The sequence below is a fragment of the Miniopterus schreibersii genome (assembly GCF_964146895.1).
Source record: "Miniopterus schreibersii genome assembly, chromosome: 2".
Classification (NCBI taxonomy): domain Eukaryota; kingdom Metazoa; phylum Chordata; class Mammalia; order Chiroptera; family Miniopteridae; genus Miniopterus; species Miniopterus schreibersii.
This window is the reverse complement of record NC_138102.1, coordinates 181,162,808-181,301,549: the sequence shown is the minus strand read 5'-3', so window position 1 is coordinate 181,301,549 and position 138,742 is coordinate 181,162,808. Positions and strand designations below refer to the sequence as shown.

Sequence of the window (138,742 nt, the reverse complement as noted above, 5' to 3'; positions counted from 1 at the left end):
TCTAATAAAGCAAGAGGGACAGGATGGAATTGGAGATGGGCCGTAAGTTAATGAGCGAAGACAAAGTGATTCACTGGATTTTGTGAAATAAGAAACATGAGCAGAAAGTACAATGAGATTGTCCTTGGTAGTTTGCCAATTTATATGTAGAACCAAACAAAACCTACTAATATCTGAATGGTACAAGTGCCCAGAATTGATGAGATAAGAAGAGCCATCTGTCCGCTGAGAAATCAGAAAATGCCGGTGCAGTGGGATGGTGGAATCGGTGCCAGGCTTCCAGCCTCGGTTGAGGGAGCGACCAAATGGGATGGCGCTGAGGGCTCCTGAGGCACCGGAGAGTGGGAGGGAATGAGAGCACAGCCAGGAAAAGCACAGAACGCTCAGTGCTTGGCCAAACAAGGTCAAGTTAGCATTAGAATAGCAAACTGAAAGGGAAGATCAAACGTTTATCTTGCTGCTGGACTCGCTTGAGCCACGCTAGTAGTCAGGCACTCCAGGTCAGTTTTGTGGACGCCTACTGTGTGTCAGTGCTGTGAGAAGGCCTGATGAAGGATCAGGGGTGCCCACACCAGAGACGGCCCAGACTCAGACCCCAGCTCTGCTGCTCACTGGTGGGGGACCTCAGGTCAGCAACGTAACAGCTCCGTGCCAACCACATGCCTGGCCTGTGATCATTGCTTACGTACATTGTCTCATTTGGTTCTCATAACAGCCCCATGAGATAGATATGACTGCCCTCATTTTACTGAGGAGTCTGAGGCCCAAAGCCATACTGAGGTGAGCAGTGGAAGCAGCGCTAACACCTAGGCCTCCAGCCCCTGGACCAGCCAGACAGGACAGGGTGGCCTGCGGGGGGTGGGCAGGAAGAGCTAGAGAGCCTGGCATGCCAAGAGGACAGAGCACCGCTATTCCCGTGCCTTCTGCAGGTCACAGAACTGCGGAAGGAGGCACTCGCTTTCCCATAAGCCCAGGATTATGGATCATGACCTGATACTATTTAATCACGTCTGCTGAGAAATAGGACCGTGCACATAGTGGGCACGCAGTGAGGCTCTGTTTGTTCGTTGCCAGCTCATGGCTCTGTCCTCAGCCTGGCCCGCAGTCGGTGTTTGTCTTGATGACAGTGTGGTTGCAGCATCACTCCAGTGTGTTCTTAGCCAGGTCCCAGCATCTCCTGTTGACTCATCCTCTCGTCTGCAGACTCGCTGGCCATTTGGAAAAGATGCGGAGGAGTTAAGACTGGGAGGTGTCAAATTGTTACTGAGACAGTTCTAATTTGTGATGTATGGTTTTAGAGACAGCTCTTTTCTCCTGGCTTTTCCTGTTTCTACAGCACCCCTTGGGTGAAGGCGTTTTCTGCTCCCATCAAGCTGGCAGGGCCTGCTTCCTGAGTCTCCTGGGTGTGTTTTAATTGCCAGTCCCAGCACCTTCTGAGAGCCCACTCTCCCTTCCAGTGGTCACAGTGGAAGGATCATGGGAGAAGCAGAAGGGAAGAAAGATGAGGCTGATTATAAACGGCTGCAGACCTTCCCTCTGGTCAGGGTAAGCCCCACGGGAGGGAAGCAGGGCGGCCAGCAGGGCCCACGCAGCCCTGGAGAGAGGCGTTAAGAAGGGCTTTGCTGGCTCAGATGTAGAGTTCTAGAAGTCAACAGTAATTCATTCTTTCATTCATTCATTCATTCAACAACTATTTATTTAGGCCACCTGCTATATACCGGGCACTGTTCTGGGCACTGTGGATATAGTAGTGAACAAGGCAGACAGGCCTGGCCACAGGAAGGAAAGGCTTAAACAACATAGTTTCAGTTCCTGAGAGGGAGGAGGAGGTTTATGGGGAAAAGCAGGAGTTGTCTTTTCAGCATCTGAGTAAAGATGTAGGAGTCCAGAGCCCAAAAGAGAGATTAAAACTGGGGATGAAATGGTAGGACACCTCCCCATATATAACAGAAATAAATCCACAGAACAGGCTGGATCGCCTAGAGAGCAACTAGCCCAAGAAGGGGAAAGGGTGGAGATGAGCCCAGGGCCCTCCAGCGCTGGGGCCGCAAGGGGTTCCAGCCAAGCGGAGAAGAGCAACCAGAGCGGCGGGAGAAAACAGGAGCCATGGAGAGCTGTCTCTTCAGGCTTCGGGGTGAGATCAGCTGTGCTCTGAGGCAGCTTGTGAACCGTTTCCTGAGCCGCATTCTCTCCTGCCTGGCCTGCCTTCTTCCCCGGGTCTCCTGGCTGGCATGTGATACTGATGACACTTTGTGCCCTTGCTCAGGGGCTTGGGCCTCAGAACCCACATGGCTCAGCTTGAGTCCGTGCTCCTAGTCCCCAGCTGTGCACCCTGAGTAAGGAGATGCCAGGGCATTTACCCAGTGTCCGTGCCTTAAGCTTGGGACAGAGAGGCCAGCCCCGAGATCAGGCCATGGGCTAAGCCTCTTTCTGTTTGTCACCCCTGCCCTGTCTCTAGCACTCGGACATGCCAGAGGAGATGCGAGTGGAGACCATGGAGCTATGTGTCACGGCCTGTGAGAAATTCTCCAACAACAACGAGGTATTGCCATTGGTACAGGCAGCCCCTTGTGCCTTTGGTGACCCCCATGGTTGAATCAAGAACCCCAGTCCCCACAGCCAGCTCCAGAGCATCCTGCTGGGACCAGGCTAGAGCCTTCCTTAGAAGCATTTGTAGCCTGGGGAAGGCCAGTGAGGGAAGAGGCTGTTGCTGTCCATGGGCTAATGTGGTGGTCAAGCCCAGCCCTAGAGGGAGAAAAGCCAGAGGCGTCTTCGTGAAGCCCCTGCCCTGTTCCCTGTCAGGTGGGCTGCTGAATAGGGCACCTTTCCCTTGGCTCCATGCCAGTAGAGAACAGGCCCGCCCAGGCATTCATTCATGTATCCATTCATCCATTCAGAAAAGGTGTTAGACACCATCTCTGTACCAGGCGCTGTTCTCCGTGCTGGGGATGTGGCCAATAGGCATCAACACGGGAATGTCATTCATCAATCCGGTAGTGAGTGAGGAAGAAATTGGTGTCATGGCAGCCAGTGGGGAGGCAGACCCTGGCCAATGAAAGCTCGGGGGCCCGAGTTCAAATCCCATCTCCAGCCCTTCCTTGCTCTTTAACCTTGGATAGGTCATTTCTCGTCCCTGAGCCCATTTCCTAGTCTGTAACTGGGGTAGGGGTGCTGCCCCCTCCCTGGGCAGTGAGGGTGTGTGCAATGAGGTGATGCGGACCAAGTGCTCACATGGCACCAGGCACAGTGGTGAGGCTGCTGGAGCACAGCAGATGCCTGAGCCTGGGACTTGTCCTGCAAAGACAGGGGCCTCTGCCCTTCCCTAGACCTCTTGAAAGAAGCTTCTGGAAAGAGCAAGCACGGGAAGGAGTGGGGGCTGTTGCCATGACTGCGGGAAGCAGTCCTGCTTATCTCCTGGGAGCCTGCCGAACCCATCAGGGAACAACCTTTTTGTTCCCTGAACATCACCCGACACCTCGCAGTGACCATCACAATCCTATACAGCCTGCAGGCTGCTCTTGGCCATGTGACTCATTTAGTCCTGAGAACAGCCTGGTGCTGACCCAGACGCAGGCACTGAGTGGCAGGCCTGAACGCAGACCCAGGGCTCTGTCTCCAGCCCCAATGCCTGCTCTGCCACCTCAGCAGGGTCTCCCTGACCAGTGAGGGCATGTCTGCTTCTCTGGCCTGTGCAGTATCCCTGGCAGGAGGCGGCCTGCGTGGAAACCCTTTCCCATGGTTCCAGGAGCAGGGGAACAGCAATACCAGGTCAGCAGGCCTTTCTCCTGCCCACAGAGGGAGCTGACTCACGCACTCCTCTGCCCCCCCCCCCCCCCGCACCCCTTAACGAGCGCCCTCTTCATTCCAGAGTGCCGCCAAGATGATCAAGGAGGCGATGGACAAGAAGTTCGGCTCCTCCTGGCATGTGGTGATCGGCGAGGGCTTTGGGTTTGAGATCACACATGAGGTGAAGAACCTCCTCTACCTGTACTTCGGGGGGACCCTGGCTGTGTGTGTCTGGAAGTGCTCCTGACACTGTCCCCTACCCCTGCCCCCGACCCTGCGGGGCCTTCTCCTGCCATCCATCTGGCGTGGGGAGCAGCCCCAGGAGGGTCCTAGTTTTCTGAAGGAGAGCATGGGGCCTTTCTTTTGTCCTGTGTACCAGTGTCCTAAGCCATGCCCAGTGTGTGAACTTACCAACATCTGTATCCCCAGGCTCCCAGCCATCTCACTCTGGGTCCCAGGGTGTGAAGGGGGCAGTAGGCAGTGGTCTCCATGCAGGGGAGGGCGGCAGATGTGACAGGGTAGGAGGAGGGTGGGGAGGTGGAACTTTTCTCACAAAGACGTGCCAGCCCCACCTCTCTTGGGGCTACACCTGCTTGCATCCGGGAGCCCCCTGCCTTCCACCCCAGCGTGCTGTCAGGTGCCCCCTGCACATGTCTTTACTGACCATATGCAAATGGCCCCAAGGAGGAGCCTCTCCTCCCCAGGGGCACCGGCAGCTCCTCTCTGTCCTCTGAAGAAGTGGTAACTCCCCAGAAGCCCTTCCCCAAGTTGACCCCAGGCTGAACCACCACTGCATCTCATTGGGCCAACAGCTCCACCACCCGGCTTCAGCCTGAGGACCAAGCAGCCTTCCCATCCCCTCCTCCTCCCCAGCAGCCAGGCTCTGTGAACCTTTCCCACTGCCTCCAGCGCAGTTGGGACCAGTGGCTGAGGGCGTGGGAACTGCCGTCCAGCACTTCCTCCAGGTGTCACTGAGCCTCCAGGTGTCACTGAGCCTCCGGTGAGCCGCCTGGGCCAGGAGTGCACTCACCGCGAGGCCTGTTTCAGCAGGGAAACCTGGCCTGCCAGTTACTTCTCATCAGGGACCGCATGCTAATTTGTACTTCTTATCTCTGCTGGGTTTTCTATATTCTTTTTGAGTGTGGGAGAAGCGTTTTAGTAGAAGGATGAATCCTATTTTCCATAGCGGTCTTATTTATATAAATGTCTTGGTTTTTACAATTAAAATGGAAAAAACTCACTCGATCTACAGCCTCTTGAGGTTGGGCAAGACGTGATCAGGATCCTCAGACTGGTGTATCCCAGGAACCCAGAGAAACTTCTGGCTGGACAGCAAGGCTGCTGGGAAGCATGTGCCCAGGCACAACTCCTGACCCTGTCCCCTCCCCGTTACCTCGTGGGTTCAGGCTGAGTGCAGTTGGATGGGGCCATATGTACACTGACTGGGATTCCCTTGATGGCCAGACTGAGCTACTGTAAAGACGTTTCAGTCTCGTATAACTTAGTTCCATTCAAAGGTGTTTATTCAGCAGCTGTTGAGTGCTAGGCCCCAGAAGTGCGGATGCAAAGATGGAAAAGCCACAGACCCCACCCTCGGTGATCAGGATCAGGAGCTCACAGTAGGTCAGGGAGGAACACCAAACCCAGTCATCCAACAGTGTGGAACTGACGTGAAAAAGCCTGCCAGCATTCTGGGAGGAGGAAAGGGGGCTCTGCACCCAGCCCGGGAGTAAGGGAAGGCCTGAAAGCCAACTCTCCAAAGGAGAGTGGGACTTAGGGGCGGGGGAGGGGAGGGGAGAGGCTGCAGGCTGAGGCACCTGGGAGTGAATGCAGAAGCCAAGTAACTGGAGGGTGGGGGGCCACATTGCACATGGGCAGAGCTGGGGCACCTGTCCTCAGCCCACCTTCCTCACACCCATGGGGCCCTCTCCTTAGATGCTCCCCCAGGACACGTGGGCCTGGGAGTCCTGGCACCTGACCCAGTCAAGGCCCGGTGAGGCCGAGAGTCCACTGTAATAAGATCTGCTGGGCGGCATCCTGCGGCTGCTAAAGCTTGCTCAGACAGAGACCAGGGTGGCCGAGCAGAAGGGGCAGTTCCACGGGTTCACTCGGGAGCTTATGCTCCTTGGAGGTGCTGCTGTTGCGGGTCCTGAGCTGAGTGCAGCGGGCAGACAAGAACGAGAAGTCGAGGTCACTGCCCCCATCCATCCGCTCGGGTAGCTTTTGGGATCTCAGCCCTCTGGGACTTGAGGCAGGGCAATGGGGCAGTAGGTGGGCAGCTGCTGACCTCATGCCTGCACTGGCTGAGCCCTGCACCCCCCCATGTGCCTCCAGAGAAACTGGCAAGTTGCAGATGGGAATGAAAGGAGGGGGCCCAAGGCCTGGAATAGCTATGGATCATTAACCGCCTGCTTTGCATCTGTTCTCTCCAATCTGCCACATGTGGAGCTGAAAAGCGAGGCTGGCCCATCCCTACCAAAGCAGGGTGGCGGGGAGTGTGGGCTCTGAGGTCCACAAATCTAGCTCGGGCCCAGCCCTGCTCCCCTAACCTCTCTGTGCCATGGTTGCCTTATCTGTAGAATGGGGGTAAAAAGCACCAGCCTCCTGAGGTTGCCGGGAGACGGAGGCCTGTGCGAGCAGGAAGGGCACGCTACTGTTCTACCTGTGGCCGGGGTGCTGACACCAGCTCCCTCAGGGCCAGGTGGAAATTCAAGATCTGCCTGGTAAAGGGCTGGCCCTAGCAAACGTGACATTGTAGCCCTTCCCCACTTCGCCCTCTACCCTCCTACCCCCACCCCTTGCTCCCTGTTGGGCCCGGGACTTTTTTTCTTGATCTCAGTGACTTTTCTTCCCTCCTCTCCCTGCCCACAGTCACCCTGACCTTCCTCACAGGGACCTCCCTGCTCATGGCCCATGGTTGTGGTTCAACAAGCTTTGCTGACGGGGCTGAAAAGGCAGGGGACAGGGCAATGAATGCACCATCCTTGGGGCAAATGGCTCGTGGTCTAATGAGGGAGACAGACCCAGGAGCAGTAAAGCAGGACACACTGAAAGCATCTGTTTGCAGAAGAGAGAGGGTGGGGTTCAGGGGGATGAGGGGTTCAGAGAAGAGAGCAACCCTCCCTGCCTAGGGCACAGGGGAGGGGTGGGTTGAGCTGGATGCAGGGGAAGCACCATCAGTCAAGGGAGGGACAGCGTGTGCAGAAAAGAGGTGGCGTGAGGAAGCTGAGATGTTCAGGGAGTGGGGGAGTTGGGAGTGGGGTTTGCGAGAGGGTGGAAGGTGAAGGGTTTGCTGGGGTTGAGGAAGAAATGTCCCTCTGTTGAGGGTCCCCCACTTAGCAGGCACAGGGCTCCCTCCCTGATGACCACGTGTCCTGTATCTTCAACAGGCCTCCAAGGTGGTGATCACTGTTCCATTTACAAATAAAGACACTGAGGCCTGGAGGGTGAGCTGTCTTGCCCAGGGTCCATCTGGGAAGTGAGTGGCCAGGCCCTGAGCCCAGACCTGGCAGCCTCCACCATCCCAGCTTTCTGCACCCACAGGCCTTCTGGGTACTCCCTCCCTGCCGAGAGCTGGGGTCCCCATGCCTGTCTCCAGTGCCTCAGTCCATCTGCTCCTGGCCTCTCCCTCGGGCTGCACCTCTGCCTCCGCTCGCACCTCAGCAGCCCGAGCACTTACTGAGCAGGGTCAGGGACCCCAGCCCGCGCTGCCCTGCCCGCCTCTCCACTACCTTCTGTGGGGGGGGGGATGGCGGCTCCCCACAAACACCTCAACCCTTTCTGCCGGGCCCAGCCAGAGTCCATGGGGGGGGCAGGTCACTGGCCCGACCCTCGGGGCCCTGTCCCGGTGCTGGGAGAGCAGTGAGCCCCGGCCAGGTCAGAGTGGAGCATTGGTCCCCCACTGGGCTGCACAGACTCGGAACCGTAGGCCTCACGGGAGCCGGGTCGACAGGCGGCAGTGTGAGAAGGTGAAGGGCGAGGACTGGGTAACGGGCCCCATGGCAACCACAGCAGGGGGATGCTGCCAGGGGGGCGCTGCCTTTGAAGCTCCCCGTGGGGCCTGTGAATATTGCATGTGGCCTGGGAAGCAATGTGGAGAAGCTCCGGATTCCCACTCAGCCCACTTCCCCTTCTGGAGAACAGCCTGCAGGTGGCAGGGGTGTGTCTTCTGGGGTTTTGGGGTCCTAGCCCAACCCAGTGACACCCCCCTGCAGGAGTGACCGAGCTGTGAAGAAGGCTCCTTACAACAGGAAGCAGCAGCATCCCGCTGTATCCCTCAGGCCCTCCCCAAGTTTGGGGTGGTGCTTAAAAGTTCAGCCAGGAGCCATGCCCTGTTCTATTTTCCTTTTGTTCTCAGCTCATATTTAAAGCAACCACCTCCCACTGCCAGCTGCTATCTTTCATCCTTAGAAAGGTGGGGTGCGGGGAGTAGAGCAAGAGGCAGAAGATCTGAATTAGCATTAATAATATTTCCAACTATTGGGCGCCCCAAGTGTGCCAGGCACTTTGCTGAGCGTTTTCCAAGCTCTACCTCATTTGATGCTTATATCTACCCTGCGAGGGGATCAGCGTTCCCCTTTTTTTCAGATGAGGGAGTGAAGCCCAGAGAGGAGAAGCTCCAGGCCAAACGGCAATTAAGTGGCAGAGCCAGTATTCAGCATAGGCCAGGTCTGTGACGCCAGAGCCCCAGCTCTAAAACCTCTCCAGGGATCAGCCTGGCAGCTGGGACCAAGCCACTTCGCTTCTCTATCTTCTGTTTCCTCACCTGCAAAATAAGGTTCGAAGCTCCTGCCCTGCCTCCTTCCCAAGGCACTGGGAGGTGGTGCCACAAATGTGGAAGTGCTTTAACATTGGAAGGATTGGGGTGAGGGTCAGTCTGGGGAGCCATCCCCTGCCCAGCGTGGGGATGGTCGGATGGATGGATGGATGGATGGATGGATGGATGGATGGATGATGGATGCATGATGGATGGATGGATGGAAGATGGATGAGTGGAAAAGTCTTCTCCAGGAAGCTTTGAGCTTCAGGACTTCAACAGTGGCAAGGACTCCATGGAGGGGCCACACACTCCAGGTGGGCAGGACACACTGGCTGGCTCTCTGCCCACCCTGTATAACACCCAAGCTCATGCTGGGGGAGGACAAGCTCCTCTGTGCCACCCCAAAGAGAAGTTCACAGACCCACAACATGAGTGCCGAACAGTAGAGGTCTGGTGGGCAGGCCCCGGGTGCTGCTGTGGGCCTGTCTGGAGACCAAGCCTCTCCCCACTCACCCACCAGGAAAGACAGAAGGGAGGCTCTTCGAGGGCTGCGTAGCTCCAACATTCAGTGACTCCAGGGTAGGGGCTGGTTTCTCCATCCCCTCTGGGTCCCTCTGTCCCAGACACTCTATTTCCTCCCTCCCTCCATCCCTCGCTGAATGCTGCATATGCTGCTGAGCCCTGGATTGCTGGAGATGGCCAGACCCTGCCATTCCACAGTGTTCCGGACCCACCGCGACGTTGGCCACAAACCCAGCTAATGTGAGTGCTGAGCTGCCACATGCTGGGAGTGCTAGGGGGAGGCCTCCATGCCCGGACTACCCGGAAGGTAGTCTCAGAGGAAGTGACATTTGAACTGGGCCTGAAAGGAGTTTCTGCCGCGGACCAGCCGCTAAGTGGAGTAAGCTGACGACGCTGGAAGTGAAAGAAACAAAGAGAGAGAGACAGCAGGGACTGGGGGGGCCTCCAAGTCCAGTGATTCTGGAGCAAGGCAGGCAACTTTATTTCTGCCATCAAGCACTTATATACTATTCTACACAATAGCTAGGTTACATAAGTTAGCGATAAAGGTCAATGATCAAGATGGACCTTTATCTTCCAAATTGACACACAGGTATGCATGGGAACCTCCTAGGGGGCACACGTTAGGACAGTAAAACAATTACTGATTACAGGTTACAAGTTATTTCCCGCTTCTCCCCTACAGCTGCCTCCCGCTCAAGCCACCACCCCAGGGCAGGCACACAATCGCTTGGCATAGGGATGTGGGATTGCAGGCGCCACCATTCTTCGGGGCTATTTGACCGTTTAGCTGGTCTTTCTCACAGCACTCCTAGGCAGATCTCTTTCAAGAACACCCATTGTGTGCCGTTGCCCCTACTCACAGCAGCCCTGGTCTCCCACGAGTTTCCATTGGCCCAGGGAGGTGAGGAGGGGTCAGGGCATAGCAGCCAAAGGAGCTGTAGGTGAGGAGTGGGCAGAGCCCAGGCTGGGGCTGGGTGGAGCATACCCATGTTGCCAACCAGCTGCAGGGAGCCCTGGAGGCTCCTGGCAGAATTCGATGCCATAGAACCAGGAGCACAGGTCTCTTCTCCCAGCTCAGAGGGCTGACAGGACACAGTTGGAGAGACAGTCACCTCTCTGCTGGTCAGGCATGAGCTGGGCTGTGAGCTACGGTGTAGGCACCAGGGAGCAGGGCCTCCTAACCCACCTCCCCACCGCAATCTTGCTCACCCAGCAGTAACCAGAAGGACCACACTGCTCTCCAGCTTAACCGCCACCAGATAATTTGCCCACTGCCCCAGGATAAAGCCCAATTTCTCACCCGGCCTGCAAGGCCCGCCTGGCTTCCCTGCCTCTCAGCAAGGCCCCATTGCCTGGGCATCCAGGGCCAGCCCTGACCCTTGAGTCTGGGGTCCCAGGGTCAGTGAGGGCCAAGCAAGTTGGCAGAGCTGCCAAGCCAGAGCCCTGTGGCACCTACCACCCCTGAGAACACTTCCACATCAGTGGGCATGAGCTGTATAGCAATGTGAGCCCTGGGCCCACCTCGATGGAGGAGGACAGTGGCCTTGGTTATGGCCAAGTCCACCACTGTCATCCCACCCACGATTTCCACCCCCAAGTCCTGCCCTCCCAAACTCCACATCTGCCTCGCCGTCCAGAGTGTGGGGGAACCCAGGCGAAGCTAACTATAACGGGCCAGCAATGACGGGACCCCCTCCAAACCCACGGAACGGCTGTGTGCCCCGGGATTAGCCACCCCCTCTCTGGGCCCACCTTCTCCTCTGTGACCCAAGGGCCCCCCTTGTGGTGCCCCATCCGGCAGACCCTCAAGACTGCACAAACCTCCAGCCCTGCTTGGGCCCCGACGTGCTACAGATCCTCCCTCACCGCTAGGGGGCCTCCAGGAGGCTGGGCTCCCTGTGCCTGGTGGTGTGGGGCGGCCTCTTGTGGCCGCACTGGGTGTAACACGGCTCGCCAGCAGCTGCTTGGGCCAGGGCCCCGAGAGGGCGCGGAGGGCACTGGGTGGGCCCTGAGAGGAAAATTGGGAGGGCGCTGGGTGGGCTCTGCCTACACTCTTACCTCTGAGGCCCAGCAGGCCACAGGCCACCTCTTCAGGTTCATCGGACCCAAGTGGGGAAAGGTGTGGTGGCTTTGAGCCTGTCAGACCTGACTTCTGCTCTTCATTAGCAAACATTTATTGAGTACCTACTGTGTGCTCTGCCTGTGTGGGTACTGGGGCAGCAAACTAACAGAGCAGGCAGGTCCCCACCTTCACTGAAGTCATGGTCCAGCCTGCCCCAGCACCTCTACTTCACACCCTGAGCCCCATGTCCCCTCCTGTAACTTTGCCTGCCTAGCAGTCCCCACCTCGCAGGGCTGCTGTGACGATGGAGGTCCGGGTGCCCAGGACCTGGGAGTCCCCTCAGCAGATCACCGCCCAGCTTCTCCTCCACCCACTCCAGGAAAAGATCCAGAGTCCAGTTCTGGAACCAGGGCTCCCTGGGGAGGACAGCATGAGGGGCTCCAAGGGGGCAGAAGACTGTCTGGCAGAGAGGAGGAGGTGGACCTCGCTGAGGGGTCCCAGAGGGAATTGTTTGATCTTAGAAAGGGGGGGGCACAGGGTCCGGGGAGTGGGAAGGAGGCTGGCGCTCAGGGGTGGGCGGGGCGTGGGCTGGAGGCAGGGGCCTGGCCTGAAGGATGTAGGGTGGGGGGTGTGGGCTGGGGAGAGGCCGGAAGAGGAAGACGGAGAAATCGCCTCAGTTATGAGTAACCGCAGCCACCTTGGCCCCAGGAGCAAAGCTGCTGAGAATCACACACAGGAGGGGAGGGTAACGAGAGAAGCAGAGGGCAGGACAGGGATATGGGGGAGAAAACAGGAGAGTTGGGAACACTCCAGACAGAAAGGAAAAAGCGATGGTGACCCGAGGACCCTCAGAGCTGCGTGGCACGAGCACGGGCAGCCAGCCAGCAGGAGACAGAGGAGGGACAGCTAGAGCAGGCATCGGGCACATACACCCCTTCAGAGCTGTCCCCACGCGGCAGGCACGGGGCTGGATGTGGAGTCAGGGCGTGTCCTGGGGGCTGGACAGGTTCTGGGAGGGCCACTGCCAGTGGGGAGGGCTGAGCCTGGATGGGCTTTGGCAGGAACCCTAAAGGCAGTTCGTGCGACCCCTGCTGTGGCCAGATGAGCACACTGAGGCTTGCCCAAGGCCATGTCACCCCCAAGTGGCAGCCCAAATCTACTCTGTGTTGCACACACACAGGCTTGCACATACATGCACACACACGCACAGGTGCCCACACGCCCCAGCTGCAAGAGGGGAGTCCTTCCTTGGGCCAGTGGGATGAAGGGGGCAGCCACAGGCCATCCCTTGCTGAGCCCGCCCCACCCTCCCACTCTTCAGCACCCAGAAATCAACCTTCTGGAGCCCACCAGGCCATGCGGGAGTCTCTGAGCTCCGGGAGGCCCTGGGCCTTGCTGGATATGCTGCTCAGGTGCCTGGACCAGGGGCCCTCATAGGTGCCGGTGGAGGAGCTCCCTGGCCAGTGGGACTGAGCCAAGCAGATGAGCACACTTAGCCTCTGAAGCCCTGCCGGCCTCAGGTGTGTGCCATAAAGCTGGTCCCCTAAATCCCTCCACACCTAAAGGACTTTGGCTGGCAGGAAGTACAGAACCCCAGGAAAGAGAGGTGGGGCGTTGGGCACAGAAAGAGAACTGAATGGACTGGGTCCCCAGACTGAAATGTCCTCAGCTGTCACCAAGGCCCCCCTCCTGCACCCTCTCTGGGGATCATGCTGAGTGACTCATGGTGGAACATTCTTCACCGTGCGAACTGCAGCTCTGATAGTCGGGCGCTGAGTGAGGAGGGCCCCTGAGGTGTATCCCTCCATGGGCAAGGCATGTGGCCACACCAGCACTAACACTGCTGTGGGGACTGGCTGCCTCTGGGTCCTGGTGCGGCGCCTTCTGCCCAGGCCCTGAAGAGCTTCCATCTCACCACCGCATGTGTCTCCACAGACACCTGGTGGGCAGCGAGGGGGGGGGGGGGGGATGGCAATTACTGTCCCATTGTGCAGGTGGGAAAGCTGAGGCTGGGGAAGGGACAGAGTGTGTTGTAGTCCTGGAGGAGGGAGCTGGGTGAGTGATGGAGGGTCTGTGGTTTAGAGACAAGCTGTGGTTGTGCCTGGGACATGGGTGAAGGGTGCAGTGACAGGGCTGGGATGGGACAGAGGCTGTTCCTATGCAGTGGGCCTGGTAGATCTGGCATTGTCCCCATGAGCCGAGTGCTCTCCCTGCAGCCCCTCTGCCCAGTCCCTTCTTGTCCCCTTTGTCCCTTGGCTTCTCTCACCCTTCAGGTCACTGTCTCTGGCAGCTTCCCTGACTTTCCAAATCAGGGTTAGGAGTCATGGCCTGGCAATTATTGGGGAGGGGGTGGGTGGAGATGGAAGAGGGCATAGAGGGGATAAGTAATGATGGAATAAATAAAATAAAAATTTAAAAATATTTTCATCATTTTTTTAATCAGAAGAGGGGGAAATGAGTATAATCTAGTCTAGATTGTGTTTGTCTTTATGCCAACACAGCCAAAAAATAGAATTTTTAATAATTTTAAGGAGGAAGAGGCCCACAAAAGTCATAGTGAGGCCCTGGTCATGGGGGACCCTTAGAGGCCGGTGTCCCTCTGGGGCTTCATTGTGTGGTCACGACCTGCTCCCTTGACCGTGGCCTCCAGCAGGAGCGTGTCCTAGCAGAGCAGCCTGGAGCAGGCCCTGGGCGAATAAATGCAAGCTTGTAAATCAGAAAGCAGTTAACACTGAGCACGCACTCTGTGCCAGGCACTGTGCAGAGCTTCTCTGAAGTAGACATGTGAATGTCATCCCATTTTACAGATGGCAACATTGAGGCTGAGCAAGGCTAAATACTCACCCAGTTGTTCACCAGGAGAGACAGTCAAGTCTGCACTCTGGACCACTGGCCCAGCAATGTCCCCACAGGAGGCGAACAGCTGGTGGGGGTGTCGAGAGGCCAAGTCAGTTTCCAGGAGGGACAACCTCACACAGATATCAAGCGAGTCCCTCAATGTCAGCCCATGAGTCCTGATCCATGGGCCAGTACCCTCAGAGGCCCCAGGGCCACCCCAGGCCATTCCTCCCCGAAGTCAGGCACTGTGCCAGGGGACAATAAGGGATAATGTCACCTTCACTAACTGAGCCAGGCATTAGCCCATCTAACCCTTGTGATCCCTGGGACGGCGTGAGATGTGTGAGGATAGAGGGGCGCTCAGAACCTGGGAACAGGATGCGATGCAGGAGCCATTCCCTCTGCCTTGGATACTTAGGGGCAGGGAAACCTGAGCCCATTCTTGAGCGGTTAGAATTTCATCAGGCCCAGAGAAGGGGAAAGAACATTCCAGGCCTGGGAGGGGCTGAGCGGAGGTGTGGAAGTGGGCGGGGCCTGGATGGGGCTGAGGAACAGGACCAGCCCTGGGGAGCACCAGTGGGGCCACAGGGGTCTGCGACTGCCCAGTGCGGGGCCAGGAGCCCCGAGCCTGGAGACGGGGAGCCCAGTGGGCAGTTCCTCGCCGTGCGCCCCGAGCACCGCAGCGGGCCGGGGGCAGAGCTGACCGGGGCGCAGTCACCGCAGGAGCCCGCTTGGGAGGGCGCGCGGCCTGTCTCTGACCCCGGGGCCCACTTAGTGACCTGGATCCAGCGCCTTTCCCTCCTGGGACTGGGCTCCTCCCTCCATAAAACAGGCTTAACTGCGCTCGCCACCGTGATGGAGCCTCCAGATGAAAGAGCCGGCCAGGCTGGGGGGTGGAGCGGGGAGTCACATCAGATCCCACGGAGACAGAGGAACAGCCCCGGGCAGGCACCGGGTCCTGCCTCCCCAGAGCTGCCAAACACGCTCCTGCAGCTGGGAAGCTTGACATTAAAGTCCCCTCACCCCGTCCCCAGCAAGGACATTCTGTCTGTGATAGTTTAATGACAGACGCCAAAACCCTGACTGCCAACTGATGTTGTCAGCGGGAGGAAGGAGTGGAGGTGGCCTTGGCTGCAGGGAGGCGGCTGGTATCCTCGCTCATGTGGCCATTTGACACAGGCACAATGAGTACCTCCTTCGGACCAGCCCCTGGCACACGTGTCCCAGGTCCATGGGGGAGGCAGACAGGCACACAGAGCGTTCCACCACCACCTGGGGGTGTCATGGGGAAGCCCTGGTCTCTGGAAGCACAGAGAAGACACCTGACTTGACTATGAGCCCAGGACAGACCAGGGGCCCCACACCCTCCCTCTGCCTCCCAAAGACCACTGGTGGCAAGCCCTTTGTATGTGAGCAGTTCCTCTCACTTACTCTCACACGTGAGGAAACAGGCCAGAGAGCCCCATTGACTGGTCCAAGGTCACACAACCTTTCATGTAACAGAACAGTTGTTATTTACATTGTATGACTGAGGAAAATGGCTCAGAGAGGTGAAGTGGCTGGCCTGGGGTCACGGGACACCCGGCCTGGAACCAGGACTACAGACGCCACGTCCTCCTTGCTGGTTGCCACAGCCCACACTGACAGGGGGCTTCCCACAGCTGCTGCTGCTCCAGCTGAGAGCAGAGTGTTCTGGGGCCCAGGAGCGCTCGGGTTGGCTCCCCTCGCCGAGCTGCAGTGCAGGGCCACCCTCTTGACGAAGCGGAGCAGGCACGGACCCAGGGCCCAGGATGCTTCAGTGGCCCACAGAAATGTCTCCCTTTGCATTTCTTTTAAAATCAAAAGGAAACTTAAATATCATAATAATATTTACTAATGAGTCAAGCCTAAATTACAGCCATCTTTCTACCAATGTGGTTATACAATATAATTTTTTTTTAATGAAGGAAGGGGCCACTAGGGCAAAGAGTCTAGCAATGAAGAAAATCATAATGTGGCCCAGCTGGGGCAAAGCCGCCACCTCCCACCTGCCACTGTTTATAAAATGATGACAGAAGCAAGAACGGAGCAGTGAGCCCAGCAGGTGTGGTTCAATGGTTGAGAGTCGTCCCCTTCACCAAGAAGTCACCGGTTCGATTCCCAGTGTTAACCTAAGAAATATTCAAACCTATGAAGAATTTTTGTGAGTTTATTTGAGCCAAACTGTGGACATATGCCAGGAAGCAGAACCGCAGCAGATTGAGATAATGCTCCAGAGAATGGCAGCTTCGCATTTTGTTTTATACATTACAATCAAAAAAGAAGAGCAAGTGGGTTACAGAAAGTCCATTGGCGATAGATTAGGGAGGTGGGAGAAAGCAAGGCGGGGAAACCTCTGGGATTGATAAAAAGTAAAATGATAGACACACTTCTACATAGGCGGGTGCAGGAAATAGCCAACAGTTAACAAGAAAACAGTAACAATGAGAGGGTTTGTGGTCTCTACCCTGGTGCATTGAGGGCCCAGAAAAGGGAAATTACTTTGTTTTGTAAAGAAAGGCATGTGTTAATCAGGTATGTTATCTCAGATGCAAAAGACAACAGACAGGGCTTAGGTAAGGTGAAAATTAACCTCTGTGAAGGAAAAATACTGCCTTAGGAAGAGACTACCCACCACGGACTGCTTTTAAAAGTGTTCATTTCAGACCATCTTTTGTGGTTACTTTAGGTCTCCGAGTTTGCAAGGCCTCCATGCAGGCCTTCCCCGAGCCTGTCGTGTTTAGCGTGGGGCCCCTGTTCATCCACACTGGTCAGGGCACACGCCTGGCTGTAGGTTCGATCCCCGGTACGGGGCGTGCAGGAGGCGGCCTATCGATGGCTCTCTCTCATCGACGTTTCTCTCTCTCTCTCCCTCTCCCTTCCTCTTCCTCTAAAGTCAATAGAAACATACTTTTTTAAAAATAAAAAAGACCGAAGCAGTGAAAAAGAAGAGCAGGGCTGGGAGAAGGCTAGCCAAATGAATGGCGGCCAGACAGAGAAGGGAGTTTGCCTGGAAGGGCAGAGTTGCTGAGTGGTGGCAGACGGGGGTAGGGGAGCCGGAGAGATGGGGAGACGGGTGTGTGTGAGCTCACAAGTCTGACGCATGGTGTCACTGAGGACGGCCAGGACCGAGGGAGGAGATTCGATTATCCTGGATAATCATGGGATTACCATAGGAGCCTTAAACAAGAATTTCCCAGGGTCCTTATTACTTTCCTATGGCTGCTGTAGCAAATTACCACAAATTTGGTGACTTACAGCAAAAGAAATTCATTCTCTCACAGTTCAGAAGACCAGAAATCCAAAATCAAAACCACTGGGGAGAAATCAGGCTGTCATTAGGGTCGTGCTCCCTCTGGAGCCTCTAGGGGAGAATCCATTTTTTGTCTCTTCCTGCTCCTGGTGGCTGCCAGCATTCCTTGTCTTGTGGCCACATACTGCAGTCTCTACTGCTGTGGTCACATTGCCCTCTCCTCTTCTCCTCTGCCGCTCTCTCTCTTTTTAAAAAATATTTTTATTGATTTCAGAGAGATAGGGAGAGGGAGGGATAGAAACATCAGTGATGAGAGAGTCATTGGTCATCTGCCTCCTGCATGCCCCCTGCTGGGGATTGAGCCTGAAATCCGGGCATGTGCCCTGACTGGGAATCCAACTGTGATCTCCTGGATCCTAGGTCGATGCTCAACCGCTGAGCCACACCGGCTGGGCTCTCTCTCTTAAAAGGACACTTATGATTACAGTACCCTGATAGTCCAGGAAAATCGAATCTCAGAATTCTTAATTTAATTGAATCTGCAAAGATTTTCCACCTATGGTAATATTCACAGGTTCCAGGATCCTAGGACCTAGGATCTTTGGGGCCCATTACTCGCCTACTACAGGCCCATGGAGACAACAGCGTAAAAAAAGGGCCTGTCTCCAACCAGCCTGTGGCCATGGCCCTTGCCTGAGACCAACGGAAGGCACACCACTACCTGCTTCACAAACCAGCACATCCTGGGAGGGAGGTCCTTCTACCAGGACCCTGGGAGAGGGGGGAAGCATGCTCTGCAGTGGAGATGGTGGGATCTGGAGACTCCACTGGAATTGGCTAGGACGGAATTGGGGAGTTAAGAGAGAGACATGCCCCTACCTGGATGCTGACCCTAAATCTGATTTGAGTTCGCAGCAGGTACTCAGACATGAGCCAGCCCTTGGTCTCAGGGAGCTCTCCATCTAACCCCAGAAGCAACACTGACCACAGGTGAGACCCCTATTTTCCACAGGTGGGGCAGTGGCGACCCAGAGAGGAAGGGTCATTTTTTTGTATGGAGTCAACACAAGGGCCTCTAATTTCCTCAATCCCGTACAACTGGCCATCTTCTACCTTCCACCCACCCCCACGTCATTTCTTGTCTCTTCCTCTTGGCACATTTTTTTAAATCTTTATTGATTTCAGACAGAAGAAAGGAGAGGGAGAGAGATAGAAACACATTTTTTTTTAAATCCTCCATTGTTTACAGGGGGGTGAGGGGGGTGAGAGAGACACACACATCGATTCATTGCCTGCAACCGAGGCATGTGCCCCTGGCCAGAATCTAATCGAACCCGGGACCCTTCAGTCCATAGGCCGACGCTCTAACCACTGAGCCAGACTGGCCAAGGCTTCCTCTTGGCACTTTAAAAGTGAAATAAGGACAGTCTGTTCCGCCTTCCCCTAGAAGAGCTTGCACAGGAAGTGACTGGAGAACCGGGGTACAACACCCCTGGAGCCAGGCTGCATTTTATGCATTCAGTACCTATTAAGGCTCATTCCACACGCATGCATATTCGAGTAAGGCAGAGAAATAGGTAGCCTGCCTTCTCGGGGCCAGTTGTGGCCAGCACCCTCCTTAAAACTGAGAAAAGCTCCTGCAATGAAACTTGGGGGCCCTGGGGACAGATTGGGAAGTGGCATGTCCTAATCCCCAAATCAACCTAAAATGGGAGACGCAGGCTTGGATGTAAAGAGAACCTTTTCATCTCAATTTTGCTCTAGCTGTGCGACTTTAAGCAAATCACTTAAAACCTCCGTGAGCCAGTTTCCGTATCTGTAAAATGGGTGGAGAAAGGCCAGGCTAAGAGGACAACTACGCATGCGCCCCTGACAACCTTTCGGGTTCGCGGGGGAGCCAACTACACGGCGCAGCGCCTCGTGGGCCCGGGCCAGGCGCCCCGGCTCCCCGCTCCCCGCTCCCCGCCGCCTCGGGCCGTCGGGGAGGCTGCGCCCGGAGCCGTCACGTGTTTCCAGCCACTGGACCCGGGGTCAGGTGCGCAGTGACGCCCGGCCGAGCCCCGACCCGCGGGCTGCAGCTGAGTTCTCCGCGCCCAGCCGTCGCCCTCGCGCCCGCGTCTCCCACGCGGAGACTGCGAACCCGGCGCGCCAGGCCCCCGGGGCCCACGCGGCGGGCGGGGCGAGCCGGGGCCTTTGTGTTCAAACCGCCCAATGGGCGGCGGCGGTGGGCGGTGCAGCGGGCGGGGCCTGGCCAATGGGCGGCGGCCTGTCAGGGTTGACTGACAGGTGCACACATACACACTCGGCCACGCGCGCGCCGCCCGGCCCCACTCGCGCAGACAGTTCTGCGCGGGCTGCTTTGTCCGCCTCCCGCTCCGTCCCGCGCCGCCGCTCCCCGGGCGCCGCCGCACCGAGAGCCGTTCGCGGGATTCCGACGCGGGAAGGGGGCGCGCCGGGTGGCGAGGCGGGCCTCGGACGCCGCCGGCCCCGCGGGGAGCAGCCGCGGCAGCAGGTAACCGCGGGCGTGGGCCTCCGGGGAGCCGACGAGCGGGGCGAGGGTGGGGGGCCTGCCCTGCCTGCCTCCCCGAGGCGCCGGGCCCGGCCCGGCCCCGGGGTCATCACTGGGCCGAGCTCCGCAGGCCTCGATCCTCCCCGGGCCAGGCTGGGCCGGGCTCCCGCCCCGCCCGGCGCACGCCCCTGGGCCGGTCGGGGAGCCGGCGCCGCGCCGGGCCCGCCGCCCTGACTCATCGCCGCCGGCCCCCGCCCCCAGGGCCGCCCGCCGCGCCCCGCGACCGGCGGATGTCTCCCGGCGGGACTTCCCCGGGCAGCACCTCCCCGGGGGGGAGCGCGGACCCGGCCGCCTCAAACCAGCCCAGGGCAGTGCCCGGGTTTCTGGCGGCCGGGCGGCCCTCCGCCTCTGCCTGCCGGAGCCCCGGGAACGGGAGGAAGGCCCCTGTCGTTGAGTTCTAAAGAGAAATCAAAACGTAGGGGGCGGGAGTGTGGCTGGGAGCGGAGCGGCGGGGAAGGCGCGTGGCTGGTAACAATCGCTGCGGGTTCAGCCGGGGGGGAACGAAGGGAGTTGGCACCTGGAGCGTTTTACTGGCCCCGGGGGGAGACGGAGTGTGAGATGCGCGGGAGGGCAAATGGCCCGTGGAAGATGCCCAAGGTCCATGTTAAGTCTAACGCTGGAGAGAGACTGCCGTAGAAGTTTGTGATGGGTGGGGGTGGAGGAAGGTGGAGTTGAGAAAGGATGTGGCTCAGCTCAGAAGTGGGGAGGGGTGTGTGTGTGTGGTGTCTGTCCTCATATGCAAAAGACTGGAGCTGCTAGAGGCTTATCTCCTGTTCTGTTTTGGGAGATGAAGCCTTGACCTTTTTTCAGCCTGTGAAACCCCAACTGGATTGCAAACTGTCTTGCGACCCCAGCCTGCCACAGGAAAGACTAAGAGGCACCTCTGGGACGCTGGGCTGTCGCACTGACAGTTCCCACCCACCCCCGTATGAATATTTATATTCTTGCCAGCCCGAGCCTCCAGTATTGTGTAAACACAGTGCTTTGTTTCCACCGCCCAGCGAAGGCCTCCACTTCTGCGGGGCCAGAGCTAAGAGGAGGAGCCTGTGTGGGCAGCTGGCCTCTCAGGTGGGGAGGGCAGCAGGGGGAGGGAATTGCCTTATAAGGCGTGAAACACAGAGGAGCCCAGGCCAGCTTCCTGCTTTGGCTGCCACCAGTCAGTCCCTCACCAACGCCCGCTAGAACCAGGGAAGGATGTCAGGTGAACATCCCACCTGAGAAGATGCCAATAAGACCAAGACATGAGGCCGCTTGCTTTTCAGAAGAGGACTTTCTAGAATTCTCCGACTGGACTAACCAGACCTTCTGGTTTCCACAGTCTGAGTTGGGGTGTGTGAGAGTCTATGCCCACCACACAACCCAGAGAACTAGTAATTTAAGGATCAACCAGGAATATTGGAAGTGACAGCAGATCACAAATACAAGGACCCCTTGAGTGGGCCTAAGTGACAATGACTGTAACATGGGCTGGCGGAGGCAGCACGTTGACACGCCTCACATTGGTAATCCAAGATTTTGAATTTGGGTTTCTAGAGCTTGTTAGGTCTCAGGTGGCAGAACGGTGCCTTTTGCCAGGTGTCTCACCCGGGCCTCCTTTGAGTCCCCGATTTCCTGCCCCTGTGATTTCACACTGCTGCTCCACAACCTGTTTTGTTAGTTTGTTAACAAATATTTATTGTGTAACAACTCTATCTACAGCCTGTTCTGAACATATTTGAGGCTATAAAAGACTCTATTTGGGGACATACAACACATTCCTGAAACAACTTGAAAACTTCATGGTGGGGCGGAAAGATCCAGGCCCTGTCACATGTGAGATCTGAGCTCAAACCCTGGCTCTGTCACTTAAGGGCTGGGTAGCTGTGGGCAAGTCATGGATCATCTGTGTTACAGGCTCCTCCCTTGTATGATGGGACTAATGATGTCTCCCTTGTTTGTAGGATCAGAAATGGGGATGTAAGGAGCCAGGTACCTAGGAGGCATTTATAGTGTTTTAATCATCACTGTCATGTTGAGGTATCCTGATGCTGCAGGAGAGTAACCAGCCAAGGGGATAGTGCATACAGCCACTGTTAGAGTGCAGGGGGCTTGGACCAGGGAAAGGTGTTCTGGAGTCGCAGTTTGACTGGGGCCCTGATCAGTGAGTAGGGCTACAAGAAAGAAAAGCTTGTCCCACCAGGGAAACAGCTACAGGGAAACAGCTGGGCTACAGGGTCTGTGCAGAGCAGCAGCGATCAAAGGCATTCATTTAGCATTTCCTGTGTGCCCACATGTCAAAGGTTGCGAAGGTACAGTTCTGGCTCTCAGGGAGCTCAGTGTCACATAAACTGAAAATTAGGAAACCTTGTGGAAAGAGGCCAGCTGGGCACTGAGTGAGCCCAGGGAACGGTGCGCATCTCAGGCTGTTTTGATTGAGAAAATGCCTCGTCTCTCCTCCCCCAGGGAGGATCTACCCAGCCTCACCTGTCCTCCTTTCTCTCCCAAGACTCTCTTTAGGGGAAGGGTCCCCATCCCACCTCATCATGTCTCGTCGAAGCCAGCGCCTCACGCGCTACTCGCAGGGGGACGACGATGGCGGCAGCAGCAGTGGCGGGAGCTCGGTGGCGGGGAGCCAGAGCACACTGTTTAAAGACAGTCCTTTCAGGTAGGGGATCGCAGCCCCCTGTGGACGGTGCCGATGCGCGGAGCAGAGGGCTCGCCATCTCACTGCACGGCCTCTCCCTGTGACCTTCATGGGCAGAGATAAGATGCCCATGTCCAGTCAAGGGGACATCCAGCCCTACGAGGAGGCGAGGACGAGCATCCCGTCTTCTCCCTCCTGGAAGCCAGGCGCTGCCCTCGCGGTCAGAGAACAGGAAGTGGGGAAAGGCAGCTCAGGAAAAAGCCAGGCTGGAAACCTGACATGCCAGCTGGGCTCACAGAAACCCCTTCTGCTATGGATGGGTGTGCCCATCTGCACACTGTCCCCAGCCCCACACCCGTGTGTCTCACCAAGTGTAGGGCCAGCCAAGCAGCCAAGGAGAGCAGTGGGCCCCAGGGTCATCAGGAAATGTGTAAGGTGGGCACCTGCCTCATCCTGCCCCTCCTGAGGACATGAGCCGTGGTAGCAGCCCCTGAGGCTCCTGGAGACCAGGTTGGGTTTGCCTGGGTTTTCAGTGGCCTGTAGAAATTACTAATCCATTAAGAAGCATGAGAAAAACACTTGGCTTTGAAGTTAGAGGCCTGGATTTGAATCTTGACTATCACCTTGAGGATCTGGCCTACCTGCTAATGAGATCTGGAGATAACTAGAGAGAAGCTACCTGTGCTCTGCTCTGCATTCCGCCTGTAGTCGGAGCTGTTAGTTGCCTAGCAACAAGGCCAACCCGCTCATTGCTGGGGGGCAGGGTGGAGTCCCCAGCTTCCTGTGGGGGCTGGGCTCACCTCCCTCTTCCCCTGCTTCCCTCCTGGCTGACCCCGCAGGACCCAGAAGAGGAAATCCAGCAACATGAAGCGCCTGTCCCCAGCGCCACAGCTGGGCCCCTCGGACACGCACACCTACTACAGCGAGTCCGTGGTCCGGGAGTCCTACTTTGGCAGCCCCCGGGCCGCCTCCCTTGCCAGGAGCTCCATCCTCGAAGACCAGCTGCATAGTGACCCCTATTGGAGTGAGTATCTGGAACATTTCTCCTGGGGCTTTGCTTCCTCCAGAAACTTAAGGTCCCAAGTGCGGGCTCCTTCCCCCAGGTTTCCATCCCTGCTGGGCCAGAGGAAGGGCTCCTGGGTTCAGCAGCCCCTGGGGGAGCAGCCAGGGGTCTGAACTTCCAGGCCCCGTTAGATGATCAAGTAGCTACGTAGCTGCTCCAAGCCCAGCAGACAGAGGGACTGGGCCCAGCTCACCGCCACAGGGACCCAGAGAGCTGGGAGAGGCCAAGGGCAGACTCCATCCGGGTCCCCCGAGGCCTCTGGAATAACCTCCTCAGCATCTCTGTGCCCCAGGAAAATCCCTGCTCTTCCCCCCTCAGGTGAGGACCTGCGGGTGAGGAGGAGGAGAGACACAGGCGGCACCGAGAACAGCAAAATCAACGGGCTGGTAGAGGCCAAGCTCTCCGAGGACTTCCTTGGGTCCTCCTCCGGCTACTCCTCTGAGGATGACTACGGAGGTAGGCCGCACCGTCCACCTCGGCTCGGGGAGAAGCTCCAGCAGGTTCCAGGACTGCTGGGGAGGTGATGGGCAGGCTGGGGAGGGCGTCCCTCCTGTGCCACCCTGGCGCCCTGAACCCCAGCCCGGGGTGTCCCTCAGCACGCTGGACTGTCCCTGCCCCACTAGGCCTGGGGTCAACTCCACTGTTTGCTCATTTCCAGCAAGCATTTTAACACAGGCTTCACCCAGACCGGTTGCCCAATCCCTTGGTCTAGTTCTGAACAGTGGTTGAGGGATTGCATGTGAGAGGAGGGAGGCAAGCCAAGGAGCTCACAGGAAACAAAGTGTCACAAACCTATCGAAAGCTCTGTCAACAGCACTGACCGACTGGGTGCCAAGCCTGCGTGGCACTCTGGGAATGTGGGGGAGAATGACCCGTGGTCTCAGCTCACAGTTTAAGGGGGAAGACAAGTGATAGGCAGTCTCCACGTTCCAGGGCTCTTCCAGGTGAGGACAGACTGAGCTGGTTTCCCCTCCGTCCCTGCAGGATACTTGGAAACGGACCCGCGGAGCTCAGGTTCACGGCTGAGGCACGCTGTCTCTCGGGCAGGCTCTTTTTTATGGACGGTGGTCACATTTCCAGGTGGGTGTTGGCTATTCTGTGCACAGTGGTTTCCATTTCCTGCAGCAGGCCCTTCTCACCCACTCTGCTGCTGGGTATCCAGCCTGTACAGAGACTGTAGGACCATCGGGGTAAGCTCATTCTAGAATAATCCCTGGGGCCAAGAGCCATGGGAATACCTCACTTGGAAGGGCAGGAACAGCTGTGGAGCAGGACTGAGGGCGTTGGCAGAGTGGGCGGGTGGGGTTAGAGGAACTGGGTAGCTGGAGGACAGGGCAGAGGTACCCTGGCAGGTTGGTGTAGTGGGCAGGGAGGACCACAGGTGGAGAGAAAGTGGTGCCCTGAAGCCACGACCTGCAGGCGGCCGCTGGCTGGGAGCGATACTTAGGCCTGATGGTCCCTCTTCCAGGCCGGCTCTTCGGACTCCTCTACTGGTGGGTAGGCACCACCTGGTACCGCTTGACGACAGCTGCCTCCCTCCTTGATGTCTTCGTTTTAACCAGGTGAGCAGGCTCCTGCCTGGACAATGAATCAGAAAGTTCCAGACGAAGTTTCAGACAAGCCTGGCCTCTTCCTGCTGGTTGGACCTTAGACTCTAGCCCACCAGTGGTGTTTCCAGAACATCTGGCTTCCTTCTTGGCCCTGTGATGACCTAGACCTCAGGGTTTTCCACCTCATGATCAGGAGCTGCCTGAGGATGCCGTGGGGCTTGGGCCAGGATTTGGGAACGGGCCCTTGGCAGAGGAAAGAGGAGTGAGGCAGGAAGTCAGGGGCCCTCTGGCCGTAATCCTGGTTGGAGTAGGTGGTGAGCTATGCTGAAAAGAGGGGCAAGGATGGATTTGTGTTGCCAAAAATAGTTTCCTCATGTTTCTAAAAGAAAATGTTGTTTAAGGAGTTCCATATTTTTTTCTGCATTTTAAGTTTTTTCAAAGACTCCACTACTAATTTTTAATAGCATCGGTAAAATCCACAGGGTCATAATTGTCCCCATGACTCCAAGACCCCTAAAGAGTCCAGTATGGCCCTGGCAAGATGAGACACTCAAGGGTGTCCCCTTCAGCTCTAGTTTAGCACTCAGAAAAAAATCTCAAGGGACTCCCTAGGGGGAACCTAGAGGTCCTGGAGCCCTCTTGACACCTCTGCCTTCCCTGCCCACCCCTCTCCTGGTCCAGGCGCTTCTCATCCCTGAAGACATTTCTGTGGTTCCTCTTACTGCTGCTGCTCCTGACTGGCCTGACCTACGGTGAGCGGAGCCACTGTACAAGAGATGGGTAGGACAGAAATGGGGCCGGTGAACCAGCGGGGCGGGCGGCGTGTGGGCGGAGGCAGTGCTGGGTAGAACTGAAAACTGGAGGGATGGTGATCACCTACCAGAAAAGGAAGGAGGCAGGATTAGTGGGGTCGGGCTGAGCCTGGGCACCTCCTGGGCACCTCCTGCACCCTGAGCCCTAGGCCACTCCTTTCTGGCTCTCCTGGGTCCCCTGCCTGAGTGCTGCTGTTGTGTTCTCAGGGTGTCCAGTGGGTGAAAGGGGAAATGCCCTTACCCACTGATCTTGTCCTCAGTTTGGGTAGCTACACGGGACTGCCTGGCATGTCTAGAGGAGCCTTGGAGCCACCTAGGCCAGAACATGCCCTAGTACAGGAGTATTGGGGTAAATATCAGGGACTTTGAAACCATAGTTATTAGAGGTCATTTTCCCTCTGTTCCAAATCCGAACATAGTCTGGGTGAGTGAATTATTGTTACAAGATCAAGTTCGATCTTTAGCTATCTTTAAGATTAAAACGGTGAAGTACTAAAGAGAAGTAAGTACCCCTTTTACAGTAAGATGCCCGTCATTAGGAGCTGCCTTACATTGTCCCAGTCTCTAGCATGGGAGTTCCACATTTGTTACATAAGTTGTAATCATTGTTTATGTATGTATGTACATTTGTGTCAGCTTTTCATTTGACAATTTCACATGAATTTCACAATTCCATCTGAGTTGCCTTCATGGCTCCCAGGCTCAATTTTAATGATTGTATAAATTTATAATTAAAGATCAAGCTTTATTATTTTTTAGAGAGTGGTGTTATAGGGTTAGTATCTATTCAACTTGTACTTCTTTTACCAATACCAAGGTAGAACATTTTACCAAATGTTGATTTCCTCTTTGTTTCCTGTTATAAGAACAGCTTGTTCATATCCACTGGAAACTGGGCATCTCCCTTAAAATAATAATACCCTTTCTAATTGTACAGCATTTTGTTCAGGAGGCACTTTCCCATGAGTTAACTCAGTTTAATGTGAGCTTCACCCTCACCCTGTGGAGTTGGTGACGTCCTCCTGATGGCATCAGGAGATGTGTATCAAGAGTCCGACAGGCAGAGGAGTGGGCGGGAGACCCGCTGGGGGAGTGCAGTAAGTGAGGGCTGCCCAGAGCGGCTGACTGAAGCCTGGTGGTCACCTGCTTCCTATTGCGCCTGCCCCTGGCCAATGAGTGACAAGTGTGGCATCTTACTGGATGGAGACTCCTCGACCAGTATGGTTTTCCCAGGTGCCCTCACCCCTCACACACGTACACACGCACGTGCACAGCTCAGGAGTAAACACATCACAAGGAGGTGGCCCCTCGAGCAAGATGCAGCATCTCTGGGTGACCGTAGCCTTGTGCTGTCCTAGAGCCCAAGCAGCCTCTCGAGCAGGTGGATTGTTTCAATGGTTCTCAACCCCGGCAGCCCATTGGGGTCACCTGGGGAGCTTTTAAACTCACCTACGGAGGGTTTCCCCACAGCAAGGAACCCACTGGGGGGGGGGCCACACTGGATTTTTTGCTTTTTTTTTTACTGGAGCATTTATTACACTGATTTTGACAACTTCATTCTTGTCATGTCACATCTTCGGTCACCGGGTTTCCTTTTCTCCTGTTGAAACAACTCTTTGGGATGTTACATATGTAATCCTTTGGATTGGGGCTGAGACTTTCTTTGTTTCCACCACCCCTTCACGGCCCTTAAAGCTTTCATTGAGTCTCAACAAGTCTTCCTGCTGTGTAATCAGGACCTTCCCTCCCCTCCTCCAGTCTCCTTGAAAGTTGTCAAGTGCAAATGAAAAAACTCTTAGGCCTTCTCTACAGAAATTCGTGATTTGGATTATGTGCATGGTCTTTTTGTGATAGATGTTCGCTCTGCGTTATATGTGGTGGTCCCTGGGTGATTCTGATGTAAAGTCCGGGCTGAGAACCACCATCAGGACCTCTGGCTTCTACCCCTTGATCACCCCTGGCCTATTTAGCTATTTTCTCCAAGTTCTGGAAGATGAGGATCCCTGAGGGGAGGAGGGAATGCAAACACTCTGGGACTGTCAGGTGGAAGTCGCTGCCTCCGAGGATGGGAAGCGCCACCCCTATACCTCCTGTGGGCAGAAGCCAACTTGAGTGAGACCTGCTACTGATAACCGACATCAATGAGACGAAAGTCCTCACCCTGTGCACCTTCTTGCTCGCGGCCTGGCCTGGGTAACCGCCCTCTCCCCTGTGCACAGGTGCCTGGTATTTCTACCCCTATGGGCTGCAGACAGTCCACCCTGCCGTGGTTTCCTGGTGGGCAGCGAGGGGCGGTGGCTGGCAGCATGGAGTGTGGGAGTCCAGAGACTCAGCCCCACATTTCCAGGTGAGTATCTTAGTGCGCAGGCGCCCGCCTCTGCCTGTTTGTGTTTGTACCTGGCACACAGAGCTGAGAAGAGGTGCCGTCCTAGCTGGGACACTGCCGCGTCCCCCCAGGCACCCCCTTCCCTACCATTCGGCGGGTGCGCGTTGGGAGCAGCCTGCTCAGATATGACTCAGAGCTGTACCAAGGCCCGTTGCCGTCCTAAGCAGAGAAGACAGAGGACTGAGCCAGGTTGTCTTGTTTGCTTTATCTCTTTCCAACAATTTCATAAATACAGGGTAGGGCAAAAGTAGGTTTCAGTCGTTCATATGGAGAATAATATAATAAGTGATACAAGAATAAACTGTTTTGTGTACTTACCACTGTAAACCTACTTTTGCCACATCCTGTATTTACTGAGCACCTCCTATGAATCAGGTAGTCTCCTGGTCAGTTACGTATTAGCACCGATAAACCACCCCTAAGTCAGCGCTGCAGAGCGTAAGCATTTCATTAGCTCATGAGTCTGTGGGTCCCCTGGCTGGCTTTTCTGGTCTGAGCAGGGACAAGCTGGCCTTGGCTGGGCTCCCTCATGTGTCTGCAGCTGGCCGATGTGGGTCAGCTGGGCGGGCTGTGCTTTTGTTGCCCAGCAGGCTAGCCTGGTGGTGGTCTCACAGTGGCTGTGCAGGGTTCCAGGAGAGCAGAACCAGGCCCAGCCCTTTGAGGCCTCTGTTCGGAACTAGCACCCTGTCACTTCCCCCATATCCTATTGGCCGCAGCAAACCCCAGAGCCAGGCTAGATTCAAGCAGGGGAAGCAGACTCCACCTCCATGGAGCACCTGTGAGGCCACATTGCTCGGTGTGCACACGCAGTGCAGAGGGAAGGACAGTGGCCACGTCTGCTGTCTGCCAGGGGCAGATGAAACAGCTCCAGGCTGTGCCCTCAAAGAACCTGCAGTCCAGTGTGCGAGAGTATGTGACAAGTGCACAAATAACCAGAATGTATGTGCGCGGGTCCTGAGGTCCACAACGAAAATTTAAAACTTCGCTTGTATCTTGCTGAATTTAATTTGGAATCCCATTTCTAACCATTTGTTTTGGCAGATATTACTTTCCTGACCACGATCTGATTATTTCATAAAATAATGACATATTCTGGCATTTATAAATTTTTCTTTTTTAACCATTATTAAAGACGTTAAATACAATTCCATTTCAGGACCACCATTTTTGTAAAAACAAAGAGGAGGAGTTACATTTGCATAAAGACACTAATAAAATAGTTGCCTGGTTTGGGGGGGGAGGTGATGAGGGTACTGGGTGGAGGGGGCAGAGGTCAGGAGCATGGCTTTTTCGGTTTGTTTGCTTTCTGAGTCATGCAAAAAAAATGGAATTTTGGAAAATCAGAAGCAACCTCTGTACCCAAAGCCTTGCCCTTTGGTGTTGACAGACTGTGTTTTATGCTTTCTCTTGGCAAAGATTTTCACTGTGAAGCCAACAAGGTTCTCAGAATTCACGGCACACTAGCAAATGCCAACCTCCAGGCCAAATGACCTGTGTTCTGTCTTCTCTGCGGGGCAGCCAGTTAAAGGGGGAAAAGGAAGCCTTTCAGATAACCTGGTCTCTTAGCGGCAGCTACGGGAGGGAGAAAGTGGACGCGGCTGACGGTGGCTGAAGCTCTTAGTCCCGCACCCTCTGCACATGTGCACCGAGGGGGGGCTCAGCCCAGCAGGTCACCCAGCCCCTGTGGCCATCCTGCTGTTTCTTTCTGTCCTCTTCTTGGACTGTCCCTCCTGCACTCCTTCTTGGGGGCCAGACCCCTGCCACCCACCGAACCTGTTTACCTGCTGAAGGACTGGCCCACCTGTAAGGCAGAGAGTGTGCTGAGAGCCTCAGGTCCCGCAGGTGTTCACATGGGGCATGTCTGGGATTCTCTCCCCTTTCCCTTCAGGCAGCACTGTTGTCACGGGTCCCTCACCTCTGGGGCTTTCCCTCCCGCCCCGCCAGGCCGAGCAGCGCATTCTGTCCCGGGTGCACTCTCTGGAGCGGCGTCTGGAAGCTCTTGCTGCTGAACATTCCGCCAGCCGGCAGAAGGAGGCCATGCGCCTGGACCGCTTGGAGCTGCGGCAGGGGGCTACTGGTGAGGGAGGTGGTGGCAGCCTGAGCCAGGAGGACACCCTGGCACTCCTGGAGGGGCTGGTGAGCCGCCGAGAGGCTGCACTGAGGGAGGACTTCCGCAGGGACACCGCAGCCCAGATCCAGGTAGGGGAGAGAGTTGACTGTCGCATGTGGGTGACACTGTGGGCGTGTGGGGTGGAGGGGGCAGGACCCTGCACACCCTGGCACAAGGGAAACAGCTCTGCCACTTGGTAATTACTTGCTCTGAGTCTTAGTCTCTTCCTCTTTAAAATGGATGCGCTCCTCTCTGCACCCACGCCCCTGCCCAGCTGTGAGCACATAGATTACAGGGTGCCTGGCCCAGTGCCTGGCACCCCGTAGGCGTGCAGTAAAGATCAAGGGGAGGCCTGCACCCTTTCAAGAAGCACGGTAGCAGAAAGACCAGGAGCTGACGTCTGCCATCACATAGGCCTGGTGTGAACTCTAATCACACCACTTGGTGGTGGTAAGTGGCCCTCTGAGTGCAGCCAGTGAACTCTCAGCCTCTCTCATTCTGCCCACAGGAAGAACTAGTCACCCTGAGAGCAGAGCACCAACAGGACTCAGAAGATCTCTTCAAGAAGATTGTCCGGGCCTCCCAGGTAGGTGGGCTTGGGCACGTGGGGCCTACAGTGGCGCCCTGATCCGGTTCAACATCTGTGCTAGGGCTGAGAGATACCTTAACCTCCCGAGGGGCCTGCTTAGACCTGGGGGATAGGGGGTGCAGGGGTGGTCTCCTGACTTCTGTCTGAACTGAACCCACCTGGGCTGGAGTGCTCCCCAGGGCCGCACTGGAGTGTGCTAGGGACAGGAAGGGTCACCTTTAAGCAGCCCATGGCGTTGGGTCTAACGCTGAATGAATGAGTGGATGGATGAGACTCCCATAGGACCTTGACCAGGAGGCCAGTTTGGCATTTGCTGGAGCGGTTGGGAGACCCTGGGGCAGGGATGTGGTTAAGCAGAGACCCCGCAAAGGGAGCAGATTCTGAAAGGGCAGTTGCTCTGAGCCTGACATCACTTGTATTTCTCCCTTCTCCCTGCAACAGGAGTCTGAGGCTCGACTCGAGCAGCTAAAGTCTGAGTGGCACAGGTAATGGGCCCTGCAGTCTGGCCTAGGCCTGCCCCTCCCCACGCCAGGCAGGACTGGAGAGCAGAGCCCCGGAGCAGAGTTCTGTTTTAAGCAGAGAGTGGCATGGCTGAAGCCTAGTGCAGGACCATGCGCTTAGGGCCTGTGCTTAAGGTGGTGAAGGCTGGGGTGGGGCGTGGCAAGGGAACTGGGATTGGTGGGTTCGCGTAGACACCAACTTTTCTGTACGACCTCACTCGCTGCCTTCCCAAGCCCTAGATGTTATGCCCTAGACGCCACGCTCGTGGAGCGTGCGAACAGCTGAGGACGAGTGAAGGATGGACCTGAGCTTAGAGAGGGAGCAGGATGAGAATGAGGCAAGCCCCGGAGCTGTGTTCACAGCCGGGACCTGCAGGAGTTGGCCTTCCGTTCGCCTGTATGCGGCAGGCTCACGTTACACCCGGAGCCGGCGAGGGGATCCTCTCGTTTTCCCCTCTCACCAGAGATCCAAGGCTTTCTCTTCTCTTTGGGAGTAGGATGACCCAGGAGTCCTTCCGGGAGAACTCCATGAAGGAGCTGGGGCGGCTGGAGGGCCAGCTGGCAGGCCTGCGTCAGGAGCTGGCAGCCCTGACCCTGAAGCAGAACTCGGTGGCGGACCAAGTGGGCCTGCTGCCCCAGCAGCTCCAGGCCGTGAGGAACGACGTGAGTTGGGACCATCCAAGTCCCCTGCTGAACACCTCACCCTCTGAAACCATCTGTCCTCAGAGTCTGCATGGGGCAGAGAGCTTCCTGCCCCTGCAGCCTGTTAGTCCCAGGAGCCTTGGTCCTGGACTTGACACAGATGTTAGCTTCCTTTGATGGGAGTTCTTGTTTTTCTATCGAGAATGTGGAGGGTTGTTCTTAGATCTTTCCTCCATGTGGCCCAAGCAGGCACATGTTGGCCCTCCCCTCACAGGCCTGCATTCCTTCCCTGCTCCTTGGTCCATGCCCGGCACTGCCCTCCAGCATCCCAAAGTGAGACTTTTTTTTGGTCCCTAGGTGGAGTCTCAGTTCCCTGCCTGGGTCAGTCAGTTCCTTCTTCAAGGGGGGGGAACCCGCACTGGTCTCCTTCAGCGAGAGGAGATGCAGGCTCAGCTGCAGGAGCTGGAGAGCAAGATCCTCACCCACATGGCCGAGATGCAGGGCAAGTCGGCGAGGGAGGCTGTGGCCAGCCTGGGGCTGAGGCTGCAGAAGGAAGGTGTGATCGGGGTGACAGAGGAGGTGAGAAAATATGCCCCAGGACCCCCCACTTACACACACACACTGCTTTCCTCCCTGGGAGCCACAGACCTGCACACTCCCCACCTCCCAGCTCCCTGCAAGTGCCATGCAGGAGGCTCCAGTATTTGTGTTGGGGCTGGTACAGGGTGGAGGTACACCTCTGGGTGGCGTGGGTGCCTGGACCGGCATGCATGGCGCAAGCACAGAGGGGTCAGTCTGTAAGCCCCTGGGCCCCGGCAGTGGGGTACGAGGGTGGATGAGTCTGCCTCCTGTCATAGCTGCCCTGGGTGCCTGTTTTAGGAGGTGCACCGCATTGTAAACCAGGCCCTGAAGCGCTACAGTGAGGACCGCATTGGGATGGTGGACTACGCGCTGGAATCGGGAGGTGTGTGCATCAAACCCTGGTCCCCTTATTGGCATCTGGCATCTGCCCCAGCAGCTCTGGTGCTAGGCAAGCAGGGCTTATCAGAAGCCACCAACCTAGGACTCACCACAAAGGCAAGTGACAGCTTGGAGAAGTCAGGACTTGCCACTGGAAGTACCATTTCCCACCCAGGCACCATCCTTGGCTGGGACGAGACTGTTTACAGCTGCTCTGTTGTCTGGGTTGGGTGCACAGACTGGGCCTGGGGCATCTGCCCTCTGTCCTCAGAGAGGGACATGGGTAATAGTGTTTCCCCCTTGGGCTGCCTCAGCCCTTTAAGCCTGGGGTCCTTTTGGCTGCTAAGCTGAGCTGGTTGTATGGTCTCTGCTGATGCCCAGGCCCCAGGCACCCACCCTGCCTTTCCTTCCTGTGTCAGGGGCCAGTGTGATCAGCACCCGATGTTCTGAGACCTATGAGACCAAGACGGCCCTCCTCAGCCTCTTTGGCATCCCCCTGTGGTACCACTCCCAGTCTCCTCGAGTCATCCTCCAGGTAGGCACCCAGCGAGGGAGACGGCAGGTTGCTGTGCGGTCACCTATGTAGCTGGGTGACTGTCCCGTCCCAGGTCTGCCAGAGCTACACTCAGGGTGGGCTCTTTGCCACTAGCCCTGCACTGACCCAGCTTTCTTCCCTTCCAGCCAGATGTGCACCCAGGCAATTGCTGGGCCTTCCAAGGGCCCCAGGGCTTTGCTGTGGTTCGCCTTTCTGCCCGCATCCACCCTACTGCTGTCACCTTAGAGCATGTGCCCAAGTCCTTGTCACCCAACAGTACCATCTCCAGTGCCCCCAAGGACTTTGCTGTCTTTGTGAGTATCCCACCTGTACAGGGCCCAGGGCTGTAGGACGCTGGGAGTCTCTGCTGAGGATAAAGTTGGAGTAATTCTTTCGACTGGGGGAGGGGAGCAGATTTGGAAGAGATGGTGCCAGGGTGGGAAGTGGTACTTTGGTCCCAGGTGTCTCAGGCTACGGAGGAAGAAACAGAGGCCCAAGGAGCTAAGTGACTTGTCTGTCAGACCCCATAGCAGCCCTGTGTCCAGTGCTCAGGTCCCCTGCAGTCCGCCAGGGTGGGAGGGGACCGGTGTGGGAACAGAGGGAAGGCACTCCTCCCGGGTGGCCAGGACATGTCTTAAGAGCAGGATCTTCCCTTCATCTTTGCTCTTTCCAGGGGTTTGATGAAGACCTGCAGCAGGAGGGGACACTTCTTGGCCAGTTCACCTACAACCAGGACGGGGAGCCCATCCAGACATTTTATTTTCAGGTACAGGATTCTGTTATGCGAGCAGAGGTGGCGTACTCCCTTCCCCATCCACTACCCTGTGCCAGGCACTGGGGGTTCAGAGCAGGGAACCACAGCCCCGCCCTCCCACAGCTCAAGGCATGGACAGCTATCCAAGTGACTTGTTAGAAATGCAGAATCCCAGGCTCCGCCCCAGGTTGATTCCTTAGGGCCACTGGGACCCAGGAACCTGCGCTCTGACAGGCAGCCTAGATGAGTGTGATGCAGGTCACCTGCAACCTCCGCCAGCGGTGAGGACTTGGGATAACTAGTGTGAGGCAGGGGGTATGAGGTGACCGGACGGTGGCAGGAAGAGCCTGGAGAGGCAGGCCTGGATACCGGGCAGAAGAATTTCAGCCCTCAGGGTTGGGTGGGGGAGGGTGGGGGCATTGCTGTGTTTTAGGCAGATAAGTGACGATATGGTCAGTGTAAATGGTGAGTCTGAGGGGGACAAGCCTGGAGAGGGAGCCGGTCAGGCAGTGGTCGCAGGAAAGCAAGCCAGGATTGATGAGGGTGTCTGAGGAAGGAGAGGTGGCGGCACGCCATAGGGAAGGAGGTGGAGCAGAGGGCAGCCGAGAAGCTATGCAGAGACGGGGGCAGGGTTGGCCACCGAGCTTGAGGCACCTGTGGGACGGCCCAGTGGAGCTGCCACAGGGCCTGGGCATAGGGACTGAGTGCCAGCTCCTAGGTGATAACCGTGAGAGTAGTTGGGGTTTCCCAGAGATGTGTGTAGGCTGTGCCTTTAGGAAAGGGTGGAGGCCAAGAGGCTGTAGGAGGGCTGGAGGGGGAGAGGAAGAGCAGAGCACTGCTGGGGCGTCGGAGGTGGGATCTGCTCTAAAAGCTGGCTCAAAAACTGTGGCTTTCTGAGCGTAGAGGACAGAGGTCTGATGGCAACTTGAGAAAGAAAAGAAATTCTGCTTAATTCAAAGTAAAGGGATTCTTTCCCAACATCAACATAGAGCAGCAAGCTCTCCACGAAGGTAGTTCTGCCCATTGACAATGGTCAAGAGCTCCTGCGGGTTGTCAGTTTGGGATGAACTGTGTTGGCGCTTAGCTGCGAGACCATTTTTACGTGTCCCTGTAGGACCTCTGAAGCTTCTGGGGCCCCTTGGTCCATCAGCTGGAAACTCCTCCAGGTCTGAAGACGGGAGCTTTAAGTCCAGGTCTCTGCAGAGGCCCTAGGGGTGGCATCTTCCCTCCTGCCTGCTGTCAGTGAGGTCTCAGGGCTCTATGACACTCTTAACATCTTCCTTCCACCCAGGACCCGAAAATGGCCACATACCAGGTGGTGGAGCTGCGGATCCTGACTAACTGGGGCCACCCTGAGTACACCTGCATCTACCGCTTCAGGGTGCATGGGGAGCCTGCCCACTAGGCCTTCCCTGTGCTGTTGCCAGCCAGCTGGGAGGCCAGCCGTGCCCTCTTCTCTGGGAGTGAGAGCAGCACCCTGCCATTCCCCCCACGTGCTTGATCAGTGCACTGACTTCCAGTAGCAAGAATGGTCAGTGGACATGAGAAAGAACATGCAGGGCTTTCCTAGCAGCAGTGGCTGGAGGGGCACAGCTGGCTCCAGTGTCTTTCCATCCTTCATTCTTGTGCCAGGCACCAGGCGTCTCCTTCCCCCTCCTGGGAGGATGTATATATGTAGCATATCATGTGGGACTGAGGCAGGAGAGGTGATGAGTGGCCATCCAGCAGTTGTGGGTAAGACCTGACTGCCCCTTGCCCACACTGGAGAGGCTGGCACCCAGGAAGCTCTGTCAGGAGGTATATGAATAATGCACATGCTAAAGCCACAGGAGGCAAAAGCTAGGGCCTGGGGCAGGGAATTGAGGCCCTATAGGAGGAGGGTGCTCACAGTACCAGTTGGGACTGGGCAGCAGGCAGGAAGCTCCTGGTAGAGGGTAGCTGGGCTCTTATAGAAACCAGTGACATCAACCCAGGGGAGCTTGGCCCACAAGGTCCTCAGAGGGCTTCTATACACTGTATTTGTCCTGGGTTGAGGTGGGCCGTGGGGCTTATTGTACCCAAGGTCTGGCTCCTGTAAGCCTCTGAGGGTCCTAGGCCAGCCCTGTAGAATCCCCTCTGCTGGGGAGACTAGTTGCTTTTTTTCTTCTGATGCTGGAACTGGGGTGTGCCTGCCTGAGTGTTTGCCACATTCCCCCTGAATGCAGGGAGCCCAGACCTGTCCTCTGAAGCTGTAGGCATCTGGGAGAGTGGAGCAGGGAACTCCCTGGGCTCTCCTGGTAACCCAGTGATGACTCAGTGATATTCAGGGTATCATGGCGGGAGGTCTGGCTGCCTTGTGGGCCCTGCCCCCCCCCAATCACAATCAGGCCCCCCGGTGTAAGGGGCCCTCACCCTCAGCCACAGTTTTGGGGCTCTTTCAGCTCTTGCTCAATGGTTTTCCTTCTGGCTTTTTTTCTATGGGGGGTGGGGAAGGGGACTGGGAAGGGCAGGGGCCTGAGGAAGGGTTTTTTGACCCAGCAGGTCCTGCTGTATTATGTAAACATTTTTCAAGATCTATTTTTTAACTAAAAAGCTAAGGGCTTGATTCCTAGCCCCGTTCTGTGGGGCACTGGGTGATTTTAGTTCCTTATAACCCGGCTGCCAAGAGGGGCTGCCATGTGGGCAGGTGCCCTTGGGAGGAAGGCTAAGCCCTGACTGGGCTCCCGTGGGACTAAGCTGGGATGAAGGCGAGGCCCAGGCCACCCTGTGCTCCTCCAGCACCGGCCCCTGCACAGCCTCTGCCCCAGCTCTTTTGTCACAAATGCTGCACTATTGGGTTCTTAATTTTTTATCTCCAGATTCTAATTTATGCCTATGCAAAAAATAAATTATGCCCAGGACTAATGGGATACGTGTTTTTTATCTGGCCATTGCACAGGGAATCCACTCCTGGGAAAGCGAGAATGAATTCTTAGCCAACACAATGCCTCAAAGACTTACTCCAACTTTAGAAACAAAGGCCTCTCAGCTAAAACCCAGCGGGGGGCAATGGACTCAAGGGTTGGCAGGAGAAAACCCAGTGACAATGGAATCAAGGGTTGGCAGGAGAAAAGTGAGGTGGTTTTATTAGGACATTGACATATTAAGAAGCAGGCTCCTGCATCTCCTAGAGCCATTTGAGTAGAAGGTAGAAAGTTACTTGTTTAGCCATTGACCATGTCTGCTTTCAAGGCTGTGATCCTCCAGGGGGATTAGACACCTGCCCGTGTCTATGCTGAGGTGCTGGATGGGACAAGGAAGTGGGTCCCCTGGAGAGGGAGAAGCTGCCAGCTCAGGCCACCAGGTCCTGGCCCTTCCCCTAAATACTTCCCCAGATTCAGTGTTTCTAATGAGCTGCTCAAAGGCCAGGGGTGGTCCCCAACTGGACACTCAAACACATGGCTCTTGTCCTGACCATGACACCTGGCCCAGGGCCAGTCCCCATCACAGCTGAGAAAATAAAGGCAGGCACGGGTCAGCATTGAGGGGCTTAGGGCTAAGTGCCACAGAGGGTGTGGGTGGAGTGCAAATCCAGGCCTGAGGCTCTGGGCCAGTTCTGAACCCCTCAGCTCAGGGTCCTGGGAAAGAGCTAGTCCTACATACAGCTCGTCTCCCACCAACTGCTCGCTTCTCTCCCCGTTTCACTAACACCTGCTCTGCAACTAGCACCGCTTTTCAATGAAGACATCCCTGAGCGGTACCAGTAAACGAGTCCCTGGAATTTGCCACACACCGTCAGGGCTCGGGGCCTTGACTCCTGCCCTCTAAGGCCAGGCACAAACCCTCTGCCTGTCTGCACACGTCCAAATCCTACTGGGCCCTCACAGCACAACTCACACCATCTTCCCTGTGATACATCCCATGACCCCAGTCAAATTTACACACCCCACTCCGCATCATGGCACATTCGTGTTACCCTGTGCTGTGCCAGAGAGGCCAATAAGCCAGAACACGGTGTGACAAAATTAAGATACCAGCAACGCACTAGCGGCACATACAGAAGGGTCAGGATTTGCCACTCAAGATGATCAGATTAACAACTTTATTCTTTATCAACTACAAAAGGGCTGGTGTTTTGTTCCAAATGGGTAGTTGGTAGGGCTGAGACCCACAGGGAACTTCTGTAGTTACTGCTGAGGAGTGAAATGCTGCACTCAGTCAACCCCCTGCCAGTGGGTATGGCCTGGTGACCACACAGATCCAGACCAGCCCCCTGAGCCTCTGAGCACAGAGGCTAGCGTGGTGGCCACGGCTTCCAAACGTAAAGTGGTTATGCTCACAGGGGCCAGAGAGTTCAAACAAAATGAGGTTCACCTGTTCTGAGGTTCTACCATGGCCAAGCCCCATGGAGAAACCGATTCCACAGCACCCGCCATGGGGACAGAACAGGGGCTGCTTAACACTGGGCCCTCCAATTATGAAGGATTCAGTGGGCAGCAGCCCCTGTAAACAGAACCAATCAAAAAACAAGGGGAAAATAGTAGACAAAGGAACAGGCAGGGGCCAAAGTCGCACTGGAGCAGCTGAGCGGGAATGGCTGGGGGAGGGCCAGAGTGGGGACATCCCATCTGCTGGTGGCAATACTCCTCTGAGCTTCAGTTTCCTTAACTAGAACAATGGCACTAACACCCCTCCTTCAGAGTATGCAGCGACTGACACCTGGCACAGCCCCAGCTGTCAATGCCACATCTCTCCTCTGAAGCCTGTCCCCTAGCTTGTGGGTCCTCTGAAGCTTGTCCCCCAGCTTGTGGGCTCTGTTATAGCATGGGTGGTAAGCAGCATGCTGGGCACATTAGGGCCTCACATACATACTCTCACTGAATCCCTACAACCCCCACAGGCATTTACCTCTCACAGTGGAGGAGGAAACTGAAGTTCAGAGAAGGCTGGCAACTTGTCCTGTCAGAGCTGGTGGAAAAGCTCGGGTGGCAAGGCCACGCCTGCCTCCCAGAAGCTGGGCTCCCCCACCCCTGCCCTGCTCTCAGACAAGCCCTGGGGCAAGCAGAGCAACAGTGTTCCCTTGGAACAAACTATTTTGTGTGTGTGCTGGTCTGGTTAGTCCGTGGCCAAGGGTCAGTGGTAAATGGAAACAGCTGGGAGAAGGGGGATGCAGGAACCAGCAGCCCGGGAGGAGGAAGGAAGGGTTGGGGAGAAGAGGGAGGCAAGGCTGAGGACAGGCCCAGCCAGCTGGGTGTCTGCCCCGACAAGAGCAAGAACACACCTCCGCCCACCAGTCTCTGCTAAACTGAGGGCTTCAATCCACAGCTCAGACGAGACTGGTTCAGAGCCCAGGCTGCCACCTCAGGCCTGGCAGCCCCACCCCCACGCCGAGCAGTGATTCCTCCAGAGGGCTTACTGCTCTGTGCTCGGCCTTGACCTGCCTTCCTCGTATCCCAACCGGGGCTTCCAACCTGGGGCTCTGGCCATTCCCTGTTGTGCTCCCGCAGTAGCCACGCTGGCACCATGTGGTAGAGGTGTGGTGGGAAGGGGGGGTTCATCCCAGCCTGGCTCAGAGGAACACCCCGCACTCCACCAAAAGGAGGTCTACACCGGTCTAGGTCATCAGTCAGTGCCCCAAGACCCAATAAGATTCAAAGTTCAAGCAGGAGGCAGCTCCAGGGAGGCGAGAGCCTCCGGCTCAGCAGACTCACAGAGGAGTGGTCCTGACCAGCCAGGCAAACAGGATTGTCTCCAAGGGGGGGAAAAAGCCACCAGCTGTCTTTGGGTCAGTGGCAAGGGTTGGAGTTTGGGGCAGGGAGGGCCCTACAATCCAATACCCTCCACACATCTACAGGTTACAACTTAAGAGCTTTTGGCATTACCTGCTTGGTGGTTTGAGAAAAAGAGGGAGAGAAAAGAGGAACCAGCACTGTCCACCCTGCTAAAGGCCCGAGTCCCAGAAGGAGGCTCGTGAGCCAGCGGCAGCAGCACTTACACCTGCAGCCCCCAGCCCTGGGGCCAGCTCCAGAGGGGCTCTGGGCACAGAGCAGCACTGGGAAGGAGGGCACCCTGCAGCTCCTGACAGCTCCTAAAGGTTCTCACAGAGACACATACAGATGGACAGATGAATGGACAGGCGGCCAGCTCCTGGAGGCAGGGGCCAGCCATGGAGGAGGAGGGGGGAAGAGAACTGCCAGGGCCCTGAGTGGCCACGCTCCTGCACACCCCACCCGACACACACACTCACACGAGAGCAAGAATAAAAACAATAGCCTAAGGGCCAGATGTACAGAAACTGAAGGAGGAAGGAGGCGGGCAGGAGGCTAAGAGATGGTCAGTGCCCCGGAGTCTGGCCTCCTCCTCAGCTTATAAATTACAAAGCCCCTGGAAACCAGGGGTGGGGGAATGATGAGGCTCCGGCTGTGGCCTGGGGAGGGCCCACGGCTGCTCTGGCCCATCTGATGGGCGTGGCCAGAGTATGAGAATCCCTTGGGTAGTAAGGGGAAATTCAGCAGCCACTGGCAGGACTCACACAGCCTCCCTGGTTCTTCACCTTGTGACGCTGACCCCCTCGTCGCCGGCCCCCACTGCTGGGCTTGAGCTGAAAGAGAAAGGAGGAGCTTGAGCAGAAGTGGGCCACTGGGAGCAGGGCAGGACAGCAGAGGAGCCAGGCAGCAGGGAGCAGGGCAGGAGACCAAGGGTGAGCAGTGTGGTCCCAGCCTCGCATGGGGAGCCATCACTGTGGACCCAAGCACGGCTCTGCCCCTGTCAGATGGAGCAAGAGCCCACTCTGCCTACCTGCTGGGAAGGTGGGTCACGTGGCAAGGGTATGCGAGAGCAGAGACGCACAAAGAAAGCAGGAACCAACACCTGCCACCACTGATGGGTGGAAAGAGAAAGGGAATGAAGGAGCCAGAGGAAAGCTCAATGAGGGAGAGAGCAGAAAGGACGGGTCCAGGCAAAAGCTTCCTTCTCCAAAGGGTCAGATGGAGAACGAGACTCTGGAAGGAGGTGAGGGGGTGCTGAGAACCCGGGGTAGAGCTGGCAGAGGATGCCGAGTGACAGCCACAATGACACAGGGCCCAAGGCCACAGACCCCTCAGGAGGTATCATGTAGGGGGAGGGAACACAGGAGAGCCTCTAAGGCAGCAATTTTCAAGCCTTTTGGACCATAACACACATATACGTCACCCACACTCACCAACACACATAAACAATATTTTTACTAAAAGGGAAACTTCAAAATGTGGAAACTAAATGCCAATAGGGACCAATTAAATCGACTTTACGTAGGCCACATCTCAAGGTTGGAAAACAGCGCCTTTGGAGGCAAACAGCTCACTCAGAAAGCATCTATGTGCCTGGAGCTATGAAACACCTTGTCTATGCACAGATGTGGCCTTGGGTGAGGGCTACCTGAAGCTCTCTTACATGTCCCCTCCAATGACTACTGTGACAGCCACACCCCCATTGCCCTGCCTGCACCGCCCAAGGCAGTCAGGGAGGCATGCTCACCGTTGGCTGGAAACTGCTGGACGCAGCTGACTGCGCAGCCCCTAGAGAGACAGCTTCATCTCCAGGTGGAGGAACCCCTACCGCCAGCGCTCCAAGTGGGCCCCCGTCTTCTCGTTTGGTTAGAGGGCCTTTTTTCGTTGACTGCATTTTAATCTGTTGAGGCTTGGAGTTCATCGGGGAGTTGTTGGTGGTCTGGAGAAGCTGCAGGAGCCAAGAGCATGAGAATGAGGCCCGAGCTGCAGGCAGGGGCTCAGCTCAGCTGCCTGCTCCCCCGCCCCCTCTTGGGACTCCTTACTCCCTGGCCTGGCTGGTCCTGGGGGAGGGCCCACGACAGGGGCAAAGGGATGGAGAGATGCTCTCTCCCCACCCAGAGTCCCAGGCTGCCTCAGCCCAGCCACGCAGGGCTCCATCCTGCCCCTGCTCCAGCTTTTCCTCTTGCAGACAATCAGGGATCCTTGCCCCTCCCACTCAGCCCAGCTCCCAGATGGGGCCCCCGCCTGCCAGAGACTGGTAAGCTAACTTAAAGCTTTCTTCCTTACTAAGCTGGCTAGGACTCCCCAGAACACCAACTGCACCTCCAGCCGTAGGACCCTGCTGCCCCTGGAACAAGAGTCTGGGCAGGTTTTAACTTCAGGCCTCCCAGAAACCAAGCGACTATCTCAGCAGCTGGAAACGTTTGGAGTGTGGCTATCAGAAATCTCAAGTACTATCACCCAGCAGGAATGCCCTGTTCCAGCTCTCCCAAGGCAGAGACTGGCGCCTCTGCCCTAGCAGGTCAGGAGATTCGGCAAGGCTTATTGAGAATCATCTGCTCTGCTCACGGGCTAGGGGCTCCTGGTGTTTGCTGGGGCACGTAAGGTCTGCCTGGCCATACCTTGGTGATGGTGCCCACAGCCTTGGTGCGGCCTTCCCGGAACACCAGCCGCTGGTCTATGTGCAGGTACTCAGGGGTCTTGATAAAGCGGAAGTGCACAGTGGCCTTGTCCCCAGTGCGTAGACAGTCCTTGTCCATGCTCAGAATGGTGGCCGTCTGCCTGATGCTCCCACAGTGCACTGCCAAGGGAGCCAGGGCAGGGCAGGCTTGAGCCATCATTAACTTCAGGGCAGGGGAGGCAGTGTGAAGGCACGAAATATGCTTGAGCTGTGTAGGCTAAGCCCTCAGGGAGGCCTAGGGAACCGACTGAGTGGAGGCTGCCTGGAGATCTGACTGTGCTGCGAACCTTTTCCTCCAGCTAGACCCCACCTGTCCCTGGACCCATGGTTCTTACTCCTGAATACAGGGCACTGTGTTTGCATGTGTGCCTTCTCTAAGCTGTTGGCTTCTTGAGGGCAGGGCCCTTGCCTATCTGGTCTTTGTCGTCAGCACCTGGCAACACCCGGCACACACTGGCATTCAGTAGACAATGAGTAGGCATTCAGCAAGCACTCCATTTGTTTGCAGGACTGAATAAATGCTACAATTCATGGGAGGAAAAGAGAGCATCACTAGGCAGGAAGGAGACCTGCCTCTTGAATGGAGTTGAAACTTCGGGGTTTGGGTCGCTGGAGCACTTTGTAAAGAGAGCTGGAGTGGGGGGCCTACTGGGCTGGCAACCCCTTCAGACACCTACCCATGGCCTGGTAGCGTGGGCTGATCGTGGTAGGGTGGTGCAGAACGAGGATCTCCGCCTCAAACTCCCAGGATGCTTGGGGATTCAAGCGCGGGGAAACCATCACCATGCCCTTCCGGATAGATGAGCGCTTAATCTGAAAGAACGAGGGAATGCCAGGCCTCAGGGACAACAGGCCTTTGGGTTTCACCCCCGGGCCTGGGAATGAGGACCAGCCCACTCAGTCTTGCCCTCACTGCACTGGCCCACAGGCCTGCTAAGCAGATTCTAGTGCTCCCATTCCATGGGGAGCTCAACACTGCTCTTTGGGGTCAGGAAAGGCCTCATCAGGAAGTGGCATTTCAGCTGGGCCTTGAAGGATGGGTAAGAACTAAGAGGGTGATGAGAGCCAAGGCAGGCAAGCGTTAGGCGGAATGAACAGGGCAAGTAGGACATGACTGTTGCAGGGAATAGAGGAAGTCCCACTTTGCTGGTTAATCTGGTTGGCGAAGAAGGTAGGTGACCCTAAAGCTAGCACTCACCCAAATCCCTGGGGGACAGAAGGCTGAATGGGAGGAGGATCTGGCATGGACCCCTACAGCCCTATGCAGAAGGACCCTCACCACAGCAGGGAGATGCATATCTGACCTCACCACTGAGCTTAGGGCATCCTGCTCAGGCACTAGAGGGAGGAACAAGCTTAGGAGGCAGGCAGACCTGGGTTCAAGTCCCGGCTCTAGCACTTACTATCTGTGGACTCCTGGGCATGTCACTCATGCTCTCTAAGCCTCAGTTTCCTCATCTGTAAAAGTGAGGTAAACCCTGGCTTGCAGAACAGCCATGAGGACTGGAGATGGCCCAGAGCCTAGTATGACGCAGTCTCCCAGGGGCGTTTTGGTATTATCAACACTCACCTTCTTCAGTGCAAAGGAGGCTGTCTGGCCCCCCCGCACCTCCTTGACAGGCATGCGCTTGCGATGGATCGATTTTACAGCAATGGAGAGGAAGTTACCCAGGGGATCTGGGCCCAGCAGCAGTGTGTCATTCAGCTTAATCAGGCCCCTGAGTGTCGTCCCTGACACCACTGTCCCCACACCCTGTAGAGAAGATCCTGGTCCAGTAAGTCTATCCCCACTTAACCCCTCTCCACCACAGGCTCAACCCAACACACCTTGTAGGAAGTGCCCGCCCAGCCTCCCAACCTGCTCAGTCTACCAGAAGCCACTCACTGGTACAGAGTAAGTGTCATCAATCTGAAACTCAGCAGGCTCTTCTTCCCGGTAGCTGGTGCGGGGGGAGAGGAGGTTGAGGAACATCTTCAGCAGATCTAGGTTCTCGCCTGTAACGTTGGAGATCTGGAATATTGGGCACATCCTAAGTGGGGGGAAGAAAGAGGAAGAAAGCAGCTCAGGCAGCCAGCTCCTGCCTGACATAGGATGGGAGCAGCAGGAAGGCTCCTGGGATGGCCTCACTGCCCCTCGCCCGCCTCCCAGGGCTCCACCCCTCTGCCCCAACTCTAAGGCCGTCTCCTCTTACTCCATTTTGTCTCTGAAATCTGTCCCCCTCCTCTCTGTCCCTCCACCACTGCCCTATTTCAGGCACTTGGCACTCTTAACTGCTTCTTCCTGAAGCACACACATGCTTGCTTAAAATCCTTAATCCTCTCACCAACAGAGAAAACAGCCTGCATCCCTCCTCCCAACATCTCTGCAGGTTTCTCTTAAATTCCTATATTCGAGCCAGACCAGAGAAACTTACTTTCTCTTAAAAGCCTGGTTCTTTTCTGCTGCCATGTATTTGTTCACTCAGGTCCTCCTGCCTGAATTCCTTCCCTCTTATCCACCTACCAAATCCTCTCATCCTTCAGGGCACATTTCCAATACTGCTGCTTCCAGGAATCCCTTCCCAGATGGGCACTTAACTCCTCTCAGCTCCTGAACTTTTTATCCCAGCTCCTGAGATAACTTTCCATCAGTTATCTCAATGGCCTCTGTATCTCCTATCCAGGGTTAATCAAACTCCTTGAGATCAGGAATTATATATTTCCCTTAGCCCTTAGAATAGCACCTGCACAGAACAGGAAATCAGTAAATTAAAATAGGGGCAGCTGGCCCTGGCCAGTGTGGCTCAGTTGGTTGGGCATTGTCCAGTGCACCGAAGGGTGCTGGTTCAATTCCCAGTCAGGGCATATGCCCAAGTTGTGGGCTTGATTCCCAGTAGGGGGCGTGAAAGAGGCAGCCGATGGATGTTTCACTCTTGCATCGATGTTTCTCTCTCTCCCTCTCCCTTCCTCTCTCTCTAAAAGAAGGAAAAAAGAAATCAATAAAATAGAAATTAAAATAAAATGGGGGCAGCTTAAATGTACCCCCTCTGCTGGCCAAATGGTGGTACTGAAGACAGTGTCAGGGCAGAGCCACAGGCCACAATGCCAGGGTCCTATACTACAGACCAAACCAGGAGACAGATGGCTCTAAGCAGCCCCAAGGCTCTGGCAGAAGGAACAGAGTTAATAAAGTTCTAAGAGTACCTCTGACCAAGGAGCTGAGCTGACCACCTTGAAGATAAGGACAGAGCCCGAGTCAACTCTGGAACCTCAATGCCTAAACGAAGAGCCTGGCACCGAACAGGCATCCAAAATATACTTAAGGAATCAAAGGATACGGTAATGAGTTAAGGCCTAAAGTGATTTGTGATTTGAGAGCTTTTGAGAAACAACAGGATAAAAAATGTATAGTAAGTTATAAAAATGGCTGTGCATGCATCACACAGCAGCCAGGTGTAGCGCTAAGTGCTCTCCGTACATCATTTCCAACACTTATGAGAGCCCTACAGAGAAGGTAACATCATTCCCGTTTCAGAGGCAAGGACACTGAAGTCTCAGCTGGGATTCCAACCTCAGCAAGGCTAGCTCCTCAGAATCTGAGTCACCTGAAATAGCCCCTGCGCACACTGCCAGCCTGGGAGACCTTGTGCTGAGACGGCGCAAGTCTACTTCGTGCATCGTCTGTGTCTGCCCAGGAGTGCGTGCCCCTGCCCCTATACCTCTCAGAGCTGAAGTTGGAGGCTGTGACGATCACATCATCCTTGCTCTGCACCAGCACAGGGATCTTGCGGCAGCCTGGCGACTTCAGCAGGCGCTGTAACAGCTTCAGGGTTTCTTAAAGGGAGCAGTGGAACAGAATTAGCTCTGTGGCCAGGCTTCCAGGGCAAGACATGTCCACTCATTACTGTTGCAAGCAAGAAACAGACAATGTTGAATGCCACAAGGCCTGGAGAAGCGAAAAAGAAGATGAAAACCTTGGGTGGATGTGTGCTTGCCAGAGTAGAAACACAGCACAGATGGGGCCCGTCTGCTAAGGTTACGGGTCTGAAACCCGCTGTGATTTCTCTAGTCTCCAAAAGACCTGCATCCTGTGAGGGGGGAAAGGGGATGGGCACGTAAAGTCAATGTTCTTCTCAGAATGCTCTGCTTCCTGGAAAGATAACGCATGTGTTAAAAGGATCTCTAGGGCATTCAGACACTTGCAGAGGTCCTTATGAGGCCCTCCAAAAGGATATCTCTCCATTTCTCTTCTACCATCTGTAGCAATGAGGGAGAAATGCATAAAGACCTAGTCCTGCAATGCTGTTTTGAAGCCTATGGTGGCAAAAGATTATCAGATCTTCTGCCCCAATCTTGCTGCATAGATCCAGCCAGATTAGGGACTTCAAGAATCTTGCATTTGGAACCAGAAAGAACAAAGTGCAAGAGATAATTCTAGGCTATGCTCAGACCAAGAGCTGAACAGGAGAGAAAGCAGAAGATTCTCGGCTGATGGGAAATTCAGGCCAGGTCTGAGCACAAGATAAAGAAGCAGAAGGTTCTAGGCTGAAGCTGTTAGCAGACCACCAAGGAGCCCCAATCAGAATAACTGCTGCTAGCTGGAGGCTTCACTTACCTTGCAGGATGTTAGCAGGACACATGTCAATCTTGGTGACCACCACAAAAACAGGAACATTCAGTGCCAATGCCAAGCCCAGGTGCTCCTTGGTCATCCCCACGATGCCAGCATTGCTGCCCACCTGCCCCAACACAGAAAGAACTGTCAGGGCAAGGGATATAGAGCTTGCTGCTGAGTTGGCACAGAGATCCAAAGACTGTGGGAATGAGAGAGCGCTCCCATCTCTGAGGCCGCCATCGGAATAGGACCCAGGAGGCACCAGTCTCAGGCCAGGAACAAAATGGCTGTAAATGAAAGCTGGGCTGGGCACAGACTGCTTTAACTTGAGTCAGCAATGTGGGCCATCAAAATCTGAGACTTGCAAACAATAAAAAAAGACAAACCCAGACAGTCTACAAGAACAGTCTAGAGTCATCAAAGTGAATTCAGTTTAACATCCCTGGCCCTCAGTGCCCCCATCTATAAAATGGGGGGATAATAATATCCACTTTAGAGGGTCACTTGTCCTATGTCAGAGGTCCAGCACACAACTAGCATGAGTTAGGCGTTCAAGCAATGGCTGCTGTTACTACTGTTACTATTCCTTCCCATAATAGTAAACGTTTTTAAATATCACCACAAAGGCTTGTTCAATAAATTAGGGCACAATGCACAAGAGGGCGTACAAAAAAAGAGGTACAGGATAATCTCTAAGATATGGTTTTAAGGGAAAAAAGCAAGGTGTATATAGCACACTACAATTTTAAAAATGATGAATGGATAACTGTTTGAAAAAAAGCAGATGTATGACATTTGGGAACATCTGAGAAATGTAAGTCCTTCTGGACTAGCTACTGGATGATATTAGGGAACTCTTGTTCACCTTCTTGGCTGCAATAACAGGAGACAGTTCTTTCTTTTAGGAAATGTGTGAAATATTTGGGGGTGAAGAGTCACAATGTCTATAATATACTTTCAAATGCTTTAGGCAAAAAAACCAAAAACCACACACACCCATTACATATACAAATAAGTACGGCAAAATGTCAATTGTTGAATCTGAGTGGCAAGTTTAGGGTATTCATTATACTATTCTTTCAACTTTTCTGAATGTTTGAAATTAGAGGGAGAAAATATACACGCTTCTGCTGGTATGACTACAAATATCTCTGGGGGATACATGAGAAACTGGAAGTACTACTTGCCTCTGGAAGAAAGTGGACAGAGTGAGGAAGGGAGACTTTTCACTATGATCCTTTTGGTACCTTTTAATTTTTGTATCATATATAAATGTCGTAGTTACTAAAACAAAATAAAATTCAAATTGCCATGACATTTGATCATCACAGTTCACAGGTGAGCCACCACCCCAATGGCACAGATGTCCCACACCTGTGCCTCCTTTCACCTACACCAAGACGCCTCCACTACCTTCCTCCTAACTTTCCCCACTCCGTCGACCCTTTCCTATCCAACGCAGACTGACTTCTGTTCTTCCCGGCCCGGAAAGGAGAGAGTGCTATTGCTCTGTTGTCTATACAGTTTAAAGGTTTCCCACCCCCACCCTAGAAACTGACTGCCATGGAACAATAATAAAATATTTCATGCCCTGGTCAGTGTGGCTCAGTTGGTTGAGTGTTATCCCATGCACCGAGAGGTTGCCAGTTCGATTCCTGGTCGGGGCACGTGCCCAGATTGCGGGCTCAACCCCTGGTCGGGGGTGTGCCGGAGGTAGCCAATTGATGGTTCTCTCTAATTGATATTTTTCTCTCTAGCTCCCCCTCTCCCTTCTTCTCTAAAATCAATAAGAACATTTAAAATTTTTTTCATTATTTTCTACAGAAAATTTTTTAATATTTGAATCATGGCCCAAAACTCAGATAATATTTAACACTTCATATCAATGAAGGTATTTCCAATAATTGGCCTTGCTCACCGTAGCTCATTTAAAAAAGTGCTCATTTTAAACGGATTGATGTCTATATCTTTCTTAATAACCCCCCACCCCAAATATGTCCTATGAACTGACTATCCACTGAAATCCCTACTTATAGAGCATCTTTCCTTAGCCCAGTCAAGGCGGTGATGGCCCCTTGCAATGATCAAAGATACAGGAAATGAAATCACACTGAGATCCCAAGAACCCTGAGCAGAGAGCCGACAAGAGTGTTCAGTCATATGCTCCACTTCTCTTTAGTCTCCAGTTTGGGAAGACTTTGCATGAGAACCTGTGTTTGTGGGGCAACTTGATAGAGTTTTCTCCCAACAGATGCTTGTGTTTACTACACTTATTAATGCAAGCAGCTGTAGGAACTGGGATATGGGGAAGGGCTTCGAGAATGACTTGCCAAAGGAGAACGTGCTTGCTTGCTCTCTCTGTGAAAGCTGTGAAGCTGCCACCAAGGTTGTAGGCCTCGCAGGCCCCCACTCTGTCCAGGGAGGAATATCAGAGACCCAAATACAAGCTTGGCAACATGATCCAACACAGGCCTCTGCTCCCTTTCCTTTCCAGTTCATCTATGTAAATGAGCTGCTTAAAAATCTACTCCCACTGGACTGTAAGCTCTCCAGGAGCCCAGGCCAGCCCTGTTCATGGCTGCATCTTTAGGCCCAGCACAGTGCCAGGCACACCGCATCCTCTCAACAGTTACACTCATTCCAGGCTTTGGAAGAGGCCCCCTTAGCCCCCTCTTTATTGATATCTTTGCTCTCCTCCACTTCTTCCCCCAGGCTCCCCTCTCTGAGAGTACTACCTGGTGCCACCTCAAAGTAGTCCAACGCGAGAAGAAAACATTTCTGAAGGTAATAAGTAAACCCCAGGAGAAACCTTCCTCTATGTCTTTCCAAAAAATGAGAGGTCTGCAAATACCTTTGTTTCTCCATAGGGGATCCTGTCTGAGCTAACTAGATCAAGTTACACCCCTTGAGATGATTGTAGAGCTCAGGGGACTGGGCACTCCTGGCAAAACCTGTCATCCTTACCTAGTGTCAATGCCCCAAACCAGTAGGCTTCAGCCTCGGAACAGTTTCAAACACTGGGTGAGCATAACCACACCCTCAACAGCCCCGCAGAAGCCTGCACTCCAGGGAGTGCCATACTTACCATGAGCATGCAGAAGTCAGGCAGGTGGCCCGTCATGCCGAAAACAGTGGTCTTCAGGTATTTCTCATGGCCAGCCAAGTCTATGAAAGTAATCACTTTAGTGGATTTCTCACAAATCTTTGTCCACTCCAGGCTGCCCCCGTGGCTGTCTGGTTTGTTCACCACATTGCCTTCGCTGTCAAAACCCAGAATGTCGTTGCCCACGCTGCTGGTGCGACCAGATTCAATCTCATGCTTGTGGCGGAAGAGTTTTTGGCGGGCAAAGCCTCGGCCATTGTCCAGCTCCCCGTGTGTCAGAACGCCCAGAAGTGTGCTTTTGCCAGCATCCACGTTGCCCACAACTGCTACCCTGCGTGCACATAAACCCAGACATCCACGTGAGAGTCAGTGGGTGAGCAAAGTGAAACCAACTCACTGAATCTGCAAGGACAGGCTTGCTCTGGAGCCACTCCAGTCACTGTTCCTTTTCATGGATAAGCAATCAGAACATTCCTGTAGGTCTTCTCCAGGGAGTAGAAAGTTATCAGGAGGAACTGGGCTCCCATCACAGTGGCTTTCTCCCTTACCTTCCACTAGCTTTCCCAAAGCTGCCAGAGAGGAGCCCCAAAGCCAAGAGAGGCACACAATGCTCTCCTGCGTCACCCTGGTTTCCAGCCTCACAGGCCAGTAAGAAAGATAATGTGGCCCACAAAACGTCTGGCTGGCCTCTCTCCCACTCTCCCCAAGTGGAAATATTAGGGATGGGGAAGTGCAGAGGTAAAGAGAGGCGCTATCGTGTCTCGGCACTCTTTCCTGGCCTCAGAAGGGAAGGGCAAAGCTGCCATGCTAGGTGTCAAAGGCTCAATCACGACTCCTGCTGCAGACCCCTGAACTGTTGGGGGGCCTCCTCACCTGACCTCCAGGAAGTCATCATCTCCTACTCGCTTCCGGACCAGGTAGTCACGCACACGGCCCCCAGCTTCCTGACGCTCCCGCAGGAGGATGACATCAGCCTCTATCTGTTCTGCCATGCTTTTCACTGTGGCGTAGGAGGCCTCCATGTCAGCTTCACTCAGCCCGTACTCAGTCCCATCTGGTGACAAGAGCCCAGACATCAGTGTTCCAACAAGCCAGACAGTCGAGCCCTAACAAAGATCCCACCCCAGGCACTGGAGAAGAACATGGCTCTCTCTACCGGACACTTTTCAAAAACTTGGGCACACACAGAGTTAATAAATAACAGTGCCACGGGCTTCCCCATTAAGCAGGGCCCTCATTAATTCACTCAACAGTAATCACTGAGACTGTCCTGGGTTTTATGCCAAGCTTCATGCTGAGTCCTGGGAATACAGGTGCCCTTAGCGAGCTCACAGCTCAGTGGGAGAGACAGGAAATTAATTAAAGGCAATTCAGCTTGAATATTATACTATACAACTGTACAAAAAGAATGTAAAGTCTGAGCAACTAGCACAGCCTGGGAAGCTGAGGACAGCTTTTCAGGGTGCTGGGTCTCCAAGCGTGAAAGTGGGCCCACAAGAAAGGAGGACATCCTAGGCAGAGCAGCTAAGCATGGAGCATTGCAGACCACAGCACATTCCGGGACCAGTAAGCAGTTCGGTGTGTTGGGGAGCAGGATGTCAAGTGGCAGGAAACCACACAAGAGGTGGAAGCGGTTAAGCAGACAGACAGTAGCAGCAAAACACATCATGTACCAGGCAATGAGAAGCCTTGGGGGTTTAGGCAAGGGAGTAACATGATCAGGTCACTGTGGGTTAGAAAGATTCTTGGGCAGCAATAGAAGTGTGCACTGACAAGTGAGAGACCGGAAAGGGGGAGCCCCGTCAGGAAGTCATTCTAATTATCCAGGCAAGCGATAATGAGGACGGGGACAAAGGAAAATGGGGAGAGTTTAAGAATGATTTTAGGAATAGATTTTGACTGAGGTAGCTCAGGTGAAATGTCCAGCAAGCAGATGGGAAAATGAGTCTGAGCTCAGGATGAGGAAAGGAGGAACCAGTCAACCAATCATTTATTGAGTCTATTTATGACAATTCCCATCAGGTGCTTTCCACTTGGTGTCGTAATTCCCACAACAGCTCCTTCAGCTTCGCCTCTAGCCTCTGTCTCTGGGAGCACCGGTTCCGAGTCTAGGCTATCCGCCCAGCACAGGCCCAATCGTGGCACTTCACTGCCTCCCAGGGACCTTGGAGCACCTTCCCTCACCCTCTCTCCCTCCTCCGCCCACTTCCCTGGACAGGCTCAGGTCATCCTAAGCTAGGAAAAGGAAACCCATCCCCTCTCCCCCACTCATCTCCTGAGCCACTGTCTCCTCTGTTCCTCCTCTTGCCACCAAGCATCTCAAAAGAGTAACTGAGACTTGATGGCTATCACCATCCTACTCTCTGAATTTACCTACAATTCTGGAAGAAACTAGTTTTCAAGTCATCAATGGCCTTCTAACCACTCATCCAATGCCCCTTTCTTGACCCCAACAGCATTCGACACCGCTGGCCTCCCTCCCACCCTGCTTGCCTACTGCATGACCTCTCCTGATTCCCCTCCTGCTCTCTGGTTCCTCGTTCTGTCCACTCCGCTGGCTCATCCTGCTCCTGTCCCCCAAATGCCAGTCTTTCCCAGTAGCCAGCCAGTGGCCCTCTTCTCTATCCTCTGAACATTCCCCTTGGCTATCTCATACTATGGCTTCAACTGTCATTTTTAAACCTAAAAAAAAAAAAAAAACTCCAAATTCATTTCTAGCACCCTCCTCTTCCCAGAACTCTATACTGAATTCCCAATTGCCTGGATGACTCCTAGAAGCCTGATGTCTAAATTCAACAACCCAAGCCCTTCCCTTTAAACAACAGCACAAAAACTAACACCATTAATATATTGTTTTAGTCCTCACTGCAACCCTATGAGGTAAGCGTTGGTCCTCCCTTTTAACAGTGGGGTAAACAGAACCCAGACAGGCCTCAGAACTGGTAGGGAGCAGAGGGGCTGGGTGAGCTTAGGTCTTCTGATTCCAAACCTAGAGCCTTTTCCTCTAGCAAGGGCTCCTCTTAATGCCCGACCAGTTCCCCCTCTTGCCTTCCCTATTTATGAAGACAGCACCATCCTTCCAGTCATCTAAGCTTAACACTCATCACTCCAATCCTGCTGATTCTAGCTTTATACCTGCCCTTCTTTCTCTACCCCTGCTCTATTCCTTTTGCTAACCCAATGCCAAAAGTCTGAATCAGGCCCTTATTCTACCTCGGCACAACAGATCCTAACTGGTCTTAGCAAATTCAGTCCCTGTTCCCTCCAACCCATCCTACATAGGCCCAAGCCCAAGCTCCTAGACAAAGCACAGACCTAATGGTGTCACATTCTAGTCAAAGCCCTGGAATGCCTCCCCAGGCCCAGCAGCATTCAATTCTAATTACTTAAAGCCCTCCCCCATTCATTCCACACCCCCTCCTCAGTTTTGTCCCAGTGCAAGTGGCCCAGCCACCATCCCCTCCCCATGTTCCCTGTATTTCTCCAGCTCTACACCTTTGCTTAAGTATTTCTTATGCTAAAAAACCCATCAGCACATCTCCACCTGTCAAAATCCTACCCATTCTGCTCCCTTATTGCATTTACCACACACTACACCTGTGGAATAGTGTTCTGGATGAGTGTCTTCCTCACTATACAAAGCATCTTCAGGACAGGGATCAAACCCCAACATTCCCTGGATACCCCACGTGGGATACCTTTCCTATATAAAGTCCTCAAGTGTTTGTAAAATGCAAACCAAATGAACAAAGTAGGAGCAGTTGGGCTGACGAGTTTCTAAATGCATGGCCAACTGCGCTCTGGACATCTGTGTGAGAGAATTTGCTGGAAGTGCTCCCCGGAGAAGGACTGCTATTTCTGTCATTCTTGCCAGATCCCCAAATTCTAGCCACTGTTTCCTGATTTTGACACAACAAAAAGCAATGTTTTCAGGTCCTGTTCCATACCTGGAGGCAATGACCAATGTCACCTTGTCCGTCTGGAGCTCCCAGAAAATGCCCCGTCGCATTACTCTTCCCCAGCATGCATTGAGTTCTCACTCAGGAGGAGTGGCAACAAAGGCCAAGGAGAAAAGCCGCAGAGGTCCAATTACTAAAGGCCACATAGTCACCCACGCCCAACCCTCAGTGAGACTTCAGTCCTGCCATCTGACTTACCTTTTCTACATGCACTCTCCTGCTCAACGTGATGCAAAGGTTCTCCAAACTTTTAGGATAAAGGTCTAAACTCTTTGGTAAGGCATTCAAAGACCCTCAAGATCTATCTGGGACCTGCCTACCTGTCTAGCCCACCCTCCTGACACTCCCAACCTCACACACTACACTCCTACTTTACTGAATCACCACTGCCCCACCAAATACTCCAGTAGCCAGTGACTCCGTGCATGTGGCTTCCTCTGCTCACTCACACTGCCTCCACTTACCTAGAAAACTCCTACTCATCCTTTAAAACCGATTCAAGGGGCACCTCCTCCTTGAAGCCTTTCCTGACTCCCCACAAAGACTTAACACTCCTCCTTTGTTCCCTGAACTTTTAATACAGTACCTGGCTCTTAGAAAGTCATAACTTAACATCTGACAAATTAACAAGGTTGTTTTTGAAAAAAATCTCATGATAAATCAACTATAACCTGGAACCCTTAAAAAATTACTACTGCAACTAATACTAACATTTATATAATGCTTACTATATACCAAGTGTTAACCTTCACCACGACACTACCACCCCTTTTTAAGATAAGTTAGAGCCATCAGGCAAACTCAGACCTGCCAGACTCCAGACTCTGAACTAAGTACTAGGCCAGACTGCCTCCTTTTAAAAGATCAATCTTAAATCAGGAATGTATACTTAAAGAGCACATTCCTCTGTACTACTTCGAATTTTCAATGTCTAACTTATTCATACCAAATTTCTCAGAGGTAAGGTGGGGGAAGGATGTCATTATCCTCGTTTTACAGGCAAAGGACATGATAAAACGGGTGAAGCACCAGGCACACAGAGGAAGCAGGTGATAAACCTGACCCCTGGAGCCTTGCATCTGGGTTAGTCCTCTGTTTGATGTTCAACTTGTTTAACCAGTTAAGACCTCTAAAGAATTCCAGCAGGAAGGAGTCACTATGAATGTAATAGCATCCAATGGATAGATGCAAAGATAACGCCTGGGTGTGTAGATGTGTTAATGAATGTTTGACACCTTATGCTTTACCACGAGAGGGTTAATTAGTTGTCAGCTGCCAAGGTATGGTAAAATTCACTGAAGAGTCCACGTTAAAGAAATGGTAGGGGAGCCTGGCCAAGCAGGGCTCAGCGGCTGAGCATCCACCTAGGATCCAGGAGATTGCGGTTCCATTCCCGGTCAGGGCACATGCCCGGGTTGCGGGCTCGATCCCCAGCAGGGGGCGTGCAGGAGGCAGCCGATCAATGACTCTCTCATCACTGATGTTTCTCTCTCTCTCTCCCTCTCCCTTCCTCTCTCTGAAATCAATGAAGATATATTTAAAAAGAGTTGTGGGGGAATGTTAAGAATTTAGGTCTTCAAAGAACAGTCCCAACATTTGTCAAACTGATTAGATGTGGTTTCTTCAATTATATAGGCATGAGGTGGTCTCTGAGTGGTTCATCCTATCATAGCAGGCCCGATGTGTATCCAACACAAAGTTTTCAAAAGGCTACCAATGACCCCCTAGTCACCAAATGGAATGGCTTTTTCTGAACCCAGCTCTCCTTGCTGTCTCTCTAGAACTTGATGGCGCTGACCAACTACCTCCCTTTCTTGACGAGCAATCTCTTGGGCCATGCCTTCTTTTTTTCTTGGACCATGCCTTCTTAAAGGTGTAAGATCAAAGAAAACCAAGCGTGGCAGCAAAGATGGAAAGGAAAGAATAGATAAGAAAAGCATTCCAAAGGAAGGTACAGCAGTAACTGGAGATCAAGCCTTTCTTCCTAGTGTCACTCTTGCAGCATTTCCAAATATTGTCTTCCACTGAGGTTATCTGTGTAAATGCCATCTTTCCTTCTTGGGACAGAGACTAGATTTTAGTATCCAAAAGTGCTTTGCAACAATATCAAGCCCTTAGAAGATACTTGATAGGTATTTGTCAAATAAATAATGATTATGAGATTTTCTCCATCTTAAATTCAGTCTACAAAAGAATTATTATCTGCCTTTACAAAGCCTACATTCAGCAAAGGGAACTGTTCCTTTAATGATGCACCAAGCCCTACTGAGGTTTCCTGCAAAGATGACAGACAAGTTCTGGTACAGGATAAATTCATAATCATTAACAAGCTAACTGTCATTTCAGCAAAGATAATGTCATAATGAAGATGAGGGTAAGTAGGCCTTGTATCAAAAGTATAAACTAGGAATGACCGAGGTGGGTGTGGTGCCCAAGATATAATGTGGGATTCTGTTACAGAGGCTGCCTTCCTCTAAAACAGCCCCACTACAATGGAATAAGCAGGCTAGAGTACAATAACCAGTTTCTTCCAGAATGTTAACAAGTCTACATCTCTGATGGGATCTCCTAGGGAGAAGAGGGGGCTTCCGTTAGCCCAGCTAGCCACACTGAGTGGTCGGTGTGGTCTGGGGCAAGAAAGCCTTGCTGAAGAGAGGAATTCTGGGTGTGCTCTTGTTGCTGACATCAAGAAGGATCAGGGAAGTTCTCTGCAAAGCACACAGTAAGTAGCAATGGGATCTGTAAACTGGGTTGGAGGGGAAGACTAGAGCAGCCCAGGGAAGGCTTAATTCTAGACCTATGACTTGCTCTATACCTGGGACAAGACGTGTCCTTGCTTTGTGCTTCATTCCCCTTCATGCAAATGGACGTAAAAAGGAAGCATCTGTAAAACCGCTTGGAAAGTGAATCTTTCAAGTCAAGCAGATTATGACCAGTAAGGTGGGAATTAACATTATCACACTGTATTTTTTGTATTTTTATGTCCTCCCAAACAGTTCTGCAGACACTGAACAAGAAAGTGGGTAAAAGATGGGAAATGTCTCTAAATAATTTTTAAAAAATAAGTGAAAGGAAAACTATGCTCACCTGATCCCTGCCCAATGACATATATGGTCTCTCCGCATCCCTCGTCCATCCTCTCCCACATCTGCCGAAGTAGGCTGTCATACTGCTCTGATGTAGGGCTCACTAGAACCAGCTAGAAAAGAAACCAACAGCCTTAGGACCACACTTACTAGAAACGTACCACAGCCAAAGCAGATCAATAGCCTGACCAAAGACCCTGACTGAACCCCACAGCACCCTAATCTAAAATAGCTACAAAGGCCCCTCATGCCCTCTCTGCCACTTCTTAAGTAGCTTTTGAGCCTATGGCCTTATATGAGTTGAGTTTTATAATGTACTAAAATGACTACGTCTGAAACACAACCCCCCCGAAAAGAGGGTGTGAGCAGCCTGCCTGCTGCTGCTCAACAGGAGGGGAAGGACTAACGATGACTGAGAATCTGACAATCTGACATCGTGGGTAGAAATTGATGAGCAATGCTTCACACCTACATGCCAAAGTCTTCTACCTGCAGCTTGCAACTCACAGGACAGAGATCTCCTATACTACCATGCCCTCCACCCAAGACCAAAGGTTGCCATAATAACAAAAGAATTCTGTTCCATCTTGCCTTGGCTATCTTGATTTTTTAGGAATCGGCAGTAAAAACTGCTGCAAGGCTCATCTTCATCAACAAAACACCATGACCACTAAGATGGGCTAAATAGCACCATCATTTTACAAATTTGTGACAATAACATTAAAGTATCAACCACTTATCTGGGCAGGCCATTTAACAACAGGTCCCATTCTTTAACCAGTCTTGTGTGACCTTGGACAAAGAACTTAATCTCTCTGAGTCTCATTTTTTCAATTTACAAAATGTAGATAATACCACCTACCCCCCAAAGGCCACTGTAAAGACCAAATAAGATAACATGTAAGCATCTAGTCCACAGCTCAATAAGTGGTAAGTACAGTTTTCTTCACAATCATTCCAAAAAAACCTTGGATGAAACGAGCCACCACAGTTTACTAATTGCTTCTCCTTTTGGAAACTTTCAGAGCCTTAGATCTCCACATATAATCATAGCAAGTATATAAACTTATAGCTTCTGATCTTTTCCTCAGGAATCTATCAACCCATCCCTTGTTTCCCTCCACATGGTCCGTTTTTCTTTTCAATATCACCAATATTTATAGACATATAGCTTCTCAACTTTAAAACAGTGAGGCAGACTTCCCCAGCTAGGTGATGAAGTTAACACTTCTCTATTCTGGAACATTAAATAAGTTGGTCAGGAAATGAAGGTATTACTCTCTTTGCAACTCTGCCCTGCAATTTCCCACTGTTTTCAGGTTTCTTCAGCACCCTGACCATGAACTGACATCCACCTCATCTGCACATCTCTTACAATTCCTGAGCTGGCTCATCAGAACTTGTACTTGTAACCTGAGTGCTGCCTGGGTCTTCTGCATCGTTTCACATTGCCTCACACGTTTCCCCTGACCTTCCCTCTCCCCCAGCTTGGCCATCCTCATTATGGCCTCAGAGGGACCAGACAGGACCACTGGCTTCTAAGTGCTTAAATGACACTAAAGGGAGAAAAAGCAGTTGCAACTTGGTTGCTTAGATTGCAGGGACAAGTTTTCTCCAGTTTGGGCCAAGTTTCATTCAATTTTGCCAACAAAGACAGTGAAAAGTCATAAACATCTCTATTGCAATTTCCCAACAACAGGTAGGAGGGGGTGTTGGTGTTCTATCTTCCATTGGTTGCTACTGATCTGCATAGGGAATGATCAGTTATTCACTTCACTTCAAACATTTACTGAGTAGGATGTATTAGGCAACATACTAGGTGTCTTATATACATCTCTCATTTTTACAACCACCTGTACTTAAAAGATGATGTAGTTGGAGAACTGAGAAGTTAAGAAACTTTCCCAAGGTCACAGAGTCTTTTTAAGTGGCAGGGCAGGAAAGGAATCTGTTAAAAAACAAAATTCAAAAACAAAATTCACGTAAATTTGAAGATCTAATTGGCTTTATTAACAACTTGTGAATTGCACAGCATTCTACCTAGTAAAGGAGACCTGCTCTGAGTAGAAGAAAATGGAAGACTCTTATAAGAAACTGGGCTGAGTAAAAAAAGTTATTAGCACTCCCTGGCAATGGGCATAGAGACACCTGATTGGTGATGTTGCTCTTTTATCAGTCAGAGGCAAAGTTAGCTTATCTTAGCTTGATGTCTGTGCTGGTGGCCAGAGCTATATTCATGCCTGGGGCACATAAAATTATTATTTTTTAAAGTTATTAGAAAAGATTGTTTCAGGACAGATCACCAGTTTTGCTGGGGAAGGGTGGCAGGGGGCTCTTATGCAGATTACCTCTCTAGTGTCAATGAGGAAATTATAGTTTAATATTCCACGCCTAGGAGGGGCTGAAACTGCAGTTAAGTCTTGTTTTGCTGTCAAGGGGGCAAGTGACCTCACCTTGGGCCTGTTTCTTTTTTTACCAGAGCCCAGCCCTGTCTGACTCCCAAGTTAGCATTCTTTCCCTTTAGCAACGTTAAGCACCTTCAAAACACCAGGTACATCTTATACTTACTGTTTAATCCCCCACAGTGCCAAGCAGAAGGTGAGGCCTTAACTCCTGCCCACCTTCTCAAGAGCTCAGAAGTCACGATTTGAAACGTCCTTCATTATTCCATTCATACAAGTTGTAGTTCCACTCCCAGGATGGCGAGATGACGGGTCATGCCCATCTTTCAACGTTGTTTTGGGTGGATTTGTAAAGTAAACACCGCTCAGACATCCTTCTCCCCGACTGAGCGACTACTTTCTGTTTCCTTTGGCGACACCAGGAAGGGACGCCTCCCCGCTCCCCACTCTGATCCCCGGTCCTCCCGCGCCTCCGCTCCCCCGGCCCCAGCCACCTCCGACCCTCCGCTGCCGTGGACAGTCCAGGGGCGCCTCTCGGTCTCGGAGGCGGCGGCACCGCGCGGGGCGCTGCGGCCGTCGGGCACCCGAGTTCCACGTGGCGGAGTCGAGGGGCTGTGATCTCCCCCCGAGCCGGAGGGCGGGAGGCCGGGTCCGGGTCCGAGCCGCCGAGGGAACGACGGGGGTGGGAGCCGCGGAGGCCGCCCATCGCCGGGAGCCCCCAGCGCCGCCAGCACTGGCAGGTGGGCGGGCTCGGCCCCTCCCGCCCCCGCCGTCGCCCGGGAGACGACTCGGCCCGCCGCGCGGTTCCCTCGGCGCCAGATCCCTTCTAGCGCCGACGCCGGCGCCCGGGCCTACCTTGCTGGTGAGGTCCAGCTCCGGCTCGCCGTTGAGCGCCTCGCCGTCCTCGCTGCAGTCCGAGTCGAAGCCGTCGTGGAGCCGGGCGGCAGCCGCCGCAGCCCTGGCCGCCCCCGGGGAGCTGGGCTCCGGGGCGAACATTGAGGCCGGGACCGGCGAGTCCATCGGGGAGCGACTCCGCTCCGCCGCCATCTTTAATAACTTAGGCTAATTCGTACCCGGCCTCCCGTCCCTCCCCTGCTCATTTGCCTAATCTATGCGTAGCTCGGCCCCACACCTCATCGGCATAATTTATGCGAAACTTTTCCAGCAACGTAGAGGGTGACACGTATCTCTAGCTAAGAAACAATCGACGAGGCTTCTCATCCACCAATCGCTGCAGCCCTTTCAAGAACCTAATGAATAATTAATGAGGCCCAAACCCCAACAACAAATATCTGAGACGTCACGCGCCTGGATCGCAGCTCGGGAGGGGGCAGCACCTCCTCCGCGCCACCAGCCCAGAGCCTTCCCGCCAACGGGAGCAGCAGAGAGTATGACTGACACGGTTGCCATCCAATGAGAAGGAGAATACACACAACGTTTAGCCTCACCTTTCTTCACTCCCCGCGTTTCCAGAGGCGGTGCTCAGCTTCCAAATCTTACTGCAAAACAGTCGGCGCTCAGAGCCTTCAGATGATGGACAGGGGCAAGGCCCAATCCAGTCATCGGGTAGGTCCCGCTCCTTGGGCCACAGCCCACCCAGATAGTAAACTGCACAAGGCTCGTCCCACTCAACTCTGCGACACCGGGCCGTCCCTAGAAGACCGAGGTCCGATCTGCTGGCAATCTCTAGGGAATTCTGATAGGTCCAGATCGATGCCTGGAATACTATAGCAGCCAGAGCGAGGCAATTAATTAAAAGCTGACCTTAGGGAGAATTCTCCATTCACTGCCTCTGCGGAGAGAGCCAATACAGGACCAGAAAGAGGCAACAAGCTGAAATAGAAGCCAGAAGCACCTGTTAAATAGACCCAAAACAGAGTCACTGTGGTAAGCCCCACCAACACTCAATACCTAACTTAATTGCAGTTTCATTCTCTCCCAGGACTGGAATTTTAAATCAATCAATCTGCAATTTCCTGATTGTGAGGTAAGCTGCCTGAAAAGACCCCTCTGCCTTCCCCCAAAGGAAGGTGACTTTACCTGAAATAATCCACTCTCTTAACCGCCTTGGCCCACCCTCTTTCTGCCTATAAAAACCTTCCATTTTGTATAACTCCTTGGAGCTCCTTCTATTTACTAGATGGGTTGCTACTGCCCGATGCACGAATAATTTAATAAAGGCAATTAGATCTTCAAATTTATTCAGTTGAATTTTTGTTCTTTTACACACCTTACCACATTTATGAACTGGAGCTGAGATCTAGCTAGGGTCTTAAGGTAACTTCCTGTGGATAATTCTTTCCACGTCATCACTTGTGGAAAGCTCCAATCCAAAACCATCACAACAGTTTTATTATCTTAAATTCATTTCAAAAACCTGAAAAGCTTGCCCTAGCCGGTTTGGCTCAGTGGTTAGCACGTCTGCCCTTGGACTGAAGGGCCTCAGGTTTAATTCTGTCCAGTTAAGGGTAGTACCTCGACTGCAGGCTCTCTCCCTGGCCTGGTCCAGGCCGTGCAGGAGGCAACCAATCCATGTGTGTGTCTCTCACATCAATGTTTCTCTCTCTCTCCCTTCTTCTCTCTCTGAAAAGCAAGGGATTACAAAAAAATTAAAAATCTGAAGAACTTGATGAAATTAGGAATTAGGCTACTCATCCCAGGTAGCAAGCAAGAAAGCAGCCATTTGAGAAGGTAACGTCAAGATTTAGGGTTTGGAATCACAGGATTTAAATCGTGAACAAAAGGCAGGGTTCAAAATGGCTTTCAGTTTCAGGGATCTACCTGAAAGGAAAGAGGCAACCTCATCGTGTTCCTGTTTTCAAGTCTTATGTGTACAAACACCACAGCTGGGAACCCTGGACAAGTCATCCAACTCCAAATGTCTTGATAATAGTTACAATGTGTTTTTTTCTTCTTTACTGGCTAAATTGCTCACCACTATCCTATATATTTCTCTATGAGGCAGTGACAAAAACTAAAATCTTGATTTGTCAGAAGAGCCAAATATCAAGGCATTGTACTCTAGAACAATAATTGATATCTAATATTTTACTAGTAAACTGGCTTTTCTAAAAATTCAAATTCAGAATGTATTGACACATGATGGGATACTAAAAAGCATGCTCTTCTCATCATAGGGCTTTGTCCAGAATAAATATTCTCAGAGTAGGTGCTTCTTGAATAGAGAAGTCTAAAATCACATTCTATAAAGGAAATTCCCTACCCATCTTTACATCCTCTTTCTGAAGACAGGTTAGAGCCTGGGTTCAAATCCTGGGTCCACTACTTACTATGTGACCTAGAGCAAGTTAATTAACCTGAGCATCACTTCTCTCCTCTAAAAAAAATAAAAATAAAAATAAAAAATGGCCCTGGTGGGTTTGGCTCAGTGGTTAGAGAGTTGGACTGAGGACTGAAGGATCCCAGTTCGATTGCCGGCAAGGGCAAGTACCTCGGCTCAGGGCGTGTGCTAGAGGCAACCAATCCATGTTTCTCTTCTCTCTCTCTCCCTTCCACTCTGAAAAGCAATGGAAAAAGTATCCTCCAGTGAGGATTAAAAGAAAAAGTGCCTACCTCCCACAATAGTTAGCAGTAAATAAGTATATTTGTGAAGTACTTAGAACAATGCTTGCAAGCCTCAATAACTAATCTGTAAATGTATCTGTAACCCTTAGCAGGCTTACAAGTTACAAAAATTTAAGGTAATTCAAAAGTCGAATGGATCAGCCCAGAGGACTCCAATCCACATAGTAGGTACTCAAGTATGAGTTAAGTGATAACTGTGTTGGGTGTCATGATGTTAAGAGTCCGGTTGAAGCAGGGTTAAAGAAGGGACGGAATTGTAAGCGTGATCTTACTGTTTTTCCAGCTTTCTGAACAAAAATCCAAAAGGAGGGCAGCTAAGGTGGATAGTGAATATTTGCTGATGCCTTCCACATGCCTTCGGGGTGGATGGGGGGGGATCCACGCGGGGCTGAGAGTTTGCCCTTCTGACGCACAAGGCTCTGAGACAGACTTCAAGGAAACCCCGAGAGGAAAGCTCCGCGGCAGCCACCGAGAGGGTGCGAGGACAGGCTGCGAGGACAGGCGTCTGTGTGCAGCGAACCGAAAAACGACACCGAGGAACTGAAATCAGACTCTTAGCTCTACTTGAAATGTGACTCAGCCTCTGCGCTCCTGGAGAGCGTGGCGGGGTCGGACCCACTAACCACGAGAATCCGCGCCGGACCGGGTCGGAAAGGGCGGTGCTTTGGCATCACCTGGACAACAGCACGCTAGACAAACCCCAAACCGCCGGCGCAGGGGTAGCGCCCGGCCAGAGTAAACCAGCCCCGAGCGGCAGCGGCAGGCGGGGTCACCGCCGGGCAGGGCGCCGACACGCGGGGGCGGGGCGGGGCTCCCGCAGACCGTCCACCGCAGCGCAGCCCGGGGTGGGCCAGAACGGAGAAACCCCGCACCAGCTTCATCCGCTGCCGCAGCCCGGCGCGCGGAGGCCCTCTGGCCCCGGCACCAACCAGGACCCCCGACGCTACCGGAACCCAGCGACCAGGCGCGGCTCCCGGGCCCCACCGCCGGCGCCGTTGACGTCAAGGCTGACCCCAGACGCGACGCCGCGGCGGGGCGGGACTGGGGCGGCGCGGGAGGGCGTTTCCGGAGCACGCGCTGGGCGTGGGCCGCTGACGTTGGGCTCAGGTGCGCGCGCTGGCCCGAGCGCGGCCCAGGTGGTGGCCCGCGGTTCTAGCTGGCGGTCCGCAGCGGTGAGGGGTGATCCGCGGCGCGGACGCGAGTGGGCGCGGGGGCTGGGATTAGGGGAGCGACCCTTGGCCCCCCTCGGCTTGCACTCACGTGACCGGAGGGGAGATTTGGGTGGGAGCCGCGAGACGAGTGGGCCCCCGAGGGCGAGGAGAATTGTTGGGCCCCACCCCTCGCGGGTCGGCCAGTCCCAGCGCAGGACCTTCCCTCGGGCAGGGGCTGGACCCGCCGCGCCACTTCCCCGGCCTGCCGGGTCCTTCGCGGCGGAGCTGACCCGGGTTGTCTCCCCCACAGGGCCGAGGCGAGAAGGTGAGAGTCCGCGCTTTCCGAGGGAGCCGCGCCCGCCTCGGCTCGCGCCCCGCGGGGCCCCACCGCACCGGAGGCGATGGCGAGCCGCCTCGGAGGCCCCGGCGCTGCCCGCGATCCCACGCTGGCCGGCTCTCGCTAGCTGCTCGAATTCTGCGTTTTATCCACCACCTAGGCCTTGTCTCCCGAGTCAGTGGCGTTGTGGTTCGAAAGAAATGGAAGAAAAGGAGCGATGTGACCGATTCCGTTCGGTCTTCCTGCATTGAGGCCTGGTTGGCTTTTGCAGAGAGGAAAATACAGCAAGAAAATCGTGGGGGGTTTTTCGAGGGGGGCGGGTGGGGAGGGCGGGAGAAGGGAACAAGGTCTTAGGTTTTATATGATTTTTTAAAATTCTGCACTTTTGACAGTGGTGGCGAAATACACTAATCCAAAAGTTATTTTTCTATTGAGAAGAGGTGGATTGTTTTTCCTTTTGATTCCAATCTTTTCTCCCCGTGACAAAGCATAAATCATGGACACCAGAAAATAAGGTGGACCTCAGGAATCCTGAAGACTCAGAAGCTTACATTCCTCCTCAGGAGGGAAGGGTGGGTGTTTTTATTCCTCTCTGGAACCCAAAACGAAAAACATGAGTTGCGTGCCATGGAAAGGAGACAAGGCCAAATCTGAATCATTGGAGCTGCCCCAGGCAGCACCCCCACAAATCTACCATGAGAAACAGCGCAGGGAGCTTTGTGCCCTGCACGCCCTCAATAACGTCTTCCAGGACAGCAGTGCGTTCACCCGGGAAACGCTGCAGGAGATTTTCCAGAGGTAGGGGACTCCTTCTTCTTGGCTTGTTGATACTTTTTGCTATTTCTGAATTTCTGTGGGTGGGATAATGTCTCAGCACCATACACCTTCAAACCAAGAGGTATTATCAGCTAGATGCTGTTAGCAGGTATAAGGGACACAATTGGAAAGGTAATCACTACCTTTTATTGAGCACTTATGGGCTAGGCACAGTGGTAAGAGCATCAGTGGTGTCATCTCAGCAATGCCATGGAGTACGTGTTGTTGTTATTTCCACTTCATAGAGACAGAGTTCAGTAATTTGCCCAGGTAACATAACAAGAGATGGAGCCAAGTTTGAATTCATGTTGTGTCTGTGCTGTTGACCACTATGCCATAATGCCTCTCAAGTCCTGCCCCCAAGGAGTTTACAGTCTAGAAGGGGACAAGATAAGTACATACTCAGTCATCTGTCATCGTAGGTGGAATGTTGTGGGTACACAGAAAGGTATATACACGGTACTCAGCCTTTCTACGAGGCCACGTGCTGGCTTTTGTGCTTTTCATACAGTATTTTGTGTAGCCCTGCCAACAGTGTTTTACTGTGTCTATTTTGCTGATGGAGAGACAGGCAGAAAGGTCAGGTAATTTGTCCAGATAGCTTCTAAGTAGGAAAGCTGTGATGGGAAGCTCACTCTTGATCCCTTCCCTTTTCTACTTCATTCTAGATACCCTTTCTTATCCACTCACCAAATGCTACCTGACCGGTTGATAGAAGTTCAGCTTTTCTCTCTCTGCTTTGATGTTTGAAAATTCTTTTATCAAAGGGTTTGAGAATTAGTTCTGCAGGAACTAATTCTCTTCAGGAAATGGGGCCCTGGCAGGTGAGATCATTTGTCTCAGATCACCGGGTCATGTCAGCACGTCTGCAGTCCATAGTGACTTTGGCAGGAAGCCTGTCTGATTGCTCCAGCTAGAAAGTGTTAGGCCTGCTCAGTTCTCAGTGCAGAAAAAGCTGATGAATTCTTCAAGTAGAGCATATTGGCAGTTTCAGAAGACTCTTTCTGACTCCCTTCACTCAGAGATGAAAGTATTTCCCCAGAAGGACCTGAATTACAGCTGGAAACAACCTATTTGGGGTGATTTGTGAAGCTGTAGGTGTGGACTATTTACACTGAAAGAACCATAGTCCTCTCTTAAAAGAATGTTAATCCCAGTGTGCTGACAAAATTATAATGAGGGTAATTATTTTGCACTGCCAATAATAACCATAGTTATGACTTAGCAGGGCAGATCTGTCATTTGCATTATGGCCATTATATGGCAAGTAGGATAAACTCTCTTCAGAAATTGCACCCTGGGAGGTGAGATAATTTGTCTCAGATCACCAGGTCATGTAATTGAAAGGAGTAGAAAGGAGGCCAATCCATTAGTCTGCTTCCTTTTGACCAGCCATTAATATTTCTTCTAAATTGGATATTTGCAATTTATTTCCAACCTAAGGCTAGGAAGAAGGAAAGGACTCATTGTGAGTAGTTGAATGTGCTTGGTACTTGGTAACATCTAGCAATCTTGCAACAACCTTATCAGTAGTGATCCAAGGAAGCTGGGATTCAGTTTAAGCAATTTGCCCAATTTCACTCACTAGTAATTTAAACAGTCAATTCTGTGTGTTCATTCAGAATTGTTTCACTTCTGTAAATTTGGCCCCTGAGCTGACATGATGACGTTCACCAACACACATGAACAGTCACTCTGTGCAAAGCACTGTTTCCTTGTGTTAACTCATTCCTCACACTGATTTTAAAAGGTAGAATCTGTTATTTGCCATTTTTCCGGATGAGGAAATCATGGCACAGAGCTATTAATGGCAGGATTTGGACCAAGCTTTGTGACTCCAGGGCCTGCCCTCCTAACTGCTCTGTCGCTTCCTGAGTATTGGAAAGGCATGTTCATCCTGCTAGTGAGTTGGGTCTGGGTCTGAAGATGTGGACTGAGTGTAAGCTCTTTGTGAATAATAGTGGGGCTTTTTCAGCTTTGCTTTCCCTGAATGAAACAATGCTATGGTCCACCTTAAAGTAATAGCAAATCAGTACACAAAGAGAATATACTCTGTCCCCACTCCAAGGTCGAAATTCTGTATAGAATATTTTGTATGGGAAGATTCTGTGTGGATGAATAGAAACAAAAGAAGCATGAAAGGGATCAGAGGAAAAAGCAAAGGAGAAGAGGTGAGAGAGAGAAAATGGAATTTTTTAAACATTTACTGGCTGCCTGCAGTGTGCCAGGCACTGCTAGGCACTGTAGAGAAAACAAGTTGAAATGGACTCAACCGCCGCAAGTACATCTCAGAGATACACTGACCAGGCCTTGACAGATTCAAGTAAAGTTGGACCCACGGGATTCAGAATAATCGAAAAGGAAAATACGATTTGGGTCCTAACAGAAAGAACAGTAGTGTTGGCAGGTTTAACTAGATAATTTCAAATTCCCAGATCCTGAAGTTTTATGCTTTTTTGAAGATAAGGCTAATGAGTAGAAATGGGGAAAAATTTTATTAATGCCATTTGTTGAGAGGAAGTTGATCCTAGCAGTTTAATTTTAGCCCGATGAAAGAGAAATACAAAAGCAGGGTGGAGTTTCAATACAGTTGTGCATATGAGGTGACTCATGTTTGGAATAGAAATGAATAGGAACTGAGAAAGAACTAAGCTAATGACTTGGCAGCAACATGGGAACCGGGAAGACAGGAGTCAGGTGTGTGACAGGCTCCGTCCAGGATTTGAAGATAGTGGTAAAGTCCACAGTGATAGCAAAAAGAGGCTTGAAAAGGGTCTGTTTCCAACATGTGAAATTAGAGAAAAGATAGAAATAGGGCAAGTGTCATCAGTGTGCATGTGGATAGATGTGGATATTTGATCTCATACATTTTATTATGTGTCTGCGCTTTGAAAAGAAAGGACTCAGAAGTTAAATGACGTGGAAGCGGCTTTGCAAGGTAGTTTTGAAAACCCTCAGGTCTCAAACATTTGATCATTGAACATTTTTCAGTGATCAGATGTTCTTGCAGCTAGGTATGTATTTCTCTCCCAAATATAATAGCTGATGAGAACTAACTTGGTACTAGGGAAAAAATCTAATGCAAGCTGGAAGGGACAAAGATTGTAGATATTGGTGAACAACCAGCATTCTCTACCATAGAGGGGAAGTCCTCCTGCCTCCCTATTAAATGGTCCTTGAGCTGGTGGAAGGAGCCACATTTAAAGGTATGGTGGTTGTGCCCTGACCTCTGTGGCTCAGTTGGAGCTTCGTCCCATATACCAGAGGTGGTGGGTCCAGTTCCAAGTCAGGGCACATACCCAGGTTGCGGGTTGCATCCCTGGTTGAGGCACATATGGCAGACAACCAATTGATGTTTCTCTCTTGTTCTCTCTTCCCTCTCCTTCCCTCCCCTACTCCCTCAGGTCAATTTAAAAAAAAATTTAAAGGTATGGTGGTTGTAAATTGAGAAAAGATGTTGTTGAATGTTAACCTCTAGAGATTTGAATTATCTCATCCAAGGGCCAGACAAATATCACCATCACCATCGTAGCCAACATCTACTACAGAGCACTCCTGCATGTCTGGCCCTATGATCTGTGCTTTATACTTAATTTTAAGACATCAGGAAGTTCTGAGCCATATTTTCTAATGTTACATCTCTTCAGACCTGATAAAAATGAAAATAATTACAGGAGAAAAGGAATATGGATGAATATCTCCACATCTCCTTTTCATTAAAATCTGAATGCATCGGGCCCTAGCCGGTTTTGCTCAGTGGTTAGTGCATCGGCCCACGGACTGAAGGGTCCCGGGTTCGATTCCGGTCAAGGGCACACACCTTGGTTGCAGATTCAATGCCGGTCCAGGCCAGTGCAGGAAGCAACCAATAGACGTGTCTCTCTCACATTGATGTTTCTCTCCTCTCTCTCTCTCCCTCTCCCCCCCCCTCCCTCCCACTGTCTCTGAAAAGCAATGGGAAAAATATCCTCGGGTGAGGATTAAAAAAACAAAATCCATACCCATCAGCATAGTCAGACACAGGGGCACCCACGAGAGGGCCTGGAACTTCACTGAGGTGTGAGACCTGGACTAGAGCCTATCTTCTCACTTGGAGATCACTTCAGATCCCATGGTTCTAACCTCTGGCTGTGACAATGAGAAACCTGCTTTGTGGTTCAGAATTTCTAATAAAATCATTAAGAGAATCAGTCCTGAACAGGAGTTTGCCAGGAAGTCTCAAGAAAACAATCCATTGGAACATAACAGGATCCCATGGAATTCAGTGGGACCACTGTATCGAAATATCCAGACTATTCAGTGCACCTTAGCTCTGTTCAGAGTTAGGAGGTTGAATCCTAACTCTGAAACCATTGGTGGTTTCAATCCTAGCTCTTATATAACAGAGTGAAATGATGCCTTGGTGAATGTGGCAGGAACATACAGGTGAATTGGAGAAAGGAGAGTTTGAAAGCAAGGACATCAGTTTAGGAACCTGTTTAAAAGTCCAGGCGTGGGGTGAGGGGCCTCCAGTTAGGGGAGAGGGAGAGCAGACAGGAAAGGATTTGTATCTGAGAAGATGTAGGCCAGAAGAGGCCCTGGGTACACTAGTCTTATAGGGTGCACCTGCAAAAAAAATGTTGGTGTGGTCAAACATGTTTGGGGACCGAAAGATAAACCCTGTCTCCTCAAGACTCAAGGTGAATATCAGCGTATTAGGGGTTCCAGGAATTCTTGCAGGAAACCTGTTTTCTTGATTTCTTCAGCCATTGTGTTGAATGTTTTCTGTGATTCTCTGGGAACACACTTGGGAAGGCGTGGCTCTAAGGTTTGAGTCCAAGAGGGACTTAGGTGGTGAAAGAGAGGGAAGACTCAGCAGTTTCTTTGTTGGAGCCTTCTTGCATCTACTGGCTGGAGACTTCACTGAAAGTAATGAGAAGCTATTGAAAAACTGATGAAGGGAAAGGAACTGGATGTATCTTGAGCTAGGCTTTCTTTTGCGGCTTTTGCATTTAATACAAGTGCCCAAGAATCCACTGAGAGGCTTTGTCCTGTTAACCTACATTTCAAGCCCATGCCCCAGGGACTGCTGGCCTTTTTCCTCTTATCAACCTGCCGCCAGCACCACTCTGAACTTGGGTCCTTGCTATAAGACAGGCACAACTTTGGATTCTAACATATCTGAGTTTGACTCCTAGTTCTGTCACTTGAAAGATAAGAGATCAGGGACAAGTCAATTCAAACTTCAGTTTTTTAAACATAAACATAATTCATAGCCTCATAGACTTATTGTGGGGATTAAATTAGATACATATGAAAACATGTCATGGGCTTGACACAGAAGTTCCAATAAATGGTAGTTATTGTTACAGAGAAAACAAATTTTGGTTGCAGAGTGGAGTTTAGTGTCTTCAGATACTCTTTATTAGCTCTAGAGACAAGCACATCAGCTCTTCTCATTTTAAAGTCCACTTCTATTTTCAGGAAAAGAGGGTAACAAAATAAATAGAGAACATTTCAGCAACTCTCCAGCACCTATCATGTGCCAGGCGCTCTTTGGGCCCTGGTGATGTAGCGTTCACAGGATAGAGAAGGCTCCTGCAGCCCCTGCTGTCACTCTAGTGTGGGAAAACAGACAAATGAGAAAACGTGTCCCATAGTAACAAGGGCTGTAATTCAATTAAAGCAGGTGGATATAAGAGGAAGTGACTGGGAGAAACCTAAGGTTGGATGGTCAGAAAAGGCCTCTAAGGCAATAATACTTGAGACTCAAATAATGAGGAGCAGACCAAGTGACGATCTAGGGGAAGAGTATCCCGGACAGTGGCGACTGTGGGTGAGTACACAGGCCCTCAGTGTTCAAGTAGCAGAGGTCTGTGTGGTAAGAGGCGCGATGAGGTCAGCAGGATCCTGAGGGCTTTGCAGGCCAGAGGAAGTAGTGTAGATTGTATTTAGTATTTTGGGAGCCACAAGAGGATTTAAGCAGTGGCAGGAGTATGTTTTATTTTGAAAAATTAAATTATCTGTATGTTTGCTGGGTATAGAGAAGTTTTTTACTTCTTATATAAGATTTCTTAAGTTTTTAGAATTGACCTAAAGTCTAGCTTCTCTTCGGGAGATGGCATTTAGCAGCCTGCTGGATATTTCCACTTTCATTCCACCTCCCCTTCCTCCACACATACCCTTGCCTTCAAGATGACCTTTCCACAGGTCCTGAAAGCAAAGTAATAGGATTGGAAATGCCTTCAGAACTGACCTTGCCTTGAGATGGAGGAGTGGCTAAGAGCCTGGCCAGAAATGGCTTTAAGCTGGGTGAGCAAACCAGACTGCACACTGAGTTGTTTGGCACAAACATTTTTTCCAATTGATTCTTTGTGTTTTAATTTTTTTTTTTAATTCTTATTTAAGAATTTTACACATACACATGTATATTTGGAATGCTTTACATGGGTCATGCATTCCAGTTTAATATAAGGCCTTACTTTTTATTGCTTTAAATCTCGCCCCAGTTCATACATTTATGTGACCTGCCTGGGCCCCTATAGGCCTTTGAGTATTAAATGATTAATGTTTATCATGTGTGCAAGCCTTAAATGGGAAGCATTTATACTGTAAAAGAAAACACCAAAAAACCCCCACAAGAGTAACAAATACTACCCATGCAAATGAAAATATCAAATGCTATTTTCCATTGTTAAAAAAAAAAAGGCTTTATCAGGGCAGAAAAGTCAGCAAGGAAAAAGATGGCAGAAATGAGCTGGGGATTTCATAAATAGATTCCTTCATGGAACTTTCTGTCCATTGACTTCACTGTAGGCACACTTTCTAAATGACAGGTGAGTAATTCATCACTACTGAATTATTATTTTGCATAAAAAGAGAGGTAATCCCTGGACAGTAGGAGCCCAGACTACAAAATACTTTGTTGAGAGTTGGTTAGTTTACTTGAATGGGGTAAACAAGCTTCGGGGGGACAAGGGCCTAAAGTGCTATTCTGTCTCTGGTAGCACAGGCTGAGGAGGTGTTAGGCAGATAACAAGTCTCAGCCCTCCTTTCACATCTGTAGGTTGTCGCCGAACACCATGGTGACCCCCCACAAGAAGAGCATGCTTGGAAATGGGAACTACGATGTGAACGTCATTATGGCAGCACTTCAGACCAAAGGCTATGAAGCTGTTTGGTGGGACAAGCGCAGGTAATCTGGACCAGGCTCCACCTGATGAGAACTGGCACTCAGGGATGAGTGGGGAGGGAGGTGGCCAGTTGTGGTGTGACAGCCAGGGAAACTGACACTTTCTCTTTTGCAGGGATGTCAGTGCCATTGCTCTCACTAATGTCATGGGCTTCATCATGAATCTGCCCTCCAGCCTGTGCTGGGGTCCACTGAAGTTGCCTCTCAAAAGGCAGCACTGGATCTGTGTTCGAGAGGTGGGCGGTGCCTACTACAACCTAGACTCCAAACTGAAGATGCCCGAATGGATTGGAGGCGAGAGCGAGCTCAGGTGCCTGTGGTCGCTAATGTACTGTGTGGGCTTCTTCATGCTCATCTTTATTTGACAAAGGAAATGAAATTCCTAGCTCCTTGGACCTCTCCTTGCCTTATTTAGAATCACAAGGTCTCAGACTTATAAGACCTGAATCTTTAATGGCCCATAAAGTTCCCAAACCTGGGATACTGGCCTTCTGGTCTGGTGGGACTGGCATTGTAATATTTATCTACACTTAGACAACTGTGACAGTTCAGCTGCCAGTTTAGAGAAAGGAAGACATTCAGGGCAGAGAAGACTAAACTTCTCTTGAACCAATTGTTTTTTTAAAAACAACTAGAAGCCCTTTACTTTAGAGTACTTTGGACTAGCTCTGTTTGTCACAGAACTAGCTCCATTTGGCAATAATATGATCAGCAGCAGAAATTCAGATTGGAAATCCTAACTGGACAGATTGAGAGGTATACCAAAGGTGCGACCCTCCAAGAACAGGTCACTACAAGAGTGTTTTTTAGGATTGCCACGGGTATAAATAATGAGGTTCCTGGTGATCATGTGGCCCCAAGACTGGAAATGGCTATTTTAACAGCACTTTGTTCTCTTTCATCTTTTTTCCTCATAGGAAATTTCTAAAACATCACCTGCGAGGAAAGAACTGTGAACTCCTGCTGGTGGTACCAGAAGAGGTGGAGGCCCATCAGAGTTGGAGGGCTGATGTGTAACAGTTGCCCAGCCTTCCCTCACCTTGACCCCCTAAATCCTCTGTGATGTGCTGTGGCCTACACAGTGGGTCTGCCCTTGCCCCTTCCCCAAACATCTCATCGGGTTTTCCCCTCAGACTTGACAGTGTGCAATAGGCCAGATGTGTGAAATGTTACAAGAACCAGCCAGCGTTACTTGTTCCTGGAAGAGGAAGGTAGGAGCTCTGTGCTTAGGGCAGGCAATGGAAGACACTTGTTTTATTTGAAGAGAGGAGGAAAAAAGTGGGTCCTCACTTATTTTTCCCTTTCCTCTGAGGACTTGACAGAGGCTCTGCTGGAGTCCACTGCTGCTCTGACTTACCTGGAGATGCTGCCTCCATTTCCCCTTTCCTGGCAACTAGTAGGTCTGAAGACACAGTACATGCAAAGCCTTTGTGACAAGTTTGAAGGACCCAGAGCAAAAGGGCCTCAGGAAACCATCTCAAAAACCCCAGCAGCACTACAGCATGCCGTCTCCAGCCCTAAATGCCACCCCTTACCCTATTTTTAGAGGTGGTTTATGGCCATCCTTGGAGTTTCATAATGAAAGTTCTTTAATATTAATTTCATACTGAGTGATTGAATCCTGCAACATTCTAACATGACAGGGTGAGCTAGATACCTAAGAGGACATGGCCAAAGCCAGGAGGGCATGGGCAACCTGTCCGCCTCACTCCAGCACTGTCCCTGCCACTTCATTACACTAATTTAGGAGGCTCTGAGGCACAAGATAAGAAAAAAGGCAGTTTTCCCACTCCGGCAAAATCAGGAAAAAATAAGCCTGCCTCCAACAATCAAGCTCCACTAGTTTAAGACAGAGTTGGGTGAGGAAAGTATTATGGCGAGAACAGCTGGAATCAGAATTCCTAGGCTGGAAGTCACTATAGTGACAAGCAGAGTCCTCAAGTTGCGTGGTCATCTTTCTGTAGTTCCCTTTACAAATCAACTGAGAATTGACTTGCCCCCTACCTCTTTAGTTGTAGGCCACTTTTCTCCTGTAACTTTGGAAAACAAGAGGGAAAGTACGTGTCATGGCATACCATCTCCAAAGTGGTTGTGATTGCCTCAAGGCAGGTGGGCAGGCAGGGATGGCCTGTCTAGCCCTTACAGATCAATGGTCTTGGCAGGCCTGAGAGCTGCTCCACTAGCCAGACTTCTCTCCAGCAGCAAAGCCAGCCTGGGGCTTGCATGTCAAACCTGAGCAAGTGAAAGGGGGTGAAGCTGAGGCTTTCTCCTCCCCACTGTGACTGGAGTGCATGTTTACACCAGCACTTTTTCTGCACATTTAACTTCAATCCAACGAGGCCATTTTTTATGCTGAGTAACAGGCCACCAAGCGGCTACTGCGTTACACCGTCTAAGCAACTGACTGCAGTTTCTTTTGCACCATTTTCTACATCAGACCTGCTTGGCACCACAGACAGCTCTTTGTCCCTGCACAACGACATTCCAGCCACCACCAGCCAGAAGTTACAGCCAGCCTTGCCGACTGGTCCATTGGCACCGTCAGTGATAGATAGGAAGCCATTTCCCGGGAAGAGGAGAAAACTCCTCTCCAACCTGCTTGGGCCTGTACTAATGGCACTTCAGAGGAGTTCCCATGTTCTTGGAGTCCGTGAGTCAATGGGATATGCAAAGACGCTTAAACATTTCAGGGCTGGTTTCTCTGTTCATATCCAATTCTGGTGCTTAGGAACAGGGACCCATGCTGATGCCCAAGGGCAAAAAGCCCCATTCCCTTTAGGGAAGGGGGCAAGCCTGACCCTGATGCCCAGTAAGGGGCAACCCTAGGCTTTTTGTTTTTCTTGCTATACCCCCCCCCCGTTTTTGTTGGCCTTGTGCTGGGTTTGTTTACAAAAGATGTATTTTGTTTAACCAAATATTAAAAACGGAAAACTCCGTACATAAATCTCATGTCTGCCTGAATCCTGTAATTATGTGCATAAAGAAAAAAGGTCAACTTGAGTATGATGCTACTTTAGAAGGAATTCACTAACATCACAAGTCATCTTCTGGCGATATACTGTGTTTTGTGGCTGTCCACGAATTTGTCCTTCTGAAATGATCTAAGAAGTTTCAAGGTGCGTATCAGAAGCACATGCATGACACTTTTGGCTGGAATAATTTTTAATGTTTAATTACAAAAGTGGGCACTGACTTTTTCCTCTTTTAGACACACACACAGGTCTAATAGCTAAAATGTGCAGAGGAAGTGAGCTCCTGCTCTGCCCTCCACAGTCCCCATCCTGTGGCTGAAGCTGCTGCCGACCTCTCTCTTTTCCAACATACATAGAAATTCACAGTGGCTACTTTTACACTACAGCTGTAATGCATTCTGTATTTCGTATAGTGTGCACATCAAAACAAAACTGTTGTTAATGGTCAGGGGTACATCCTTCCCAATGGCACCAGTTCCTACTCCACAGTGAGACACTGAGATCTTCCAGTCAGGAGTAATTTAGTGAAAGAAGTGGGATGGCCAGAGTTGGAGTAACCATCTGTACTGCTGCACTCCGGTATCAGAGTGAGGACAGAAGTAGTAAGTCAGGATAGCGTGGAGGGCACAGTTGCAAGTTGGGAATCTCTCCATGAGACAATGTGGTGAAGATTCTCCCAACCAGGTTTAAGTAGCTCAATGTGCCAAAGTTAAAAAAAAAATCAGCAGTTCAAACACTATTGAATTTTCAAACTTCTCCCACCAAGACAGGTCAAATATAGCAGTAATAAACTAGATCTTTCCAGGAAGTGAAGGTAGTGCCCCTGGCATTCCTCCTGACAGCCCTGTGTTAGGCCCTAGAAGAATCTGGAATAGAAAAGGAAAGATGTAAGGCATTATACAGATCCAGGGATATCATTTTAAATCCTACCTGATAGGGGGCACACAAGGTCTACAAAAACAATGCTGACAGCACAATCAAGTAGGTAAAAGAACATGGGCCAGATCCCAATCCCTACCCACACATTAACTGTTGGTCTACCCAGGTGCTGGAGAAACAACCAAGTTGAGTCTCCACCACTGGCAAGAAGCCCAGAGTCAGCTCACCTGCCGCTGCTGCAGTTGCTGCTGTTGCTCCATTTGCAACTTCTCAGTCTCAAAGACGACAGGGAGAACCAGGATCATGAAGGAAGTTGTCCCAATCCACAAGGCTGCCCTGGAAAACCTGCAGAGCGCGGTGGCGAGCACGGTGAGGCAAAACCAGAGGGCTGCACCAACAGGAACCAAATTCCTCACGCTGCCTATGCCAATGTTTATGACAGATGTACTCTACCTAACTCTTGCACCACGCTCCCACCAGAAACAAGGAGCAGTTCTGGTAGCTCTATCTAGTGACAGCAGTTTTAACCTTCTCCTTTGTTCTTACAATTAACACGTTATCTCACATCATCGGAAACGAGCCTAACAACGACCCTGCCCAACAAGAATCCCCCCTTACAGAAAAGGAAATTGAGACTAATAAAGGCTAAGGTACCAGAATTTCAAGGTCACTCAACGATCTAGGTAGCAGGCTGGCTTCCAACGAAGGTATGCTACTTCCAAAGCCCGTGTTCATTCATGGCATCTCAGGCACACCCCAATGTCTTTGCCCCTGTCTCTTACCTGTACATTTTTTGAGCCACAAAGAGGGAGAGGTCAAAAGTGGCTCCGGCCGCGGACCGGATCCTCTCCGGAAACATCTCCGTCAGCCCCCAGAGTCTCTCCGACAGGGTCTCATCTGGCTGTGGTGGAAGAGGCCCAGGTCTTGGCCGAAGCAGCGGTAACCTCTCCCCGACGCCGGGGCATGCGGAACACCCTGGAGCTAGGGCACCCTAGACCCAGTGGGGCCACTAACTCCGCCTCCCCGAAGAGACGCCTCCGCTCCGGCCTCTCCAGGCTCCATGACGCGCCTTTGCCCCGATCCCGCAGCATGCGGAGCCCACACCCCCGGGCGGCACGCTCCTGTTCGGACCCCGCTCCCCGCCTCGCCCTGCGGGGCCCCAGTACCTCGTCGTCGTCTTCCTCTTCCAGCTCCTCCTCAGTCTTCTCCGCATCGCCTTTAGGAAGCAATTCGTCAGGGGGCAGGGGAGCACCAGGACCTGCAGCAGCGACGGCGGCGGCCATGACTGTATTGGGGGGGGGACGACACCGGAATCGGAAAAGAGGCGACGAGTGTAACGCAGAGAAAAGATAGAGCTGCCCTTCCGGGAGCCGGAGTCCGCAGGGCTCGGGGAGAGCGACGCCCTCTGGCCGGCGGTCGTCATCAGCCTTCAGCCAAGCCGGGAAGCGGCTGAGATTTCAGTGGAAATTAACACCGTGGAAACTTGCTGAAGCGCAGAGTCGGGGTGCTTCCGCAGTAATTCTGTGCCTTGGGTTTCGCGTGGGCCCAGAAACCTGCATTTTAACAAGCCTCCCAGGGATCGCCCTTAGAGAAACACTAATCCAGTTTCATTTACCTGCGTGGAGTGTTTGGTAGAAATAAAAGATTTGAAGGTTTGTTGGTCTTTTAGTAAAGCATCAAGTAAACAGACCCAATATACTAAAACAAAGGCAAAGGTTAGTATTTAAGTAGCTGGCATTGTTTGTGTATTGAGGTACTATTATCCCTATCTTAGAGATGAAGAAATTGAGGCACAGTAAGGGTTGCTGTATTTCTGGAGGATAGATTTCTGGAAGTTGATTTGCTGCCCAAAAGTATGAACACTGAAAATTTTGCTAGGTATTAGCTCATTGCCCTTGAAATTACATACTTTCACAATAGTGAATGAAAAGTGAATGTCCTTTTCCCCATACCCTCCCCAGAATTAGGTGTTATCCATATTTTAATTTTTGCCTATGAAAGATGAAAATGCTTTTTATAATGTGCCCACAAGTTATTTAATACAAAGGTAACTTGATATACATATTTAGCCGACTGACCATGGTATCGGGTCTCAGGATTGCACCTTCCAAATCCTTACCTGATGCACCATGATGAAGCCAGGCAGTTTTGTCCTATGCTTACACGTTCTGGAGTAGGAGGGCTTGCACTTCCCCCAGCTATGCCCGTTTCATTCACCTATGGACAGGGCAGCTCTGACTACAAAAAGTTTTCATGTCACAAAGGGTGCCTACTGTATGATTGTTATATAAAGCTCAAAAACAGGCAAAACCTATCAATGGTGAGAAGGATCGTGATTACCTTTGAAGGGGAGAAGGGGGTAATATTTGGGAAGGGGTGGGAGTGACTTTTGGGGTGCTGCTGGTAAAGTTCATTTCTTGACCTGGGTGGTGTGTTACATGAGTGTGTTCATTTTGGACAACTCATCAGGCTGTACACTTATGAATTATGTTTCTTTTGCATATTAAATTTTTTTATTTTTTTAAGTAGGCTAGATCTACATCAATGCAAGGGCAGCTTAAGAGGCCAGTGCCAATGGCTTTTGATTCTTTTATGGGCTCTTTTAAAAAATGTTAGAAGACCAACATAGCAAAGGCAATCTTATGCGGAAAATAGAGAGATATCAGTGACTTCAAGTAGAAGTCACAATGCTAATGTGAAGTTTTAGAAAAACTTTAACCAATTAATTTTGTTTATAGTATTCAAAAGAGCAACACATGATTTAAAAATCCTATGTTTAAGACTAAAGAGCTCTTTTAACAATTAAAAAAAATGCCAGGAGAAAAAAAGGGAATCAGGCAGTGCAGAGTATTCAAAGCCTTAGGAGTGGATGAGATGATCTAGAAAAGGCAGAATAAGACAGAGGATGGAACCCTGTGGAATAAGACATTGAAAGGTCAGCAGAGCCCTGGCTGGTATGGCTCAGAGGGTTTGATTCCTGGTTGATGTACAAGCCCAAGTTTTGGGCTTGAACCCCAGTAGGGAGCCTGCAGGAGATATTTCTCTCTCTTTCTAAAAAACCCCAAAAAACATATTTAAAAAAAATTAAAATAAAGGTGAGAATACTTAAAATCATGGAAAGTAGAAAAGTGGTTGCTAGGGGCTGAGGGAGAGGGAAGTGAGGAGTGAGTTTAATGAGTAGAGTTTCAGTTTTACATGATGAAAAGTTTTTTCTGGAGATGGATGGTGGTGGTGGTTGCACATTATGAATGTACTGAACTGATACATGAAAATGGTTAAGATGGTAAATTTTATGTTGTATATTTTGCTGTAAGTTTTTAAATTAAAAGCAAATAGTCATACCTATCAAAAATTTTTTAAGGTTTGGGGGGAGGGGAGCCTCTTCCCCCACACCAAGAGGTTCAAGGAGCTGCTGGAGAGGAAGGAAAAACCAGGGGTGGTGGCTTCACTGAAGGTATAACAGGGAAATGCTCAGGGGCAGCAAAGAAGACATATGGTAAGACCGATGCCAGGCCAGGGGTCAAAGGACAAGGGGGACAAGTAGGGATGCCACCAAATGAGATGATGTCCCATGCCTGGTGCAAAGGTGGCTCTGCCATTTGGATGGAGATGGGCTGTTCTAGAACCCCACCCCCAGCTCTGTCCTCACTCTCTATCCCTCAAATCCATGACTTCCACCCACCCTGTTTCTGTCCTGTTAAATTTGAAACTGGTAAAATAGTTCTTAATTTGGGTTGGTGGAGGGAAGAAATCCCTTTGAGACTTTCAGAAAAGCTATAAGCCCTCCACCCCTCACCCAATAAAAAATACACATTAGCCCAGCCGGGCATGGCTCAGCGGTTGAGCCTTGAGCTAGGATCCAGGCAATAGGGGTTCAATTACCGGTCAGGGCACATGCCCCGGTTGTGGGCTGATCAATGACTCTCTCATCATTGATGTTTCTATTTCTCTCTCTCCCTCTCCTTTCCTCTCTCTGAAATCAATAAAGATATATTTAAAAAAAACAAACACATTAGCTCTTATTTGCCCAGTTGTACATATGGATCCCCTTGCTAGGCCTCAAACTGCAAAACCTCCTGATTATTGCCTCTAATCCTGCGCTAACTGCCCCTCACACTCACAGAACTTTCTATCTCTGCTCTTCAGAGAAACAGTCCTTTCCTAACCACACGGCACAAAAATTCACAAAATTGTAGTGATTATGAGAGATAATCTCAACAAGATAGCACTCTTTACTTGGGTGCCCCATATTTAGTAGATTTGGTTAATAAAGCCTTTGAGGAGGAAGAATTTTAGCCAGAACCTGAAGAATGTATCTGACTAAAAAGGTAAGAACTTGGAAGTATATAGGATCTCAATGGGGGAAAGAAAGGTTAGGGTGGTGAGATATGGATTTTTTCCCCTTTTCATTTAGAGACTTTCATCAATAGAATTATCCTTGACTCGGCTCACACCCCACACCCATTAGCAAACACTGATGGGCTCCACCTTCAATATCTAGTCTGCCCACTTCATTCCCTTTACTGCCACCTCTCTGGTCCCAGCCTTGCCCCTCCCCCCCCAGTCTGTTTTCACCAGAGAAGCCAGAGGGAGCCTTTGAAAAAAGTTGATCAGCCCAGCCAGCATGGCTCAGTGGTTGAGCTACAACCCATGAACCAAGAGGTCACAGGTTCAATTCCCAGGCAGGGCACATGCCTGGGTTGCAAGCTCAGTCCCCAATAGGGAGCATGCAGGAGGCAGCCGATTGATGTTTCTCATCAATGTTTCTCTCTATCCCTCCCTCCTTCTTAGAAATCAATAAAAACATATTTAAAAAATAAATATAAAACAAACTGATCAGAGCATTCCTCTGCTCAAACTCACCAATGGTTCACTACCCTATCGCTCAAAATAAAAGTCCTTCACTGCAGAACTGTCCCACATGCTGGTGTTGAGCCCCAGGACCCATATCATTGTGACAACCAAACCTGCCCCTCATGATTCCCAAGGTTTTGGTCCTGGCTCTATTCCTTCCAGCTGTCACCTTGCTGGGCTGGTTTCTTCGTCTAAAAGCAGGGACTGATCCTAACAAGGCTGAAGGATTCTCCTGAGAACTAGAAATGGGTGCCTGGCATCACAGGCGCTCCATAAATGTTTGCTAACGTAGTGGTCTGGATTGCTCCCGCTGCCTGCACCTGGGGACTGACGCCCTGTGTGCATTTGTACCCTCCAATTTCTCCATGTTCTTCCCTCCATGTCAGCAAGTGAGGTTAGGGGCTGGAGCTTCCACCCAGCCCCATGGAGCAGGCTGTGAGGAGGAACTATGAACAGCAGGCTGTCGCGGCAGTCCCCACCTCACTCCTCTCGCTGTGGCTCAGTCCACAGGCTCTACGACCCTAGCCCAGTTTCTGAAGTCCTGGAGTCTGGTTCCTTGTCTGCAAATAGGCATGCTTAGTCCCTGCTCCACAGGGCTGGGCCGAGGAACAAAACGCAGGCAAGGACCTGAGCCCGTCCCAGGCATGTAACTGCTGACCATGGCAGTCATCCCTGGGCTCTACGTCCCCACCCTCAGTGCCCCCGACTTTCGGAGCTGGATTTCCTCTCACTGATTGGCTGGCTCCCTCCTCCAGCCAGAGCAGCTCAGCTCACAGACTCAGGTATGAATTCCCACTCTAGGAATCTAGCCCCCACCCCAACCACTTGGTTGCCACCAGATCCTGGCTAGTCCCAACTTCCAGGAGGAGGAGGAGGGAGGGGAGGGGGAGGGAAGGAGGGGGAGCGGGGAGGGGAGTTAGGGCAGAGAGACTTTTGTTCCAGGTCAGCCTCTGCCAGTGCCCCAGAAGCTGGACAGCTTCCCCTACAACAGAGACATTTCCCCACAACTTCCAAATTCTGTCTTTGGATGGAGCAACACCTTAGTCTCCAGACTCCACTTACTTCTTTGAGAACCGATGCGTGTGTTTTTTCACTCTGGCCATAGAGATTATATAACATCATTTAATTTAAAAAAGTAGTGTAAACAAGAAAGTAGCACAAAAATATAGTGTTGCATGGAAGACTGATGCTTGCTGCTGAGAAGCTGAAGCCAGAGGTTGTAGATCTGGGGAAGGAGCACTCTTTAGTGTGACCTGAAGGGCAGAGGACAGGGGAGCTGGTCCTCTGAGACCCCCTAATACAGGGCTCTTTAGAACTGGGGCCAGGCCACAAACACCAGTGTGAGGGGACTCTATGAATTCCAGCTGCTTCTCCCAAGAGTGTCTATCCAATGAGAGAGCACCCAAAGTCTTATCATCGCTCCAGACCTGCCGAGGCCTGTTCCCAGACCAGCCTCCCTATGCTGTGCAGCCAGAGTACCCTGCTCTTTACTGCCCCAGCCTGGTGCATCCTGGTTTCCTCCATTATGTTGTCCCCTTTCTATTGGCAACTCAAGGGTGCCGGTGCCTTTTGGCCCCATTACAGGTACTCTCTCCCAGGATCTAATCCACTAGTTTGGCTAAAAAAACAAAAACCCCTCTGCTATATTCTACTCCTCTGATCAGTAGAGTTCTTCCTATTCTAACGAACGTCTTTGAAGGTCTTCATTTCCTTCTCCGGTTGACACTCTTCAGCTCTTCCAGTTCCTTCTTCATTATTTGGAATTCGGCAGTGGTCTCAGAGAACTGAAAGTAAAGAAGCAGACCGTCAGAAAGAGGACATTCTCGGCTGGGTTTCAGGTTTGCAAGGCCAGCCCTATACACTGGGTGAAGGCCCTGGCATTCCGTAACACCGCCTGCCTGCCTCCGTGATGAAACACTTGGTATCTAGACTGAACGTAAGCACCTCAAGTACTTGAAGAACTTTCACAATCCACTCTATTCACGATCTTGATCACCTAGAACTGCAGGGCACTCACAGCATTAAGTACAGCAGGCCTCGGGGGAAGAAAAAGGCTGGGAGCACCTCCTTGCCTTTCCCACCCCCCTCTCCTCCCCTGCAGGCACATTACCTTTGCCTTTCTCTCTCCTAAGCTCTCAGTGCCCTTCTTTTGCTTCTGTAACTGGTTTCCTGAACACAGGCAGCCCAGGTGGCTCACTTCTACTACCTCTGTAACTTTTTAAAAAATATGTATCTTTATTGGTTCCAGAGAGAGGAAGGGAGAGGGAGAGAGAGATAGAAACATCAATGATGAGAGTCATTGATCGGCTGCCTCCTTGCACACCCCTCACTGGGGATGGAGCCTGCAACCCGGGCATCAGACTGGGAATCGAACCAGGAGCTCTTAGATCATAGGTCGATGCTCAACTGCTGAGCCACACTGGCCGGACTACCTCTGTAACTTTCTAAATAAACTTGCTCTTATAATTTGGAAAAAAAAAAAAAAGGCAGTTATTGGTGATTCTAAGCTAAAGGATTAGTTGCTTCTGAGCTGTAGCTCCCATAATGATGCGTAGGGGGAAAGTGCTTAAAGAAGAGTGCCACTTTCCTCATCAGGACCTTTCAATGGACTAGATATTCACCACAGGGACAGAGATGTAAACTCTCTAAAGTAGAGGTCAACTTACTATGAAATGAGACCTACACTTCTTGAGCCATCCACTATTCCGAGTGCTTCACTTATATTATTAACGCATTACAAGGTGAGTCCCACTATCATGCCTATCTTACTGCTGAAGAAATGAGTTCTTCACACAGATCAGGTAAGTAACTTGCCAAAGACATGACCAGTGTGGAGCTGGGCAAGGAGCCAGGAGTTTAGCTGCAGCACCCACGCTCTTAACCGCTCCAGTGTATGCTCTCCTGCCTCTCAACCAACCTTCACATGTATCTCTAGGCCCAACAGCCTGCTGGGTTTTTACCAGCCATGGGAAACTGATGTCAATGCAGAGTGCCCCCGGGCAGGTCTTCGCCAGGCACTGATGAATGCCTGCGCGGTACAGGGCATCTCCAATTCATGAGCAGACTGTCCTCCTTCCTGAACGCCTGCACCCCAGCCTCCATTCCTCCCTTTACTGATCTATAGTCAGCTCAAACATCCCTTCCTATGTGGTGTCCTCCCGTCTCGACAGAATTACTTTCTCTATTATGTGCTGACACCAGGCCCTGTACAGACTCTAACTGTTGCCCTCACCACGAGGCACTGTCATTGCATTTATTGTCCATCTCCCTGTTAGACTGCGAGTGCTTGAGGGCAGGGTCTGTGTCTGATTTGATTCTGTATCTTTATATTCAAAGCAGTGTACCTGGGCAAAGTGGTGCTCACGAGGTATGAGCTGATGAACTGACTTAAGGTGGAGCCTCCCTCCCAAGGAAGCCTGGGCGGCCCTTCCCATCACGATCCTCACCATGTCAAGCAGGACGTCCACCTTCACCTGCAAGAGATTGTTCTCTTCCTCCAGCTGCTGGTTCCGCCTCCGGAGGCGCTGGGCCTCCCTTTGGTCCACACCGCTACTAATCCCTGTCTCTGGTAGAAAGAGAACCAGCAGTTACAAGGGGGAGTTCCTTCCACAATCTTGTTAGGCAAAATGGCAAGAAATCAGCCCACCTGCTACCCAATGGCCATTTTCAAACTTCAGGCTTTGTCCTGCCAGGTTCATAGTGGGAGTTCCATAGTCAAGGCCCAGCTCCACCTCGCGGGTTGACCGATCCAACTGTGAGTGAGACATTGCATGCCAGCTTCAGAAGGCCATGGCACTTGGGCTCTAGTCCCAGTGTTTCTCCTAACTACAGGACCCCACTTACTCATTTCTTCCCTCTAACCATTACCCAGTACATTTAATAATATTTTTTAAAGTCAGAAAATCAAGTAAGATGCAACAAAAAATTTTAAACTATAAGAAAAATACTGCTTTATACACTAGATGTTTTCTGAAAAACCTATATAGGCTGAAATTTGTAAAATAAATTACTTTACATCTACTGTGAAAAATCCTTTTTAACTGTAATAAGCCCCTAAGTTACCATCTGCTTACTGTGGAGCTATATATGTCATGGACAAGGCAGAACATGCTAATGACCTATTACCAGTAGCTGTTCTTTAATGTACTTTTTTGATGTTTCTACAACTCGCTGAGAACCCAGCCTGCATCAGGACTAGTACTGGGTATTCAGAGATGACTGAGACCAGCTCTGCCCTCCAGTAGCTTGGAAACTACCTCTGTGACATACCCCTTTGAAGGCCATTAATGGGGGCAAAACATCCTCCTTAAAGAATGATTTGATTCTTAGAAGTGACTAAAATCAATTCCTGGCCATGTCTTGGGAATGAAGTGAAGTCAAACTGGGTAACATTTGGAGCAAAAAATCATAATGAGATTGACTATCTTATTAGGTTCTTCAACAAGCTCTGACAGTAATTCCCAAATAGGAGTTAACACTGATTTTAGCAAGAGCAATATGAATGAAAAGGATGCCCTCCTACTTGGATGCCTCTGGAGAACCCCACTTTCCATCAGAGACCAGGTTCAACACTCATCACGCGCACACCAGGCTGACCCTAGTACTGACACTCACATTATGCAGGTTGGACAGAGAAGCAGACTTCCGAGGGGGAGTCTTCTTCGGACTGAACGTATTCCCAAAGAGAGGCATCTTTGGCATGACGAAGGAAAGGTCAATGCCCCCTGTGCAAGGGTCAGAACAAGTCAGGGGTACAAACAATTGAGTCAGCGATTTTATGTCACTGTCCTAAACCCATGAAAACATACATTTTACATGGCTATTCGCAATCCTGGTAACGGCTCCCACATGCTGAGAGCTCACTGTGTGCCAGGCAGGCAGTATGCTAAAACCTTTGTACACAGTATCTCGAGTGTCACGACCACCCTTTGTTTAGCTCCCCTCATTATCGCCATTGGACAGACAAGGTTTACAAAGACTAAGGTCCTAAGGGGAAGCTAGATTTTGAACACAGGTGTTTGTGGCTCTACAGTTTATATTAACCACAGGCAAGTGCCTAACTTGCCTATCTTAAATTTTGTCACAAGTTGACATCACCAGGTTTATAGTCTAGAGCAAGGAATACAAATCTACTTGTTCCCGTACATTGGTAGGAATCACACTAGGCAACAGCCTCTGCAGATTCCCTTTTTTAAAAAAATCCTCACCCACCATATCAAGGATATGTTTTGATTGATTTTAGAGAGGAAGGGAGAAAGAGAGAAATATTGATTGGCTGACTCCCTTATATGCCCCTGCAGGGATCGAACCTGCCATCTGGGTGTGTGCCCTGACCAGGAATCAAACCCGTGACATTTTGGGGTATGGGATGATGCTCCAACCAAGCCACACTCGCCAGGGCTTTCTTATTGTTTTAATTTTATCCATTCTGGTAGGTATGTGGTGGTATCACATTGTGTTTCATTTGCTTTTTCCCCAATAACTAATTAAATCGAACACCTTTTCATATGCTCATTTGGATACCCTCTTTTGCAACATGCTTGTTCCAGTCTTTGTCTTTTTTCTATTGGGTTGTCTTTTTATTTTATTAATATGTAAGGGTTCTTTACATATGATGAATACAAGTCCTTTGTTGTATATACAGAGAATACTGAAAATATCTTCTCCCAATCTAGAACTTGCCTTTTGTTTTCTTATTGGTTTCTTTTTGATTAAAGAAGTTCTTAATTCTAATGGAATCTAATTTACCCATTTTTTTTAATGATTAGTGTTTCGGTGTCCTATTTAAGAAAATCTGTCTACTCCAAAGTCATGGTACTTTCATATATTAATTTCTGGAAATTTTATTGTTTAACTTTCGCACTTAGGACTATGATTCATTGGGAATTTTTGTATAGTGTGTGAGACAGGAGTCAAGGTTCATTACTTCCCATATATTACCCAGTTTTAACTCATAACACACAAGTAGCTTAAAAAGATTCTTTCTAAGAAACTGTAGATTGATGATAACAATAGTGAAAGCACAAGTGAGCAAAAAGAAAGTGGCAGAGCTCTCGCTTTCCCTAGTCCTAGGTGTAAGATTTTCCTTCACTACATTATGAGATAAAAACAGTAATGAGTTCATCATATCTGACAAGAAGTTGGCCAAAAAAAGAGGAAACTTCAAGACTATTTGAAACAAGGTTTTATATCAACTATCATTAAAAGATAACTCACAGTATAAATCCAACACAATTAGCAAGACATGTTTTTCAATGAAAACATGAAGAAAAACTTCTGTGCTATTTTTAGTGATGTAAAAATTAATATCACTAAAATTAATGATAAAAGTTTAAAACTTCTTTGGAAGTTTTACAATATACAATACAGAGTTATGTATATATGATTTATAAATAAGTAAATATATTTAGCAGTGTGTGCTTAATGGTAGGTGTGTGTCTGTAATGACAAAAAGCAGTAGGCCCACAAGCTATGGAATGGCATTTGGGCCTGGGCACAACACTTTAGGACTTGGACAAACAGAATGCTTCCAGCTTGGTGGTGGACAGAAGAGCAGTGGGGACCAAGATGCTGAGGGAGTTTTAAGCTGTGTTACCACATCACCCAAAACACAGTGGAAGACCCTGGCATTGTTTCTGCTGGAGAAAAAAAAAGGGTGGAAGAGAGAAGGCAATTAATCTTATGTCTGTAGAGGGCAGAACAAGAATGGAACAGGAGCATCCAGAAAGAAAGATTTTAACTCAAAAAAGGGCACAGCAACAAAAATTAGTATCACTTCCTGCGTATCCATTATAGGTTGGGCCCAATGCTAGACACGCTTCCTGTATTTCTTGTATCCCTTGCAACAACCTCATAAGGTAGGTATTTTCATCCGTATTGGATATAAAAAAACTAGGGCTCAGAGGAATTAGGCAATTTTCCCAACGTCCACAGCCACAGTTGGCTAACGGTATACAGCAAATTACCTCTGTATTAATAATTTGTGGGATACATCATAAGAAGAAGCATTTCCAGCCATCATATTTGCAAAATTTCGAAGATGAATAGTAATATCCAGTACTGGTGAGGGTGTGGAGAAAAACATTCTCTTGGTGGAAACCTAAGATGCTGTAATTTTTCAATTAGGCAAAACCTAGCAACATTTTAAATGGGCATACTTTTTGGCTAGTAAATCTACTTCTAAAACGTACCCTCCACAAAGTACTGGGCATGTTCACACAAGTGTTCTCTATTGTTAACAGTGAAAATTAAGAAATAATCCAAAATGGCTATCAATGGCTGGTGTAGCCAAATAGATTGTGGCACATTCTTTTAATGGAGTACTAAATGGCAAGGAAAGGCAACGAGACAGCTGTATATGGGAGGGGGAGTAGAATGGCTGACTCCAATAAAATTATCATTTTATAGGTTAAAAATAGTGGAAATTTCATATGTCACAATATTAAAATATATTAAAGAAATATATGTCCAGCCCTGGCCAGTGACTCGTTGGTTGGAGCATTGTCCAGTGCACCAAAAGGTCTTGAGTTCGATTCCGGGTCAGAGCACATACCTAGGTTGCGGCTGGGGTGTGTACGAGAGGCAACCAATCTATATTTCTCTCTCACATCAATGTTTCTCCCTCCCTTCCTCTCTTTCTAAAGAAAAATTAAAAAGGAAATATACTTCCATATTTAATGAGTTATTACAATAATATATTTATGTATTACTTAGGAAAAAACACAAATGAGCAAAAAAACAGATAAAAAGCAGCATGTCTCTCCAAGTACCTGGAGACATTTGAAAAAGGAAAAAAAAAAACAAGTTGTTGCAAAGCCCCAAATTGTGCTAATAGCGCTCTGCCTGAGCACATCACCTGGACACAACAGAGCAAGTTCCAGGCCTGGCTCTGCCCCTCAGTTGCCTGCTAAGTTGCAGTAACTTACCCTGGTTACTTTTTTCTCAGGGTTTTAACAGGGACACTGCACCAATGACCTCACTAATTTTCATAACCCTTCAGCTGAGAGCCATCATCAATATACAACAGATGAGGAAAAGGAAAGGTCTGCACTAGCTGCCTTTTAAATCAGATTCAATAATCCACAGCCAACTCTGGCTGAAACCCATGGGTCTTGGAACATTAAGGTGGACCCAGAGGTCCCCTTGGCAGCCTTCCGTCCAGTGAAATTCCGGGGAGAGAGAGGGCTCAGCACAAAAGAAGTTAAGGGAGAGCATCTGGATTCCAACCAGCTCACCCCAGAGGGACCACTTGCCTTCCCTGAGCCTCAGGAGTCTTTATTTGTAAGGAGAGGTAATAACAGTATCCGACTCACAGGTTGTTAAAGTGCTTTAGTGTTTATAAAAAGCTGTGGCATTTGATGCTCACAGCAACCCAAGGATGTCCCCATGTGCAGATGGGAGAACTGAGGCTTGGAAAGCTAAGTAACTTGCCCCCGTCACACGGTGGGAAGGTGGTGGAATTGGGCTTCAAAATAAGGCCTACTCCTCTGCGCGGGTGATGATCATCGCTTCATTACCGTGCGGTGCTTTACAGTTTGCAATGGGCCATAGGAAACATTATGGTATTTTAGTCTAACAAGAAGACGAGTCTTCGGCCTTCATCGGATTCTCAAAGGGATCCGCGTCCCCTGGAGTTCAGAGCCAGCCGAGTACTGGCCGCGTAGGTACACGGCCACCCGGGGCTGGTGGATTCAACTGACGGTAGCGAACTAACGGTCACCCGCACGCCCTTGGCAGCCCACCTAAAGGGAGGAATGACTGTCCCAACTTACGTTCGCGGGAACACACTCGGAGAGGGGCGGTGACCGCCTGGCGTGAAGCCGGCATCGGCCCCCGCCCCCCGCCCGGCGCCATCGCTGCTCTCGCTACCGGGGGGACAGGTCGCCTGGGGAACGCCCGGACGTTCTACTCTTCCTCAGGCCCTCGCGAGACGCCGGGTTAGGAGACCTACCTGACGCGCCCCACAAGCACGCTTCCCAGTAAACGCCTAGACCACCCGCAAGCCGCGCGAACGCTCCCTCCTCTCGCGGCGACCGCGGCCGCCGGTCTCTCCGCCACCCGCCTGCAGCGCGCATGTGCAGCCCCGCCCCGGACTCTACCATCAAGAAAACGGGGGGGGGCCGGCGAGGCGGGACCCACTGCACGAGCCTTCGCGGAGCACCAGAAACGCAAGAGGAATGCCTTCCACATGTTCGACTCATTCCACAAGGGACTGTCTCCTGGAGTCACCTACATGTCCCCTTGATATAGGATAGGATGAAGAACTACACTCGCCCCCCCACGGACCCATTGGTCTGGTCTCCCCAACCTACACTGGCCGTCCCTTTGGTAACCGCGTCCCGCGAAGCTCCCGCACGTTCCATTGTTGTGCGACGTGGAGACGGGGAGGTCGCGCCCGGCGTCGCCTGGGGAGCGCCAGGACTCACAGTAGCAAAATGGGCGTCTCCCTGTTTGCCCCGCCTCCTCTTCCTCCCCCGGGACCCCTCCTGGTGGGTGTGGGGACAACGGGGGTCAGCTGTCTCATCCAGACCTTTGCAGGGTCGCCTGAGAGACCCGTGGCGGAACCGGCCCCGAGTTCGTCGGATTCCGCCGAGGTCTTCGGGTAAGACAGACAGAAGGACGGCGACCCACCCGCCCGCCTCCCCACGCCCGACTCTCACCTGTTTCTACAAGGAGGCGAAACAGGCCCAGGGCCGCTTCAAGGTGTCACAGTGAGCAAGGGGCAGAGAGCTGCTCGAGAATCAACTCTGGGTCTCCCGAAGTCCCCACACGGTGTATTATTAGGTGCATCTGATAAGTGAAGAAACTCGGGGTCATTCAGTGGATGTTTACTAGGTGCCTAGTGGGTGCACTGGCAGGACCCGTGGGTCTCCGCCTCCAGTTGTAATTTTCTTCCAACTATAGCTCACTGCATTGAAAAGGGAGACTTCCATGTCCTAGAACCACAGTCTGCACGGTCTAGCCCGGCACTGCCCAATGGAAACAGAATGTGGGCCACATACGTAATTTAGAATTTCTTAGTAGCCATATTTTTAAAAGTAAAAAACAACAACAAATCAGGTGATATTAATTTGAATGATATTTAACTCCAAATGTCTCGAATATGATCATTTTAATGTATAATTAACATATTCGGTTTTGTACTGCTTCATTTTTAAATTAAAAGAAAAAGTTTAGTTTTTCAGTCATTAACCAAATTCCAAGGGCTTACTTGTCACTTGTGGTTAGTGGCTACTGTGATGCACAGGTCTAGCCTTTTCCCACCTTTCTCCCCTTGCTCGCCTCTGCTTAGATGGTGTTTCCCCTCCCCCTTTATCTAATTAACTCCTGCTCTTCCTTCAAGTCTTGGCCCTGCTGACTAGATCAGTGCCGACTATTATGTCACCTTGTAGCACTGTGTATTTCCCTTCGAAGAAGTGGTCAGAGTTGTCATTCACAATTAATATAAGTCGGCTGTTTGACAGAAGGGTCCTGGGTTTGATTCCAGTCAAGGGCATCTGCCTCAGTTGCAGGCTTGATATTGCCCCCCCTCCTGCCCCCCGCCCTCCCAGGGCCTGTGCAGAAGGCAACCAATCAATGTGTCCCTCTCACGTCCATGTTTTTCTCTCTCTCTCCCTCTCTTACTCTCTCTGAAAAAAAAGTAGTAGAAAAATATCCTTGGCTGAGGATTTAAAAAAAATTTTTTTAAAACATGTTAACTTTATTATTATTTTTCAATCCTCACCCTTGGACATGCTTTTATTGATTTGAGAGAGAGAGGAAGGGAGAGAGAGAAACATGAATGTGAGAGTGAAACATGGACTGGTTGCCTCCCGCATGCGCCCTGACTGGGATGGAACCCCCAACCTGGGTGCGTGCCCTAACTGGGATTGAACCTAGGACATTTCGGTGTACGGGATGACACTTCAATCAGCTGAGCCACCCGGGCCAGGGCAAAGCATGTTAACTTTAAACTGGGACATTCCAGTCTTGGTTGCCAGAATATGTGCTCCATGAGGCTAGGAAGTTTTTTTTTCTTCTACTCATCTACCCCCAACACATAGCACAGTGCTGGGTTCAGGGTGGTTATTCAATTGAGTTAGTTCCCTCCCCTGTCCTTTTTTCCTCCTTAAGCACTTGACAGGAAAAACTTACCATGCTTCAGAGAATACTTATCCTAAAATGGTAAGATGAAAAATTAGAAGGGAACAGTGTGTGTATTTTAAACATTGCTCTTAAAAAGCATAATACTCACTTCTCCCATTAGGCATGAGTAGTAATGTTAAGCTAAAGCTAGAGGCTTCGTGACAGGGTCACCCTAAGCCTGGCTTCTCAGAGAATATGTAGTTTGCCAGTCATGCTGGGGAGTGGGTAGGAGGAGAGTGAGAAGCCCTACAATGCACCTGCCTCCTCGCTACCCCCTCTCCCCCCTTGCCTGTTTAGCTAAAGGCTAAGCGCAGGAGGGAGGAAAGAGTATTGACCTGGGCCTGGGCTAGCCCTTCCTGTAATCCAGCTTACTTGGGATAGCCCAAAATGGATAGCCTCTTTGGACTAGAAAGAAGTCTAAAATGGAGACATATTGAGTGAACCTAGTCCCTAAGGAGAAATTTGCCTAATGGAGAAAGCTGTAGAAGCAGGTAATTCCAGGTAGTATTCTAAGTGCTATAAACAGAATTCTAGGTTTCATGGAGAGCAGGTGGTACTAACTGCCTGGAGTAATTCAAGAAGGTTTTCCAAAAGATGCGTGACCTGGGCTGAGCTTTGAGTACAGGGAGCAGCGCATGCAAAGGCACAGAGACACAAAATATAGCATTGCAGGGACCAGAAAGTAGTTCAGTGGGGCAGGCATAATAGGACACACTGCTGAGGAGAAGAGGGCTGAGCAGAAGGCATGAACAGGAGAGGAAAGGAGGCTGTGGTAAAAGGGCACCTTGGTTAATTAAGTTTTCCACCAAATTCTACCTTTTCTCTCTGCTTCCATTATGTCTGAACTTATTGAGGGCAGATCTCCGTGTTTTTACTTCATTATAACCAGCTTCTACCACCAGGCTTTGGGCATGGAAGACCCACAGATGGTAGTGATGAACCAAAAGCAAGGGCCCAGGACTGCAGCCTGCCATAGTGTTCTAAATCCAGGAGGAAGGGAAGTGATGGGGCTAGTTTTCTGAGAAGGAGCAGAAGCCTTGGGGAGATTAGGACCCTCATGCTGAGGAGATGCACACATACCATAGAATCATAGCATCTGAGAGCTGAAAAGCATCTTAGGAACCTCATTCATATCTCAGATTTCCAGGGCAAGCTCAAGGAGGCAAAAAAAGTTTGAGCCCTGGCCAGTGTGGTTCAGTGGTTTGATTCCGGCCAAGGGCATGCACCTCAGTTACAGGCTCAATCCGTGCAGGAGGCAACCAACTGATGTGTCTCTATCACATCGATGCACCTCCCCCCCCCAACCTTCCACTGTCTGAGAAGTAATGGAAAAAGTATCCTCAGGTGAGGGTTAAAAAAAAAGATTTGATTTCATTTCTAATTTGGAAACTTGTTTGCCTTCTCTTTCTACGATTTTTAAATAATATTTTCTTTTCTCTAGCTTACTTTGTTGTAAGAGTACAGTATATAATCCATATAACATACAAAGTATGTGTTAATTGACTGTTGATGTTATTGGTAAAGCTTCCAGTCAACATTAGGCTATCAGTAGTTAATTTCAGTAGTCAAAAGTTGTGTGTGGATTTTCAACTGTCCCCATATTGTTCAAGGGTTAACTGTACAATAGTTTTCATCGGGGCTGGAGGTGGGCATCAGCAGGCAGAAAGAAAAAGTATATATGTCTTGAAATCCTCAGTTGACAATGGGCTTCTCAGACAAAAGCCTTTATTCCATCAGCCCTGCTTGTGTTTTCTAAGATAGCTCTATGCTATTTGTGATTTCCAGGATGCTGATTGAACAGAGAACAAGATCAGAGTGAGAAGTGAGAAGCTTTTAACAGTGGAAACTCACTATCAGTTTACAAGAAGCTGGACAAAGGCTTATTTCAGGAAGATGGATATCATCAATGCCACCACCTTACCAATGGTGCCAGTGGAGGATTCTCGGGCTTTCTCAGGCACAACACAGAATGCGATACAGAATGCCGTGAGGAAGAATCTGGAACACAGTCTGCGCTGTATCCTTCTGTGGTGCTGTTTACAATCAAGACCAAATACACCTGCTGCGGAGGTGTAACCTGTGCCGAGTTTATAACAAGGATGACTCACTAGCTCGTTCCTTCTGCGTTCATTACTTTCTCACTAAGTTCTCCCTAGCCTCTAAAAGAATTTGAGCCTGTGAAGGATTGTTTGACTTGAATTTGTTTTACTAAGATGATCAGAAAGAGCTCAAGAGGAAGAAGTACTGGGGATATTTGTTGAAAGAATGAGGGAGAAGAGAAAAAGCTCATTTTTTTCATTGTCTCCTTTCCCTTTTACTTGCCAAAGGATTACAATTATAGCTGGCAGTTAAAAAGTCAGTGTCAGGCCCTCTACCGTCAGACAAGTGAACTTAAGACCCAATTTAAAAGATTGGTTTTTTTTACTCCAGTTGACCTCACCTCTCCTCACCGGCCAGCCCTTTTGCCTGGCCTCAGAGTTCGCCCTTCTGGCGCCACCCAGGCTCTGCCAGCATCTTACTTCCCTAGGGCTGCCTTCGTTGATCCTCTCACTCCTGACCCTGAACTGCATCCCAGGGACCCACAGAATCCTGGCTCTGGAGCACTTAGAGTTTGTCCAGCAAAGAGCCCTCTCAGGTTATAAATAACCTCAGGTCTTTCCATCTCAGACAGAACTCACTTACCTTCAAGTCATGCTGCTGCCAGTCAAGCTGCCTGTACCCCTCCGTGTCCCCATCTCTCCCTCGCCTCTCAGAAACCCTCCTCCAGATAAGCACCTGTGATCCCATCAGGATCTGTTTCAGGGTCTTGCTTCTCTGGGCCTTTTCTAATGTTCCCTCTTTCCTCTTAATCCCACACTCATACCAGCCTAACTAACCCATTCGATTTGCCACATCCCTCCTTGTCATCTTCATTTGTCAAGTATCCTCCAATTTGTGAGAACACTTGAGGATAATGAAAGAAAGCGTGAGCCTTGCCTTATGTGAAGGTGGTGAGAGGAGTGAGAGGATTATGGGGATTTTACAGAGGATATATCCTAGATCAGTTGAAGCTAAGACAGAAAGAAATTCACACGTAGAGAAGGTAACAAATGGGCTACTGAACTGAGCAGAGATTTCAACAGTGGCAAACAAGGTTGAGATACACTTTGATCCAGCCATCTGTCACCTATAAATCTCTCTTAAAGGAATAATTCAGAATATGGAAACAGAACTCTGTGTGATTATGTGGATTATTTTATAATTGCAAAAAGTTCTGAACAATTTAAATATTCAATAACCAAGAAACAGTTAAGTGTATTAAGGTGCATCCTCTACATGGATTCATATAATGCCATTTAAAATATTAGGAAGATTATTTATGGAAAATGATCATATTAATGAGTGAAAGAGAAGTCATTGTTGTAAAATAGGCATACACTGAGATTATAATTATGTAAAAAATGTGTATGTGAAAAATACTGGAAGGAAATCTCACCAAATCCTAACCAGAGTTATTAGGGTAGTAGCATAATGGACGATTCTTTTTATATTTTTTAAGGTATTTAAAATATAATTTTCATTTATAATTTATAAAGCAACTCATTTAAAACAAGATAAAAGAAGTGTTGAATGTTTGAAAAGAAAAAATTAAGTGGAGAGACAGCACAGAAAGGGAGTGAGTCTCTGTCCTTGCCATCCTGTCTGTGTATAATTACCACCCAGAGAGTTTTCTTAGCGGACTTACCTCCCAGCATGTCTCATTGGCTCCATCCACCAGGTGAACCAAAAGATTGCCGAACTAGATCTAAGCTCCAACCTGTTGGACAACAGCTTGGTGAGTTATGGGTGTTGGGGCTGAGGCCAGGCTTCCAGGAAGGAAGGGCTCTAGAGGCCCTTCCATTTATTTTTAAAGCACATTTGCCCAGTAGAGGTCTCAAAGATATATTTTTAATTAATACATTTTATTTTTAGAGCATATTCGGGTTCACAGCAAAATTGAGCTGAAAGTACAGAGTTGTCGCATACCCAGGTCCCCACACATGCACAACCTCCCATCACCACAGTGGTGCATTTGTTATAACTGAGGAACACAGATTGGTACATCATTGTCACCCAAAGTCCTTCCTTTACATTAGGATTTTCTCTTTGTGCTGTACATTCTGTGAGTTTGGACATATGTGGATCAACTTGCATCTACCTTTGCAGTATTGTACAGAATAGCTTCACTGCCCTAGAAACCCTTTGTGCTCCTGTTCATCCCTTCCTCCCCTGAACTCCTGGCTACCACTGATCTTTTTATGGTCTCCGTGGCTTTGCCTTTTCCAGAATGTCATATAGTTGAAATCATACGGCATGTAGCCTTTTCACACTGGCTTCTTTCACTTAGTAGTATGTGTTTAAGGTTCCTTCCATGTCTTTTCATGGCTCGATAGGTCATTTCTTTTTAGTACTGAATAATAATCCATCGTGTGGATGTACCGCAGTTTACTTATCCAGTCACCTACTGAAGGACGTCATGGTTGCTTCCAGGTTTTGGCAATCATGAGTAAAGTTGCAGTAAACAACCATCTGCAAGGTTTTGTGTGGACATGGTTTTCGGTTCACATGGGTAAATACCAAGGAACATGATTCCTGGACCATATGTTGAGTATATTTAGGTTGTAAGAAACTGTCAAACTGTCTCCCAAAGTGGCACCATTTTTCATTCCTACCAGTAATGAAGGAAAATTCTTGTTGCTCCACATCCTTGTCAGCATTTGGTGGTGTCAGTGCTCTTGATTTTGGCCATTCTAATTGGTATATAATGATATCTCATTGTTTTGATTTGAAATTCTCTAATGATATGGGATAGTAAACATCTTTTCATATGCTTACTAGCCGTCTGTACTTCTTCTTTAGTTAGGTGTCTCTTAAGATCTTTGCCCTATTTTTTAATTGAATTGTTTGTTTTCTTATTGTTGGGTTTTCAGAGTTCTTCGTATATGTTGGATAACAGTCCTTTACCATGTGTGTCTTCTGCAAATATGTTCTCCCAGTTTGTGGCTTGTGTTCTCATTTTCTTGACATTGTCTTTTGCAGAGCAGAAGTTTTTAATTTTAATGAAGTCCAACGATCAATTGTTTCTTTCGTGTCTTTGGTGTTATATCTAAAAAATCATCTCCATACCCAAGGTCATTTAGGTTTTCTCCTATGTCATCTTCTAGGAGTTTTATAGTTTTGCATTTTATATTTAGTCTGTGATCCATTTTGAGCTAATTTTTGTGAAGAGTGTAAGGTCTATGTCTTAGTTCATTTTTTTTGGCACACTATGTCGTTTCAGCACCTTTTGTTGAAAAGACTGTCTTTGCGCCATTGTACTGCCTTTACTCCTTTGTCCAAGTTCAGTGACTATATTTATGTGGATCTATTTCTGGGCTCTCTGTCCATTGATCTATTTGTCTATTCTTGTGGTATTTGTCTATTCTTGTGCCAATACCACAATGTATTGATTACTATAGTTTTATAGTAAGTCTTGAAGTCGAGTATTGTCAGTTCTCCTTCAATATTGTGTTTGCTTTTCTGGGTTTTTTGCCTCTCCATACCAAGGTTAGAGTTAGTTTGTCAACATCCAGAAAGTAACTTGCTGGAATTTTGATTTTACAACAAGCATGTATTTATATGTCACCTCTGTGATTTTTTAATGATAATTTTTAAAACCAGGAAAAAGAATGACACTATCCTCCCAGAAGTAGGTTCTGGTGGCTTTTCAAGACTGCCCAGCATTGGCATACCTCCCTCAAGATGCCTGTCAAAACCAGGATGGGGCTGGCAAGAGCAATCTTGGTCCTCACATGACCTGGAGGAAGGGACCCCTTGCCTATCTTTTCTGCTCCTGTGCCCAGACAGCTGGTCAGATCTGTCAGATGCGGACTGCCTATAGCCACTAGAGCCCATCCCTGGGCTACCCTGCCCAATCTCTTTTGGCCATGGTTTGCCCTGCCCTTTATACACCAGGCCTTGACTGTGTGGCCACTTCTCCTGAGTCAGCACTTATGGCCAGCTTGGTTTCTCTAGCCTCTGTCCTGTCCTACTGGATGGCACCTAGTACAGTGCCAGGAGGGGCATTTCGCAGTTTAGCAAGCAAGCTAGGGCTACAGATACCTCATCATTTCCCCCAACGCTTATGTCCTACCTCTTTGAGGCAGTCCTTTGTGTGACTGTTCGAGCTCACACTTGGTTGAATCTTAAATTGAGCAGTTTAATTGTCCCACAGGTATTGATTTGGCTCTCTGAATAGACTGTAAGTTCCTTGAGAGCAAGAACACAGAATCATACTTCTTTGTTAACTTTGCTATCCGGGCACTGTGGGTACAGGGCTGACAATCAATACAACTTGTTGGGTCACTGACATTCATTTTTCTTTCTTTCCTTTTCAGGGGGTGGGGGGAGGAGAGGAGGAGTCAGAGATCAAGAGAATTTTCTTGAGAGGTCAAGGGTATGATATCAATAATAATAATAGCTTTACTGAACAGTTCTTATGTGATAGCCTCTGTGCTTGTTTTAAGATGCATTAAATACTTTATATCTGGTCCTTGTAAGAAGCCTGAAAGGTAGGTATTACTATCCCCCTTTTACAGAGAAAATAAACAGTAGCTTGTAACCTGTGGAGCCATGATTGGAACTGCTCCAAATCCTGTGCTCCTCAGAGGTGTAGCCCAGAGGTATGGTCAGGAGGAGGAGCATCATGAGAGAGGGCAGGGTTGGGGGACCCGTATTAGTGGTTACACTCAGGGGGTCCAGGTCAGTGGCCACCAAGATCCTACCACCTAGAGGGAAGACAGCAAAGCACTGTCACAAACTTTGCACCGGGCCTTTTGCACACCAACAGGAAAAATGGCCCAGTCCCCCATCCTGCCCTCCACCAAGATTTGCATCAATCCCTAATGTCCCATTTCTTTTTGGTTTTTGAAGGCAATTGAGAGATTTGAGTTGGAGAAGAAGGCCTTAAGAGAGAAAAGTCACGGCAGCTCGGGAGACAGAGGCAAAAATCCTTTCTCATTGCCTTGATGGTGTTTTTGTGGGGTTTGGATTTTTAGTATCTAAAATGCATTCAGTAGGAATCCAGAGTTTCAGATGAGGATATTTTTGTAATCTTCTGAAGGAGCCTTAAATCTGACTTCTTGACATTGGGCAACAAAGGAGGGAAGGACAATACCATTCAGAGACCACTTACTATGTGCCACATTGCACCAGGTGGTTTCAGATTCATTCCCCTGTTAAATCTTCATAATGCCCCAATCTGTGGGCTTGGTGCCATTGACTATGTTTTATAGATGAGGAACAGGCTTGGGGGAAGGGAGAGCTTAATAAGTCAGCAACACGGGTGGGATTTAGTGAGTGTAATAATGTGTCATCAGGCAGTTCAGGTTGAATGAAAAATCACTTATAATTACAGCACAGTGGTGGACACTCCCCACGGTTACTCACATCCCATTTCTCTTCTTCCATTCTTCTGCAGACAAGAGTCAAGGAAAATCACAATATACTTGCAGTGGCTCAGAATCCAAGAATGTCAGATCTTTCACTATTAAAAGGGTAAGGGATCCTGGGCCTGGGCCTGACTGGTTCCTTCATGAAATCGATTTTATTCCTGGGAGTGGGGGAAATAATTGCACCTGGATGGTGATTGTGCACGAAGATCGCAGAATTCCTTTTATAGAGGATCTTAAAGTTTTTAAATAATGCTAGAATTTCTCATAACAGCCTGGAAGGGGTAGGATGGGGAGTCATTTGTCTGTTCATTTGTAGAACGTAGGTGTTTTCCCTTAGAAACAATGAGTTCAGATTCGGCTCACACAAAGCCCCTGTGTCCCACAGCTCCAAGGGGCCGTTCACACAGCAGGGGTAGTCTGTCCCTGTAGAAGCTGAGATTCAGGAGTAATTAGATGACCTGTCCAGATCATGCGTGGCGGATGGCAGAGCCCCACTTCCTGCTCAGATCCTCAGACCCATGGCCAGACTCTCTCTGCCCTCTCTAGCCACTGCCCCAGTTAAGATTCTCCTAAGCCCGCTCTTTAAACTACATAGGTCATATGTATTCAAACCCTTCAATGCTGGGGAATATGAACTACAATATGGTAGTGTTACCCTGTTTTTACTTTTTAGCCTAGGACATTCCCACACAGCATCAAGTCCAACAGCTGAGAGTCAGCATCAAAACTGTCATGTGACCCACGATGGTGGCCAAGTGGATTTAAATGTCCTGCCCAAGGTGGCACAGCTACTAAATGGTGGAGCTGATGTCTGACCCCAGGTTGTCTGACTCAGAGTCGGTGCATTTACTCACTGAGTTCCCCCACTGTCAATGCCATAGCCCAGTTAGAGAGTAACTCAGTCCCTCAAAATGTTTCCAGTAGGTGCCTTTGGGTAACGGTAATTTTTTAACAAATTTTTGTATATTGATTTTTAGAGAGAGAGAGACATCAGTTTGTTGTTTCACTTATTTATGCATTCATTAGTTGCTTCTTGTACACGCCTTAACTGGGGATCGAACCCACCCCTTTGGGCATATTGGGATGATGCTCTAACCAGCTGAGCTACGTGGTCAGGGCTGGGTGATGGTAATTGGTTTCCTTTTTCTACTTTTCTGTACTTTTATATTTTTTTATAGTCATATTTTATTTTTATTCTAAAAATCCACTTAATGATAAATATTAAGAACCAGCCCTGGCCGGTTTTGCAAAGTGGTGAGATCATCGGCCCTCAGACTGAGGGGTCCCGGGGTTCAATTCCAGCCAAGGCATGTACCTCAGTTCAGGCTTGATCCCTGGCCCCGGTCAGGACGAGTTCAGGAGGCAACTAATTGATGTGTCTCTCTGACATCGATGTTTCTCTCTTTCTCTCCCCCCACCCTCTGAAAAGCAATGGAAAAAATATTCTCTGCTGAGGATTAAAAAAAAAAAAAAAAAGTAACCATAAGGATAGTCATATTCATTGATCTAATATTGCCATTTTGAGAAAATCCTACTAAATAAATAACCCAAGGGTAAGGAAAACTATACATTCCAAGTTATAAACTTTTAACAATATAACAGCGGTAATAGTAATTGGAAGTAATTGTAATTAACTGTTAATTAAATTATAGCCCATGTTATTAATAGGATATCTTATTTTAGATGAGAAATTTGAAGACAGTGTAGTAATTTGAAAGATCTAAAGTTAAGTTGACAGAGCAGGACATAAAAGTATGTGTGTGGTGGAAGGAGTGGGGAGGTTAGGGGTGGAAGAGGGCATAGAGGGGATAAATGGTGATGAAAAATAAAATAAAAAGTGTGTATGTGTGTTGTATTGTAAAATGAAGTTTCATATACCATATTTGTATACAAGTGCTCAGAGCCTGAAAGGGAAAGTAGAAATAATGTGAATGGGTGTTTAGTGAGGGGTGCTGGGATCATGAATGTGCCCTCATATTTTTCAACGTTCTACAAGGTTGTTTTATTGTCTTCATGATATAAAGGGGAAGATACTTTATTGTCTTGAACTGTCAAGATGATGCCCCCCATTTTTATATACTGCTTTTTTAAATTTCAGAACACAGCAAATAAAAATCTCCTGGTGGAGCTGTACCAGCACCCACATTTTAACAACTCTATGCCGAATGAGCTTCCGAATGGGGTGGACTTCTGTGACATGGTGGCCAATGTGGTCCAGTCTGAGAAAAACCCCCTTAGTGGCAAGGTAAGAAGGAGCATGCAGCTTACCTCTGTGCCATCCAGCCGTGCACCTGGCTATACCCCAACTTTACAACTACCCCTGTGGCAGACACAGCTGTCCCTGATTTACACCCCAGGAAACAGGGCATTTGAATAAGTCGCTGAGGGCCACACTGTTTGCAAGTGACTTAGCTGAGATAGACCCCAAGGCCACATTCCCTCCAAATCCTAGATTCTGTCTACCAGAGCAATGGGCCCCAGATCTTTTTAAAAATTTTTCTATTTATTTATTTATTTATTTATTTATTTATTTATTTATTTATTTATTTATTTAATTTATCTTTATTGTTGAGAGTATTACAGCTGTCCCATTTTCCCCTCCAATTGACCCCTTCCACTTCGCTCCCACCCCCTCCCCAGGCCTTCACCCTGTTATTGACTGTGTCCATGGGTTATGCATATATGCATATAACTTCTTTGGTTAATCTCTTCTCACTCTCCACCCCTCTTCCCTTTCCTCTGAAATATGATCGTCTGTTGCATGTGTCAATGTCTCTGGATCTATTTAGTTTGTCAGATTCTTTTGTTCATTAGCTTCTTAAAGAAGACCCTTCAACTTTTCCTATAGTGCTGGTCTGGTGGTGATGAATTCCTTTAGCTTTTTCTTATCTGTGAAGCTCTTTATTTGACCTTCAATTCTAAATGATAGCTTTGCTGGGTAGAGCAATCTTGGTTGTAGTTCCATATTTTTTATCACTTTGAATATTTCTTGCCACTCCCTTCTGGCCTGCAAAGTTTCTGTTGAGAAATCAGCTGACAGTCGTATGGGTGCTCCTTTGTAGGTAACTAACTGCCTTTCTCTTGCTGCTTTTAAGATTCTCTTTGTCTTTAACCTTTGGCATTTTAATTATAATGTGTCTTGCTGTGGGCCTCTTTGGGTTCCTCTTGTTTGGGACCCTCTGTGCTTCCTGGACTTGTAAGTCGATTTCTTTCCCCAGGTAGGGGAAGTTTTCTGTAATTATTTTTTCAAATAGGTTTTCAATTTCTTGGTCTCTTTCTTCCCCTTCTGGCACCCCAATAATACGAATGTTGGGCCTCTTGAAATTGTCCCAGAGGCTCCTTATACTATCTTCATATTTCTGGATTCTTTTTTCTTTTTGCTCTTCTGGTTGGGTGTTTTTTGTTTCCTCATGTTCCAAGTTGCTGATTTGATTCTCAGCGTCCTCTACTCTACTGTTGATTACCCGCAAATTATTCTTCATTTCAGTTCCTGTAGCCTTCATTTCAAATTGGTACTTTATTATGTTATCAATTTTCTCAGTTATTTCCCTAAGAGTCTGCTTAAACATCCTTATAAACAAAATTCTGAACTCCGTATCTGTTAGCTTGCTTGGATCTATTTCATTTAGTTCCTCTTCTAGAGATTTCTTCTGTTCTTTCCTTTGTGACATGTTTCTTTGCCTCTATATTTTGGCTGTTTCCAGGTGTTTGTTTCTATGTATTAGGTAGAGCTGCTATGTTTCCTGGAATTTGTAGAGTGGCTTTGTGTAGTAGGTGTCCTGTAGGGTCCAGTGGCTCAGCCTCCCCAGTCACCTGAGCTGGGCCTTCTAGGTGCTCCCCTGTGTGGGCTGTGTGCACTGTCCTGTTGTAGTTGAGCCTTGGTTGCTGTCGGTGTCCCTGGGAGAAATTGACCCCCAGGCCAATCAGCTGTGAGGACCAGCTGCAACTACAGCCAGAGAGCTGCTGTGCTGGAGACACCCCTATGGAGCAGGATTTATTTCAGTGGAGCTTTGGTGTTCACCAAGTGCGCCCCTTGAGTGTCACTCGTGGATGTGGTAGGGTTGTAATCCAGCGTGGTCGAGTCTGACCACCAGGTGCACTGTCTCTGGGGCCTCCCGGGAGGTGCAAAGTCAGCCTCTGCCGGTGCCTTGCCCAGGGCCACCCAGCATGAGCTACACAGCAAACCGTAGTTGGCTGCTACTTGTGCTGGGCTTGGCGTTGTCCAGGAGAGGCCAAGCTATGAGCCAGTGCAGGCTGCCACTAGGGCCAGGCCTGGGGCCGCTTTTCAAGCTATATGGGGCCCGCTGCTGCTTGTTTGAGAGATTTTAGGAAAGTCCTAAGCATGAGACTTGAGAGGCCACTTGCACAGAAAAGCCCCTGGAAATGGCCTCGATGAGCTGCAGGTGGGGAGGGGCGGGGCCTCCGGGAACCACGGGGCGGGGCCAAAGGTGTGAGTCAGGTGCTGGCAATTCAAATGTGGCGCCTGCCCTCCCAGCTGTGTTCGGGGAGGACTCGCCAAAGAAGCAGTGGCCTCTGCCAGCCCTTCTGCCTGGGAGGAAGCCGCCCTCCACCTCTCGCCCCAACTTCAGGCAGGTTAGTTCCTCCCCGAGTGTCCCAGGTCCTTTCAAGCTGTTGCCCGGCGCTGGGCTCAGAGGGAGCGTCCGAGTGAGTCCGCGCCGCGCCCTTTAAGGGGAGCTGCTGGGGCTCCCGCAGCCTCTGAGACCCTCAGCAACAGTCCCCGCTGGTTTCACGGCCCGGAGTTGTGGGGACGTCTCTTCCCAGCCCTGGAGCCCTGGGCTGGGGGCCTGCTGTGGGGCTGGGACCCCTCGCTCCTCCAGGAAACCCTCATGGCTGAGATTCCCTCCCGGATTTAACCCGCGGCACTGGGTGTGTGCCGAGGCGAGTCTCCAGTTCAGCCCCGATCCGCCCGCGTCTCTGCCCCTCCTACTGGTCTCTGGATGCTTCTTCAGTTCCCTGGTTGTAGGGCTTCTGTTTATCCAGATTTCAGGAGGTTCTGAGTGATGGTGGTGGTTCTATATTTTAGTTATAATTTTGATGTGGTTGCGGGAGGCAGTGGGTGCAGCTGTTACCTACACCACCATCTTTTTTCTACCCCCCAGATCATTTTGATCATGTATTCCATTAGCAAAAAATGTTGAGTACACACTCTCATGATATATGCTTTTTAAAATACGATATACATGTTCTGTTGTCCATTACTACACTGTGTATCAGCAACAAAAATAATGTGAATTTTGTTTCTTTTCAAGTATTTCTGTTCAGGTAGAGATTTAGAGAAGTTTCTCTCTTCTCCTTCTCTAAGAGCCATATGGCTGGATAGCTTCTGGTGGATCTTTCATGAAAGGTACCAGGTAAATGCAAATCTGATTGCTTCTCTCCCTTGCTTATGTCATTTTCCTATGGCACAAATCCTGACCTCTTCACATGGGCCATAAGCCCTCTGATTCCATGGGCTGCCTCTGCAGCCTCATTCATCACCCCACCCCTTCCCCACCCATGCCTTGCCCTTATACCCTGTGCTTTGGTCACTACCCTAATGTCTTGCAGCTACCGCGAGCTTTAGTAACTATTTCCTGTCACATGGCTGGTCAAGGGCAGAGCCAAGAGGAAAGTCAGGACCTCCTGGTCCAGAGTTAGGGTGCTTTCTTCAACACTCTGTCCCTCTGTGCATGTGTTATAAATCCTATAAAATTACTGTACATAATTAATGAGCTTAAATATCTTGAGAATGAGATTCCTAAGAATGAGAGAAATTATCATTTAAGAATCTCAGCCCTTGGCTGTTTCAACAAGGGACTCTTATAATTCCTTCTCTATTTTTATTCCCCTTAGCCAAATAAAGAGGTCCAGAATAAGCTATTCGACCGGATATCCCTTCACTACGCCTTTCTTTTGTTTCATGAATCCAGGTCCCAGCATGAAGAGGCTATTTTAAAAGTGAGTATCAACCACTGTTTAGAAAAAAAAAAAAATCACCTGAGATAGCTGTTCCCTTCTAATTCTGATGGAATGCCCTTAACTTTCTTTCCATAGGGGAGTAATTAGTAAGTTGTTATGTATTCATACACTGACTTGTAATGTAGCAGTTACAAAAATGAGGTAGGTCATGTATGCAGGATGGGGCAAAAGCAGGTTTACAGTTGTTTGAGTGGAAAATAGTACAATAATTAATAAATAATAATAGAAGAATAAATGTTTCAGTGCATACTCACAACTGTAAACCTACTTTCCCCCACCCTGTACTGATTGGGAAAGATATAATGATATGTCTTAAGTGAAAAAAACAGCAATTTATACAATTCTGTGTTAAAAATATATATGCATATGTATATATACTTATGTGTACCTATGAACAGAAAAAAATCTGGAAAAATATTTACCAAACTCTTAGCAATGGTTATATTCTGGGAAATAAGGTTATAAGAGACTTTCTTTTCTACTCTGTATATTTCTGTAGTATTTAAATAAGCAATAATTTGAAAATTAAAAGTAGAACATACATATTTACTTTTTATATATGAGTATATGTATATATGTACTAAATGAGTTGCTAGAAGAAAATATAAATGAATATTTACCTGATTTGGGGGTGGGGGAGGACTTTATATTTATTTAAATTTTTTTTTTTCTTCTTTTTTTTAAATATGTCTTTATTGATTTCAGAGAGAGGAAGGGAGAGGGAGAGAGAGAGATAGAAACATCAGTGATGAGTCATTGATCGGCTGCCTCCATGTCCCCAACTGGGGATCGAGCCCGAAACCTGGGCTTGTGCCCTGACCTGGAATCGAACCTCGAACTTGTGGATCATAGGTTGATGCTCAAACACTGTGCCACGCTGGCTGGGTGGGGGAGGACTTTTTAAATATGACCCCAAATAACCGTAAAGGAAAAGACTGATTGATTTAATTACATGCATTTAAAAAAATTACTGCAAAGTTAAAAGGCAAATGAGAAACTATGTAAAAATACCAGTGCCATATATGTCACACAACATAAATTCTTATAAATCATTAAGAAAGAAATGAAACACCTCATAGACCAATGAAAAAAGTACATAAACTAGAAATTCACCGGGGAAGAAATACAAATGGGAAAAAATTCATCCTTCATAATAAAAAATATGAATTAAAACAATAATAACTCAATACGCTTTTTTACCGGTTAGCGTAGATTAAAAGAATATAGGGTCCGGCCGGTGTGGTTCAGCAGTAGAGAGGAGCTGGAGGAGGGGTTGGTGGCCTAGCATAGCATGATGTTTGAGAAGTGCTCCCCAGATAGGGGAAGGAGTCCACCGAGACTTCGGGCACTGCAGACTGAAATTGCTCTGCTTATAACCAGAAAGGCAGCATGGTATCAGGTCGACAATTTTATCACAGGACCTTTCTGATGTCAGGGGCTCTTTTCTGGGTGTAGAAATGTCCAGAATGTTGCCTGAGCTCTGCTTGCCCCCCAGAGGTTGCCATCACTTCTGAGTAAAGCCCTGTACACCAGCTTCTGTTGCTGCTTCCCACAGTCCTGGTTCAACACAAATGAATTCAAGTCTGATATCTGTAACACCATGAGCCTGTGGATTTCAGGTAAGAGGTGGCTGCTTTCTACTGGGGAAAGCAGTTCTGGAAATACCTTTTCCACCTGAGTATGCTATCTGCCATCACACTCCTTCATTGAGGCAGTTGTCCTTTTCTCTCCTTGGCATTAAAGAAAGGAAAGTGTACAGTTAGAGCCAAAAGTACCAATTTTCCTGCTTCCTCAAAACAGTTTTGATACATTCCTTTTTGTGTCCAGCTGCATCTGCAGGTAGCAGGTTTGAGCACAGCCCATTTGCTGTGCAGAAGTTAACCTTGTGCTGTGAGCTGATGGACCCAGAACTCAGGAACCCAAAAGAGTATGCCAGTTAGAGCATCCCACCCTTCTACACTCCCTCCCCATGTAATGGCAGGTGGCCCAACTGTGTAGTCTCCCTCCATCTGCAGCACACAAAATGCCAGTGTGTTGTTTGCTTTTCAACTGTTTTCTGTCTCCTTCCCCCCTTCCCCCATCTCAACTCAGACTTTTAAAAAATTTTTTCAGATATGTTTTTATTGATTTTTTTTAAATCCTCACTCAAGGATATTTTTCCATTGCTTTTCAGAGAGTAGAAGGGGGAGAGGGAGAGAGAGAAACATTGATGTGAGAGAGACCCAGCGATTGGTTGCCTCCTGCACATGCCCTGACTGGGGCTGGGCATCGAGACTGCACCTGAGGTGCGTGCTCTTGGCCAGGATCGAATCTGGGACCCTTCAGTCCATGGGCCGATGCTCTAACCACTGAGTCAAACCGACTAGGGCTGTTTTTATTGATTTGAGAGAGAGAAAAAGGGAGAGGGGGAGAGAGAAACACCCATCGACTGCCTGCTGCACTCCCCCTACTGGGGATCAAACCCACAGCCTAGGCATGTGCCCTGACCTGGAATGGAACTGGCAACACCTCCATGCACGGGATGACACTCAACCAACTGACACCAGCCAGGGCTTAACCCAGACATTTTTAAGGTCACTAAAAGCTACCATTTATTGAGAGGTTCCTGTGTCCTAGGTACTCTGCTAAGTAAGCACTTTTTACATATACTGCTGTATTGGCGGTCTCCAGGATTACTCCCACATTAGGAGATTTTGCTATGAGAGCTCACAGGTGCATTCATAGCTAAGATTTATTAGAACAATGTGGTAAGGATACACAGCCAGATCGTAGGGGAGAAGACTGGCAGAGTTGTGAGGAGTTTCTGTGCAGGCTTCCTTGTGCTCTCTCACTCCCATGAGGAGTTATGCAGAACCCTCTCCTTCTGCAACAAAAATGTAGCAACATGTGTGTGATGTTTCTGCCCAGAATCCCACTAGAGAAACAGCAACAAGGTTTTGGGGAGCTGGTAATATAGACACTTCTGTCTACATGTACCCAAAACCCAGAAGAGCAGGTGTTCAGCATAAAGCACACTGTTTTAAAAGCAGTCTTGGCACAGTGAACCACTCTTATCCACTGGGGAAAATGTTTATTGAGATGTAATTGACATATAACATTGTGTAAGTTTAAGGTACAATGTGATGATTTGATACACGTAGGTATTGCTAAATGTTTACCATAACAAGGTTAACTAACACATCCTTCACCTTACATAAGTCACATTTTCTGTAGTTGTCATGATGAAAACATTGAGGATTTACTCTCATAGAAACTTTGAAGTAGACAATATGGTATTGTTAACTATAGTCACCATGCTGTACATCAAATCCTAAGAACTTGTTCCTCTCATAACTGGAAGTTTGTACCCTTTGACCAACAGCTCCCCATTTCCCCCACCCAGATTCTAAACATAAGTGAAATCATACAGTATTTGTCTTGGTCTGACTTATTTCACTTAGCATAATGTCCTCAAGGTCTGTCCATGTTGTCACAAATGGCATGATTTTCTTCTTTTCATGACTGAATAATATTCCATTGTGTGTATATTCCACATTTTCTTTACCCATTCATTGGTCAGTGAACACTTAGGTTCCATGTGTTGGCTATGGTAAATAGTGCTGCAAGGAGCATGGGAGTGCAGACATCTCTTCAAGATAGTAATTTTATTTCCTTTGGGTGTGTATCCAGAAGTGAGATGCCTGGATTATATGGTAATTCTATTTTTAATTTTTTTAGGAACTTCCATACTGTTTTCCCTAATGGTTGTGCCAATTTACATTCTCACCAACAATTCACAAAAGTTCCCTTTTTTCCACATCCTAGACAGCATTTGTTATTTCTTGTCTTTTTTATGATAGCCACTCTAATGGGTATAAGGTGACATCTAATGGGTGTGGTTTTGATTTATGTTTCCTTGATGATTAGTGATGTTGAGCACTTTGGCATGTACTTATTGGCCATTTTATGTTTTGGAAAAATGTCTATTCATGCCCCCTGTCCATTTCCTAATTGGATTGTTTATTTTGCTGTTGAGTTGTTTGAGTTCTTTTATACTTTAAATATTAACCCCTCATCAGATATATGATTTGCAAATATTTTCTCCTATTCAGTAGGTTGCCTTTTCATTTTGTTGTTTCTTTGCTATGTGGAAGCTTTTTAGTTGGATATAGTCCCACTTGTTTATTTTTGCCTTTGTGCTTTTGGTGTAATGCCAAAAAAAAAAAAAAAAGGAAAATTCATTGCCAGGATTAATGTCAAAGAGCTTTCCTCCTAGGTTTTATTCCAGGAGTTTTATGGTTTTAGGTCTTACACTTTAGTCTTCAATCCATTTTGAATTGACTTTTGTAAGTGGTGTAAGATAGGGATTCAGTTTAATTTTTTTGCATCTGAATATCCAGTTTTCCCAGCACCATTTTTTTAAAGAGACTATTATTTCCCCATTGAGTATTCTTGGCTCCCTTTTCCAATAATAGTTGACTCTGTATGTGTGGGTTTACTTCTAGGCTTTCAATTCTGTTTCATTGATCTATATGTCTGTTTTTGGTTATGCCAGTACCATACTGTTTTGATTTCTATAGCTTTGTAATATAGTTTAAAATCAGAGTTGTGATGCCTCCAGCTTTGTTCTTTTCAAGATTGTTTTAGCTGTTCAGGGTCTTTTGTGGATCCATACAAATTTTAGGATGGTTTCTTCCTATTTCTGTGAAAAATGCCTTTGGAATTTTTATAGAGATTGCATTGAATCTATAGATGGATTTGGGTAGTATGCACATTTTAACAATATTAATTCTCCTGATCCATGAACATGGGATATCTTTCTATTTATTTGTGTCTTCAGTTTCTTTCATCAGTGTCTTACAGTTTTCCATGTATAGATATTTTAATTCCGTGACTAAATTTATTCCTAAGTATTTTATTGTTTTTAATGTTATTGTAAGTGGGGTTGTTTTATTTGTTTCTTTTTTAGATAGTTCTTTGTTAGTGTTTAAAAACACAATTGATCTTTGTGTGTTGATTTTGTATCCTGCAACTTTACTGAATTCATTTATTAGTTCTAACAGTTTTCGAGGGTTTTCTATATATAATACCAAGTCATCAGCAAAAAGAGACAATTTTACTTCTTCCTTTCTGATTTGGATATCTTTTATTTCTTCTTCTTGCCTAATTGCTCTGGCTAGGACTTCTAGTACTATGTTGAATAGGAGTGGTGAGAGTGGGTACCTTAGTTTTGTTCCTGATCTTAGATGAAAATATTTCAACCTTTCACTGTTGAGTATGATGTAGCTGTGGGCTTGTCATATATGGCCTTTATTATGTTGAGATATGTTCCTTCTATACCCACTTTTTTTAGAGTTTTTATCATGAAAGGATGTTGAATTTTGTCAGAGGATTTTTTGCATTTATTGAGATGAACATATTTTATTTCACTTTTCATTCTATTAATATGATGTATCACATTTATTGATTTGTGTATATCATACTATCCTTGCATCACAAGGATAAATCCCACTTCATCATGGTGTATGATCCCTTTAATGTGTTGTTGAATTCTGTTTGCTAGTATTTTGTTGGTAATTTTTTCTTCTATATTCATCAGGGATATTGGCCTGCAATTTTCTTTTCTTATGGTATCCTTATCTGGCTTTGGTATCAGGATATTGCTAGTCTTCTACAATGGGTTGGGGAGTATTCTCTCCTCTTCAATTTTTTTGGAAGAACTTGAGAAGGATTGAAGTTAATTCTTTAAATTTTATTAGAATTTATCTGTGAAGCCATCTGGTCTTGGGCTTTTCTTGTTGGGGGTGAGGGGTTTGATTACTGACTCAATCTCCTTACTCATTTGTCTGTTCAGGTTTCCTATTTCTTCCATGATTTAGTCTTGGTAGGATGTATGTTTCTAGGAATTTATCCATTTCTTCTAGGCAGTTAGGAAAAGTTTCATATCAGTACAAGGAGATGTTTACTAGCCAAGGTCTCAGATGCCATCTAAGGGCCAATCTTGCAAGCAAGCCCTTCTAAGGACAATAGTCTACTATATTATCTCTTTTCTATATACCTGTTTAATCCTCTTAACATATGCAGGATCAAAGAAATTCAACAGCAAACAAATTGGGGAGCAGTCATTAAGATCCAGGCATTCAGGTTCAGTACCATGGGAGAGCCAGGTCTCTGATATGCAGCTCTGCCTCCTGTTCTCTGACTCTTTCTGTCCCTCCTTCCTATTCCCCTTTTTGTCCAAGGCTGTGCCTCCTTTTCTTGACACATCCCCAGTAACAAACCTCCTTTCTACTTGCTTTGTCCAACAGAGACAACAGCTTTGCATAGAGCTTCAAATTTCTCAATCCTTGGTCTTTTCTTTCCTAAACCAAAGAACCGAGGGAGACAGTGGAGTCCCTCTAATGCATGAGGGTTCAGGTTCCAAGAAACCAAGACTCTGAAATACATGGTTTCCTTAAAAGAAAAGCATTAGTCCTGTAAACATCACCATCAAATACTAGGGTGAACCCATTTCTGGTACTTAGCTAAGTGTGATAATATGTTGAACAAAATTTACTAAGTACCTATTTATTATGTTCCAGGTCCAATACTAAGCCCTGGAGATGGAAAGATAAATAAGACCTGCCCTCAGAGAGCTCAAAATCTAATAGAAGCAGAGGAGATAGGAAAACAAAGAATTACAATGCTTTCACATCTGTTTAGCAAGTCACAGGTTCATTCGTCTGTGGTGTGATCTGATCCTCACAGCCATGCTGTCAGGAAGGAAGGGTGGGCATCACCACCTGCATTTTCCAGTTGAAGAAACCAAAGCCTCTTAGAGAGGAAGTCACACCCAAGACCACAAGGCTGGTGTGGGATAGGAATAATGCTTGCTGGAAGCCCAGCCTCCCCAGGACCAGCAGGGGGCATCTCAGAGGGCTCTGCCTTCTGTTTTAAAATACATATGTTTTTATTGATTTTAGAGAGAGGAAGGGAGAAAGAGAGAGAAACAACAATGAGAGAGAAACATCAACATCAATTGGCTGCCTCCTGCACACCCCCTGCTGGGGATCCAGCCCACAACCCAGGCATGTGCCCTGACCTGGAATCAAATTTGCAACTCTTGGTGCATGGGTCAACCCTCAACTACTGAGCTACACCTGCAGGGCTTCATTATCACTTTTGACTTCCTGTTAGGTATATCTCCTTGCCCACAGAGCTATGACAGTTGGGACTACTCAAAACTGGATCCAGAGAGGTTCTGGAGAGAAGAGTTAATGTTGCGGAGAGCAACACTGATAAAGGGTAAGGTACCAATTATGGACTTCTTTCCCCTTTGCCCAGGTCACGCCCAGCCACCATCTCAATGGGGCACAGAAAGGCGTTAGTATTGAAATCCTCAGGCCAGGTTCTCTCTCTTGTATCCCCAAACTAGCCACCAAAATGACTGTTAATTTATGAACCATAGTTGGAGTCAGCACAGCATAACTTCAGGAGGGCGGTATTTTATATTATAATAGATGCCAGTTATCGAGCGTCTGCTGTGTGCCAGGCACCGTGCTCAGCTCTTCTTCCTTCTTATTCAGTCCTCACAACAATGAGCCAAAGTACACACTAAATCCACACATAGGGACACTAGAGTTCAGAGAAGCAACTTCCCCAAGGCCAACTTTCTTGTTGCATTCAACAGACACGTAAAGAGCACCGTGTGCCAGGCACTGTGCTATATAAATACTGGGATCACGTGTAGAGGCAAGCACAGTCCCCGCCGTGCCGTCTAATGGGAAATACAGGCAACACAATTATACTGCAGTGGATTGGGCGCTATGACGGGGAATACAGGTGCTGAGAAGCATGGGAAGGGGTACCCAGTCCAGCCCTGAGAGGGTCAAGAAGGAGCGGGTAGGCTGAGATTCAAAGGATGTGTGTTTTAGGCTGGTAAGGGGGAGGACTGCTGTTCCAGACAGAACAGGAGGCATGAGGGGAACAGAGAGGCATTCATTCCTTAAGGCAGCAGTGGGAGGATTGTGATGGATAACCAGCCTGTGGGTGCCTCAAGCAGGATTCAAACTCAGGACTGCAGTGTGGTCCAGGAGCCGGCAGCATCAGCATCTCTAGATGGACTGAATCAGATGCAGTTCACCAAGATCCGCAGTGATCTATAAACATGTTCGTTTGAGAAGCCCTGGTGCAGGGCACAGGGAAGAGAACACCTGACAGTCTGAGAAAGGAGTGTGGCTGCGGTGACCCTGGCAGGCAGAACAGCCCCCGCTTATTCGGAGCCAGGTGCTTCTGTGCTACTTTTCTACATGTTTGCAGTTATTGATCCACTTAATAGGTTTGCTTTCTCAGCTGTCATCATGGACACACAGGAATTTCAAAGTGAAAAAAATCTAACCTGCAAAAAAATTGCCTTCAAATTTAATGAGTTTCAGTGAATACTAAATTTAGCACCTTATGAGACTGATAGATTGTTACTTTTTAAAGCATTTAATCCAATCCAACATTTATTCATTTCAGTTGCACTGGGTTCTGAGTTTTTTGTTTTTCTTTTGAAGGCCTTTTTTTTTTTTAATGTACATTAAGTGCTCGTCCAGTGTACTCCTTTAATCTGTTCATCAGCCTGTGAGGTAGTTAGTATTCACATCTTTATCGGGATCAGAGAGGTTAGGCAGCTTTCCCAAGGTGACTCCTAAGTGGTTCTCGTTGCCTGAGGCGGTTTCTCTTGCTGTTGTTGTTGCCTCCAGGGAGGGGCTGCCTCAAAGCCCCTGGTCTGCAGTGTCACCCCAGGGCATGAAGGAACTGAAAAGCAACTTTTTCTCTCCCCTAGGAAAAAAGATGTTCTCCCTCATTTCTAAGACAGGCTCTTCCCGAAAGTCTGTCCAGATCAGGAAAGTCCCCAGTCCTCGGGTAAGTGGGGAGGCACAAACCCAGACCCCTTGGAGCCCCATAAGCTTCACTGACTTCTGGTCAGTCCCACATCTCTGCCCTCCCTACCCCATCATCTTGAGGAGAGGCCCTGAATTTTCCCAAGTTCCAGAACATAGGTACAGTGAGGGTCAATAACAGCATCGACCCAAATTCCTCCAGTTTGTGCTCATACCTGCTAATACTAGATCTCAAAGCCCATTCCACTCAGATATTTCTGGGCATCCCCAGGTTGAATCTCACATTGGCTCAAAAACAGGCTCTCCTGGTGCTCTGTCCCTTCACAGCTGAGCTCTCAGTATGTGGAATCTGAGCAGCAGAGTTACCCCTTGGGGTAGAATGGTTCCACCTCTGTGCCATGGTGGGGAGGAGGCCTCAGAAAGTCTTATTTTACCTCCACCCCAACCATAGTTACCTAGCCTTGTGCACTCGGGTGGTTGCTGGTCACAACATAAGAACAGATGGAAAAGTCCACCGTGTGCAAATTTTCTCTGCACATATCCTCTCATCCTTACATTTCTGCTGTCAGTCTGAGCGTTTTCTGCATCATTATGCTGCCTCTCCAGCAGATAGGAGAGTCTAGTAACGCAAGCCAAGCCAGTCTCTGCATTTACTCTCTGCTCTAGTGTAGAGCTCCCTGAGGCCTGTTAAGAATGAACGTGATGCTTCATTGAGCCCAGGGGGTGTTTTCTCTCTAATGAATCCCAGTCACCACTTCAGCATTGCAAACAGTAGCGGTCAGACAACCAGCTGCATGGTGGATGGAAAGTCCATTCAGCTTTCTTCTTCCTAGTTAAATATCATATTTATGTAAAAGCAGCGTAGTGGTTGGGGCTGGTGGACTGCTTGTCTGCCACTTGGTGGGCCATCTGTTTAGCATCACTAAACTCCCACTCATCCTTAAAGACAGAACCAAAGTGTCTTCTCTCCTTGGAAACCCTCCAGCTCTCCCCCAGACAGAATCAAGCATTCCCCACTCTGCCTTCTATGCTACTCAGCTCGTACCGCTTCTGGCCCACTATTAGTTGTGTGCCAGTGCCTGTTGTTCCCTTCCTCTACAGAAAGAGAACCTCTGATTTTTATCTGGGCACGTACACAGCCAGATGCAAGATTACATTTCCTAGCCTCCCCTACACCCATGTGTAGCCATGTGACTAAGATCAGTTAATGAGATATAGGTGGATGTGCCAGTTTCCAGGAGCCTTAAGGAAAGAGCTCATATGAATCCTTTGCCTCTTTGCTGTTCTCTCCAGTCTGCTGCCTGGAATGTGAGTGTGATAACTGGAACTCTAGCTACCATTTTGGACCCTAAAAACAAGATTTCTATCTTAGGAAAGGTGGAACCATGAGCTGGAAGAAGTCAGGAGCCCTAAGGTCTTACCCCAGCAGAAATACCATATAAGCCCTGAATTGTCTACCTTCAGACTGTTATGTGGGAAAGAAATTTCTTTTTTTTTTTTTTGTAATCCTCACTGGAGGGTATGCTTTTATTGATTTGAGAGAGAGAAAGAGGGAGGGAGGGAGGGAAACAGTCAGACTGGGAATTGAGCCTGCAACCTGGGTATGTGCCCTGATTGGGAATCAAGCCTACATTCTTTCAGTGTAGGAGATGACACTCCAACCAACTGAGCCACACTCGCCAGGGAAAGAAATTTCTACCTAGTTTGAGCCACTGTTATTTTGAGTCTCTGTCACTCACATACAAACCTAATCCTAACTTATATTGCCTCTCTAATAAATATGTGATACTTTCCACACTTTACCATAATTGTCTATTTACTATTATCTCCCCTGCTAGACCGGGAGCTCCTCTGGGCAGGGACTAGGTTTCAGGGCCTTCCCAGGGCCAGACACATTAGCAGTGGCTCAGTGAGATGTTTACTGAGGGGGTGTGGTGAGTGCATGGAAACAGTAGCAGCTTTCACGGAGCACTCCCGTGAGCAGCCAGCCACTTCGCACTGTGCAAGCTTTAGCTGCCTTCATCTCGTAAGAACCCCATGGGGAAACCAAGGCAATCGAGAAGTACGATGACTTGCCCAGGATCACCAGTTGTTGTGCAGCACGTCTGTGACTGGAACCCCAGTCGGCCTCAGTCCCCAGCCCATGCATGTTCTCCATCAGCCCCTTCTCTCCACCATGCTCCTAGGATGGAGGGCTGAGTTGTCAAGCTGTGCCTAAAAGCCCTTCCTCTTCAAGGGCAATCAGAAATAGCTAGGAAATAGCATGTATACTTTTGTGTTCCTCTCACTACCAGTTTTACTAAATTTGTTTTTTTTCCTCTCCCCTGGAGTATGCTAGTGGAAATTCAAACAGCCAGAGAGACTTTTTATCCAGGAAGAATCCAAAGGATAGCAGCACACAAACACAGAATACCATGAAAGGTACAGTAACTACCTGAAAGGGAAGTGTCAGCTTTCGACTCAGTTATCTCCAAAACCCTTATTTCTTGGCTTTGTTTCAACATAATTTGTCACCCTAGTTTACACCCAGTTCTAGCTGGGGCCCTGGGCCCTGGCACCCAGTGATATCTTATAAGAGGACGGAATTGTCTTTTCAGTTCAACAAGCACTGATTAAGTTCTGCTTACGTAGTGATGAGTCCAGCATAGCACTAATGTCTGTGGGGAAGAGAGGTGGTTGGCAATGGAAGAAAATAAGTCTAAGACATGATTACTGCTCCTCTCCCTACCAGAAACCAGCATTTATTGAGGTAGGAACTGTTTTGTGCCTGGGTGTTAATTTATAAAGGTGACTACCCAGAGAGGTCAATGCCATTGAAAGAGAAGTTTGTTATTCAGAGCTCTCCTGGGAACAAGAGGCCTGACTTGCTCTGCAGGCCCATGGGATAAAATGCCAGTGAAATTGTGTGAATTTACCTGAGCTACCTCCACTAGTATCTCCCAATGATCTGATACACTCATGCATTTTCACATTAATAGAAGCTGAATTCTACAATATGCTTTTTCTCAGTGTCAGGAGGCTGATTATGAGTAACAAAAGACACTCTGTGCCAGGAACTGGGGACAAAGACCAAATCTATATTTTTATTATAGTACATGATCTGAACAGTGTGGGCACAAAAGACTGGAAAAAATGAACAGAGCCTCAGGAACTTACGGCACAGTAGCAACAATTCTAACATTTATGCTGTCAAACTCTTGAGTAGAAAGCAGAAAGGGTATGGTACAAAAAGGTTGTTTGCCAGAATAATGTCTGAAAACACCCCAAATTTGGCTAAAGACAAATTTACAGACTCAGGAAGCTCTGTAAACTGTAACAAGTTAAATTCAAAGAAATCCATTCCCATACACACCATCATCAACCAGATGAAAGACAAAGACAGAGTAAATATCCTGAGGGCAGCCAGAGAAAAATGCATAACATGGAAGGGGAACAATTTTAATAACTGTGCATTTCTCATCAGACCAGTAAGTCCAGATGGCTGTGGAACAACATTTTAAATTGCTGAGAGAAAAGAATTGTCAACCCCAAATTCTATACCCAGAAAAAACACCCTTCAGTAATCAAAGTGAAATAAAGACATTCTTAGATGAAAGAAAACTAAGAGAATTCATTGCCAGCAGGCCCAACTAAAGGAGGGATGTTACCAGAGGGAAACTTGGAACTTCAGGAAGGACCAAAAAAGCAACATAAAGTGTAAATATCTGATTATATGTAGGAAATATAATGTAATAGGAAATATATAATGCGAATAGGAAATATATAAAATATATAGTAAATGCAGGGCGGGGCAAAAGTAAGGTTACAGTTGTGAGTACACAAACACAGAATTTATCTTATTATTTATTAATTATTGTTAATTTGTCTTCCGTACAAACAACTGTAAACCTACTTTTGCCCCACCCTGTGTAGTGTTTACTACATGATAATTATCATCACTACTTCAGGTAAACCTCATAACACCATGACCTAGGAATTATTGTCTTCATTTTATAGATAGGAAACAGAGAGAGGGAGAGAAACATATACTTTTTAGCAGTGTCTTTATCACAGGTTTTTTGGTATGCTTGTTTTTCTTTTTCTATTCATGTCTTTAGTTCATCTTTGTTCTGAAAGGATAGATTTGCTGGATGCAGAAGGATACCTCAGTGCTCTGGTGATTTTATTCCACTGTCTTCTAGCTTCCAGTGCTACTGTTGAAAACTTTGCAGTAATTCTGATTATTCATTTATAAATGCCCTGTTGTTTTTCTCTGCCCATCTTTAAGATGTTCTCTGTTAACTTTGTCCTACAGAAAAACCATAACTTTGTGCAAGAGTTGGATATTTTTTCTCTTTTAATTACACCTTTCCTGATTCTACTTAGCTTTTAAAAAAAGCTTTTAGTCTCCCCTTGTTCTGTGACCATACTTTAACCTGTATTCTATTTAATTCTATTATGGCACCTGAATTAGTGTTACACTTATTATTTGCATGTCATTTTTCTCGCTAAAATGTGAGTTTCTTAAAGAAAGTCTACTACCCGCACCTAGCGTACTCCCAGCACATAGTAGATGCTCAGTGTTTGTTGGATGGGTGGATAGATTAATAAAGGAACAGATCTGTGGCCATAGGTGTATATCTGAATAAAATGTAAGTGAAAATGTATGAACTTACCTGGTCTACTTCCTCTAGTATCTCCTGATGATCTGAATACACCCAGGCATTTTCACACTAATAGGAAACAGATCTACCCAAGCCGACCAACTCCAGTGATTTTTTTTTTTTCTGATATTGCATTGACAGATCATTATTCTGAGACTCAGTTCTCAAGGAAAGTTACACAACAAGTCAAGAGGAGATCAGAAGCAAGAGTATATGAGAATAAGCTTCCTAAGAAGGTAAGCACAGAATTGGAAATTTAATAGTAGAGATGATTTAAGAGGGGCTAGGAGATATGGCTGCAAAAGCTAGCACTGTTGAGATGTCAGACTAAGAACTGGGGTTTTCTCATTGTAGACTCAGGTATCAGTCAGGAACTCTCCTAAGGGTAATTTCTGGCTGAGGTAAGCACAAGTTGAATAAGTGTTTTGTCTGGATTTCTCCAGAGATTTAAATTACTTGCTTGAAATTTAGGAGCCTGGGTGGAACAGAAAGAGAGCACTGAGCCTCTGTTTTCTACTCTATAAAATAGAGATAGTAATTCCTAAGTCATGGTGTTAAGAGATTTACCTGAGATGGCTGTGATAATTACCATGTAATAAAACTACATGTCAGGCACTATACCAAACCTGTGCATGCAGTACCTTTTGTTTAACTGCCACAGTCCTCTGAGATAATTACTTCTGCTTTTCTTTAGTTTATTAGTGAGGAAAATGATGCTCAGAGCAAGTAACTAATTTGTCCAAGTGATAAAGCCAAGACTTGCGTGCAGATCTGTCTGGCTCTGAGCTTGAGCTTCTAGCCACGGAGCCTTGCCACCAGCACAGTCCCCGGAACCAAGACTCCCCGGATCACGTGTGTTCTCTTGTCTTCTCCTTCCCTGCCCCAAATGTTCCCCACAAACCTCAGTGCCTGGTAGTTTATAACAATGTTACCTTCAGCCCTGTGTAGTAGGAAGAGGCCCTTAGGACCCTGAACAGGGCAAGAGGTTTTGGGGGCTTTCCCAAAACACCAACTAGCAAAGGAGCCATGCCCTAGAGTTTGGGCCAAGTACAGCAAGTACGGTCGGAGATTTCCTGAACCTTCTTCATTTCTCCATGTTTATTACCACTGCCTATTTGCCATCAGCATTTAGCATGAAACTTTTGAGAAGTAGCAGGGCGTGGTGAAAAAAACAGACAGACATAGGTTCAAATCTTGGTGCTGCATCTCATCAGCTGTGCTACTTGAGCAAGTTATTTAACTTTTCCAACCTTCTTTTATAAAATTGAGAAAATGAAGCCCAGCAGTGTTGTTATGGTTTCATTTTTATTTTTTTATTTTTAAATTTTTATTATTTTTTAAAAACCTCATCGAGGACATGTTTATTGATATTAGAGAGAGAGGAAAGGAGAAGGAGAGAGAGAAACACTGATGTGAGAGAGAAACATTGATTGGTTGCTTCTCGTAAGGGCCCAGACTGGGAACGAACCTGAACTTAGGTATGTGCCCTGACTGGGAATGAAACCCACAACTTTTTGGTGCAGGGGATCACGCTCCAAGCAACTGAGCCACATCGGCCAGGGCTCCATTTTTATTTTTTATTTAAAGCTCCCTCAAGCCCGAATGCAGTAGAGAGCAGGTAAACTCCCCAAACACAGAGAACTCGGGGCTGTTAGGAAAGGAGAATGGATACTGGCAGCCAAAAGAACACCTCTGATAAGCTTAGAGGATCCTAGATCCACTTTAGATTTTTCTAGACTTTGGAAAACTTTGTTTTTCTGAATAAGCTCATTAAAACCAAATGGCTGCGATTAAAACATAAAAAAATAAAAGTAAAAGTTGTTAATAAAATAAAATACCAAAAAAAAGGCTGCTATCTGCCATCTCCATCATTTCATAAAAGAAGGGTCATTAATATGAAAAAGTAGAGAAGACAGTCTCAGGATAAAAGAGAGTCCTTAAAGTGAGTAAATTTACTTCATGTCAGATGTATTATGATGTATTTTTCCTTGTTTCCCTCATTTCACTGGAGACCAATGAACATGTACTGTCCCCATTTGGAAATGGGTTTTAGGACTCTTTAGACTAAATGGTCTGTAGGTTCCCTACTAACCCCAGGTTTCTGTGATTCCAGTGGGATCGTGCTATAGAATGGTGCTTCCCAGCTGGGAGTGATTTTGCCCCCTCAGAGACATTTGGCCATGTCCAAAGATATTTCTGGTTGTCACACTGGGGGTGGGGGTGGAGTAGTACTGCCATCTAGCAGGTGGAGACCAGGGATGTCGCTCAGCATCCTACAATGCACAGGATAGTCTCCCACGTCAAAGAGTTATCTGGCCCAGAATGTCCAAGTGCCGAGGCTGAGAGACCCTGCTATAGATAGAAGTAATCTCATTAGTGATTAAAACAGACGTGGTTAGAGAATAGTGTGGCTAGGTGCTGTTGCAGCCTTGTTCATGAGACAGAATTCCTGTTTGGTTAAATTATAACCACTTTTTCGATGGAAAATATTGCTTTTTTAAATACAAAAGTAGTACATAATCATTGACATTTTTGGAAAAAGGCAGAGGAATATAAGGGTGGAAAGCAAATCACCCTCCGCCCCAGCCTGTTCTCTTCCCTGATCCATTTCCTCTTGGTTGTCTGTTAGCGTCTCAAATAGAACACGTCTAAAGCAAATCTCTTGATTTTCCCACTCTGCTAACCTGTTCCTCCCCATGTCTTCCCCCCTCAGCAGCGGGCACCTAAACCTTTGGAGTCATCCTTGCCTCTTCTCTTTCTCACACTCACTTTGAGTCCATCAGCAATTCCTGCCAGTTCTGCTTTCATAATATATTGCAAATTTAATCACTTCTCACCCTCTTCCAACTACCCAGTCCCAGCTTCATCAGCTCCCCCAACCACTTCAGAGGCTTCCCAACTGTCCTTCTCACATCCACTCTTACCCACTGCAGTCATTTCTCCACACATCAGTCAAAGGGATCTTTAGAAAAAATTAATCAGATTATGTTGTACCCTGATCAGATCCTTCCAGTGGCTTCCATCACATGGAGAGAAGATCTTAACTCCTTCCTGGGACCCAGAGCCACTGCTTGCTTTTCAGCTTCATCATATATTCTCCATTTGAGCCACACAAGCCTTGTTTTTGTCCCCCTGCTACACAAAGCCCTCATCTGCTTTAGAGTCTCTCATACTTGCTGTCCCCTTTGCCTGGAACATCGCACAGATCTTCCATCATTCAGGATTGCTCCTCCTCAGGGCAGCCCTCTCTGACCACCATGGAAGATTCTTTTCCTCCCCAGTCTCCCATTGCACTACCCTTCACCCCTTGCTCTGTCTGATTCTTTTAAAATATATTTTTATTGATTTCAGAGAGAGGAAGGGAAAAGGAGAGACAGAGATAGAAACATCAATGAGAGAGATTCATTGATCGGCTGCCTCCTGCACACCCCACTGGGAATTGAGCTCCCAACCCGGGCATGTACCCTGACTGGGAATCGAACTGCAGTCTCCTGGATCCTAGTTCGATGCTCAGCCACTGAGCCATGCCGGCCAGGCTCCCTGTTTGATTCTTATCTGAAGCACATATTCCACAATATCATGGTATTTATTCTTTTATTTCTTGATTTGTTTATTGTTTTTCTCTCAACTGTAGTGCAGGCTCCACAAGGGCTGGAATTTGTGTTATTTTCAGCTGAATCTCCAGGGCCTAGAACAGTGAATACTTAGTGTCACCCAACAAATACTTGTTGAATGAATTGTTAACATTTTCGTAACTATGCTTCTAGTCTTTCATCTATTTTTTTACCAAAATGTTTCATATAATTATGGTTACTTCATATAAAATTAATATTGTCTACTCAATTTTGCATCTTGATTATTTTAACCTATTTTATTGGAAACTATATTTTAGTACCAACTCTTCATAAACATTTTAATAGTGGCATACTATCCCTTTGGGTAGTGATATTAATATCTTCCTGAACATTATTCTAATCTTTTGTTATAGTAAAATTCTCTGCAGTCAACATCTTTGTGCCTAATTTATTTTCCTTTATTTTGGGTGACTTCCATAGGATAGTGTCCTAAAACTGGAGTTACCAGATCAAAGGACATGAGTGCCTTTACATTTCTTAATGCATGCTGTATAATTGACAATACCCTTTTTTTCCCCCTCTCTCTTTCCTGCTCAGTCTCACCCTGTCTGCAAAAGTCCTGAGCTAACTTCAAACCTATTCAACATTTATGGGAAGAGCCCTCTGATCGTGTACTTCCTCCTGAACTACTTCACCCTGCGGCAGTGTGGCAAAGACGTGTTGGTGGGCAGGAGGGAAAAAACTAAGACCATCCCATATCCTACATGTTCCTCCAGGCCCCTGCTTCCTCTTCCCAGACGCGAGGGTGGGGGAGAGGCATCCAGTCCTTAATTCAGTGCCTGGCACCTAGTAGGTGCCTGTCAAGGGTGGCCAGATATAAGCCTAAGGGTCAGAATCTTGCTCATTTTGGTTCCACATCTGCCTCATGAAATGATTCTGTGGGACCCTGGGGCAAGTCGAATCACCTTGTGTGCAAAATTTCCTCCCATCTACCAGGATGGATGGGCTAACTAGATACTCTTAACAGACTTCACAACTCAGTCATGCCTCCAGGTGCCCACTGACCCTGGTGTATATATTGATCAGGAATTTTGGTGTCTGGGTGTGTGTTTTTTCTAACACTCTCCTCACACACACCCCTCCCCCAGACACATCAGCAAATTCCTGGCCCCAATGGCATTTAAAGATTTGGTAAAACGCTCAGATCTTAAGAAAGCAGGTGTGACATGTGCTGGTGTCCTGAGTCCTAGCAGTTTACCATAGAGGGCGGGTCAGAAGATGGAGTCAAATAGTCCTGGACTCAGGGAGCTGCGCAGCGTCCTACCTGCTGAGTGACCTTAGTCAAGTTCCAGCTTCTCTCTGAGCCTCAGTTTTCATCTATAAAGTGGGGGTGACAGCAGCTGCCTCATGGGACTGTTTTGCACAGAATGAGCACAATAGAAGTGAAGGCTTAGCCTGGTGCCTGGCAGGTAACGTTGCGTGAATGGTACCTATCTGCATATAGCTCCGCATCAGGAGAAGCTTTCATAGTGAACTGGATGGGACTTATAACTGCTGCCCTGTAGCACTTCTTATCCACAAACCTATCTCTGTCACAATTCATGGTGCTTTATTGTTCATAAAATGCTTTTCCTTCTATCACCTCTTGTTCTGTAAAGACAGTGTAGTGTAATGGGAAGAGCCTGGACTGGGGGTACACAGCCCTGGATTTGAGTCCCCAGCCCAGCAGCCCACTGGCCTTCAGATCTCATGTACACAGTTTACCCTTGGTGCTCAATATCTGTATCATCTCCATCCTAAAGTAAGGGTGGTGACACCAAACCAGTAGTGTGACCGGGACTGAATGGCACATACCCAGTACTAAGTAAATAAGAACTGTCATCGTTATTAACATCATCTAAGGCCGGTGTTATTATCCCTATTTATAGATAAGGAACTGGAGACATAGAGGGTGACATATCTTGCCTGAGCGCCCACAACAAGTGATGAGTGTAGCTGAGATTCTGACCAATCCAGCAGGGGTGGAGGGCTAGAGGGAGCAAAGAAAAATTACTGACATACAAACATGAGCAAGGGAATGAGGCCTTGGGCCTGAAAGGAAAGAAAAGTTGGAATTCCTTCCTATTCACCACTGTGATAAGAGTAAGAATTTTAGATGACAGTCTAAAAAAAGCATTGCCTAGCCCTTCCATCAGCAGGAAGAGAGAGGAGCTTTATTAAAAGATAGGGGGTGGCCTAGCCATGGAGAGGATAGCCTCTTTCCAAAGCAGGCCACCGTCAAAGAGCAGAAAGAGTCTTCCCTGCTCAGGTTTCAGTGATCTCATCCGCAAAGTTTCCCCTCTCTGCCATCTTACCGTCCCTCCTTCCCATGCCCTAGGCACATCCTACTAATAATGCCCAGAGTCAATACCAACTGACAATGAGGGGTTTTCCTTGACCCTGAAATCCACTGAGTCCAGCCTGACCTACGCTGATGTCATCAGCCTGACCCTGTCTAACATGAAGAAGAGAAAGGATATCCTCCGGCAGTTGAACCGTCTCCACTGGAGTGAATGGACTTTCTTTGACAAGTACCTAAGAGAACTGCACAACAACTTCCTCAGGTATTCAAGGGGCTTTGGGAAGTGGCAGTGTTTCAGCATTTGTCTATTGTAGCACATCAGAGTAATTTTTGTTGTTAATCCTCACTTGAGGAAATTTTTCCATTGATTTTTTTTTTTAGAGGAGGGAAGGATGAAGGAAGGGAGGAATAGAGACACCAGTTGGTTGCCTCTGGCACCTGACCTGCCTGGGGCCGGGGATCAAACCTGCAACCCAGGTACATGCCCTTGACTGGGAATCAAACCCGTGATGTGGGCTGATGCTCCAACCACTGAGCAACACCAGCCAGGGCACATCAGAATAACTTTCAATTGGGAACTAGCCCTATAACATCTTAAGCACATTCAGCTTTCTTATGATCAGAATGTAAACTCCACAATAACAAACCAGATTTTTATTTTATTTGAACATTGACTTAGTTTTAGATGATGTCGAGGAATCCCTTTTATTGGTGTGTTCCTTTTAAAAAGATATTATAGTTTTGTAGTTGTTACTTTTTTAAGAGTCATATCTTAAAGAGGTACATGATGAAGTGTTTATGGATGAAATGACATGGTGTCTAAGATTTATTTTAAAATAACCCATTTGGGGTGGGTATAGGGGGGCAGCAAAGGGAGTAATAGATGAGTCAAGATTGACCTTATGTTGGTAACTGTTGAAGTTAGAGAATGGGTAGATGTGTGCATTATACTACTTTCTTTACTTTTATATATAAGTTTTATATGTTATAAAATTTTAAGTAAGTTTTTTGTGTTTTTTTTAAATAGTGGATATAACAAGAACAAAGGTAACAAATGTCATTGTGGAATATTACTTGTAGATGGCCCAGGGCCCTTTTGGATATGAGTTGCCACTTACTTCCCTAACAGACCACATCGATTAGGAGCACTGGCATTGAAGTTGGACAGACTGAAGCTCTAGTTAAGCTCTCTCATTCTCTGTGTGAATTAGGTCCATCAGTGGTGTGAGTGAAAGGAGATGTCTAGCTCAGTGCCTGGCTCCAGGGAAGTGCTCAGTAAATGATGGCTCTTAGAGATATTACACGTGAGCCCATACCATGGAAACTGCGGGGTCCAGAGGAGAGTTTGCAGTGGGGAGGCCTGGAGCAGTCCCCTGAGCAGAGGCAATCCAGCAAGTATTTTGCAGGGTTCTCTGCTCCGAAGGAGGAAGAGCCTCGTTTGCACATGCAGATGGAGCTCTGCAGAGAGGGAGAAGGGTCAGCTGCTGCTGAAAAATCCCCTTTCTTTTGAGTCCAGAGCTCCCATCTCACACTTGTCTGGGGGCAAAACATCCACAATTCAAAATGCTTTTTGCAGAACTCTCTGAAATGTTTCAATATGTGATTCTGTCATACAAGCTAAAGATGCTTTTACTAGTGGGAAGTAGGAGCCTGAGACCTATGCAGGCTGCAACATCTCAAGACATGACAACACAGAAAAGATCAAGGATTTACATCCAGGTTTTTTTGTTAGGAAAGGTAATCAGGACAAGGACAGTTTGCTGCTGGCTTCTCTTTCTCCATTGCAAGCAGAAGCAGGCCCCAGAGGGTTAAGGTTGTGGCAGAAGATCACAAAAGTGAGAATGTTGTGTCAACACAATTTTTTCCTTTGCCTTGGGAAAAGAGCCCCATCGTTGGAATAACTACTGGTTTAGGACAAGTTCAATGCTAGTTTTTATATTTAATTTGATTTACTTTATTATTTTATATTTTAAACATGTCTTTAAACATGATTTCAGAGAGAGGAAGGGAGAGGGAGAGAGAGATAGAAACATCAATGATGAGAGAGTCATCAACCGGCTGCCTCCTGCACGCCCCCGACTGGGGATCAGGCCCCCACCCGGGCATGAGCCCTGACCAGGAATCGAACCCCGATCGCCTGGATCCTAGGTTGATGCTTAACCACTGAGCCACGCCCGGCTGGGCTCAATGCTAGTTTTTAAATATCAGTCTTTCTACATCTATCCTACCATAGCAGAGAAGTAGGTGAAAGCATCTTAACTTCACTCAAATATATATTTATTGCTATTTTGTCTACCTTGAACACCCATAACCTACTGCTTCATCAAACAAATGTCCACTCAAATTTCAAAAGTCAGCTGGTATATTAATTACCCAACTCAGCATTCCCATTGTGTACCCCAAGCTTATCTAAAGACATTCCACGGAAAACCTCCTATAATAACACCAGCCGCTGCCAACATCAAGCACTTCCTGTGTACCAGCACTGTGCTAAGCACCTGGCCTGTGGTAACTGGATCCTCCACAACCCTAGGTTCTGTTATTACCATGTCGAGTTGAGTACATTGGCATGGAAATGTAAATTAATTTGCCCAAGGTCACACAGCAAGTGGCAGAATCCCAACTTGGATTCCACTTGCCCTCAAAGCTCACACTTCAGCTTTCCTTCGGATTGTGGATTTCCTCACCTCTCTTCCTAATCCAAGTAGGTGGTCCTTGAGTTCAAGGACTACCCGTATTCCTCTCTGTCCCCAGGGCTGATGTGACCTCAGGCGCACAGCAAGGGCTGAGCTGCTGCTGTGTGGTCAGCTCCCTGCTCAGTCAGTTTCTCTTGACAGATGTCGTGAATGAATTTGTAAACACTTGCCTCTTTACATAGGAAGATAGGAGAGCCAAGATCGTACTGGCTCTGCAGTCATTTTCCCCCCCTGCTGTGTCCTTTCCCACAGGGACATGAAGAGTGTAGACCAAAGAGAAGCACAAAATAAAAGGGCAAAGCGCACGTTCATCCACCCTTCAGTCTTCAGTGAGGAATCCCTGGGAAAGAAACCTAGAGGAAGCCTTCCGAGGGAGGCTGCATTTCTTTTAAGGTTTGTTCAAAAAAAGACCATGGGAAAAGTAGAAATGTGAGCAATGTAAGAATCCTTAATACACAGAAAAAGAATACACAAAAGTTCACTCACTTTTATGTGTCACTCAATTCTTTTTTTTTTTTAATCTTCACTAGAGGATATTTTTTCCATTGCTTTTCAGAGAGTGGAAGGGGTGGGGGTGGGGGTGGAGAGAAACATCCATGTAAGTGAAACACATCAATTGGTTGCCTACCACACTCCCCTGGCGGGGCGGAGGCTGGGCATGGAGCCTGCAACCGAGATAGGTATGAGCTTGACTGGAATCGAACTGGAGATCCTTCAGTCCTCAGGCCAACACTAACCACTGAGCCAAACCAGCCAGGGCTCATTTTTTAAATTATTGTTAATGGTAGCAGAAAGAGCTACCAATGACTTTGTACTTCCTCTGTACCAAGCGTTTATACTTTATGAACTGTGTGAGTCAGAGCTCTTTGGTTGCAAGTGCCAGGAAACCAGCTCAAATTAGCTTGAGCAGAAGGAAAATCTAGTGGCTTCAGTGACCAGGCAGCCCACAGACAAGTTGGGTGCAGGTGCATTGTTCCTAAGGGCTCAATGATATTTTCAGCGCCTCTCTCCCTCCATCAACACTCCGTGTGCTGGCTTGTTTTTCTTTTTTTTTTTAATGCATATTGCCAATATAAAATGCTTAATTTTATCTGGTTTGTTTTTCAAGCTACCTTTTTTCTCAGAGAAAGAAGAAGGGCCAGAGACAAGCCTATGTTTTTATAGCACATGACCTAAAAGAAAGAGATACATCCTTTCCCAACCTCCATACACCCAACCTCGCTGAAGTCTCTGATTGCTCTGCTTGGGTCATGGCCCCACCCATCCTACCTGGACCAACACTGTGTTCAGGTAGAAGCAGTGCTATGATTAGCCAGGCCCGAGTGTCCATGTGGCCTGAGATAGGAGGGCGCAGTCAATGACATGGGGTACAATGGGTGACATGCCATCGGACAAAGACAACATGCCCACTTTATTATATTTGTATCTTACTAAATCCTATTAAATAACATTACTCCCATTTTACTGAATAGAAAACAGAGGCACAGACATGCCAAGTAAGCATTGACTAAAGACCTTCTATGCCAGGCACTAAGGATACAAAGAAATAAGTAAATTAAAGTCCCTGCAGTCTAGGAGGAAAAAGATATGTGAATAGGTAACATGCCACAAGTTGCATAGGTCCTAAGAGAACACTTCAGAAGGGAACACAGTTGTTTGCTATGGGGAGGGGAAGAATGGGCTGGTTACTCTAAGCAGAGAGCTGCTCAATCCAGTTTGTAGAGCTAAAGCTTATCAGCCTGCCATTGGGTCTGGCTGGTCAGGGAGAGATGAGGAAGGAATGGAGGGGCATCAGAGGTCTTACACGACACACCTGAATTCTGCTGTCTTAGTGCCCATAGGTAGCCATCCAGGAGTCTACTGTACAGAAATAACAATATTCAACTCTGGAACTTGCATCCATTATTCTAAATAACATGCTTACATATGTATTTCTTGATATTTTTTTCTTCTAAGACATTATCTGTTGGTAATTTTTTCTAGATTGTTAAGAACTATCAAAAACTAAGCAGTATTGTTTTCCACATTCTCAAATATATCATATATATTATATGTATGTTCTACTAGATAATGTGGTCATAACAAGGACAGATGCAGTTTGTTTCTTGTTCTTTTCTCTCCATTGCAAGCAGGTGCACACTCCAAAGGGTTAAGAAAAAGTTGTGGCAGAAGATCCTAAAAGTCAGGATACATGCCATTTACTTCTTTTTTTAATTTTGGAGTTCTCCTGCTCAGTCCCTTATTCTCCCCATTTAAACTGGTGTCCTCTAGGTCTGCTCACAGTGACCCTCTTGGGGCTTTTTTCACCATCATCCTAGGACTTCCCTTTGTCAACTTTACTTTGTTGGAGTCTCTGTTTCCCAGGTCAGGTGTCTTTTTCTTTCTTATTTTACTTCCTCATTTTGCTGGAGCACATCTTCTAGTAGCTCTCCAAGACAAGGTACATGGGAAGTTTTTTTTAGTCTTTACATGACTTTTTTCTTGATTAATATTTGACAGATGTTTTGCTGGGAATAAAATTCTAAATTAAAAGTCAATTTGCCACAGAATTTTGAGAAAAAAATTTCCCCTAATTTCTAGTTTTGCTGTTGAAAAGTCTGGTACCATTCTGATTCCTATGGCCTTGAATGTTATATGTTACCTTTTTTTTTGGTGGAAGGTTTTAGGATATTGCCTTTATCCCTAGTAGTCTGAAGTTTCACAATCAGGTGCCTTGCTATCATATCTTAATATGTTTCAGTAGGATTGGGAACTGTCTCAGACTGGAGTAGTATCCTCCAGTTCTGAGAATGTTTATTATTTAATAATTTCCTTCTCTTCATTTCCCTAGCTCTGTTTTTTTGGATTATACTCAGTTGGTGGACCTCCTGGACTGATTTTTTAATTTTCTTATTTTTATTGACCTGTTGGAATCTATATGAATTTCTGTCCTACTTTCTAGGAGAATCTCTATATTCTATCTTCCAACACTTGTTTTAATTTAAAAATTCTAATATAGTATTCTTAATTTCCTGGAGTAAGCTCTTTCTTGTATTTTGGCTGTTCCTTTTTATAGCATTCTCTTCTTTTTCATAGATGTGATATTTTCATCTATAGCTGAGAATATTGATCTTTGTTTTTTAAGTTTCTTCTGACCCCCATATTATTTCTGTGGGTATCTTTCTTGGGTTCCTTCTTCTGTTTTTCTACTTATTTGCTTGTTTTGAACTCTCTCTTTCACCTTGAGTTTTTCCTTAAATTATTTATGATCCTGGACTGTCTTTATACATTAAGAGTGAAGCTCTGAAAAACTGACAGTGGGTGTAAGTAGCAGAGGCATGGCTTTTCAGTTGGTGGGTTCTCTCTCTTTTTAGCAATAGGAAAGCAAGCCAGCTTTCTCACTGAGAAACCCTCAGATATCAGCATCTGCGTTTCTTTCCTCAGAAGCAATTTATTTTCTTAGAAGAAGGATCCTCCAATCATTTGCCTGTGGGGCATATACCTGGCTAATGGCATTCTGGAAACAGGAAAGAAATGGGGGTAGGGATCCTGCATTTACTAGACAGACTTCCACTTAACTTTCTTTCTTTTCTACTAATCTAGTGTCTCCAACCCTGAAGTCAATTTATTTTAATTTCTCCAGAAAACAAAAGCAAAACAAAATCTTCCTTGCCCTTGGCACTCTTTCTCAGAGACCCTCATAGTCCATCAAGAGGGCTCCTAGAGTTCCAGCTTACTGTTTACCAGGCCAGCAGCTCTAAGGAGGAAGGGAAGAAGAGGGCTAACCCCATTCTCTGTCTGTCTGTCTCTCTTTCCCTCTTTAAAAATATATATTTTAGCCCTAGCTGGTGTGGCTCGTTTGGTTGGGCATTGTCCAGTGCACCAAAAGCCTGTTGCCAGTTAGATCCTAGTCAGGGCACATGCCCGGGTTGTGGGCTCGATCCCCAGTGGGGGGCAAGCAGGAGGCAGCCGATAAGTGACTCTCTCATCATTGATGTTTCTCTCTCTCCCTCTCCCTTCCTCTCTCTGAGATTACAATAAAGATCTTAAAAAAAATGAATATGTTCAGCACTCTACTTCAGTTGTTTGCTGTTGCCAGTGTTATTGATTGATTGATTGATTTGTAAACTTTTTCTTTCAACACCTATCAAGATTCCAGTGAACACTTTGAAGAAATCACACTGAACTTCTGACCGATTTTTTTGATGTCTCCTTTGTTTCCCCACAGGAGGAAAAAGGAGGAGGAGGAGAGACAGAAGTTGGACTCCTCTCCCCCCCCAGTTTCCAGGCCTGATGAATTCTCTCCGCTGGACCTAGGGAGCTCCTGCAGAGGGTCTGATGGCTCTAATTTCAGGTGGGTAGAACAACAGTAGGAGAAGAAACTGGCCAAAGGCTGAAAAATAACAATAACGATTCCCTAGGTAGAGAAGAGAGTTCATTATAGTTTTTCCTAGGCTGAGTGAAAAACAGGAATGTGGAGTTTTTTGCTCGAGTGACTCCATTTATTCATGGCATTGGCTCTTTTACCCATTATTTTATTTAAAATATTCTAACTGAACAGCAAGCAACTAGGTGTGAGGGGTGCGGGGGAATGCGTGACCCCTGTTTCTAAGGTTACGCCAGTTGAGTAGAGTGTAGCCATGGAAGATGAGGTGGCTTTAGTCACACTCCTGACATTGAAAAGAAGTGAAATCAAGTCAAAATGGCTCGATTGATGGGAGGGGAGTCCAGATTGACACTTAGGCGCTTCTGTGGAGGAAGCCTATTACCTGCACCATGACCACCTTTCTGGAAGAGGGTCTCCAGCCACTGTCATTCACATTTTTATTTTACTCCATTTTCACCTGGATCTAGGCAATTTCCACAGGTGTGTTTATTCTGTTCATAGACTCTGACACTCTAATTTTATTGGAATGATGAGCCCATAGTCAGACCCCAGGTAAATCCAGCTGTTTCTTTTTGCAAGTGATACATCTCACCGCTTGGGCCGTAGGTGGCCTTGCCGTTACTCAGCTTTGGCAAACTCAAGCCTTGAGCATCAACAGAAGTAATTCAGAGCTGACAGCACAGCCCAGCTTCTGCAGGTGACAGTCAGTAGGCAGAATTCCCTCCCTAAGTGCACCCTGTTGGCTTCAGATATTTACTAAAGATCATCTCAGTATTGAACTTAAAGTTCCTACAAGTTTACAGTGAAAAATTTGATCAGATTACATATGTCATCAAGTTTTATTCTCTTGAAATGGGAAGGGATACAATGAATAAAATAAAATATTATAACTAACAATATTAAATTATAATACGATAGTAATGGCAATCATTTGTTAACTGGTAACTCTGTGCCAAGCATTAAGCTAAATGGGTTAGGAACGTGACCTCACTTTACCCTTTATAACAGCCATATGAAGTAGGGATTCTCCACTGTGTTTCCCACAGCAGCAAGCCCAGGTTTGGAGAGGTTTCAGATTGACACTGGGTAAATAACAGTAGCTAAGAGACAGCTCCTATTTTCAAGGGGCTCACAGGCTGGTGAGAGAAGGCAGACATAGCAAGAAATAAATGCTTAAAGTTCCAGAGGGGCTGTCAGACAGAGGCGGCAAAGCAGGCAGCAGCCTGGAGCCACACAGATGCTTGGCCCATGCCGGCGTTTGCCAGGCAGAGGGCAGGGGATGAGGAAAGAGGCCAGCCTTCCCAGTGGGTGGAGCAGCGGAGGTAAAGGCTCGGGGCCAGGTGGTCAAGAAAGTGTGTGAGGGCCTTCCAGGAGAGGTGCCTGGAGAAGAGCCCAGGACAAGTTATGAAGGGATTTCCATGAAGCATTTTGTGTCTTAAGTCATGGAGAGCCACGAAAGATATTAAACAGGGAAACCGTGTGGTCATATTTGGACTTTAAAAGTCCTGATGGCAGATGGTGGTCTTCACAAAGGGAGGCTATATGTATTTGGGGGGAATTTGCAAAGTCTCCCACAAATATTTACCTCTGTGTGGAACCCTGGCTATACCTCTTGATCAGTAGTCCCCAAGTTTTCTTGATCTTGTCTGTCTCAGTAAAACATTTATGAGAACTCAGCCCCTAATTAATACATTAATTATTTATGAACCATAGATATATACTTATATACATATAAGTATATGTAAATATATATTTCTATACTAATATAGTATGTATACTGTAAAACATAGAGAAAAATAGAAATTAAAAAGTATGAATAGAAATATATAATATATAAGTAGAAATTCCAATATTGTCTCCTTTATAATGGCTCCATTGTGGATCTGTTTTGTGGTAGCGATGACTACCCTGGACAAGCCCCAGGTAAAGGAGTTACCTTTTAGTTTCCCCCACAGGAAAAGATGAAGCAGTAGACGATGAAGCAGTAGACGGAGCTTTAACTCTAAAAAGATCTAGGGTTTTGAATCTGCGTTGTGCCCCTCTATGACTTTAGGTCAAGTTACCTAAGTTCTCTTGGCCTATTTCCTTGGCCATAAAAAATGTGGATGGCTGTTATGTATAAAAGAGCTAACCCATATAAAGAGACTGGCACAGAAACTGCCAATAATTAATAGTCATTATATTATTTTTTCCCCTAAAACTTCTTACATTCCTTAATTCAGGAAGACTTCGAGCATGCCTGATTGAGAGCACTAGTCCAGTCCAGCCTGACTCCCTGGTTTTCTGGGCCGTGTGCCCGCTGCCAGCTTTCCGATCAGGGCGGCCCATCCCCTGCTCACTCACCACGGAATTGAAATGGTGAAGCTCCAGAAAATGCGCAAGTTCTTGCCCACAGGGAAGAGCCTCCAGGCTCCAAGAGTTTCACATTCAGACAGGGCACAGCCAGGGCCCAAAAACATCCTCCTAGACACCCCATCGGAAGTCACTAAGGACTGATGACCCCAGACTTTTAGGAGCCTGAAGAAGAGCAGATTTGCTCTTCCTGTTACAGATACCAGGAGAAAATTGAGAAGTGGTCTTTCCCGTGATGAGCATATTCCATCAATTATCTCGTTAAAGTCTCAGATCAGTCCTCTGAGGTAAATGTTATTGTCCCTGTTTTTCAAAGGAGGCAACTGAGGCTCACGTGAGTCAAGACACAGGCTCCTCATGAGTCTCTTTCAAAAATCCATATCTCTCTCTTTCCCTCAGGCCCTTGGCGCCAGCAGGATGGGCAAATGTCACGGTCTCCGTATTGCCAGGAAGCTCCGGAGCCACCGACAAGATCAGAAGTGGCATGATAAACAGTACAAGAAAGCTCACTTGGGCACAGCACTGAAGGCCAACCCTTTTGGAGGCGCTTCCCGTGCAAAGGGAATTGTGCTGGAAAAAGTAGGGGTTGAAGCCAAACAGCCAAATTCTGCCATCAGGAAGTGTGTCAGGGTCCAGCTGATCAAGAATGGCAAAAAAATCACAGCCTTTGTACCCAACGATGGTGGTTTGAATTTTATTGAGGCAAATGATGAAGTGCTGGTTGCTGGGTTTGGTCGCAAAGGTCATGCTGTTGGTGACATTTCTGGAGTTCTCTTTAAGGTTGTCAAAGTAGCCAGTGTCTCTCTTTTGGCCTTGTACAAAGGCAAGAAGGAAAGACCAAGATCATAAGTTTTGTTGGTGAAAACTCAATAGTAATACATTTTTCATTTGCCTAAAAAAAAAAAAAATCCACATCTCATCATGCTACTCTTTTGCTTAAAACCTGCAGCTTCTCCTCATTCCCCGAAGGAACCTAGGGATAAAATCCAAACTCTTAGACATGAGGCCTTCATGAGGTGCCCCCTGCTCACCTCTGCTCTCTCCTCTCTCTCCAGCCCCCACCTCTCAAGCCACACTGAGCCCCTGCAGCTGCCCTAGGAGGCCAAGCTCCTCCTGCCTCTAGGCCTTGCTTGTCACAAGCATCTTCCTCTTCAGGAAATGCCATTCCCTCTCCCACCTCGGCCCTCCTTCCCCAGCCAGCTCCTCCTGCTGCTTCAGAGTCAGTGCAGATGATGTTTCCTCCTCCAGGAAGCTTTCCCTGATACACACCCAGAAGATCAAGGTTAAATGCTTCTTCTCTGAGCTCTCAGACTTTTTATAATCTGAAAACTCACTGAGCCCAAAGCAGTGCAAGGAACTAAGTTGGAACATTCTGGGTTGGGAGACTTAGAGCAGACCCATTTTGGAGAAAGCAGTCCAGCGGTTGTTTCACCAGGTTACTGCTCTAGGGTCGAGAAGAGGCAGGCTCCAAGTGCATGTGGAATAGGGTGAAGGAGCAGACGCTGCCACATTCAGGGCATTTTCCTGAACTCACAGCCCTCATCCTGCCATCTGTTGGGGATAAGACAGCCAGGAGTCATAGAAGCCCATAGAAATCTCATTTTAAATTCTGGCACCCAGTAAAGGACAACTGACTAACATAAAATTTGAATTTTTAGTATATTTGCAAAGTTTGGTATCTTAAAATGCCACATAATGTTAAGCAATCACAGCTAATGTTTTTCTTAATTATTACTTTTACTTGTTCATTAGTTCGTATGACCTTGAGCAGTGGCCCACAGCAGTTCTCCATAGCTAAAACTTACCCGGGGCTTGTCCCTGCTAGGTCCTCGTTCTGTTCTGAGCGTGATCCCTGTCTTATTTAATTCTCACAGCATTCCTGTGAGATACGGAATATATTACCCTCGTTTTATTACTGAGGCAGCCAAGATTTAGTGCCTTCCTTAGGCTCTCACATTTGGTGAGCAGTTAGGCTCCAAGGCCTGAGTTGTGGCCTAATTATTTTTTTATTGACTTACTTATTTGTTAATATTCACCCAAGGATATATTTATTGATTTTAGAGAGAGAGAAACATCTGTCAGTTGCATCCTGTATCTGCCCGGACCAGGATTGAAGCCACAACCTAGACATGTGCCCTGGCCAGGAATCAAACCCCCAACCTTTTGGTGCGTGGGAGGATGCTCCAGCTAACTGAGCCACCCGGCCAGGGCGAGTCTAACTATTCTTAAGAGAAGGCTTAAGAGAAAAACTTATATGGAGACAGTTTTATTAATTTTTTTAAATTAAAGAAACAACCACTGATACTGGCTTATATACCTAGCAGCATGTTTGAGCTATGGAAACTCCCAGGTTAGGAGTAGCTTATAAATACTATTGTTTTTAACATCCATTTTACAGTGGAAGAGGAGACCTGCCAATTCAGTTCATTTTAAAAAGCATTCATTGCTCTTTATATACACTTTTTTTTTTATCTGGCTAATTCGTACTTGACCCTTAAAGCCCAGCTCAGGCATCACTACCTATTCTGTAGTCTGTGCTTTTCCAAACATACTCCACTGAATATGTCCAGGGATGTGTGTCTTCCTCTCTGTGCTGTAAGTCTCCTAAGGTCAGACACTTAGTCTCATTCAGCATTGACTATCCTGCACCTGCTCCTGTGACTGGCACATAGTAGGGATTCAGCAAATTTGTGAAATGGTGATGATAATAGTATGTATAGCATAAAGTTGTTATGAGGATTAAATTGGTTAACATTTTTTAGACACTTAGAATAAATAGTGCCTGATACAAAGTAAACGTAATTAATAGTTCTACAAAGCTTGTTCCAAAATATCGCACCCCCGAGCCCCTTTCCCATTCCCCAGAAGCAACGCCTGCCACCTTCGTAACTGATTGTTTCGTACCCTATACTTGTTTTCCCCTCGATGTCTAAATACCATGCTGCCCTGCTCCTTGATTTTTCCGTGTTGCGCTTTACGGAGTTCTCACTGAAAAGGTGAGGACTGAGCTCTCTCACATGTGCACGCCTCCCATCCCCCACCCGCCCAGTGTGTTTCCGTTGTGATTGTGGCTGGATCATTAATCAGCATTATTGTACCATCAATACCTTTGCCGTGAGGCACCGAGTGTACTACGGTTATTTTTCTTTTCTTGCAAAACTATTTGCTATCCCTGGAACTAAGTCTCTTTCTTTTTAAATCTGCCTGTTTTCTCTTTTTTTTCTTATGTACTTACTATAATTTATCTCCAAATTCTCCCTTGGTTATATAAACCTCCTCCCAGTACATCCAGACACTTTACATAATCTCTCAGTCTCAGCTTCTGACCTTCTTCTCTCTGGGTGGTTGATTTCTAGTTGTTTATATAATCCTGGGGACTCTTCATTTTTTTGATCATACTGGTTTTTTATTGTTTGTTTGTGTCTTTATGGTTCATCCACGGAGAGTCACCAAGAAGTCAAAAGTAACGCAGGAAAAGGAAGTGTTTTTGCTTGGCCCCTTATCTTCCAGCTCACCTGGAGGAACCCTCGTCCAAGCACTGGGAGAATGTTAGGAATGAAGCCTGCGCATGTTGTTGAGTTTATCTAAAACAGAAACAAGACAGACAAAAAATAATACTGCAACACATCTAGTTATTCCCAGTCCACGGGACAAAGAATACTAAAGTTCACTCCTACCCTGGGCCAAAGTCAGGATTTAGATTTAATCAATTCACCTCAT

General features: G+C 48.5%; 7 protein-coding genes across 16 annotated transcripts in view; 4 read left to right on the top strand and 3 right to left on the bottom strand.

The window, feature by feature from the left end:
• DNAL4 (dynein axonemal light chain 4) overlaps positions 1 to 5,031 on the top strand; it is a 9,227-nt gene extending 4,196 nt beyond the window's left edge. The window contains exons 2-5 of one of the 5 annotated variants that reach the window (XM_081128890.1): positions 1,337 to 1,545; positions 2,459 to 2,542; positions 3,869 to 3,967; positions 4,599 to 5,031. In XM_081128890.1, the coding sequence (XP_080985016.1) occupies positions 1,477 to 1,545; positions 2,459 to 2,542; positions 3,869 to 3,967; positions 4,599 to 4,622 (276 nt within the window). In that variant the 5' untranslated portion in view covers positions 1,337 to 1,476 and the 3' untranslated portion in view covers positions 4,623 to 5,031. Of the gene's footprint in view, positions 1 to 1,336; positions 1,546 to 2,458; positions 2,543 to 3,868 lie in introns of all 5 variants that reach the window. The other 4 variants (XM_081128888.1, XM_081128891.1, XM_081128889.1 and 1 more) reach the window with 4 other exon arrangements.
• A 14,497-nt stretch (positions 5,032 to 19,528) lies between these two features.
• Positions 19,529 to 37,217, top strand: SUN2 (Sad1 and UNC84 domain containing 2). 2 transcript variants are annotated; one of them, XM_081130251.1, is made up of 18 exons: positions 19,529 to 19,753; positions 22,296 to 22,454; positions 23,273 to 23,457; positions 23,815 to 23,952; positions 24,481 to 24,576; positions 24,965 to 25,058; positions 25,728 to 25,798; positions 28,078 to 28,205; positions 30,189 to 30,443; positions 30,863 to 30,940; positions 31,385 to 31,428; positions 31,941 to 32,106; positions 32,443 to 32,664; positions 32,965 to 33,049; positions 33,465 to 33,580; positions 33,727 to 33,894; positions 34,254 to 34,346; positions 35,626 to 37,217. In XM_081130251.1, the coding sequence occupies exons 2-18, from the start codon at positions 22,333 to 22,335 to the stop codon at positions 35,737 to 35,739; spliced, it is 2,175 nt and encodes a 724-aa protein (XP_080986377.1). In that variant the 5' UTR covers positions 19,529 to 19,753; positions 22,296 to 22,332; the 3' UTR covers positions 35,740 to 37,217. The 2 variants fall into 2 exon arrangements, with proteins under 2 accessions (XP_080986377.1, XP_080986378.1); XM_081130252.1 differs by lacking the exon at positions 19,529 to 19,753 and adding an exon at positions 20,101 to 20,278.
• Positions 37,218 to 38,375: 1,158 nt separating this feature from the next.
• On the bottom strand, positions 38,376 to 60,959 carry GTPBP1 (GTP binding protein 1). 2 transcript variants are annotated; one of them, XR_013998301.1, is made up of 13 exons: positions 60,740 to 60,958; positions 57,484 to 57,595; positions 51,311 to 51,491; positions 50,420 to 50,768; positions 47,335 to 47,458; positions 46,439 to 46,553; positions 44,626 to 44,770; positions 44,311 to 44,493; positions 43,418 to 43,553; positions 42,682 to 42,860; positions 41,808 to 42,008; positions 38,821 to 40,893; positions 38,376 to 38,744 (listed from the first exon to the last, which is right to left on the bottom strand). XR_013998301.1 is itself a non-coding variant. In XM_081130250.1 (12 exons), the coding sequence occupies exons 1-12, from the start codon at positions 60,929 to 60,931 to the stop codon at positions 40,801 to 40,803; spliced, it is 2,010 nt and encodes a 669-aa protein (XP_080986376.1). In that variant the 5' UTR covers positions 60,932 to 60,959; the 3' UTR covers positions 38,376 to 40,800. The 2 variants fall into 2 exon arrangements, 1 of the variants encoding a protein (XP_080986376.1); XM_081130250.1 differs by having other exon boundaries at positions 38,376 to 40,893; positions 60,740 to 60,959.
• A 3,589-nt stretch (positions 60,960 to 64,548) lies between these two features.
• Positions 64,549 to 75,893, top strand: JOSD1 (Josephin domain containing 1). Its single transcript, XM_081129515.1, has 5 exons — positions 64,549 to 64,641; positions 64,931 to 65,755; positions 72,819 to 72,947; positions 73,060 to 73,254; positions 73,862 to 75,893. The coding sequence occupies exons 2-5, from the start codon at positions 65,571 to 65,573 to the stop codon at positions 73,959 to 73,961; spliced, it is 609 nt and encodes a 202-aa protein (XP_080985641.1). The 5' UTR covers positions 64,549 to 64,641; positions 64,931 to 65,570; the 3' UTR covers positions 73,962 to 75,893.
• Positions 75,894 to 76,088: 195 nt separating this feature from the next.
• On the bottom strand, positions 76,089 to 80,092 carry TOMM22 (translocase of outer mitochondrial membrane 22). The gene is made up of 4 exons (XM_081129516.1): positions 77,962 to 80,092; positions 77,578 to 77,696; positions 77,023 to 77,140; positions 76,089 to 76,782 (listed from the first exon to the last, which is right to left on the bottom strand). The coding sequence occupies exons 1-4, from the start codon at positions 78,076 to 78,078 to the stop codon at positions 76,708 to 76,710; spliced, it is 429 nt and encodes a 142-aa protein (XP_080985642.1). The 5' UTR covers positions 78,079 to 80,092; the 3' UTR covers positions 76,089 to 76,707.
• A 2,663-nt stretch (positions 80,093 to 82,755) lies between these two features.
• On the bottom strand, positions 82,756 to 90,738 carry CBY1 (chibby 1, beta catenin antagonist). 2 transcript variants are annotated; one of them, XM_081129241.1, is made up of 5 exons: positions 90,600 to 90,738; positions 86,264 to 86,373; positions 85,296 to 85,401; positions 85,096 to 85,214; positions 82,756 to 83,433 (listed from the first exon to the last, which is right to left on the bottom strand). In XM_081129241.1, the coding sequence occupies exons 1-5, from the start codon at positions 90,721 to 90,723 to the stop codon at positions 83,353 to 83,355; spliced, it is 540 nt and encodes a 179-aa protein (XP_080985367.1). In that variant the 5' UTR covers positions 90,724 to 90,738; the 3' UTR covers positions 82,756 to 83,352. The 2 variants fall into 2 exon arrangements, with proteins under 2 accessions (XP_080985367.1, XP_080985368.1); XM_081129242.1 differs by having other exon boundaries at positions 86,264 to 86,341; positions 90,600 to 90,698.
• Positions 90,739 to 94,713: 3,975 nt separating this feature from the next.
• FAM227A (family with sequence similarity 227 member A) lies at positions 94,714 to 135,916 on the top strand. 3 transcript variants are annotated; one of them, XM_081129658.1, is made up of 16 exons: positions 94,714 to 94,790; positions 96,505 to 96,587; positions 100,251 to 100,327; positions 102,323 to 102,469; positions 105,495 to 105,596; positions 106,078 to 106,182; positions 107,699 to 107,822; positions 113,359 to 113,466; positions 114,992 to 115,071; positions 117,380 to 117,470; positions 119,834 to 119,928; positions 123,865 to 124,022; positions 125,718 to 125,870; positions 128,557 to 128,697; positions 132,512 to 132,637; positions 135,422 to 135,916. In XM_081129658.1, exons 2-16 carry the CDS (start codon positions 96,506 to 96,508, stop codon positions 135,546 to 135,548), a joined length of 1,716 nt encoding a protein of 571 aa, XP_080985784.1. In that variant the 5' UTR covers positions 94,714 to 94,790; position 96,505; the 3' UTR covers positions 135,549 to 135,916. The 3 variants fall into 3 exon arrangements, with proteins under 3 accessions (XP_080985784.1, XP_080985785.1, XP_080985786.1); XM_081129659.1 differs by lacking the exons at positions 94,714 to 94,790; positions 96,505 to 96,587; positions 100,251 to 100,327; ... (3 more) ...; positions 107,699 to 107,822; positions 128,557 to 128,697 and having other exon boundaries at positions 111,980 to 113,466; positions 135,422 to 135,888; XM_081129660.1 differs by lacking the exons at positions 94,714 to 94,790; positions 96,505 to 96,587; positions 100,251 to 100,327; ... (6 more) ...; positions 117,380 to 117,470; positions 119,834 to 119,928 and having other exon boundaries at positions 135,422 to 135,888.
• Positions 135,917 to 138,742: the final 2,826 nt, after the last annotated feature.

Bases quoted from the DNA above. Each gene is read 5' to 3' on its own strand.
- SUN2 (XM_081130251.1), top strand. From the start codon at position 22,333: ATGTCTCGTCGAAGCCAGCGCCTCACGCGCTACTCGCAGGGGGACGAC. The intron at 24,577-24,964 runs GTGGGTGTTGGC...TCCCTCTTCCAG, and splicing joins GACGGTGGTCACATTTCCAG to GCCGGCTCTTCGGACTCCTC. The intron at 33,895-34,253 runs GTGAGTATCCCA...TGCTCTTTCCAG, and splicing joins CCAAGGACTTTGCTGTCTTT to GGGTTTGATGAAGACCTGCA.
- GTPBP1 (XM_081130250.1), bottom strand. From the start codon at position 60,931: ATGGCGGCGGAGCGGAGTCGCTCCCCGATGGACTCGCCGGTCCCGGCC. The intron at 50,769-51,310 runs GTGAGGAGGCCC...ATGTGCACGCAG, and splicing joins GATGACTTCCTGGAGGTCAG to GGTAGCAGTTGTGGGCAACG. The intron at 46,554-47,334 runs GTAAGTGAAGCC...GCTCCCTTTAAG, and splicing joins TCCTGCTAACATCCTGCAAG to AAACCCTGAAGCTGTTACAG.
- JOSD1 (XM_081129515.1), top strand. From the start codon at position 65,571: ATGAGTTGCGTGCCATGGAAAGGAGACAAGGCCAAATCTGAATCATTG. The intron at 65,756-72,818 runs GTAGGGGACTCC...TCACATCTGTAG, and splicing joins CTGCAGGAGATTTTCCAGAG to GTTGTCGCCGAACACCATGG. The intron at 73,255-73,861 runs GTGCCTGTGGTC...TTTTCCTCATAG, and splicing joins GGAGGCGAGAGCGAGCTCAG to GAAATTTCTAAAACATCACC.
- TOMM22 (XM_081129516.1), bottom strand. From the start codon at position 78,078: ATGGCCGCCGCCGTCGCTGCTGCAGGTCCTGGTGCTCCCCTGCCCCCT. The intron at 77,697-77,961 runs GTACTGGGGCCC...CTTCCACCACAG, and splicing joins AAGAGGAAGACGACGACGAG to CCAGATGAGACCCTGTCGGA. The intron at 77,141-77,577 runs GTAAGAGACAGG...CGCGCTCTGCAG, and splicing joins GTGGCTCAAAAAATGTACAG to GTTTTCCAGGGCAGCCTTGT.
- CBY1 (XM_081129241.1), bottom strand. From the start codon at position 90,723: ATGCGCGCTGCAGGCGGGTGGCGGAGAGACCGGCGGCCGCGGTCGCCG. The intron at 86,374-90,599 runs GTAGGTCTCCTA...ACCCTTGCACAG, and splicing joins GTGCTTGTGGGGCGCGTCAG to GGGGCATTGACCTTTCCTTC. The intron at 85,402-86,263 runs GTGAGTGTCAGT...TCTCACTCACAG, and splicing joins CTCTGTCCAACCTGCATAAT to TTGGATCGGTCAACCCGCGA.
- FAM227A (XM_081129658.1), top strand. From the start codon at position 96,506: ATGTCTCATTGGCTCCATCCACCAGGTGAACCAAAAGATTGCCGAACT. The intron at 102,470-105,494 runs GTAAGAAGGAGC...TTTCTTTTCAAG, and splicing joins AAAACCCCCTTAGTGGCAAG to TATTTCTGTTCAGGTAGAGA. The intron at 105,597-106,077 runs GTAAATGCAAAT...TATTCCCCTTAG, and splicing joins TCTTTCATGAAAGGTACCAG to CCAAATAAAGAGGTCCAGAA.